This window comes from Chiloscyllium plagiosum, unplaced genomic scaffold (genome assembly GCF_037043375.1).
Source record: "Chiloscyllium plagiosum isolate Xiang-an unplaced genomic scaffold, Cpla_swu_hap1 HiC_scaffold_11, whole genome shotgun sequence".
NCBI classification, from domain to species: domain Eukaryota; kingdom Metazoa; phylum Chordata; class Chondrichthyes; order Orectolobiformes; family Hemiscylliidae; genus Chiloscyllium; species Chiloscyllium plagiosum.
The window spans coordinates 52958393-53102571 of NW_028270149.1; the positions used below are offsets into that span (position 1 = coordinate 52958393).

The window sequence follows — 144179 nt, forward strand, 5'->3', positions numbered from 1 at the left end:
CTGTCCTATTCCTCCTTTTCAAATCTTATTATTTATATACCTGTCAAAGATTTTGGGATTCCCTTTTCTGTTAGCTGCCAGTCTTTTCTTATGATTTGGAGGTGCCGGTGTTGGACTAGGGTGTACTAAGTTAAAAATCACACAACACCAGGTTATAGTCCAACAGGTTTAATTGGAAGTACACTGGCTTTCGGAGCGACGCTCCTTCATCAGGTGATAGTGGAGGGCTCGATCGTAACACAGAATTTATAGCAAAAATTTACAGTGTGATGTAACTGAAATTATACATTGAAAAATTGATTGTCTGTTAAGCTTTTCATCTGTTAGAATACAGTGATAGTTTCACTTCTTTCATGTGTAAATCACAAAACCTTTTTTTTAAAAGTTGCATCCTCAGGTTAGCTGTTAACAATGGTGATAGCTAGACAATATGTTGAAGGTGTTGGCCCCCTGTGTTCTCTGTCTATGACCTGATGTTTAGATTGATTCTAATCTAAAAAGTGAGATAACAGAGTTTTACATAAATTCATGCAGTTTTTGAGCTCAGAGTTCTACATGAATGCATGCAGTTTTTGAGCAAAGTAAAATGTAACTCTGCAAGTACAAATTCACCCCACAAAATATATGTGTGCATGTGGATCTTTGTCTGTGTGTGTGTGTGTGTCTGTCTGGGGTGGGGATTGTGAGTGTGAGAAAGTGTGTGTGTGTGTGCAGTGAGTGCAGAGTGTCTTAAGTCTGTAAGGGGGTGCATGTGTGAGTGTAAGAGTGTGTGTGTCTATAAGGGTGTGTGTGGGTGTCTGTGTGTGCATCTGTGTGTACCTGTGTCCGTGTGTATGTGAGAGTGTGTGTGTGTAGGAATATCTGTGTGTGTGTGTAGTGCAATGGTGATCACCTGTAATGTGACATGAACCCAAGGTCCTGGTTGAGACCCTCCCTATGGGTACTGAACTTAGCTATCAGCCTCTGCTCTGCCACTTTTCTCTGCTGCTTGTCCCGAAGTCCACCTTGGAGGATGGTCACCCGAAGGTCCGAGGCTGAATGTCCTGGACCACTGAAGTGTTCCCCAACTGGGAGGGAACCCTCCTGTCTGTTGATTGTTGTGCGGTGCCCATTCATCCGTTGTCGTAGCCTTTGCTCGGTTTCCCCAATGTATCATGCTTCTGGGCATCCCTGCCTGCAACGTATAAGATAGACAATGTTGGCTGAGTCACATGAGTACCTGCCATGTACAAGGTGGGAGGTGTTCCCACGCGTAATAGTGGTATCTATGTCCACAATCTGACACGTCTTGCAGCGTCCACCGTGACAGGCTTGTATGGAGTTGTCCTGAGAGCCGGGTAGTTTGCTACGAACAATGATCTGTTTGAGGTTTGGCGGTTGTTTAAAGGTAAGTTTTGGAGGTGTGGGGAAGGTCTTGGTAAGGTGCTCATCCTCATTGATAATGTGTTGCAGGTCACGAAGAACATGGCGTAATCTTTCAGCTCCTGGGAAGTACTGAACAACAAATGGTACCCTGTCAGTTGCAGCACGTGTCTGTCTCCTGAGGAGGTCATTACGGTTCCTTGCTGTGGCACGTTGGAATTGGCGGTCGATGACCATAATGAACTGTAATGACCTCCTCAGGTCCACACCCCCCCATCAACCAAACCTCCACTCCCGGCACCTTCCCCTGAAACCGCAAGAAGCGCAAAACTTGCGTCCACACCTCCCCCCTCACCTCCCTCCAAGGCCCCAATGGATCCTTTCATATCCGTCGCAAATTCACCTGCACCTCCACACACATCATTTACTGCATCCGCTGCACCCGATGTGGCCTCCTCTATATTGGGGAGACAGGCTGCCTACTTGCGGAACGTTTCAGAGAACACCTCTGGGACACCCGGACCAACCAAACCAACCGCCCCCGTGGCTGAACACTTCAACTCCCCCTCCCACTCCGCCAAGGACATGCAGGTCCTTGGATCCTCCATCGCCAGACCATAGCTACACGACGTCTGGAGGAAGAGTGCCTCATCTTCCGCCTCGGAACCCTCCAACCACACGGGATGAATGTAGATTTCTCCAGCTTTCTCATTTCCCCTCCCCCACCTTGTCTCAGTCCCAACCCCCGGATTCAGCACCGCTCTCTTGACCTGCAATCTTCTTCCGACCATTCCGCCCCCACCCCTTCTCTGGCCTATCACCCTCACCCTCACCTCCTGCCACCTATCGTACTCCCACCGCCCCTCCCCCAAACTCCCCCACCCCCACCTTTCATCTCAGCCTGCTTGGCACACCAGCCTCATTCCTGAAGAAGGGCATATGTCCGAAATGTGGATTCCCCTGCTCCTCGGATGCTGCCTGACCTGCTGCGCTTTTCCAGCACCACACTTTTCAACTCTGGTATCCAGCATCTGCAGTCCTCACTTTCTTCTAGTTGATAAAAACACAAGTGTCAAGTTTCTTAGTGAACAAAACTATACACCATAACAAGTAATCCTGCCATCCCATCCCTCATCCTCATCACTAAAACCTCTGCCTGTCCTCTGTTAACTGATTTTGCTCCTTGCTGACTTGTCATTTCAAGAATGACTTCTCCATTGGGGTCAGTACAGTGAAACTGTTCACTCCACCTTCTGTCAAAGAGCGAACATGAATATTGCGAGCGCATTTCTCCAGTAGAGATAATATCACGTCAATGAATCCTGAATGGTCCACCTACTCATTCTGGTCTCACCTTTTTTAGTCAATCTGAACTACCTGTTGTAATACAGATCCTCTTCCAGGTGTACTTGCCCAACCTACATACTCCAGTCATTGACAGCCTTGCTGGGAGCTGAGATTTCCCTGGGCACACCAGATGGTCATGTATCAGACATAGTATATTTAGCAGAAACCTCCAAATGCAAAGTTTTCCACATACATTTGCTCCAAACACCAAGTGTTTGGCATGTAAAAGATCATTCATTGTCTTCCGGTTCTGCTGCAAGGTCCTGTGTACAATCCTAGAACTGTTGATCACATCAGTTATCTCTGTCAGGTCTACTGGTGAGATGTGGTGATTTTCTCTTTCCATCCTGCAGGAGAAGAACCACCTGGCACTTTGTGACAACCTGAAGGAGGATTTGTTAGGTTTATCCAGCATTTGGACCTCTCCAGGAACCCCTTTTATAATCTTGGACTCACTCAGTTGTTCTTCAAATATCCACCATAAATAGTCTGTTCTTTTTATTTGAATTCACTCACAGGATATGGGTGTCATGGGCTGGGCCAACATTTATTGCTTATCCCTAGTTACCTTAGATGATGGTAGTGAGCTACCTTCTTGAACCACTGCAGTCTATTTGTTGTGGGAGAAAGTGAGGACTGCAGACGCTGGAGATCAGAGCTGAAAATGTGTTGCTGGAAAAGCGTAGCAGGTCAGGCAGCATCCAAGGAGCAGGAGAATCGATGTTTCGGGCATGAGCCCTTCTTCAGGAATGAGGAAAGTGTGCCAAGCGGGCTAAGATAAAAGGTAGAGAGGAGGGACTTGGGGGACGGGCATTGGAAATGCGATAGGTGGAAGGAGGTTAAGGTGAGGGTGATAGGCCGGAGTGGGGATGGGGGCGGAGAGGTCAGGAAGAAGATTGCAGGTTAGGAAGGTGGTGCTGAGTTCGAGGGTTGGGACTGAGACAAGGTGGGGGGAGGGGAAATGAGGAAACTGGAGAAAACTGAGTTCATCCTTTGTGGTTGGAGGGTTCCTAGGCGGAGGATGAGGTGCTCTTCCTCCAGCTGTCGTGTTGCTATGGTCTGGCGGTGTAGGAGTCCAAGGGTCTGCATGTTCTTGGTGAAGTGGGAGGGGGAGTTGAAGTGTTGACCAACGGGGTGGTTGGGTTGGTTGGTGCGGGTGAGCCAGAGGTGTTCTCTGAAACGTTCCGCAAGTAGGCGGCCTGTCTCCCCAAATAGAGGAGGCCACATCGGGTGCAGCGGATGCAGTAAATGATGTGTGTGGAGGTGCAGGTGAATTTGTGGCGGATATGGAAGGATCCCTTGGGGCTTTGGAGGGAAGTAAGGGGGGAGGTGTGGGTGCAAGTTTTGCATTTCTTGCGGTTGCAGGGGAAGGTGCCGGGAGTGGAGGTTGGGTTGGTGGGGGGTGTGGACCTGACAAGGGAGTCACAGAGGGAGTGGTCTTTTTGGAACGCTGATAGGGGAGTGGAGGGAAATAAACCCCTAATGGTGGGGTCCGTTTGGAGGTGGCGGAAATGACGACGGATGATACGATGTATATGGAGGTTGGTGGGGTGGTAGGTGAGGACCAGTGGGGTTCTGTCCTGGTGGCGATTGGAGGGGCGGGACTCCAGGGCGGAGGAGCGGGAAGTGGAGGAGATGCGGTGGAGAGCATCACCGATCACGTCTGGGGGGAAATTGCGGTCTTTGAAGAAGGAGGCCATCTGAGTTGTACGGTATTGGAACTGGTCCTCCTGGGAGCAGGTGCGGCGGAGACGAAGGAATTGGGAATATGGGATGGCATTTTTACAGGGGTCAGGGTCGGAGGAGGTGTAGTCTAAGTAGTTGTAGGAGTCGGTCGGTTTATAGTAAATGTCCGTGTTGATTCGGTCGCCCGAGATAGAAATGGAGAGGTTTAGGAAGGGGAGGGAGGAGTCTGAGGCGGTCCAAGTAAATTTGAGGTTGGGGTGGAAGGTGTTGGTAAAGTGGAAGAACTGTTTAACCTCCTCGTGGGAGCACGAGGCAGCGCGATACAGTCATCGATGCAGCGGAGGAAAAGGTGAGGGGTGGTGCCAGTGCAGCTGTGGAAGATGGACTGTTCCACATATCCTACAAAGAGGCAGGCATAGCTGGGGCCCATGCGGGTGCCCTTGGCTACTCCTTTGGTTTGGAGGAAGTGGGAGGATTGGAAAGAGAAGTTGTTCAGTGTGAGGACCAGTTCAGTCAGTCGAAGGACGGTGTCAGTGGAAGCGTACTGGTTGGTACGGCGGGAAATAAAGAAGCGGAGGGCTTTGAGTCCTTCGTGATGGAGGATGGAGATGTACAGGGACTCGATGTCCATGGTGAAGATAAGGCGTTGGGGACCAGGGAAGCGAAAATCATGGAGGAGGTGGAGGGCGTGGGTGGTGTCCTGAATGTAGGTGGGGAGTTCTTGGACTAAGGGGGACAGGACCGTGTCGAGGTAGGCAGCAACACATTTTCAGTCTATTTTTTGGGGTTACACCCATAGTACTGTTAAGGATGAAGTTCCAGGGTTTTAAACCAGTGACAGTGAAAGAACGATGATATACTTCTGAGTCAGGATGGTACGTGCCTTGGAGATTAACTTGAGTGTGCTGGTGTTCCTATGTATCTTCTACCATTGTCCTTCTGGATGGAAATGATCCTAGATTTGGAAGGTACTGTTGAAGGAGTCTTGGTGAATTTCTGTAATGCATCTTGTAGATACAGTCATAGAGTCATAGAGCTGTAGAGCAGGGAAACAGACCCTTCAGTCCAACTTATCCAAGCTAGCCAGATTTCCTAAAGGATGCTGTGATACTTGAAAGGTTTCAGAAAAGATTTACAAGGATGATGCCAGGGTTGGATGATTTGAGCTATAGGGAGAGGCTGAATAGGCTGGGGCAGTTTCCCCTGTCGGGGGCTGTGGGGTGACCTTATAGAGGTTTATAAAATCATGAAGGGCATGGACAGGATAAATGTGGTGGGGGAATCCAGAACTAGTGGCATAGGTTTAGGGTGAAAGATGAAAGATGTATAAGAGACCTAAGAGGCAACTATATCACACAGAGGGTGGTGCGTGTATGGAATGAGCTGCTAGAGGAAGTGGTAGAGGCTCGTACAATTGCAACATTTAAGAGGCATCTGTATGGGTATATAAATAGGAAGGGTTTAGAGGGATATGGGCCAGATGCTGTCAATGGGACTAGATTAGGTTGCGATATCTGGTCGGCATGGACAAGTTGGATTGAAGGGTCTGTTTCCATATTGTATATCGCTATGTTTCTATGACTCCAAATCTCTTCTGAACCCTTTCATATTTCACAACATCCTTCCTAAAGCAGGGAGACGAGAATTACATGCAGTATTCCACAAGTGGCCTCCCCAATGTCTTGTACAGCTGCAGCATGATCTCCCAACTCCTATACGCAATTAGTACACACTGCTACTTCCGAGTATCAATGGGAGAGGGAATGCATGCTTGTGGATGTGGTTCCAGTCAGACAGGCTGCTTTGTTTTGGTTGGTGTCAAATACCTTGAGCTACACTCATCCAGGCAAGTGGTGTGCTTTCAATCACACCCCTGACTTGTGCCTTGTAGATGGTGGACAGGCTTTGTGGAATGAGCAAGTGAGTTTTTTGCTGCAAGATACCTAGCAACCTGCTCTTCTCCCTGCAATTTATATGGTAGTCCAGTTGAGTTTCTGGTTAATTGCAACCTCAGGATTTTGATAGTAGGGAATGCAGTGATGACAATGGTCATTGAATATCAAGAGACGATGGATGGATTCTATCTTAGCGAAGATAATCATTGTCTGGCATTTGTGTGGTGTGAATGTTACTTGCCATTTGTCAGCCCAAGCCTGGGTATTATCCAGGTCTTGCTGAATTTGCACATGGACTGCCTCAGTATCTGAAGAGTTGCGAATGGTGCTGGACATTGCAAAATCTTCAGTGAACATCTGCCTTCTAACTTATGATGGAGAGAATGCCATTGATGAAGTGGCACAGTGGCTCAGTGGTTAGCACTGTTGCCTCACAGCGCCAGGGACCCAGGTTTGATTCCAGCCTCAGGCGACTGTCTGTGTGGAGTTTGCACATTCTCCCCATGTCTGCATGGGTTTCCTCCAGGTGCTCCAGTTTCCTCCCACAGTCCAAAGATGTGTAAGTTAGATGAGTTGATCATGCAAAATTGCCCATAGTGTTCAGGAATGTCTCAGTAAGGTGTATTAGTTTGGGGTAAATGTAGAGTCATAGGTTCAGGGAATGGGTCTGGTTAGGTTATTCTTCGGAGGGTAGGCATGGGCTCGTTGAGCCTAAGGGCCTGTTTCCACACTGTATGGATTCTAAGCAGCTGAAGATTGTTGGACACAGGACATTCACCTCAGGAACTCTGCAGTGATATCCTGAAACTCACATGATTCACAACAACCATCTTCCTTTATATCAGGTATGACTCCAACTACTGGAGAGTTTCCCATCAATTCCTATTCACTCTAGTTTTGCTAGAGCTCTTAGAATCATAGTCATAGAGATGTACAGCACAGAAACAGACCATCGGTCCAACTCATCTATGCCGATCCAATGTTCTAAACTAAACTAGTCCAATTTGCCAGCATTTGGCCTATATCCCTCTAAACCCTTCCTATTGATATACCCATCCAGATGCCTTTTAAATGGGTAATTGCACCAGTCTCCACCACTTCCTATGGCAGCTCATTCCATATATGCACCATCCTCTGCACGAAAAGTTCACCTTTCACTTTAAACTTATGCCCTCAAGTTTTGGATTCCCTCACCCTGGGGAGATTACCTTGTCTATTCACCCAATCGATGCTCCTCATGACTTTACAAACCTCAACAAGGTCACCTCTCAGCCTCCAACACCCCAGGAAAAAAACGTCTATACAGCCTCTGCTTATAGCTCAAACCCTCTAATCCTGCCAACATTCTTGTAGATCTTTACTGAACCCTTTCAAGTTTCACAACGTCATTCTTATAGCAGGGATACCAGAATTGCATGCAGTCTTCCAAAAATGGCCTAACTATACAGTCCTGTACAGCTGCAACCTCCCAACTCCTATACTCAGTGCTCTGACTTATAAAGCCAATCATACCAAACACCTTCTTTATTATTCTGTCTACCTGGGAGTCCACTTTCAAGGAACTATGAACCTGCACTCCAGGGTCTCTTTGTTCAGTAACAGTCTGCTGAACCTTACCACTACATGTATTGGTCCTGCCCTGACTTGAATTTCCAAAATACAGCACCTCACATTTATCTAAATTAAATTCCATCTGCCACTCCTCGGCCCATTGGCCCATCTTGATGCCACACTCGGTCAAATGGCATTGATGTCAAGGGCAGTCACTCTCAGCTCACCTCTGCTGCAGTGCCCATCCCATGTAATATCTCCCAACCCACGCTGGCATTCTCCTCAATCTTTCCCATTGGCCAGCCCTTAATTAGTCAACCTGTGCTGGATTGTGATTGGCTGTTGATGATGGGCAGGAGTGGATGTTATATCTGCTTTCACTTCTGCCCACAGGATCCTCACATTGACCACTAAACTCTGCTTCTGGAGGACAACTTGGAAATTTCAGTCGGTTGTCTGAAGTGACCCGTAATGAGCCTAATCACCGAACTAACACGTGAAGATAGGTAGCTCGACAACAACTTCCTACCATTCTCCCCCCTCAATTCTGCTTCTGGAAGGTGGCTCAGAGGTGGGATAGAGCTCTGAAACTGGTTCAAAAGCCAGAAATGCTGCCCAATTCCACTCCAAATATTGGTGTGGTATCACTATCCTGTATCGAGCATGATTTTAGGAAATATCCTTTTGGGCCTCTCCCAGGCCTTGCAGACCAGTGTTCAGCATTGGACACCATACTCCAAGTGAGATACAACGTGTAATTTGTGAAGGTTTTGTATATTGTCCTTGCTTTTGTATTCCAAATATATCCATTTGTAAAGCCAAGGATCTCATATATTTAACATTATTCATTTCAGTTTATATTGTCTCTCCCTTATTCTTCTTACCAAAATACATCGCTCCACAATTCTCTGCATTAAATTTAATTTGTCATGTGTTTGTTCATTTTCTCAGTCTATGTTATGATCCTCCAATCATTCTTCACCAGATTTCTGACTCATCTGCAGACATTGTAAGTATTCCTTGTATATAAAGTTCATTGTTAACATAGCAAAAATATTTCAAAAGGACTTTTAATTGCAGAATTTTTCTCTGATATTGATGTATTGGATTAATACTTCTCTGTCATTGTATTTCATTTCTCCATGCTATTATTTAGTTTTGAAACTCTTCATTGTTGCTGACTTCATATTCACAACATACAAAGCAGTGAGGATAAGTATTCATTTTGTGGTTTCAATTGAATTAAGGAACAGGAATGCGCAAATAGTTAACAAATGCAGTAGCAGCAGTCGCCATCCAAGACCCTGTGTTTATAATTTACTCCCTCACTTCCCATCATATCAGATGATATTTATTTTTGCCACGTTTGCTTCACAGAACATCATGTCTGACAATGAACAATGAACTACAGGCAACATTTGTTTCAGGAACTTTATTCCTTATAGAACCAACATCCACTGTTACTTGAAGCTTTTATGATACTAAATCCTTTCAAAGCACCCAAGAGTCATCAGCCATGTCAGGCACTCTGCAAGGGAACATCTCTCAATAAGTGAATGTTAAAAGAATGCTAAAGGAGAGCGAACACATTTTTCAGTAGCTAACAGGCTTCTCTCAGTTCCCCAAGTAGTGGATAATATTTATGGAAATGAAATAACTTGTATTTATATAGCATTTTGTAGATCCCCAGCATCTAAGATAATTTAACTCTTTAAATGTAATTACTGTTGTTGTAGAGATTAATAGAGTACCCTGGTCCCACCAATGCAAATGAAAGATGTAAGATGATTGGAAGGATGTTGGTACTGATTGAGGATTAAATGTTGACCAAGGCACTAGGGGAAATTTTGCTTTTAGGTGAAAAGCAGAGCTACGGGAAAATACCGAGTTGACCAACACAAACATTTATGCTTCTCCCAAAGAGACAATAAATAGAAATATCTAAAATTCTACATTCTTCTGGAATTAATTGCATTTGACCACTGAAATGGCTGAGGCCTTGAAAAGGTCCGGTAGCCTGGATAACAGAAAGAATCCATAATGTGTGGATAACCAGAGTATTTCAAGTATATTCTTGATTTTCAATAGTTCATGGAATGTGGGCATCACCGACCAGGCCAGCAGTTATTGCCTGTCCCTATTGCCCTGGAGAAGGAATTGGTGAGTTATCTTCTTAACCACTGCAGCCTTTGGGGAGTAGGGATATCAATAGTGCTGTTAGTGAGGGAGCTCCAGGGTTCTGACCCAGCATCAATGAAAGAGCAGCGCAACCAAGTTAGGGTGGTTTGAGACTTGGAGGGGAACTTATAGGTTTTGGTGTTCCCAACATCTGCTGCTGTTGTCCTTCCAGGTGGTGGACCTCACAGATTTTGAAGATGCTGTTGGATGAGCCTTGGTGAATTTCTGGGAAAAGAAGTGACTATTGAAGGTTAATTAAGCAGATGGATTGTCCTGAGTGGTTGCTTTGTTAGCGTTGTAATGACAGACATTCAGGCAAGTGGATAGTATTCCATCACACTCCTATCTTGTGCCTTATAGCTGGTAGACAGGCAGTGGGGAGAAAGGATCAAGTTAGTCTGCACAGAAATCTTATCTCCTGGCTTGCTCTCGTATCCACATTTTCCATACAGCTAGCCCAGTTCAACGTCTAGTCAACAATAACCCCTGGAATATTCACTAATGGTAATGAAAGTGAACATCAAAGGCCAATGAAACAAAATCAGAAACTGCTGGAAAAACTCAGCAGTTCTGGCAGCATCTGTATTGAGTCCCGAAGGTTGCAATTTTTCCAAGTGGAGAATGAGGTGCTGTTCTACCAGCTTGCTCTGAGCTTTGCTGGAGCATTGTAGCAAGCTTGAGGGAGAGATGTTGCTCAGGGAACATAGTAGTGTGTTGAAATGGCAGGCAACAGGAAACTCAGGGCCATTTTTTCAGACAGAACAGAGGTGTTCTGCAAAGTAGTTGCCCAGTCTGCACTTTGCTCCCCAGTGTAGAGGAGACCACATTTTGGGCAGTGAATACAGTAGACTATATTGAATCAAGTGCAGGTAAATTGCTGCTTTACGTGGAAGATGTGCCTGGGGCTTTGAACAGTGAGGAGGGAGGAAATAAACAGGCAGATGTAACACCTTCTGTGGTTGCAGGGGAAGGTGCCATGGGATTCAGAGGAGGTATTGGGAGTAGAGAAGGAGTGGATCAAGGTGTCCTGGAAGGAATGGTCCCTGCGGAAAGCTGGCAAAGGAGAGGAGGGGAACATGTGTCTGGTGGTGGCATTCTGTTAGAGGTGATGGAAATAGTGGCTAATGATCTTTTGGATAATGATGCTAGTGAAATAATAAGTGTGGATGAGGAGCATCCTATCATTATTGCGGGAGGGAAGAAAGGGGATTGAGGGTTGAAGTGGGATGGTTTGGACACAGCTGAGGGTCCGATTAGCCTTGGTGTGAAATATAATATTTACAGGAAGCATTGTATGAAGGTGTATTGTCAAAGTAACAGTGGGTGGGTTTGTAGTGGATATTGGTGGTCAGCTTATCCCAAAAATGGAAAAAGAGATGTCAAGGGAGGGAAGGGATGAGTCAGAGATGGAACAGGTGAAATGTAAGGGCAGGTTGGAAATTGGAAGTGAAATTGATGAATTTTTCCAATTCTGAATGAGAGAGGGAAGCAGAACCATTGTCATCAATCTACCAGAGAAAGAGTTAGTGATGGGGGCCAGAGTAGGACAGGAACAAGGAATGTTCCCCACAGAGACATAAACGGCAATGGTTAGTTTCTCTCAATGGCACTAGTGCGGTACAAATATATCTTGCCACTTATCAGCATAAATTTAGATATTATCTGGGTCTTGCTACATATGAACATGGATTGCTTCAGTGTCTGAGGAGTTGTAATTGGTCGTGAACATTGTGCGACCATCAATGTCTTTGCTTTTGACCATACAATGGAGGGAAGGTCATTGATGAAGCAGCAAAAGATGGTTGTGACTGGGATACTATGCCAAGGAACACCCACAGTGGTTTATTGAGACTGTGATGACTCACATCCAACAACCACAACTAGCTTCCTTTGTGCGAGGTATGACTCCAATCAGCAGAAAATTTTGCCTTGATTCCCATTGACTACAGTTTGTTAGGGCTGCTTGATGCCAAGGGCAGTCACTCTCATCTCACCTCTGGAGTTCAGCATTTTGTCTATGTTTTGACCGAGGGCTGTAATGAACAGTCATAATGGAAACCAAACAGTTACTAGATTATTCCACTGCAAGTGCTGCTTGAAAGCATTGTTGATGATCCCTTCCATCACCAGATAGTAACAGGACTTTGGAGGATGGGCAGGAGTGGTGATGGGAAGGAGAAGAGCCGAGTTCAACAAAATATTCATACACTCTTTCCTATTCCATCTGGATTGAAGCATAAATGAGATTTGAACTCCAAACAAAAATTGCTTTCCTGGTGACTGTCAAAGACCCATTCTACATTGTGTCTTTTACCAGTGAGAAATTCTGCGACCATTATTATATTTTCTTCAGCACTTTGTAATGGGGTCAAAGAAAGTAGATCATAAAATAAACATTGATATTTTAGAAGATGCCAACTATCGGCCTCCCTTCTTCCTTCCAGATTGGTAACTGTGTGTGCCCAACATTGCGTTGCTTTTCACTGGACAATTCCTTTCTTGTTATTGTTATAAATCCACGTAATGATTGCTGTCACTTTAGATGATTGTTGTAGCACATTTCCCCTTACAGCATTTTCTTAGTAGCACAGAAACTGTGTTCCACATTCACTTCTTGTGACTTGATTTAAGCCAGACAGCTGTGTAGAGTCAGCCAGTTTCTTTCTGTGCTGAATGATAAGTCAGTCTGGCAAGAAACCAAAAATGTGGTCACAGCTAATATTTAATATTCTGACAGTTTAGTTGCTTGCACTAGCCTGGATAATTTGGAATGAACTTATAAATTGAGAGCAAAGATTATTATCACCTGTTAATATGCCACTGAATCCAAAAAAAAGTCATGTTTGTAATGCAAAATCAAAATTCTGTTGTCAAATTGCCATTCTCTAGGATTGGACACCTAACAACATCTAACAGCAAATTTTGACACATTTGTAATGCTCAATGGTACCATATCCTAAACAAGGAACCATGCTTAAAATGAGCATGAATTCGAGTAAGGGCTACTTTTACTATCATTTGTCAATGAAAGATTTCTTCAAATATGATTTTACTGGAATTATTGGAATACTAAATTAACTAAATTAAACTCATTTAAAACCCATCCGGTGTTAAAGTCTGTTGGTTAATCGTGTTGTACAACTGAAATGTTTTTGGTAAAATAAATTGCAAATTAACCAAGGGGAATCATGAAAATTCATTTATGAAAATAGAACCAGGAGTAGGCCATTTAGCCCTTTAAGCCTGCCCCACTGTTCAATAAAATTATGGTCAAACTGATTGTGGTCTCAGCTCCACATTTTTTTCTGCAGCGCATAACACTTGATTCCTTTGTCTATCAAAGCTGAATCTAACTCAATCATATAACCACAAGATGTAGGAGCAGAGTAAGCGATTTGGTACATTGGATCTGCTCCACCATTCAATGAGATCATGGTTTATCTGATAATTCTCAATTCTACTTTCCTGCTTTATTCTCCATAATGCTTGATTCCATTTAGTCATAGAGTCATAGAGATGTACAGCATGGAAACAGATCCTTCGGTCCAACCTGTCCATGCCGACCAGATATCCCAACCCAACCTAGTCCAACCTGCTAGCTTTTGGCCAATATCGTTGTAAGCTCTTCCTATTCATATACCCATCCAAATGCCTCTTAAATGTTGCAACTGTACTAGCCTTCACAACTTCCTCTGGCAGCTCATTCCATACACGTACCACCCTCTGCATGAAAACGTTGCCCCTTAGGTCTCTTTTATTTCTTTCCCCTCTCACCTTAAACCTATGGCCTCTAGTACTGGACTCCCTCTCCTCAGGGAAAAGACTTTGTTTATTTATCTTATCCATGCACCTCATAATTTTGTGAACCTCTATAAGGTCACCCCTTAGCCTCCGACGCTCCAGGGAAAACAGCCCCAGCCTGTTTAGCCTCTCCCTATAGCTCAAATCCTCCAACCCCGGCAACATTCCTGTAAATCTTTTCTGAACCCTTTCAAGTTTCACAACATCTTTCCAATAGGAAGGAGACCAGAATTGCACACAATATTCCAATAGTGGTCTAAGTAATGTCCTGTACAGCTGCAACATGACCGCCCAGCTCCTGATCTCAATACTCTGACTGATAAAGGAAAGCATACCAAATGCCTTCTTCACTATCCTATCTACCTGCGACTCCACTTTCAAGGAGCTATGAACCTGCACCTCAAGGTCTCTTTGTTCAGCAACACTCCCTTGGATCTTACCATTAAGTGTATAAGTCTTACTAAGATTTGCTTTCCCAAAATGCAGCACCTTGAATTTATGTGAACTAAACACCATCTGCCACTTCTCAGCCCATTGGCCCATCTGGTCAAGATCCTGTTGTAATCTGAGGTAATCTTCTTCACTGTCCACTACATCTCCAATTTTGGTGTCATCTGCAAACTTACTAACTGTACGTCTTATGCTCACATCCAAATCATTTATATAAATGACGAAATGTAGTGGACCCAGCACCGATCCTTGTGGCACTCCACTGGTCACAGGCCTCCAGTCTGAAAAACAATCCTCCACCACCACTCTCTGTCTTCTACCTTTGAGCCAGTTCCATATCCAAATGGCGAGTTCTCCCTGTATTCCATGAGGTCTAACTTTGCTAATCAGTCTCCCATGGGGAACCTTGTCAAATGCCTTATTGAAGTCCATATAAATCACATCTACTGCTCTGCCCTCATCAATCCTCTTTCTTACTTCTTCAAAAAACTCAATCATGTTTGTGAGACATTACTCCCCATGCACAAAGCCATCTTGACTATCGCTAATCAGTCCTTGCCTTTCCAAATACATGAGCATCTTGTCCCTCAGGATTCCCTCCAACAACTTGCCCACCACCGACATCAGGCTCACTGGTCTATAGTTCCCTGGCTTGTCTTTACCACCCTTCTTGAACAGTGGCACCATGTTAGCCAACCTCCAGTCTTCCAGCACCTAAACTGTGACTATCGATGATACAAATATCTCAGCACAAGGCCTAGCAATCACTTCCCTAGCTTCCCAAAGAGTTCTAGGGTACACCTGATCAGGTCCTGGGCATTTATCCACCTTTATGCATTTCAAGACATCCAGCAGTTCCTCCTCTGTAATCTGGACATTTTTCACGATGTCACTATCTAATTCCCTACATTCTATATTCCATATCCTTTTCCACAGTAAATGCTGATGCAAAATACTTGTTTAGTATCTCCCCCATTTACTGCGGCTCCACAAAGAAGGCTGCCTTGCTGATCTTTGAGGGGCTCTATTCTCTCACTAGTTACCCTTTTGTCCTTAATGTATTTGTAAAAACCCTTTGAATCCTCCTTAACTCAATTTACCAAAGCTATCTCATGTCCCCTTTATGCCCTCCTGATTTCCCTCTTAAGTATACTCCTACTTCCTTTATACTCTTCTAAGGATTCACTCAATCTATCCTGTCTATACCTGACTCATGCTTCCTTCTTTTTCTTAATCAAACCCTCATTTTCTTTAGTCATCCAGCATTTCCTATAGCTACCAGCCTTTCCTTTCACCCTAACAGGAATATACCTTCTCTGGATTCTCGTTATCTCATTTCTGAAGGCTTCCCATTTTCCAGCCATCCTGCAAACATCTGACCCTAATCAGCTTTTGAAAGTTCTTGCCTAATATCATCAAAATTGGCCTTTCTCCAATTTAGAACTTCAACTTTTAGCTCTGGTCTATCCTTTTCCATCACTATTTTAAATCTAATAGAATTATGGTCGCTGGCCCCAAAGTGCTCTCCCACTGACACCTCAGTCACCTGCCCTGCCTTATTTCCCACGAGTAGGTCAAGTTTTGCATGTTTTCTAGTAGTTACACCCACACACTGAATCAGAAAATGTTATTGTACACACTTAACAAATTCTTCTCCATCTAAGCCCTTAACACTATGGCAGTCCCAGTCTATGTTTGGAAAGTTAAAATCCCCCACCATAACCACCCTATTATTCTTACAGATAGCTGAGATCTCCTTACAAGTTTGTTTCTCAATTTCCCTATGACTATAAGGGGGTCTATAATACAATCCTAATAAGGTGATCATCCCTTTCTTATTTCTTATCTCTACACAAATAACTTCCCTGGATGTATTTCCAGGAATATCCTCCCTCAGCACAGCTGTAATGTATCCCTTATCAAAAATTCCACTCCCCCTCCTCTCTTGCCTCCCTTTCTATCCTTCCTGTAGCATTTGTATCCTGGAACATTAAGCTGCCAGTCCTGTCCATCCCTGAGCCATGTTTCTGTAATTGCTATGATATCCCAGTCCCATGTTCTTAACCATGCCCTGAGTTCATCTGCCTTCCTTGTTAGGCCACTTGCATTGAAATAAATGCAGTTTCATTTATTAGTCCTACCTTGTCCCTGCCTGCCCTGACTGTATGACTCGTTTCTGTTCTCAGCTGTACCAGTCTCAGATTGAAGTCTTTCCTCACTATCTCCCTGGGTTCCCCCCCCACCTTACTCGTTCAAATCCTCCGGAGCAGCTCTAGCAAAACTCTCTGCCAGTACATTAGTCCCCTTCCAATTTAGGTGCAATCCATCCTTCTTGTACAGGTCACTTGTAATCCAAAAGAGATTCCAATGATCCAAAAATGTGAATCGTTCTCCCATACACCAGCTCCTCAGCCATGCATTCATCTGCTCTATCCTCCTATTCCTGCTCTCACTAGCTCGTAGCACTGAGAGTAATCCAGATATTACTACTCTTGAGGACCTCCTTTTTAAATTTCTGCCTAACTCTCTGTAATCTCCCTTCAGAATCTCAACCTTTTCCCTTCCTATATCATTGGTTCCAATGTGGACAATGACCTCTTGCTGGCCCTTCTCCCGCCTTGAGAACATTCTGCACCCTCTCTGAGACATCCTTGATCCTGGCACCAGGGAAGCAACACACCATTCTGATTTTTCGCTGCTGGGCATAGAAACATCTGTCTGTACCTCGGACTAGAGAGTGCCCTAACACAATTGATCTCTTGGAACCCGACGTACCCCTCATTGCATTAGAGCCAGTCTCAATACCAGAAACCTGGCTGATTTTGCTATGTTCCCCAGTGAATCGATCTTCCCCTACATTTTCCAAAACAGCATACTTGTTTGAAATGGGGATAGCCACAGAAAACTCCTGCACTAACTGTCTACTTCTCTTACCTTTCCTGGAATTAACCCATCTCTGTGAGTGTATCTGCGACTTTTCCCCTTCCTATAACTGCCATCCATCACAGACCATTGCTGTTGCAAATTCTGTCAATCTCAACCTTGAATGTACTTAACAACCCAGCCTTGACAACATTCTGTGGTAAAGACTTCCAAGGGTTCGCTACCATCTGAGAGAAAAGAAAATCCTCCTCATCTATGTCTTATATGGACAACCCCTTACTCTGAGATTATGCCCTCTGATCCTAGACTCTCCCATAAGGGGGAATAACCTCTCTGCCTCAACTCTGTCAAGTCCCATGGGATTAATATATATTTCAATTAGATCACCTCTCATTCTTTTAAACTCCAATGAGTACAAGTCCAACCTACTCAGTCTGTCCTCATAAGTAAATCTTTCCATACTCTGAATTATTTTACTGAACGTTCTCTGCACTACCTCAAATGCCTAACATTTTTCCACAGATTAGGGGGACCAAAAATGTGTACAGTATTACAAGGTCTGACTATTCAACCTTGAATAAATTTGAAAATTCCAGTTATCCAGTCACGTCAAGATCTTATACACTGCAATAGATCACCTCTCATTCTTCTAACCTCCAAAAGATATGGCCTTACCTTTACAAAGTTTCTTCATAAACCTTTCATTCCAGGAATGAGTCAAATGAGCCTTCATTGATATGTTTCTAGAACAATTATATCTTTTTTTCAAATAAGATCAAAACTGTACATAATACTCCAACTGTGGTCTCATCAAAGCCCTGTACAGCTGCTGTTAAACTTTCCTACTCTTATATTCCATCCCCCATGCAATAAACAACATTCTATTCACCTTCCTAATTACTAGGGTTTCTATAAATTAACTTACTCTAATTAATGCGCAAGGATGCCCAAATTCCTCTGTATCACTGAGTCCTAAAATCTCTCTTTCTTTAAAGAGCATTCAGCTTTTCTATTTCACATACCAAATATAATGTGAAATTATGCTTAATTGAATATTTGGCTTATGTCATCATGATAGCAAGATAAGGTTCATAACTAAAGGTGAGAAAAAGGAGGAAATGGAATCAAAATGGCAAAGGTATTGACTATAAGTTACTGAAAACAAAAAATGCTGGAATCACAGTGGGTCAGGTTGCATCGACGGAGAGAAAGCAAGCTAATATTTTGAGTCTAGATGACTCTGATGAGGCGTCATCTAGAGTCGAAACATGAGCGCGCTTTCTCTCCACGAATGCTGCCTGACCCGCTATGATTTCCAGCATTTTTTTGTTTGTAATACAGATTCCAGCATCTGCAGTAATTTGCTCCTACATTGACTATAAATTGATACTATTCTAAATATTTACTGTATGTTCAAATTATTTTCTGTGAATTTTGCCCTGCTGTTTCTCATTCTAATCTGATTGCTGTTTAGACTGAAATAATGTAAGGTTTCCTTGGCAGCTGGTCATCTTCCGCTGCATCAAACTTTGACCTCATGCAGAATCCTGCTGTCCATGCTGACCATGCTAGCTGACTTACACTGTCTCTTGATCCACCAATCTCTCCATTATAAAATTCTCATCCTCATTCTCAAACTTTCTACATGGCTTCACTCACATTATCTCTGTAATCTCTCCCAGCTCTAAAATTTTCCAAGTTATCTGTGTGCCTTTAGTTCAACATTTACACGTGCACAATGTTAATTGCTCCCCTTTGGTGGTCATACTTTCAGTGGCCTAGTGCCCAGTTTCTCAAATTTTCTCATAATTCAGGCTGTAAAGGAGCTTTGATATAATAATTGTTGGAAAATTAATTAACATCTGAAAAAAAGGATAAGTTATTACCTTTGGTTGACCTGAATGCAGTTTTAGCAATATTTCTGTTATGGTTCCATTAGCACAGCTAAATGCCTACTCATAGTAGAGTCAACAATTGCTGTCAGGTAGATCACATTGAAAATGACAGTATGACTTTTTTGTTCAAAGCTATATTGTAATGATGATATTCCTTTAACGAGGTTAAGTTGTCCTTGTTTTTATTTCAGGAGGCCCTAAAGACACAGACTCCGAAATGCTGGGTTGATCTACTTGAGAATGCTTTCAAGTTTTTGTTTTAAAAAAAACACCTCTACAATGAAGGCGGGATTGGCTGGTTCTCCCAGCTCAGCTTTTCTCTGATTTGGTTTGGTTTGGTTTTAGCAAACAGTCAGTAACTTTGGAAGCTGCTGGACCCAAAGAAGCAGGTCCATGCTGATCCTCTCTCTCTGACATCTCTCCTGTAAGACCCTGTGTTTGATTTCGTCTTTTTTGCCAAGGGATCTTTATGGAGATTGTAGCAAGTATTTGGAACAGCATCATTAAGTTGCGATAATCTGTTTGGTTTTTGGATGGGTTAAGTTATTCTGTATTCTGTTCAGTTTTGTTTGTGTTCATTTGGTAATCTTGTAAATAAATTCTGTTTGGTTTAAAGCTAAGTGGTCTGACCAGCTGTATCATTCTAGGATATCTGAGTTACACTGGCTTAAAAAAGTAGCGAAGTTAGGGTCCGGGTTACTTTCTTGAAATGTTTTGAGGGGGTCTGGCCTGGTCTGTAACAATATCAATACTTTTGATAGTTTTTTTTCATTACAGTGCCTTTTGTTTACCTTATCAGAGACCTGTTGTTATGATGCTGCTATTTGCGAACTGCTTTTACAACAGTTTCATTGTCTACCTAGGCTGGTTTTCTGTTTGGTCATGACTGTAATTAGGTTATCTATGCTGGTTTTATAATATGTGACACTCTGTCTATCTTGTGCCAAAGCAGGCACAAGTTTTGGTAATCAAAATTGTCTTATGTTAGATTGCTTTCAATAAGGCGAACAACTACTTTGTTGGAACTAACTATTTCTTGGACTACTGGTAAGGATTTGAAAGTAAAGCCTCGTAGACTATCAAAGGAAATAAAGCCTGACTAGGAATAAGGAAATATTATGACATTGTTAATGAGCTCAAAAATCAAAAAACATTTTAAACATGAAAGAACCAGCTAACTACTTTCAGCAGAAAAGGCTTCAGGTCAATCAAAGCTTTGTTTATTGTCCAGAGCACAACAGGCAATCTGTTATGGGACTGAAACTGTGAGCAGTTAATTCTCGCAAAATAATGACAGCCGGCTACATGTTAAATGAGTCAGGTGTATTGATTACCAGGAGTTTAAAAGTTATCGCACTTTACAGCAAGATTGATAATGAACTTGAGCCTGTAGTTTATGAAATAACTCCACAGGGGCCAGTATCGTTTCATCTAATCACCCTTTACTTACGCGTGATGAGGTCATCACTGGCTAGACCAGTATTTATTGCCCATCCTTAATTGCCCAGAGGGCAGTTAAGAGTCAACCGCATTGTTGCGGGTCTGGAGTCACATGTAGGTGACAGTTTCCTTCCCTAAAGAACATTAGTGAACCAGATGGGTTTTTCTAGCAATTGACAATGAATTTATGATCTTCATAAGATTCTTAATTCCAGATATTAATTGAATTCATACTCCATCATCTGCTGTGGCAGGATTCGAACCCAGGTCCCCAAAACATTATCAGGCTCTCTAGATTAACAGTTCAGTGATAATACCACTAGGCCACTGCCTCCCCGAATGAGGCTGACCTCATTACAACCATTACAGTTATTCCAGTGAAAAAGAAGGACTGTAAGAATAGGGGTAATCTACCATGGGTGTCTAAGGAAATAAGGAGGCTATCAAATTGAAAGAGAAGGCATACTAAGTAGCCAATCACAGCTGAAAGCTAGAAGATTGGGAAAACTTTAAAGGTCAATAGAAAGCCATGAAAAGAGCTATAAAGAAAAGTAAGATAGAACTTGAGGAAAAACTAGCACAGAATATAAAGACAGATAGCAAAAGTTACTATAAATATATAAAACGAAAACGAGTGGCTAAAGTAAACATTGGTCCTTTAGAGGATGAGAAGAGGCATTTAGTTATGGGATAAATTGAAATTGCCAAGGAATTAAACGGGTATTTTGTGTTGGTCTTCACAGTGGAAGACACTAGTAACATTCCAGTAATTGACAAAGAGACCAAGGTGGATGAGGACCTGGAAACAACCTTTATTACGGAAGAGGCAGGCTGGGCAAGCTAATGGAGCTAAAGAAAGATACGTTTCCTGGCCCTGATAGAATGCACCCCAAGGTACTAAAAGAGATAGTGGGAGAAATAGCAAGTGCACTTGTGGTAAGTTTCTAAAATTCGATGGGCTCTGAGGCAGTTCCACCAGACTGGAAAACAGCAAATGTGACGCCATTGTTTAGAAAGGGAGGTAGACAAAAGATGGGGAATTAAAGACCGATTAGCTTAGCCTCTGTAGTGGGGAAGATGCTTGAGTCTATTAACAAGGAAGAAATAGCAAGGCATCTTGATAGAAATTGTCCCATTGGGCAGACACAGCATGGGTTCATAAAGGGCAGCTCATGCTTAACAAATCTTTTGGAATTCTATGAAGACATTACAAGCAAAGTGGACATTGGGGACCCAGTGAATGTGGTGTACCTAAATTTCCAAAAGACCTTCGACAAATTGCCACACAAGAGGCTGCTGCATAAGATAAAGATGATGCATGGCACTACAGGTAAAGTATTAGCATGGATACGGGATTAGTTGACTAACAGGAAGCAAAGAGTGAGGATAAATGAGTGCCATTCTGGTTGGAAATCAGTAACTACTGGTGTGCCTCAGGGATCAGTGTTGGGACCACAATTATTCACAATTTATACAGATGGTTTGGAATTGGAGACTACGAATAGTGTGTCAAAATTCACAGATGACACTAAGATGAGTGACAGAGCAAAGTGTGAAAAGGCCTGTGAAACTTTGCAGAAGAACACAGATACTTAAAGTGAGAGGGCAAAGATCTGGTAGATGGAATACAATGTTAATAAATGTGAAGTCATCCATTTTGGTAGGAGTAACAGTAAAAAGATTACTTGAATGGTAAAAAGTTGTAGCATGCTCTTATGCAGAGGGACCTGGGTGTCCTTGTGCATGAATCACATTGGGTTGGTCTGCAAGTGCAACAAGTAATTAGGGAAGGCAAATGGAATTTTGTCCTTCATTACTAAAAGAATTGAGTTTAAAATCCGGGAGTTTATGTTGCTGCTGTACACGGTGTGGTGAGGCCACACCTAGAGTACTGCATGCAGTTTTGGTTTCCTTACTTGAGAAAGGATGTATCGGCACTAGAGGGGGTGCAGAAGATGTTCACTAGGTTGATTCTGGAGTTGAGGGGGTTGGCTTATGAGGAGAGACTGAGTAGACTGGGATTATATTCATTGGAATTTAGAAGAATGAGGGGGTGATTTTATAGAAACATATAAAATTATAAAGGGAATAGATAAGACAGAATTAGAGAGGATGTTTCCACTGACAGGTGAAACTAGGGTGAGAGGGAATAGCCTCCAAATTAGGGGGAGCAGATTTTGGACTGAATTGAGAAGGAACTTCTTCACCCAGAGGGCTGTGATTCTATGGATTTCCTTGCCTTGTGAAGTAGTTGACGCTACTTCAGTCAACGTTTTTAAAGCTAAGATGGATATTTTTCTGAACGATAAAGGAATTAGGGGATACGGTGAGAGGGCAGGTAAATGGAGTTGAGTCCACGAACAGATCAGACATGACCTTATTGAATAGCAGAACAGGCTCGAAGGACCAGATGGCCTATTCCTGCTGCTCGTTCTTATGTCATGTTCTTATGTTCACTGCAGTTCACTCTTAATAATTTGGAGTAAATCAAAGCACTTGTACTGCTTAGATTAAAGCTTTGACTAATGCATTAAACTGAAGGCAGAGTTAATGTGATAATAATAAGAATCATAAAGCAAGCTAAAAATAATATTGCCTTCACAAGGAAATTCTTTAGTATGTTTAGGTTAGCAGAGGTGGTAGCAATGTGTTGATGTCACTCAACTACACAAGGCTAATAGGAACATGGGTTTCAGTCCCACTATGGTGAAATTCTAATTCAATATAAATCTGAAATAAAAACCTAGCCAAATGTAAATTGTTGTAAAAATGCAAAGTTCATTCATGCTCTTAATGGAAGGAAAGCTGCCTTCATACTCTGGTCTGTGTTACGTGGGACTCAAAACCCACAATAATGGTCAAAATACATTGGCCTCACCAATGACATCTATGTCGCTTGAACAAATAAAGAAAAAAGTACCAATTCCTTACTTCTGATAATTTCAAGGGGAGAGAAACAACTTCACAGTAGCTCCATAAACCTATAGTTTACGAGTGACGAAAGTAAAAAGACTCATTCCACTGCTGATTATTTTTAAAAGTGGTTTCTGTGTAATTTTACAGTCAGGAAGAAAGAATAAGGAATTTATATTTATAAAGCACTGTGTCACAACCTCAAAGTCCTTCATAGATTTTAGTAAAAGGAGGAAAAGGAACTGGAAAACCTTCTGAGGGAATGTGGATGGTGTAACTGGAACTTGTATGTTCACTTTTCATTATCAGCCATGTGATAGTCAATGTGCTGAAGCAACAAAAATGTAAGTTAAAAGGCTAGCAATCCTGAGCATCCTGTCTGAAAGATAGTTCTCCTGTTAATAATGTTTTTACCAAAATGAGAGTGTGTCATGACAGAATGAGGGAGAAGCTGATCTTGTGAAGGCTTCCTTCAGATTGTAACCTTAACTAACATTAAACAAAAAGAATGCCATAAAAAATCAAATCATAACACTGTTTTTGAGATGGGATTGTACAGGGGATGCTGGCCTCAGCAGCATCAAACCATTTATAGTCAATCAAAAGTAACTTCATACAATGCAGTTTCATTGAAAGGGGACCTGCTTGTAATGCTTTGAACAACATACTGCACTGTAAGATGCTGAAGGTAATGTTCTTTCTGAAGAATATCCTCATTTCACATTCAGTATCATGCTGCGGTTCTCTCTGATTGTTCATCACATGACAGTGGCCACTGAGATGACCCCTGTACTTATCTGTTCTGGTCTCCCTTTCTTTTCAAATAATGGTTAGTTTTCCAGTTCTCTGGGATGTTTCCAGAATCCAAGAAAGATCGCTCAGTATGCACCCTACCCATGGAACTACTTCCTTTAATATTCTAGGATGCAATTTGTCATGTTCCGTGAACTTATCAGCCTTTGCCTCTATTAGTTTCCTGAGCATTTTTTTTCTATTGTTAGTTATTGTAATGATTTCCTCCCATTTCTCCCCTTTCATTGGTTAGCATTTTTGAAGTGCTATTTGTGTCCTCCATTGTGACAACTGATAGAAGTTACTTATTCAACTCTCCTCCATTTCATGATTCCCAATTATTACTTTACCAGCTTTATTCATTAGGGAGTCTATCTTCACTTTGGTCTTTTTTGGTTTTTTTTCTATATATTTAAAGGAGCTCTTACTGTCCATGTTCATAGGACTTGCAAATTTCTCTCAAAGCTTTTACCTCTGACTTACCACTATACTTTGACACATTATATACTTTTTTCATTTCAATTTGACACAATCCTTAACTTCTTTGGTAAAACCATCGTTGGTTTGTCACCTCCAAGAATCCTTCTTCCTCATTGGGATATACCTTTGTTGTGAGTCATGAAGCATTTCCTTAAATGTCTGCCATTATTCCTCAGTTGTATTTTTTGCTAAACTTTTTTCCCAGTACACTGCAGTCAGCTCCACCTTTATCCCTATATAGTTACACTTATTTAAGCTTTTCACAGTAGTTTCCAACCAACGTTTCTTACTCTCTATTGAATATTAAATGTTATTTCACTGTTTCTTTTATTCTGACATCTGGTAACTACTGTGGCATGGTGGGAACCAGAGCAATAGGTAAGCATGTGTGGTGATTGAGGTGTAAGTAGAGATTAAGTTAAGTAGGTCTTATTGAAAGAACAGATAGGATCAGGTTAATGAATATGGTGGTACTTGTGGTCTGAAGTGTATTTATTTCAATGCAAGGAGTGTAAGAGTGGCACGGTGGCTCAGTGGTTAGCTTGACTGCCTCACAGCACCAGGCAATTGAGTTCGACTCCAGCCTTGGGTGAGTGTCTGTGTGAAGTTTGCTTGTTCTCCCTGTGTCTGTGTGGGTTTGCTCCAGTTTCCTCCCACTGTCCAAAGATGTGCAGGCCAGGTGAATTGGCCATGCTAAATTGCCCATAGTGTTAGGTGCATTAGTCAGAGGGAAATTCATGGGTGGGTTTTTCTTTGGAGGGTAGGTGTGGATTTGTTGGACTGAAGGGCCTGTTTCCACACTGTAGGGAATCTAATCATAGAACCTGGATTAGTACAAGGAACAATGATGCTGTAGCCATTACAGAAAGTTGGCTGAAAGAAGGGTCTGACCGGGAGCTCAATGTTCTAGGGTTTAGATGTTTCAGGTGTGATATAGAGGGATGTAAAAAGGGTGGGGGAGTTGCATTATTTATTAAGGAGGATGTCACAGCTGCACTGAGAGAAGACATCTTGTATGGTTTATCCAGCAAGGCCATATGGGTAGAACTCAGGAACAAGAAAGGTGCAATCGTTATGATGGGGCTATACTGTAGGCCTCCCAATAGCCAGTGGGAGATAGAGAAACAGATACATAAGCAGATCGTGCAACGATGTAAAAAAGACAGGATTGTTGTAGTGGGTGATTTTAACTGGAAGTTAAAAATGATTGGAATTCCCTTAGTTCCAGGGGCTTGGATTGAGCAAAATTTGTTAGGTGCGTCCAGGAGGGTTTCTTGAAACAATATGTAGATAGTCCAACTGAGAAGGGGCCATGCTAGACCTTGTGCTAGGAAACTACCTGACCAGCTTCAGTGAGGGAGTATTTTGGGAACAATGATCATAATTGTGTAAGCTTTAAGATACTTTTAGGATAAGACTAGTGTTAAATTGATGTAAGGCTAATTACATAGTATTAGGCAGGAACTGGAGAAATTAAATTGAGGGTGAGTATTTGAGGGTAAATCCCACACCTGACATGTAGGAGTCTTGTAAAGGTCAGTTGATCAGAGTTCAGGACCAACATTTTCCTGTAAGAATAAAAGATGAGGATGGCAAGATTCGATAATCCTGGATGACAAAAAGATGTTGAAAGAATAATCGAAAAGAAAAAGGTAGCATATGTTTAGGAAGTTGAAATTAGACAAAGCCCTTGAGGAATGTAAAGGAATTAGGAATGAACTTAAGCAAAGAATTAGATGGGTTAAAATAGACCATGAAATGTCCTTGGCAAGAAGGATTATAGAAAATTCCAGGGCATTTTATATGTATATTAGGAGCTGGAGGGTAGCTTGGGAAACCCCAATTAAACATAAAGGAGAGAATTTATGCATGGAGTCAGAGGATGCGAATGGGGTACTTAATGAGTACTTTGTATCAGTATTCAACAAGGAGAAAGGCATCGATGATGGGAAGATTAGGGAAAGATATGTTAATGATCTGGACCATGTCGATATTAAGAAGGCATTGGATGTCTTTAAAAATGTCAAAATAGATAATTCCTCAGCACCTGATGGGATCTGTCCCAGGATACTGAGGGAAACAAGGGAAGAGATTGCTGGGATCTTCTCAGAGATATTTGTATCCTCTTTAGTCATAGGTGAGGGACCAGAAGACTGGCAAGTAGCTAACATTGTTTCTTAAGAGGGCAGTGGAGATAATCCAGGAAATTATGCATGGGGTAACCTTACGTAATGGTAGGGAAATTATTGGAATAGATTCTTAGGGACAATATTGACTTACATTTGGAAAAGCATGGACTTATTAGGGATAGTCAACATGGCTTTGAGTGGAAAAGAACTTGTCTCACAAATTTAATGAAGTTTTTTGAGGAAATGATGAAGTTAATTCATGAGGGGAGGGCAGTGGATGTTGTCTACATGGACTTTATTTAAACATTTGACAAGGTCTCTCGTGGTAGGTTGATCCAGAAGATTAACACATAGGATGTATGGTGAGCTGGTAAGTTGGATACAAAATTGGCTTGGCCATAGAAAATAGAGGGTAGTTGTGGAGGAGTGTTTTTCTGACTGGAGGTCTGTGACCAGTGGTGTACTGCAAGGATCAGTGTTCGGACCTCTGTTGTTTGTAATGCATATAAATGACTTGGATGAAAATGCAAGTGGTCTGATTAGTAAGTTTGCAGATGTGACAAAAATTAGTGCAGCAATGGATAGCGAGGTAGATTGTCAAAGAGTGCAGCAGGATATCGATCAGTTGGAAATTTGAGCAGTGTAATAGTAGATGGAGTTTAATCTGGACAAGTGTGAGGTAATGCATTTCGGGAGATCAAATGCAAGAGGAAAGTATATAGTAATGGCAGAACCCTTAGGAATATTGACATACTGAGGGATCTTGGAGTGCAAGTCCATAGCTCCCAGAAAGTGGCAACACTAATGGATAAGGTGGTAAAGAAGCAATATGACATGCTTGTCTTCATCATTTGGGGCACAGTTGCCAAGTCATTTGGCAGCTATATAAAATTTTAGTTAAGCGACGTTTGGAGTGTTGTGTGCAGTTCTGGCCACCACCCTATAGGAGGAATGTGGCGGCTTTGAAAACAGTGCAATAGAGGTTTACCAGGATATTGCCTGGACATTGGATAACCTTGGATTGTTTTTTGTTAGGGCTTCAGAGGCTGAGAGGTAACCTGAGGGGTAAAAGATACTGGCGGGAGTAATCTATAGACCCCCAGTGTCAGACTATTTAATCAACACTGAACTGGAAGTTATTCCTGAATCCTGAGGGGCTGGGAAGATGAAGAGGAAGAAGCTCGATTTCGGTATGAATTAAATAGATTTCATCTAATAGCCTCACATTCTGAAGGCTCTCTAAAAATGAAAGAAAGACTAAATTTAAAGTGATACATAATTGGCTGAAAAATAAAGGAGGCAGGAAGAATCGATCCTCGAGAAGGCACAGTTTTCTTCTGACACAACAATTCTGTTTGGATTTGAAACACGATCTTGAAGTAAACCCGAGATAATATTCAATGTCATTGACAGTTTTGCTAAGCTATATTTTACGATAAGATTTTGGGGTGGCAGGTAGTTTGTGGCTATGTGTGAGAAACAAATCTCACTCACTTCAATAATTTCAGTCCGAGACAAGATCTGAAGTAATCAGTACGTTTATTATATGCTTGCAAATAGACACGCAGAGTTTAGCAAGTACATATCTTATATAGGATTCACTACTCCAAAACCGGTACCCATTTCTATTGTTTATCTCTTGCCTTATCCGGCCTTGTGCATAACAAAGTACAAGTTTTACTTGGCCATTTCACCACATCCTATTGTGGTCCATTGTTAGGTACATTCTCCTTCACTGCCATCTATTTCCCCCACTTGTGACACTTCCTCCCTTTCCCCAACCATATTGATCCTTATGACCTTTTTATTGGGGTTTGTATTTGTGTTTTTGTGTTTTTGCAGAAGTGGGAAACAGATGCTTATAACTACTGCTTGTACAAGCATATCTGGCTTAACCTACAACCTCACAGCACCTTAGCTATTTGTCTGTAACATCTACCATTGTTTGCAGGCACGTTTCATTCTTGTATGCACATTTTAGCTAATACAAAAACAATTATATATTTCCTTCACATAGTTTTCATTCTTGTTGACTCAGCTCTTGGTTGAAACAATTATATACTGGTGTGAGTGCATTTAATTTGCATAAGTAATTATGATTGCAGAAGTAACACTACTTTACCTATATCCCACACTATGCCAACTGCTCTACAGCAAACTCTATTACAACATAGAAAATGTAAATATTGAAAGCTTTCAGGGAGATAATTGGAGAGTGCTCTATTTACAAAATACTGCACATTTTAGAGAGGATGTCTGCTGTTCAAAAGATAAAAGAAAACTTTTTTTTTAAAAAAAGAATTTTTAAAATTCCAATTGATGTAGCAGTGTTTATTCCCCTTCATATTTGCCTTCATACGGGAACTAAGTGTTAAACTCTACCAGATTTTGCCATTTTTTCCTTCAAAGCTGCTTCTTGTTAACTTATTTAAATTCACAAAACAATATGACGATGAAAATATTTGATTCACATCCGGCATGGTTTTGTTCCTGGCGGCCATTTAAAGCCACTCTTTAGTGAGGTTTATTATTGTTACTGGCGATGTTTAATGTCAGAACGGCACAGCTTTAAGGGGCTTCTAGAAGCCCCTCACTGGATGGAACCGAATGATGTCACTCGCTCCTGCTTCCAGCTTCCTTGTTTTCCATATGTGCCAAACTTCAGGATTGAAATTCCTCCTGTACGGTAGGAAGGAAATATAATATAAAAGGTAATTCATTAGATCTGTCGGATTGTGAAGAAACAGACTTTTCCATCCTAGTGTGGCCTGAATGATAGTTGCTCCTTTTGGTCAGTTTCTGTTTACATTAAAACGCTTACTGTTTAGAGAAGAAGCAAGGTTTAAGTGACCCTTCGTTCCGTGGTTTTAAACTAAGTGGGTGAGCAACTTTGGCAGCGGTGAATGTACTGACTTTGAATACCTTTTAGATCAATGTATAATTTGTGCGTTATTATTCTGTTGAACTGTAGTAAATGCTAGGGAAGCAGCAACTTTATGGCATAGTTGAATAATTTTAATCTTATTCATAGACGTACTTGTGGAGTTTGAAATTTGAATCAGATTAATTGAACGGGACATGAGAAGATTATTTTTCTTGCTCACTCTCTCTGTGAGGGCAGCAGTTGCCTATCGTTATGAAGGTAAGAGTGAATTGTTTTCTTGTTATATTGAGAGGATCTAACTGCCAGAGAATTTTCATTCAATTCAATTTCCTTCCTTTCTTTCCCCAAAACCACTGATTTCTGTGATGTGGCAGTACACCAGAAATATTTGTGTAGAATATCTAGAGTGCTGGTTTCTCTCCTTTTACTGAGTCAACTCAAAATAGCTGAGAATTGAGACTAAAATAATGTGTCCCCTACAGAGTAGACTACTGAAAGAAAGGGTACCTCTTTTTGTGGGAATGCTGATATAATAGGTATATGGATGGTTTATGAGGACAGGAAGTGGAGGAACTGAATTATAACAGAGCCTATTTAATATATGACAGCTGGTTTGTTCAGGAAAAAGCTGTTGCATTTGCTGAGGTGGCTAATTATGATCTGAGTTGAGGTAGACCATGAGGAAAAGGAAGTTGATGCAAATTCCTGTCAAGAACACATGAAGTGTAGCTTGGATGTGTGAGGCATAGGCTTAGTATGTCAACTACTTTTACTCATCTGTATCCCAATAGTCAGCTGCTCTTTTCTGGCCAAAGTTAACTGTTAGTAAGTGGGGCTAGGACTAAAATTGGACACTCCCAGGGCACACATTGGCGTCAGAAGAAGGTGATTGATGATAAATGGGGAGAGTTGGAATGTAACAAGGCTCTGGAGAGGGTGCCAAAGGGCAGTGGCTTAAACGTGCCTTGGAATGCCTGGAGATGGGATTGCTCCTGAGTTCACTTTTAGTTGCATACCACTTCAAGAAGAATGAACATATCTGTTAAGTCTTAGCTTTAGTGTCTTTGCAATAGGGTTTTGTTTTTCTACCTCTCACCATTTTTTGTAGCTTGTATAGAGTCAGAGTTTTACAGCACAGAGAGAAGTCCTTTGGCTCATTGTATCTACAGTGGTCATCAAGCACTTATCTATTCTCTTTACATTTCCAGTACTTGGCTCATGGCCCTGTATGCTGTGGAACTTACCGTGTATCTAAATATTTCTTATAAGTTGTAGTCTGTCCCACCTCTACCACCCTTTTTAGGTGGATTTCCATATAAACCACTATACTTTAGGTGAAAAATATTTTCCCTAAATACCCACATTACCCTTCTGCCCTTAACTATAAATTTATGTGTCCTCATTATTGATCCCTATTCAAAAGGGAAAAAAATTCTTCCTATTTAGATCCCTCAAATTTGTACACCTTAAGCATGATTCTCCCCCAGCTTAACCATCTCTGTTCTTCTTAATTCAGTCCTAAATCTGCTCCCCCTAACTTTGAGGCTATGCCCTCTTGTCCTAGTTTCACCTGCCAGTGGAAACATCCTCTATATATCTTTTCTATTTCCTTCATAATTTTATGTTTCTATAAGAAACCCCTGATTCTTCTAAATTCCAATCATTATAATCCCATTATAATCATTACAAGCTCCAGAATCAACTTAGGGAGCCTCCTCTGCACTCCCTCTAGTGCCAGTACATCCTTTCTCAAGTAAGGAGACCAAAACTGCATGCAGTACTCCAGGTGTGGCCTCACCAGAACCCTATACAGCTGCAACATAACCTCCCTGCTTTAGGAATGAAGGACAAAATTCCATTTTCTTTTCTAATGACCTGTTGTACATGCAGACTAAATTTCTGTGATTCATGCACAAAGACACCCAGATTCCTCTGCATAGCAGCATGCTGCAACTATTTACCATTCAATTAATAATCAGTTTTACTGTTACTCCTACCAAAAAGGATGGCTTCACATTTATGAACATTGTATTCCATCTGTCAGACCTTTGCCCACTCACTCAAAGTATTTATGTTCCTTTGCAAAGTTTTACAGTCCTCTGCACACTTTGCTCTATCACTTATCTTAATGTCTCCTTACAGCTGAAAAGCTCCAACCCAGGCATTTTTATCAATGACTCAGAATTAATGCTAGAGAAGACCATAAGCTTACTCATAGAATTAAATTTCAAAACCAACGGTTAAAGGTATTAATTGAGAAAAGTGCTAGCTTTCTACTTTCCTGTATGGCACTTTAGGATTTGCCACTTTTCCATTCAACTCTAGTTTGATGAATTGCCAAAGGGTGATTAGCTAAAAAGTTAGCTGTAAAATATTTTTGATTGAACACAGCTGAGATTTATTGAGGTTATAAAGATGCAATGGTATAATGAATTAAAATTAGCGTCAAGTGCCACCAGGTGGTTCAGGAATATAGGAAAATCAGAAAGCTAAGTGCTTTTGAGCTTGAAGACCCAACAACAATTGATGTTAACAATTCTATGGTTTCACTGAGTAAAGGCAATTTTGGAAACTGAAACGCATTCCGCCAGGGTTGTTTTCAACAGATAATCTGATCCATCCCAATAGAAAACAAAATTATCTCTCAAATAGGAAGCAAGATGGTTCAACTAATAATGTACTTTTCACAGGGGCAAGAGAACACATAAAAATAACATACTCGCAATCATTTACTGACTAATGAACAGGGAATTTAAAAAACGTGAAAGTTCGAGATTTTTGATAAATTGAGGCAGTGATTTGGTGTGCTTAACTGATCTCCATCTCTTCTGTGTTTCCTTCCCAGACTTTGATTTGGTTGATATAATGATGTTTCTGAGCTTGGCTGGACCAGTTTTTGTTTTGTACTCAGAACACTTGCTGTCTATCATTTCTTCTGTAAGCTTTCTCAATTCAGAAATTTACAAAGAATCATTACAATTAGCTACAATTTATTTACCTTGGGTGTTGTTCAAAATGCTCAATGTCACAAAATTTAGAAATCTATTGGTCCTAGCTGCAGTTTCAATTGTTTGAATTCAAGGTGAGTCTGTTATTCAAACCTTGTTGACGCTGCTGTATCTGGCTACTTCACTTATTTGCAAAACAATTTTTAAAAAATATGATATGATGGTTGTTCTGCTGATTGTTAAAGTCAGTCATAGTTAGAATTAAAACAAGTTATCTGAAAATAAACAGTTCTGAAAAGCAGAAACATGATCCTCCCAAGTACGTATTCCTAATTTTCTAAAGGGAAAAATATAGTCTTGAGTTTCAGTAAGTTGTATTTGTACAAGCACATTACAGAATGCCAAACTATATTAAATCAATCCATGGCAAGTTAATATCATATCGTCATATTAACTAAAGTTTGACATTGACCTAACTTTCCTTTCTGTGTTGTAACAAATGGTAAGAAGGAAAGAAATCTACACCAAGAACTCTAAGCTCCAGTGAGAATATTTGTAAATTGAAAGTGCCCTTGAGGAAAGGCAAAAGTATGAAATCATTTTCCTAACACTTTCTAGGTTAAATTGACAGACAATATGGCAGCATAAATTGGGAATAATCTTCCTAAAAGACCATGTATACTGGTACAATTTGTATGGAAGAATTGTCTTATGAACAAAGGCTAAAAGGTTGGGACTCATTGGAATTTAGAAGATCGAGAGGTGAGCTAATTGAAACATATCTTAACAGACTTGAGAGGATGTTTTCCCCTCATGGGAGAGTCTAGGACCAGAGAGCCTAGTCTCAAAATAAAGGGGTGTCAATTTAAGACTGAGATGAGAAGGAATTTCTTCTGAGTGTTGTAATTCTTTGAAATTTCTTGCCATGGAGATTTGAAGGGATGACATACTTGTGTATATTTAAGATTGAGTTTGATAGATTCTTGATCAATAGGGGAATCAAGGGTTATGGGGAAAGAACAGTAACGTGGACGTGAGGAATGTTGGATTAACTATCATCCTATTGAATAACAATGCAGACACGATGGCCAAATGACCTATCACTGTTTCTGTTTCTTATGGTCTTGTGGTCAAATGTTCAAGACTGAAATTGATCGCCTTTAGTTAGATAAGGACATTGAGTATTGTGGTTATGGTAGCAAATTATAATCAGCTATAATTTAAATAAATTATTTAATTGAATAACCAAATAATCTCATTGAAGTAGAGCAGAAATGGTGGCTGAGTGACCTATCCCCTCTAATGGCTCTACAGTTCAACTCCCATGATTTTAAACCCACCTATCTGGCTAAAACTGGCTGAATGTTTGTTTGGCTGAAATTCAGGTTTCATACCTGGCCTACAATGGTTAGGTTTGATTTTCACTTGTTGACTATAGCAGGCACTAAGATAAAGGTCTCAAAACTGGTAAGATTATCTTTAATACATCTTTATTCTGCCAAGCTAATACAGTAACAAAATAGTTTGATGCTATTGTAGATGCCCAAAGAAGTAAATTCATTTTTTTCTTTCTGCTCCTTTTGGGTTAGAAGGAACAATTTGGTACAATTCAAGAGGAATAAAAGCATTTCCCACCATGCGTTTGTTCTCTTTCCACCCCGACGCAACGATCCTGGTTTTTGTAACAGACCTGACAGCTGATTCTATTGCTTACTGGGTTTTAGTGACGTTTTCTTTGCTACCTTGGCATGAAATGGATGGGTGGTTAATTGGAGAGGTTTAAATGGGACTTGGTGTAAAACAGTCCCAGGCATAATTTCTACAGCAATGGGTCAGTTTCTATTCCTCCTGCACATGTACATTTTAAACTATCCTGAAATTGAGTTTATACTCACAAGATTACAAATTGTAAATGGAATATAAACACCATTGTTTTGTTCACATCTGTATATGCTGTTCTGCATGTGTTTGCAAGTTGCCTTGGACATATGGATAATTAGAATGCTGGATCTTTGTCGTTTTATTGATTTGCAAAACTGGTGTTGCTGAAAGTTTTAAGAATCTGGCTTGTGCTCTCTCTCATTTGAAGGCCGGGTGTGAAAAGACACGTCATATGTGTTGTCCACCCAAAGACAGGTTCTCTGCTCATTGCTTCATGATTTAGATATTTCCTCATAAGTTGCTTAGAACAATCTCCTGATTTCCAATTTCATTAAATAATGAACAATATGACTAGGGAAAGGAAAACATTCTTTGCCTTCTTTGTATGTGTATTTCATGGAAACACAGGCTCCCTTCCTGAAGGATCCTCTGCCTATAAGCAGACACTGTAATTAAGGTTCTTCTGCTATCACCACTGAAATGTTATGGTTCTTAAGGAGAGAACCTTTACCTGGTAAGTGATAGGATCAGCCATTAAGAGTCCTGCAAATGTTGGGGGTTGTTGGGAGGGATGAGGGAGAGCACAGTCATGGCAGTGTTATGTCCTGTGTATTTAAATCACAAAGTTGCAAAGTTTATTAATTAATGCTTTTTATTTTGAATTGATCGATTTTGTGCTTCTCAAATTGAGGGAGTGGTTTCGAGGAACCGGAATACTTCTCCAGCTTGCCTATCAGAGTACACATTTTCATGAACACAAAGGTTAAAGCTCCTTCTCTCCTGCAGCCATTGATTGTAGTTCAAACTTCTGGAGCAAAGTGTTGACAAACATGTGGCAATAAAAATTACTGAGAGTCATGAAATGATAACAAAAGCTATTTCACTTAGCTTTCCACCACACAAAATATGACTTAAAAGGAATATGCACACATATTGCTTGAATAGCTGGGTCCATAATTCTATCAGGTAAGTTTCTTTGGAACTCTCACCAGTTAGGAGTTGTAAGAGTTCCAAGAGGCCTGGACTAGGATCCAGATTTTGAAATTACTTTCTACTGCTTTCACAGTATCTCTTTACAAAAATCACATTGCATATTTTCTTAGAGACTAAAGATTTTTCCACTGTATTCGATGGTTATGCCACTTTACAGTGATGGATTAAGAAGGTTACATGTGTCATTACACATATTAACCCTGCCACAATGCGACTGATAGCTATTACTTGGGGCACCAATGAGGCCCATCCCATTTGTGCTTGGAGAAAGGAGTTCAGTGAAACTTAGGGCCTTGATCCTCTTTGTGCTGAATAAATAGTATGCGCACACTTAAAACAAACTCTTAGCAAAAGCAACTGAGGATGAAATGGTAAACTTAGTTTTGAATAAAGAGAATTAGATATCAAGTTCAACTATGTCTTTAATTAAATACTTGTGTACCTTCATAATTCCCCTCAGTTTGTCATACTTGGCTGTTGCTTGATTTGAGAATGACACCATGGTTTCTGTCATGGATCGTCATATAATTCAACACAACAATTCTCAACTCATAGATTTTTGGGAACATTGGGCATGACATCCCATGAGGTCATGGGATCCAAATTGCAGGATTTGCTTCTTTTTTTGCTCTGCCCTTCCTCATCATTGCATCAGCATGACTGAATGCGATAGACAAGTTGTTTTTTGAATGACTCTGTAGAGCTTATTCCGAGTCATTGAAGCTCTCTTTGTAGTGCAGCACCATTAACGTAACGAGAACCTTTTGAAGTGTTTTCTTTGTCTTCCCCTGGAATGCTGACCACATAACAATTGAGAAAAGAGTACCTGGTAGAGAAGATGATTTACTCACAGTGGAGTTGATTTTGCTGGCATTTTGCCTGAATGCTTGTAGAGCTAGCTTCCAGAGAGACATTAGCCTTTATTTGACTGTCCTCCCAACAACAGTCATTGAATCTGGAAAATACAACAGAGGCATTGCTGATGGAAATTCTCTAACACTTTTTTGCATCATGTTAACAGTCCATGCTTTGCTGAAGTACAGGAGTGTGGTGATGACAGCTTCTCTCTACACCAGGGCTTTTGTTGACTAGCAGAGATCTGTATTGTCAAATATTCACTTTTTTTTTTGTTTTTGGTCATGGAATGCAGGTGTCGTTGGCTTTGCCAACATTTATCACCCAGAGACAAAAACAGAAATTGTTAGAAAATCTCAGCAGGTCTGGAGAGAAATCAGAGTTAATGTTTTGGGTCCAGTGATGCTTCTTCAGACTTGCTGAGATTTTCTAGCAATTTCTGTTTTTGTTACTGATTTCCAGCATCTTGTGAATTCTGAATACTAGGTGAATGTCCATTGTTGGTTGGGCATGTTGACAGTCTGTCCAGACCTTTGCATTTGGATCCTTGGTAGCTTTCTTCAAGGTTGACAATGAGCACCACGATTTCACTGCTAATGGTAAAATCTGTGAAATGAATAGTAATGTGGAGGAGTTGCAGTGCAGACATCTTATTTTTTACTATTGTTGAGGGACATCACTGCCAATTCATATGTAAGGCCAATGTGAAAAAGACAGGGATGCTGCTCAGAAAACAGGAGGCACATTTCACTTATATCCAAGCAAACCCCCGAAAATACTATGCCTCATCTATATATATATATCTACTTTTTCTTTTGCTCAATTATGTCTTATCAGTAAAATTTTGTCAGATTCAGAAATCCTTTGACCGGTTATCTCATATTTCTGGATGCTTTATATTTGGAAGATCTGATACTTCAGAAGTAGCAATCATCTTCTGCTGTGTCTCTGATAACTTGCCAAGAAATGCAGTATCTACTTATTCTGAATGGTTTCCGATTGAACATTTTCATGTGAGTGCTGCTGAAAATAATATCTAACCTTTCTACTGGAGTTGAAGCTAACTGCTTTTCATCACTCAAGACAGTTAACAATTCTTTAATGGAATTAACATCATATGTATTTTCCACAATAAATTGAATCTCTGTCATCCCAACATACTTAGATAATACCAGTGGAATTACAATAGGAATGAAAACTAGTGTCTTCATTTTAATCTGTTATCATTGAGGCTGCAGGAATGCCCCATCACTCTCGTCCCATGGGTCATAACAAAACTAAAATTATCTTTTCCAGGGCATTGGTGATTACACTGCTATTAAAGGCTTATCTTTTAGTAAAATGTCTACATCAAAATTATCTGCATTTTAGCCTTTTTAAAATGTTTCCACCAAAACTTATGATCAATCTCATTCTGTAGTCATGACAGACATAACATCAAAATATTTAAGAGCAGATAGAGAGGACTTATTGACCACTACAGACATCTAATCCAGATCCCCAAAGAAAATTTCAGATAACGTAACAGGAGAAATACAAGCTGTAGGCCATTCCTTGCTCCAAATCTGCCCTGCCATTCAAAAGGATCTGCCTGAGAGAGTGCTGGAGGCAGATATTATCTCAATATTTTAGAAACAGTGGGTACTTAAAATGCCAGGATATTATAGGCTATGAATCAAGTGCAGACAAATAGGATTAGTGTACTTTGGTATTTGTTGGTTAGCATAGACATGGTGGGCTGAATGGCCTGTTTCTATGATGAAGGGCTTTTGCCCGAAATGTCGATTTTCCTGCTCCTTGGATGCTGCCTGACCTGCTGTGCTTTTCCAGCACTACTCTAATCTTGACTCTAATCTCCAGCATCTGCAATCCTCACCTTCTCCTCTATGCTGTATTATTGAATAACTGTATGACTCTATCATGCATAATCTGCTTAGGTTTCAACTCTTCTTTCATGCCAGCTCATCAATTCCCTAGTATTTCAAAAATGTACCTACTTTCTCCTCAAAACTTCCAGTAATCTATTCTCTGGGTACAGAATTCCAGACATTCACTACCCTCTCCGGAGTAAAAAAAAAGCACCTCAATTTTAAACGTGTCGCCATTTATTCTGTGAATGTGTCCCCTAGTTTGAGATTCCCCCACTAATAAAGTCATCATCTCCAAATCTATCTTGCCAAGCTTCCTCAAAATCTTGTGTGTTTCAAAAAGATCACATCCCACTCACTAGAGATTAGAAGAATAAAAGATTAAAATGTTTAGCTGTTCTTGATAAATCAAGCCCTGCATCCCAGAAATCAACTTAGTGAATCTTTTTTTATGACCTTTAATACAAGTAGATCCTTTCTTAAAATCTGTGCACAGAAATCTGGGTGTGACTTCACCAACACCATGTGCAATTGTAGCAAAACATCCCTAATTATTAAACTTCAATCCCTCAACAATAAAGGTCACAAATCAAATATCTACTTGTGCTGCCAATTTTACCTTCACCAACAAATTTTGTTTAGCCATTGCACAGGCCACTATAATGAAGGAAGCATTTCTCCAACATTTTCCAGTAACTGCTCTGTTTCCTTGACCTCACTTTTTTTAAGAAAAATATTGCTGGGATGTGGGCATTGTGAACTGGGCCAGCATTCATTATCCATCCCTAAGTGCGCTTGAGGAGGTGGTCAGTTGCTTTCTTGAATCGCTGTCTGTCTGGTGTGGGTATACCTACACTGCTGTTAGAGAGGGACTTCCAGGATGTTGACCCAGCAACACTTAAGGAATAATTATATACTATAGTTCCAAGTTAGACTTAGACTGGATGATATGTGACTTGGAAAGAAACTTGAAGATTTTGATATTCTTCAGCATCTGCTGCTCTTGACCTTTTTAGGTGATAGTACATTCCAAAGCCATGACCTCTATCTAAAAAGCCTTGGTGAATTTATGCTGTGCAAGTTGTAATTGGTACACTTTGCTGCTACTGTGTGTATTGTTGGTGGAGGGAATAAAGGTTTGTGGATGCAGTGCCTGCTGAGTAGGCTACTTTGTCCTCAATAGTATCAAACGTCTTCAATTTTGTTTAAAATGGGCTCATCCAGGCAAGTGGGGAGTATTCCATCATACACCTGACTTGTGTCTTATGGATGGTAGACAAGCTTTGTGGAGTTGGGGGATGAGCCATTACTGTGGCACGGCGGCTCAGTGGTTAGCCCTGCTGCCTCATAGCACCAGGGACCTGGTTTGATTCCAGCTGCGGGTGTCTGTCTGTGTGGAGTTGCACATTCTCCCAGTATCTGCGTGGGTCTCCTCTGGTTTCTCCCACAATCCAAACACGTGCAGGTCAGATGGTTTAGCCATGCTAAATTGCCCTGAGTGTCCAGGGTTGTGTAGGTTGGGTAGATTAACCATGGGAAATGCAGGCTTACAGGGATAGGGTAGGATAGAGTGGGTCTGGGTGGGATACTCTTTAGGGGGTTGGTATGGACTTGATGGGCTGAATGGCCTGCTTGCACATTGTACGGACTCTATGGTTTTATTGTTTATTAACATTTTAGTAGTTCAAGCCTGGATGTTGTCCCAGTCTTGTTGCATTTGAACATTGTTCCTGTATCTGAGGAGTCATGAATGGTTCTGAAGATTGTGCAATCATTAGTGAATGGCACTATTTTGCACTTTATGATAGAGGAAAGGTCATTGCTGAAGCAGTTGCAGATTTTTGGATCTAGGATATTACTGAGGAACGCCTAGAGCTGAGATGACTGACATCCAACACACTGAATCATCTACTTTTATGCTTGATATGACACCAACCCGTAGAGAACTTTCCTCTGATTCCCATTGACTCAAATACTATTTCACCTTGCCTCACCTAACTTCTGGATTTGAGCTTTTTTTTGTCTATTTTAAGGACTAGACATGAATTATTGGAAATATGAACCAGAGTGCAATTTGGATTAGTAGACTATTTTTACTTTTACTTTTTCTTTAAAGGAGAAGTGATCCTATGTTCTGTTGCTGTTTCTCATCTGCCTTTTCTGTCCTGTCCGCATTTGCGATTAAAAGTGATATAGTTTAAATTTGCAGATTAGTAACTAATCTATTTTTAACATGTTGGGGAGACTTGTAACAAGAAAATAACCATGCTAGAGATTAAACTGTGACCATAAGACGCAGGTGCAAAAGTAGTCCATTCGGCCCATCGAGTCTGTTCCAGCACTCAGTGAGATCAGTGTTGATTTCGGAGCCCTTGAATCCACTCTCTTACCATTTCCCCAATTCCCTTACTGGTTACAATTCTGTCAAGCATATCCTTGAACATTATTAGCCCCCAGCCTTGAGCGCTCTCTGCATAAAATAATTTCACCACCTTCTGAGAGAAAAAAAACTCCTCATCTCTGTCTTAATCTTTCACCTTTCACCTTAAACCTATGCCCTCTAGTTTTACACTGCCCTATCCTAGGAAAAAGACTTTGACTATTCATCCTCTCCATGCCTCTCATAGAGTCATACAACGTGAAAACAGACCTTTCGGTCCAACTTGTCTATGCCAACCAAGTTTCCCCACCTAAATTAGTCCCATTTGCCTACATTTGGCCCATGTCCCTCTAAACCTTTCCTATTCGTGTACCTGTCTAAATATCTTTCACATGTTGTAACTGTACCTGCATCGACCACTTCCTCTGGCAGTTCATTCCACATTCAAACCACCCTCTGTGCGAATAAGGTTACCCTTCAGGTCCCTTTTAAATTTTTCTCCTCTCACCTTTAAAGCTTTGCCTTCCAGTTTTGAACTGCCTGAGCTTTGAGATTCTTTTCCATGGAGAGGCTAATCTAGACTGTGCCACTGAACAAATTGAAGGCTGAATTAGATGGATTTTTAATCAACAAAAGAGTAAAAGGTTTACAGGCAGCAAAATGGAGTTTAAGCCACAATCAGATCAGTAATTGTCTTATCAAAAAACCAAATATTCTACTCTTGTTCTAATTTCTTATAATCAATGGAGGGGGAAGTACCACTGCACCAGAGGTGCTGACTTTCAGGTGAGATGTTAATATTGAGACCATATCTACATTCTTGGTGGAAACATGGAACTACGCCAAAAAAAAGGCAGTTTTCCCAGTGCCCTGTCCAACAGTTTTCTCTCAACCATCACCAGGAAAAATGGATTAAAGTGGTAATTTATCTTACTGCTATTGTTGCATTTTATACAAAAAATAAGGTTAGATCACAGAGTACAGTTGGAAATTTTCATGCTTCGTATCAAATGGAATTTGAAACATTGGAGGATGGACAGTGTAGATGTACCAGGATGATGTCACTGATGGGAATTACAGTTTTCACGGACTTTGATACTTGAACTTGATACTGCCGTTACAGCAAAAAAGGCAAAGAGAAAATTTAATAAGAGCTTTTCAAAATTGTGACTGGGGTAGGCAGTAGTAAAAGTCCTCAAATTCTTTGTTGTACAAGGAATGAAGTTTGAAGGAATTTTTTTTTGCAGAAGGTTGTTGCGTCATGATTACGATGTAGTACAAGTTCTGTTTTAAAAGGGGTGATCCTTTAATCTTGGAACCTTTTGAGCATAGACAGCCACCATTCAGCTAATCATGCCTGTGCCCTACCAATACAGTTAATTTCCCATGTCTATTACTGTTAAATCCATTTCTAACATCCTACAGATCACTTTATGTCGCCTCAACATAAAGTGGTGACGAGTTCAAATCCCACTTGAGAGACTTGAGTCCATAGTGCAAGCTTCAGTAAAATGCTGAGGCGGGTTTCAACTTTAAGGTGAAAGGTCATACTGAAACCCCAGCTTCTCCAAAATGTAAATATTAAAAATACTAGATTGGCTAGTTCCTTTGGCTGTATTGAGTTTTGGAATGCCCTTAAGCTAGTGCAAGGTGCTATGAAAATGCAACTTGTTCACAAAACAACAGAGGCTGAATTTCAAATAATAAGTGGAGAGAGTGATCTCGAGGGCTCATGAAATACTGAGTTCACATAACTTGACGGCAGCAGGACGATGGTATAGAATCAAAGCACAGGTCATTTAGGCCATCATTCTTGTGGCAGCTCTTGGAAAGAAATTATTCCCAATGCCTTGCTCTTTACCCATAGCCTTACAATGTTCCTTCCTTTTACCATAATTTCCTTTTACTATTGAATTTGCTTCCATTAACCTTCCAGAACAATTCTCCAACCAAGTCTTCAACACCACCCCCTAGACCCCCGCCCCTTGCCAGATCTTTTACTAATTACCTTAAATGTTTATTTGTAATCAACTTTTCTCCATTACAGGGCCTTGCAAAGTAGAGTCAGGACCTCACATGGGGATGATTTTATAAATCTCTATAAGATCACCCTTCAGCTCCAGGGAAGACAGCCTCAGCCTATCAGCTTCTCCCTATAGCTCAAAGTCTTCAATTGCAGCCATATCACTTTAAATCTTTTCCAAGCCCTTTCAGGTTTAATAATGATCTTCCTGTAGTAGTGAGACCAGAATTGAACACACTATTCTAAAAGTGGCCTCACCACCAATGTCCTGTACAACTGCAACATGACATCCCAACTCCAAAACTCTGTGCACTGACCAATAACAGCAAGTGTGCCAAATGCCTTCTTCAGCATCGTGTCTACCTGTGACTCCATTTTCAAGGAACCATGAATCTGGACCCTAAGGCCTCTTTGTTCAGCAACACTCCCCATGACCCTACCATTAACTGTATAAGTCCTGTCTTGGTTTGCCTTACCAAAATGTAATACCTCACATTTATCTAAATTAAACTCCATTTGGCACTTCTCAGCCCATTGGCCCATCTGATCAAGGTCCCGTGGTATTCTGAGATGACCTTCTTCACCATTCACTACACCACTAAGTTTGGTGTCATCTATAAACCTATGAACTGTAACTCCCATATTCGCATCCAAATCATTTATATAAATGACAAAAAGCAGTGGACTCAGCACCGATCCTTATGGCAAACTACTAGCCAGAGGCCTCCAGTCCGATAATACACCCTACACCACTACCCTCTGTCTCCTACCTTCAAGTGGATTCTATATCCAATTGGCTGGTTCTCCCTGTATTCTGTGTGATCTAATCTTGCTAACCAATCTATCATGTGGAACCTTGTCAAATGCCTTACTGAAGCACATATAGACAATGTCTACGATTCTTCTTTCATCAATCATTTTTGTCACCTCTTCAAAAAAACTCAATCAAGTTAGTGAGATATGATTTGCTATGCACAAAGCCAAGCTGACTATTCCTAATCAGTCCTTACCTTTCCAAATGCATGTAAATCTTGTCCTGGGAATTGGTTTAGCTCAGTTGGGTTGGATCATTGGTTTGCAGAGTAGGGTGATGCCAACAGTGTGGATTCAATTCCCATCATTGGCTTGAGGTTGCCATAAAGGACTTTCCTTCACAACTTTCCCTCACCTGAGGTCTGGTGGCCCTCATTTTAAATCACCATCAGTCGCTTCTCTCTATTAAGAGAGCAGCCCCTATGGCCTGGTAAGACTATGGCGACACAATAACAATTCCTCTCCCTCAGATTCCCCTCCAACAACTTACCCATCACTGATGTTGGGTTCACTGATCTATAGTTCCCTGGCTTTTCCTTACTGCCTTTCTTTACTAGTGGCACCACATTAGCCAACCTCCAGTCTTCTGGAGATGAACAGGAGGCTGGAAGAACACAGCAAGCAAGTCAGCATCAGGAGGTGGAGAAGTTAGCATTTTGGGTGTAACCCTTTGTCTCTAACCTCCAGTCTTCTGGGACCTAACCCATGGCTGTTGATACAAATATCTCAGCAAGGAGCCCATCAATCTCTTGCCGAGCATCTCAAGAAGTTCTGGGATACACCTGATCAGGTCCTTGGGATCTATATTCCTTTGTGTTTTAAGACCTCCAACACTTCCTCTTTTGTAATATGAACATTTTCAAGACATTACTATTTATTTCCCCAAGCGCCCTACCTTCTAAGTCCTTCTCCACATTAAATACTGACGTGAAATATTCATTTAGTATCTGGCCCATCTATGTAGTTCCACGCATAGATGGCCTTGTTGATCTTTAAGGGACGCTATTCGCTCCCTGGTTACTCTATTGTCCTTAATGTATTTGTAGAATCTCTTTGGATTCTCCTTAACCCTGTTTACCAAAGCTAACTCACATCCCATTTTTGTCCTCCTAAACTACCCTCTTAAGTATACTCCTACTGCCCTTATACTCCTCGAGGGATTCACTCAATCCCAGCTGTCTAAACCTGATATATGCCTCTTTTTTTCTTACCCAGTGGATTCTGGGTAATCCAAGATGGAGGACGGGGAAAGTTTCTGGCTGTAAGAGCTGCTCCTTTCTTTGAGGTATTTTAGGTGTTGGAGGTGATTTCCTTGAATTCCAGGAACAGCAATTACTATTTTATATGCTGTTGCATTGTTTTGGAACTTTGGAAAAAAATAGTCAAAACAACAGCAGTTTTAAAAGGGAGAAGAGCAGACAAAGGAAGCAAATTGTAAGGACAGTGCAGGAGAGAGAGAGAAAGAGAGAACCTGCACAGTTACCGCCTTTGCTGTTTGAAATTGTGTATCACTGGACATCGGAGTGCATCTGGGAAAATTAACAAACAGTGAAATTCACAACTAATCTTGGAGGAACTGTTGGGCGAAGTTCACAGCACAGAATCAGATAAGTTAATCGTTGATTTAAGTCTGTCCAAGATAAAGGCTGCAGTAGTGGGTACAGTGGATTCTTTCTTGATTATGTGTTTTTGGAGGTAAGTCTCTTGATTAAACTTAAAATATAAGCCATAGCTATTAATTTAACCTGGGGCAGTGTTTGTAGAGGAATAAGACAGTGTTATTTTCTGGGTCTGTAGATTGTGAAGGAGCAAAAATGTCAGATGTGGGAGTTTAAAGAGAGTTTAAGGGTTACTGTGGATTATATCTGCCATAAATGCTGTTAGATGCAAATCTTATCAGATCAAGTGGATCAGTTGGAGAGACAGATAGAAACGATGAGGAATTTGCAACAGTTACAGTATGTGATGGATGGCAGTTATAGGAAGGGGGGGGGGATGTCTCAGATACAGTTAACTCCAGCAAGGGTGAGAGAAGTAGGCAGCTAGTGCAGGATCTTTTGTGGATATACCCATTTCAAACAGGTATGCTGTTTTGGAAAATGTAGGGGGTGATGGAATCTCAGGAGAACGTAGCACGAACAGCCAAGTTTCTGGTATTGAGACTGGCTGTAATGCAATGATGGGTACGTCGGCTTCCAAGAGATCAATTGTGTTAGGGGATTCTGTAGTCCAAGGTACAGACAGACGTTTCTGTGGACAGCAGCGAAAAAGCAGAATGGTTTGTTGTTTCCCTGGTGACAGGATCAAGGATGTCTCCGAGAGGGTGCAGAATATTCTCAAGGGGGAGAGGGGCCAGCAGGAGGTCATTGTCCACATTGGAACTAACGATATAGGAAGGGAAAAGGTTGAGATTCTGAAGGGAGATTACAGAGAGTTAGGCAGAAATTTAAAAAGGAGGTCCTCAAGGGTAGTAATATCTGGATTACTCCCAGTGCTACAAGCTAGTGAGGGCAGGAATAGGAGGATAGAGAAGATGAATGCATGGCTGAGGAGCTGGTGTATGGGAGAAGGATTCACATTTTTGGATCATTGGAATCTCTTTTGGGGTAGAAGTGACCTGTACAAAAAGGACGGATTGCACCTAAATTGGAAGGGGACTAATATACTGGCAGGGAGATTTGCTAGAACTGCTTGGGAAGATCTAAATTAGTAAAGTGGGGGGAGTGGTTGGGACCCAGGGAAATAGAGGAAAGAGCTCGATCTGAGATGAGTACAGCTGAGAACAGAGGTCAGTCAAACAGTCAGGGCAGGCAGGGACAAGGTAGGACTAATAAATGAAACTGCATTTATTTCAATGCAAGGGGCCTAACAAGGAAGGCAGATCAATACAGGGCATGGTTAGGAACATGGCACGAGGATTATCATAGCAATTATGGAAACATGGTTCAGGGATGGGCAGGACTGGCAGCTTAATGTTCCAGGATACAGATGCTACAGGAAGGACAGAAAGGGAGGCAAGAGAGGAGGGGGAGTGGTATTTTTGATAAGGGATAGCATTACAGCTGTGCTGAGGGAAGATATTCCCGGAAATACATCCAGGGAAGTTATTTGGGTGGAACTGAGAAATAAGAAAGGGATGATCACCTTTTTGGGATTGTATTATAGACCCCCCAATAGTCAGAGGGAAATTGAGAAACAAACTTGGAAGGAGATCTCAGCTATCTGTAAGAATAATAGGGTAGTTATGGTAGGGGATTTTAACTTTCCAAATATCGACTGGGACTGCCATAGTGTTAAAGGTTTAGATGGAGAGGAATTTCTTTAGTGTGTACAAGAAAATTTTCTGATTCAGTATGTGGATATATCTACTAGAGAAGGTGCAAAACTTGACCTATTCTTGGGAAATAAGGCAGGGCAGGTGACTGAGGTGTCAGTGGGGGAGCACTTTGGGGCCAATGACCATAATTCTATTCGTTTTAAAATAATGATGGAAAAGGATAGACCAAATCTAAAAGTTGAAGTTCTAAATTGGAGAAAGGCCAATTTTGACGGTATTAGGCAAGAACTTTTGAAAGCTGATTGGAGGCAGATGTTCACAGGTAAATGAACGGCTGGAAAATGGGAAGCCTTCAGAAATAAGATCACGAGAATCCAGAGAAAGTATATTCCTGTCAGGGTGAAAGGGAAGGCTGGTAGGTATAGGGAATGCTGGATGACTAAAGAAATTGAGGGTTTGGTTAAGAAAAAGAAGGAAGCATATGTCAGATACAGACAGGATAGATTGAGTGAATCCTTAGAGTATAAAGAAAGTAGGAGTATACTTAAGAGGGAAATCAGGAGGGCAAAACGGGGACATGAGGTAGCTTTGGCAAATAGAATTAAGGAGAATCCAAAGGGTTTTTACAAATACATTAAAGACAAAAGAGCAACTAGGGCGAGAACAGGGCCCCTCAAAGATCAGCAAGGCGGCCTTTGTGTGGAACCACAGAAAATGGGGGAGATACTGAATGAATATTTTGCATCAGTAGTTACTGTGGAAAAGTATATGGAAGATACAGACTGTAGGGAAATAGATGGTGACATCTTGCAAAATGTCCTGATTACAGAGGAGGAAGTGCTGGATGTCTTAACGGTTATCAGGACCTGATCAGGTGTACCCGAGAACTCTGTGGGAAGCTAGAGAAGTGATTGCTGGGCCTCTTGCTGAGATATTTGTATCATCGACAGTCACAGGTGAGGTGCCGGAAGACTGGTGGTTGGCAAATGTGGTGCCACTGTTTAAGAAGGGAGGTAAAGACAAGCCAGGGAACTATACACCGGTGAGCCTGACCTCAGTGGTGGGCAAGTTGTTGGAGGGAATCCTGAGGGACAGGATGTACATGTATTTGGAAAGGCAAGGACTGATTCGGGATAGTCAACATGGCTTTGTGCATGGGAAATCATGTCTCACAAACTTGATTGAGTTTTTTGGGGAAGTAACAAAGAAGATTGATTCGGGTAGAGCAGTAGATGTGATCTATATGGACTTCAGTAAGGCTTTCGACAAGGTTCTCCATGGGAGGCTGATTAGCAAGGTTAGATCTCATGGAGTACAGGGAGAACTAGCCATTTGGATACAGAACTGGCTCAAAGGTAGAAGACAGAGGGTGGTGGTGGAGGGTCGTTTTTCAGACTGGAGGCCTGTGATCAGTGGAGTGCCACAAGGATCGGTGCTGGGCCCTCTAATTTTTGTCATTTACATAAATGACAAAAGAGGTACAGTTAGTAAGTTTGCAGATGACACCAAAATTGGAGGTGTAGTGGACAGCGAAGAGGGGTACCTCAGCTTACAACAGGATCTGGACCAGATGGGTCAATGGGCTGAGAAGTGGCAGATGGTGTTTAGTTCACATAAATTCAAGGTGCTGCATTTTGGGAAAGCAAATCTTAGCAGGACTTATACACTTAATGGTAAGGTCCTAGGGAGTGTTGCTGAACAAAGAGACCTTGGAGTACAGGTTCATAGCTCCTTGAAAGTGGAGTCGCAGGTAAATAGGATAGTGAAGAAGACGTTTGGTATACTTTCCTTTATTGGTCAGAGTATTGAGTACAGGAGTTTGGAGGCCATGTTGCGGCTGTACAGGACATTGGTTAGGCCACTATTGGAATATTGTGTGCAATTCTGGTCTCCTTCCTATCGGAAAGATTTTGTGAAACTTGAAAGAGTTCAGAAAAGTTTTACAAGGATGTTGCCAGGATTGGAGGATCTGAGCTACAGGGAGAGGCTGAACAGGCTGGGGCTGTTTTCCCTGGAGCGTCGGAGGCTGAGGGGTGACCTTATAGAGGTTTACAAAATTATGAGGGGCATGGAAAGGATAAATAGACAAAGTTTTTTCTCTGGGGTCGGGGAGTCCAGAACTAGAGGGCATAGGTTTAGGGTGAGAGGGGAAAGATATAAAAGAGACCTAAGGGGCAACTTGTTCACGCAGAGGGTAGTACGTGTATGGAATGAGCTGCCAGAGGATGTGGTGAAGGCTGGTACAATTGCAACATTTAAGAGGCATTTGGATGGGTATATGAATAGGAAGGGTTTGGAGGGATATGGGCTGGGTGCTGGCAGGTGGGACTAGATTGGGTTGGGATATCTGGTCGGCATGGACAGGTTGGACCGAAGGGTCTGTTTCCATGCTGTACATCTCTATGCCTCTGTGACTCTGACAGTGCCTCAATTTTTCTTTTCAACCAACATTGCTTACCAGCTACACCTACCAGCCTTGCCCTTCACACTAATAGGAATATTCTATCTCTGAACTCCTGTTATCTCATTTTTGAAGGCCTCCTACTTTTTGATAGATACTTATCTGATAGATACTCCAGATCACAGCAAAAATAATTACTTTTGTCCCATAAGCATCTTAAAACAATGTCTCATAGAGAGGAAGGTAAGAAAGAGCAAATTTGGCCATTGAGGTAGTGGAGGGTGAAAGACAGTAAGCGTGAGATAGAATCAGAGGTGGACAATTCACAATATGAATCAACAATTAACTAATAATTAAATACTGGGACAGTTATGCATTTTCACACTTTGAGGGAGGACAAGAGTAAGATCTAGTAAGGTCGTTTAGGAAATTAAAGGAAATCTATGCTCCTGACACTGAGTGGAAAAGAAATAACACTCAAAGACATTGCAAAAAGAATGAACTGTGAACTCAAGCCACAATCTGAGTCTAACTGACTGCCTACTGAATTGATGGTTGCTGCCATTGACAATGTAATAGAATCACCAAAATGAAGTCACCTCATTTCCCTTTTGAGGTTGTGACTCTGATCCATAGACTGTGCTTTTTTTATAACTGTACTTTCCACCTACAGTATTGCTGCAAAGCTGGTTGTCTGGACGGATCTGTTCATCTTGTATGAATGATCATGTATATTTGGATTTACGGCGGGGTGGGGGGTTCATATTAGTAATTAGCAACTGGTGGTTTTGCCACATTTTCGAGGATAAGTTTGTTATGTTTTTTTTTGTTTTCTTGTTTATTGACGAAAATTGCTTGAGTTTTTAAAAAAACTCTTAGATGGTGGTCACAATTTGGCATTAATCATCCTTCAGATTAAATTGGTCATATTTCACATTTGTGATGACTCATAGATTCGTGCAGCTGATTTCCATAGCACTTTTCCCATTGTGATCATAAAACCATATTTGGACCAAGGCTGGGAATGATTCAGGAGCTGAATGGTTCTAGTGGGACCCAAACTGAGATCCAGGAGCTGGTTATTGCTAAGCAATTGGTGCTTGATAGCACTATTGATGTCATGTTCCATCATTATACTGATGATTGTGAGTAAATTGGGGCAGTCATTGGCTGGGTTGGATTTTATCAGCAGTTTATGGACAGTATATTCTTAGGTAATTTTCACATTTCTGGGTAGATGCCTGTTTTGTTGCTCCAATGGAACAGCTGGTCTAGGGCTACGGCACATTTTGGAGCTCAAATCTTCAGTACCAGTGCTAGAGTTGTCAGAACCCATAGCCTTTGCAATGATCAGTGTCTTCAGCCATATCTGGATATCATGTGAACTGAATAGAATTGGCTGAAGACTGGCATTGTGATGCTGGGAACCTGAGGAGGAGTCTGATTTGGATTGCCCATTGCTTTGTGATTAGTCCTGATGAGTACAAGATGTGACACCTCAACTTTTGGATGTGTTTTTTTAACAATTTTATGTTCTTTCTTGTCCCAAGAGCCATTCTACCCCTATTTTGATTTGGACCTGGGCATAAGGTGATGAAGAGGATATTACTGTTAACCAGGCAAGATTAGTGTTGGGTTTAAATACGCAGATTTAGAAGTGTGGTGTAATTGTGCTATACTAGTAAAGTTAAAATGTGTGTGGAATTTTAAGCTTCCTGTGTCGAGAGTAATGGTGAAAAACCTGCAAAAATACAGTGAGTGTAAAATATCAGATTCTCGATGTCGAGAGAGACGATCCTCCAGGATCCTGTATCCTTGCAAGGTGGCATGACCAGACCTTTTTATGTCTGCTTTCACACCAACTCAGCCACTATTCAGCCCTTTAACACTTTACTTTGGAGCTCAGGGCCACCGATGCTTCTGCCAGGTCACTTTTTGTGTACAGGGACAGACAAGGATGTCGTGCATCTGTACAGGTTGTTTTTCCACTTGACATTGACACCCACACCTTATGGCTGTTAGTTTGCTTTCGTAGCACTTTTAATGAATTACTTGAGGCTTCCAGCCTCTGTGTAGGTTACTTTGCTTTCTCAATGTACAAAGTCTACAGCGATCAGACACTGGCAGTCAGCCTCCGTGGCTTGCATTGTTAAAGGCACAGGGAAAGTAGACAGCTTATGATAAAGATTAACTATTCAGTGTAAGCTACACATGATATTTTGTTACATCCGTATCAGATCTGCAACATGTACCAGCAGTTTAACTGGTGACACACTCCACATACTTCAAAGAAATAGCGATTATGTGAAAGTCAAATTGGAGCAGTTCTTTGTGGGTTAAGTGGGACTCAGTCAGTCAGAGATACAACCACAGTCAGCAAAGAGGCTCAACTAATTCGAGTCCAGGGGTTTCCATGGTTATTGACGCACATCGGTCCTATAAGCATCCAGTAATCCATCAGTTTGCAGTCCGTAGATTAAGGCCCAATCAAGTGCAGGGAGAGTTTGGTTGATGAGTTGAGCTACTGTTAAGACATCATTTGGAACTTTGTTGCCAATCAGTTTGGGGACTGGGTCACGATCAGTTCTGGAGTTTTCTCAGCGATGGTCAGGGACTTTATTAGAGTGCAATCAGTAGAGTCCTGGGAAAAGCAAGCAACTGAAATCTAAGAATGGGCTTCATTGTACTCATTCGCTGAGTGAATGGTCACTGTGAAAAGGGGCAGTTGGAAATGGCAAGATGGAACATCATTGTAAACTGGGTGGAACTAGATGCTCTGATAAGGTGGATCATACAGGTCATGGTAACTCAGGGCTCAAAATAGGGAGATTGTCGAGAGAATAGCACAGAGTGAATTTACAGAGGCATGGGCTCTGTGGTTGAAATGATACAAAGAAGTTCAACAAAACTGGAGAAAAGCTAAAAGGCCATTGGGTCATTGGAACAGCAACAGAAAAAGGAGTATGAAGAGCAGGAGAAAATTGTGGGTCATGTGGAGCTGATAAGTCACTCATATGAAGATGAAGTTGCGACCTTGCTATTCCCAATCGAAAGTCAAATGGTACATTATGACACAAAATGGCAGCCACTACGTATAAATTATGGGGAGTAAAGTACTTTTATTTTTCTCCTGGGGAAGAATAAAAACCTTGGATTTTGAGATCCTGCTAAGGATATTTACAGTAATTACACCTTCACTGATATACTGCCACCCATAAGGCTTCAATTTGTGCTTATTGTCAGGCCATTCATTGTCCAAGAATATAAATTTAAAATTATGGCCACAAGCATTCAGTAGATTGCATTACATGATGTGCATTAGTTGCCTTCTTGTCATGTAATCTAAAGAAGTATCATGAGAACAAGGAACTTAATGGTACCTGAAATTTCCAATTTACAAACACATTACACAGCAAGTTCTAGAAGAAATACTTTGCAGCAGCCAGATTCTCTCATTGAAATGTAAACATGCAAGGATAATGCTTGGGATGTGGAAGGGTGCCTTTTCATTGGGCATGGACTGAAATTGTGACTTACCTGCAGATTTCCCAATTTGGTACGGAAACTTTGGTTGGGCCAGTATCCATAATATCTCTCTGTTCCTACAATCCTGTGTGGTTGTGTCTGGCAGGTGCAAAACATTCCACTGCCTCTAGCAAGGTCTCCAGTGAAATATCCAAAAAACCTGGAACTTCCTCTTCTCCTAGTTTACTATTTGCCAGGTCAAGTTAATTCCTCCAGCCACAATACACCTCACTGGCTAGTAAAGGCGATGGCAAGTTCCAATTTTGGGGCCCCCTGCAGATGCATGCAGCCAGGGAACAGTGCAGTCACCATTGCCTGTGTATAATAATTGTTTGAATTCATTGCATTGAACAAACACCAGTAAATGATATGTCCCACTATCCTTCTGCATGTTTATATACTTGTGCCTGTTTTTGGGAGGTATCAACTTTATCCTGCTGTCTAAGTGAGCATATTTCAACCTTATTTTGTTTAAGAACCCAATTCTTAGATTGCCTTGTTCACAGGAATTCCTAATAGCTGGTGCCATCTCACTGTGAAACCTCCAAAAGGTCTGTAGGTAGTTGTCAGTGAGTTAGATTGAGAATGTTGTTCCTTTTGCTGCTGTGAAAAAAATATCTGGGCAGTCAATTTGATATCCCATTGCTTCTGACAGGAAGTTCTTATGTGCATCACTTCAGAGTTGCTTTGTTTAATTATCATCAATGCCCACTTCAAAGTAATTCACTGCATATGAAGTGCTTTGAGATGTCCCTAAGAACTAGCATCTCTTATCTTTTCAGCTTCCTAGATTTCTTTCTTACCTTTGTCCTTCCTTTATATAAATCATACGTTTTAGACCAGAGTTGTTCCTTTTACATTGTGTTGTATTTTAGAATTGAGTTGTTCTAGGCAGTTATGCTCCTGAATCATGAGGAATGACGTATTTGTTTGTGACAGACTCTCAATCTGCAAAGGAAATCAGTGTATTTACTGTTTTGCGGAATGACTCAGGAGTTCCTGTCTCGTCTCCTGTTGAGAAGTAGATCCTGCTTAATTTCAATTGCATTATTTTAGCATGAATCAGAGGAATAGTTTAAATGCAAATCCAAGTGAGTAAATGCTTACATTTTCCATGGAATTAATTTAAAGCATATAAACATACACGGTCCTCTTTAGGATAACAGTTCCCCAGTGAGAGAATGTATTTTCCTACAATTGCATATCTGTGGAGAATATATTTTGATTGTTCTGCCAACAAGATTGGTTTACTGTTTGCAAAAACTGTTGATTGTTGATGTGTTCTTCTCCCAAAAACAAGAAAGGTGAATTTCATCATGTCTTCACGTGGGCCTTTCTCTGCACATTTTCCAGTAGAGGCTCCTGTTGAGCAATGTAGAGTTGAAGCTCTGGCATTTTCTTTATCCTCCCCCTTAACAAAGGTATTTGGAGGCTGCAGTGATGTCTGTACCATTACTGGTTGAGATCAACTTACTCAGCACGGACTGGAGGGTAAACTTGGAATTATCTGATCTGCATTACTTAGTACCATATTTGGTTTGCATTTCTTCACTGAGATACTAAGGAAACAGCGTAGATAATACATTCAAACAATTGTACTTCATCATCTACAACTGATATAAACAAAAAACGGAAAATATAAATCAACAAAACTGTTGAACAGTTTACAAACTTTGTTTTGTTTGCTGAACTCACTTAAACAGAAGTAATTATTTCACAATGTTATCAGATTTACTAACTTTTCTTCAGCAAACATACATGATATTGAAAACAGAAGACCCATTACACTAAACCAACTCTTATTGTTCAAGTAGCTGAAACTTTTTTTTCACATCAAAATAACTTTATTTTGCATCAATATATTAACCTAAATTATGATAATGATTGAAGTTGCAATTAAAGTTGTGTAGCTTATAAGTAATTTTTAGTAACCAGTAAAGATCAGTCATTTGAACAATGATATTTACCAACAACCTTTTGTTATCAATAGCATCATTACTGTGGCAAAGATTCTCAGTACTCAGAGGAAACAAAAAAACAGCGGATTCCAGGAAATGATGGGAGTGTTTGGAAATGTCACTGAAAGTTTGGCCAATCAGAAGGATTTGAAAGATTCAGAGGGAAGAGTTTTTTTTCATTAAGGAGATGTGGGCATTGCTGATTGGCCCAGTATTTATTTCCCATCCCAAATTATCCTTGGGAATGTGGTGGTTAGTTGCCTTCTTACTGCAGTTCTATTGGAGAAGGTGCTCCCACAACACTGTTGAGGAAGGAGTTCATGATTTTGACCCAGTAACTCTGAAGAAATTGTGATATAATTCTGCAATGCATTGGTGCTGTTATCTTGATGGTGGAGCAAGTGGATATTTGTGGATATGGTAGCCATGAAGCAGACAGCTTTCTCCTGAATGGTGTCAAGGTTTTTGTGCTATTGGAGCTACAGTGATCCATGTAAGTAAAGAGTATTCCATCACACTCCGAACCTGGTAGATGATGGATAGCCTTGGAAGTCAGGAGGTGAATTACTTGTTGCAGGATTCTTAGTCTCTGACCTGTTCTTGCAGCCATTATTTTTACAGAATGTCCAGTTCAGTTCCTGTCATTAGTAAATGGTAACACCTATGATTTTAATAATGGGGCCTAAGTGACAGTATTGCAATTTATGGGACAATGGTTAGATTCTCTCATGTTGAAGATGGTCATTGCCTGACACTTGTACATAGAATCATAGAGATGTACAGCATGGAAACAGACCCTTCGGTCCAACCCATCCATGCCGACCAGATATCCCAACCCAATCTAGTCCCACCTGCCAACACCCGGCCCATATCCCTCCAAACCCTTCCTATTCATCTACCCATCCAAATGTCTCTTAAATGTTGCAATTGTACCAGCCTCCACCACTTCCTCTGACAGCTCATTCCACACATGTAACACCCTCTGTGTGAAAAAGTTGTCCCATAGGTCTTTTTCATATCTTTCCCCTCTCACCCTAAATCTATGCCCTCTGGTTCTGGACTCCCTGACCCCAGGGAAAAGACTTTGTCTATTTACCCTATCCATGCCCCTCATAATTTTGTAAACCTATCAGCCTCCGCTCCAGGGAAAACGGCTCCAGCCTGTTCAGCCTCTCCCGATAGGTCAAATCCTCCAACCCTGGCAACATCCTTGTAAATCTTTTCTGAACCCTTTTCAAGTTTCACAACATCTTTCCGATAGGAAGGAGACCAGAATTGCACACAATGGTTCGGCCACTGTTGGAACAATGACCTGTACAGCCACAACATGACCTCCCAACTCCTGTACTCAATACTCTGACCAATAAAGGAAAGCATACCAAACGCCTTCTTCACTATCCTATCTACCTGCGACTCCATTTTCAAGGAGCTATGAACCTGCATTCCAAGGTCTCTTTGTTCAGCAACACTCCCTAGGACCTTATCATCAAGTGTCTAAGTCCTGTGAAGATTTGCTTTCCCAAAATGCAGCACCTCGCAGTTATCTGAATTAAACTCCATCTGCCACTTCTCAGCCCATTGGCCCATCTGGTCCAGATCATGTTGTAATCTGAGGTAACCCTCTTCGCTGTCCGCTACACCTCCAATTTTGGTGTCATCTGCAAACTTACTAACTGTACCTCTTTTATGCTCACATCCAAATCATTTATGTAAATAACAAAAAGTAGAGCATCCAGCACCGATCCTTGTGGCACTCCACTGGTCACAGGCCTCCAGTCTGAAAAACAACCCTCCACCATCACCCTCTGTCTTCTACCTTTCAGCCAGTTCTGTATCCAAATGGCTAGTTCTCCCTGTATTCCATGAGATCTAACCTTGCTAATCAGTCTCCCATGGGGAACTTTGTTGAATGCCTTACTGAAGTCCATGTAGGTCACATCTACTGCTCTGCCCTCATCAATCCTCTTTGTTATTTCTTCAAAAATCTCAATCAAGTTTGTGAGACATGATTTCGCATGCGCAAAACCATGTCGACTATCCCTATTCAGTCCTTGCCTTTCCAAATACGTGTACGTCCTGTCCCTCAGGATTCCCTCCAACAACTTGCCCACCACTGAGAGCAGGCTCACCGATGTATAGTTCCCTGACTTGTCCTTCCCACCCTTCTTAAACAGTGGCTCCGGCACCTCACCTGTGACTGTCGATGATACAAATATCTCAACAAGAGGCCCAGCAATCACTTCTCTAGCATCCCACAGAGTTCTAGGGTACACCTGATCAGGTCCAGGGGATTTATCCACCTTTACCCTTTTCAAGACATCCAGCTCTTCCTCCTCTGTAATCTGGACATTTTGTAAGATGTCACCATCTATTTCCCTACATTCTGTATCTTCCATATCTTTTTCCACAGTAAATACTGATGCAAAGTACTCATTTAGTATCTCCTCCATTTTCTGTGGCTCCACACAAAGGCCAACTTGCTGCTGTGTTCTCTTCCTAGCTACTCTTTTGTCCTTAATGTATTTGTAAAAACCCTTTGGATTCTCCTTAATTCTATTTGCCAAAGCTATCTCATGTCCCGTTTTTGCCCTCCTGATTTCCCTCTTAAGTATACTCCTATTTCCTTTAAACTCTTCTAAGAATTCACTCAATCCATCCTGTCTATATCTTACATATGCTTCCTTCTTTTTCTTAACCAAACCCTCAATTTCTTCAGTCATCCAGCATTCCCTATACCTATCAGCCTTCCCTTTCACCCTGACAGGAACATAGTTTCTCTGGATTCTCGTTATCTCCTTTCTGAAGGCCTTCCATTTTCTAGCCATCCCTTTACCTGCGAACATCTGCCCCCAATCAGCTTTCGAAAGTTCTTACCCGGTACCGTCAAAATTGGCCTTTCTCCAATTTAGAACTTCAACTTTTAGATCTGGTCTATCCTTTTCATTTCATTATTTTAAATCTAATAAAATTATAATCGCTGGCCTCAAAGTGCTCCCCCACTGACACCTCAGTCACCTGCCCTGCCTTATTTCCCAAGAGTAGGGCAGGTTTGGCACCTTCTCCAGTAGGTACATCCACATACTGAATCAGAAAATTGTCTTGTACACACTTAAGAAATTCCTCTCCATCTAAACTTTTAACACTATGGCAGTCCTTGTCTATGTTTGGAAAGTTAAAATCCCCTACCATAACCACCCTATTATTCTTACAGATAGCTGAGATCTCCTTAAAAGTTTGTTTCTCAATTTCCCTCTGACTATTAGGGGGTCTATAATACAATCCCAATAAGGTGATCATCCCTTTCTTATTTCTCAGTTCCACCCAAATAACTTCCCTGGATATATTTCTGGGAATATCCTCCCTTAGTACAGCTGTAATGCTATCCCTTTTCAAAAATGCAACCCCCTCCCCGCTCTGTTGCCTCCCTTTCTGTCCTTCCTGTCGCATTTGTATCCTGGAACGTTAAGCTGCCAGTCCTGTCCATCCCTGAGCCATGTTTCTGTAATTGCTATGATATCCCAGTCCCATGTCCCTAACCATGCCCTGAGTTCATCTGCTTTCCCTGTTAGGCCCTTTGCATTGAAATAGATACAGTTTAATTTATTAGTCCTACCTTGTCCTGCCTGCCCTGACTGTTTGACTCGTTTCTTTTCTCAACTGTACCAGTCTCAGATCGATCTCTTTCCTCACTATCTCTCCGGGTCCCACCACCCCACCTTACTAGTTTAACTCCTCCTGAGCAGCTCGAGCAAATCTACCTGCCAGTATATTAGTCCTCTTCCAATTTAGGTGCAATCCGCCCTTCTCGTACAGGTCACTTCTACTTTCTTCCGTAGTTACACCCGGGCCACTCTCCACCTCTTCCTTCGCTACATTGATGAATGCATTGGCGCCACCTTGTGCTCCCGCGAGGAGGTTGATCAATTCATCAACTTCACCAACACATTCCACCCTGTCCCCACCCCCAGGGATATATTTCCCTCCCCACCCCTTTCCGCCTTCTGCAAAGACCGTTCCCTCCGTGACTACCTGGTCAGGTCCACGCCCCACCCCCCCCCCCAACAACCCACTCTCCCATCCTGGCACTTTCCCCTGCCACTGCAGGACTTGCAAAACCTGTGCCCACACCTCCTTCCTCACCTCCATCCAAGGCCCCAAAGGAGCCTTCCACATCCATCAAAGTTTTATCTGCACATCCACCAATATCATTTATTGAATCCGTTGCTCCCGATGCGATCTCCTCTACATTGGGGAGACTGGATGCCACCTAGCAGTGCGCTTTAGGGAACATCTCTGGAACACCCGCACCAATCAACCCCACTGCCCTGTGGCCCAACATTTCAACTCCCCCCTCCCACTCAGCTGAGGACATGGAGGTCCTGGGCCTCCTTCACTGTCGTTCCCTCACCACCAGACACCTGGAGGAAGAATGTCTCATCTTCCGCCTTGGAACACTTCAACCCCAGGGCATCAATGTGAACTTCACCAGTTTCCTCATTTTCCCCTTCTCCCACCTCACCCCAGTTCCAAACTTCCAGCTCAGCACTGTCCCCATGATTTGTCCTATCTGCCTATCTTCCTTTCCACCTATCCACTCCTCCCTCCTCTCTGACCTATCACCTTCATCCCGACCCCCATTCACCTATTGTACTCTTTGCTACTTTCTCCCCATCCCCACCCTCCTCTCATTTATCTCTCCACCCTTCAGGCTCTCTGCCTGTATTCCTGATGAAGGGCTTTTGCCCGAAATGTCGATTTTCCTGCTCCTTGGATGCTGCCTGAACTGCCGTGCTTTTTCAGCACCACTCCAATCCAGAATCTGGTTTCCAGCATCTTGCAGTCATTGTTTTTACCTAGGTCACTTCTACCCCAAAAGAGTCCAATAATCCAAAAATGTGAATTCTTCTCCCATATACCAGCTCCTCAGCCAGGCATTCATCTGCTCTATCCTCCTATTCCTGCCCTCACTAGCTTGTAGCACCGGGAGTAATCCAGATATTACTACTCTCGAGGACCTCCTTTTTAAATTTCTGTCTAACTCTCTGTAATCTCCCTTCAGAATCTCAACCTTTTCCCTTCCTTTATAATTGGTTCCAATGTATACAATGACCTCTTGCTGTCCTCTCCCCCATTAGAACATTCTGCACCCTCTCTGAGACATCCTTGATCCTGGCACCAGGGAAGCAACACGCCATTCTGATGTTTTGCTGCTGGCCACAGAAACATCTGTTTGAACCTCGAGCTGCAGAATCCCCTAACATAATTGATCTCTTGGAACCCGATGTACCCCTCGTTGCATTAGAGCCAGTCTCAATACCAGAAATTTGGCTGTTCGTGCTATGTTCTCCTGAGATTCCATCACCCCCTACATTTTCCAAAACAGCATACCTGTTTGAAATGGATATATCCACAAAAGAACCCTGCACTAGCTGCCTACCTCTCTTACCATTCCTGGAGTTAACTGATCTATGTGACTGTATCTGAGACTTTCCCTCCTTCCTATAACTGCCATCCATCAAATACTGTTGCGGTTGCAAATTCCTCATTGCTTCTTACTGTCTCTCCAACCGTTCAGTTTGATCTGATAAGATTCGCAGCCAACAGCATTTATGGCAGATATAATCTGCAGTAACCCTTAAATTCTCTTTAAACTCTCACACCTGACAAGAAGTAGATATCACTCTATTAAAAGCCATTTTTGCTCCTTCACAATCTACAGATCTAGAAAATATCACCGTCTTATTTCTCTACAAACACTGCTCCAGGTTAAATGAATAGTTATGGCTTATATTTCAAGTTTAGTCAAGAGACATTTCTTCAAAAACATATAATCAACAAAGAACCCACTGTTCGTTTGTTTTCTCTCTCTCTCTCTCTCTCTCTCTCTCTCTCTCTCTCTCTCTCTCTCTCTCTCTCTCTCTCTCTCTCTCTCTCTCTCTCTCTCTCTCCTCGCACTGACCTCACCATGTACTTCCTTTGTCTATTCTTCTCCCTTTTAAAACTGCTGTTGTTTTGACTTTTTTTTCCAAAGTTCCAAAACAACGCAACAGCATATAAAGCAATAATTGCTGCTCCTCGAATTTGAGGAAATCACCTCCAACACCTAAAATACCTCAAAAGGAGCAGCTGTTACAGCCAGAAATTTTTCCCATCCACCATCTTGGATTACCCAGAATCTTGAATGTTATTGTCACTTATCAATGCAAGGCTGAATACTGTCCAAGTCTTGCTGCATTTAGAACATAGAACATTGAACATTACAGTGCAGTACAGGCACTTCAGCCCTTGATGTTGCCCTGACCTGTAGAACCAATCTGAAGCACATCTATTCCATTTTCATCCATATGTTTATCCAATGACCATTTAAAATGCCCTTAAAGTTAGTTAGTTTACTACTGTTGCAAGTAGTGCGTTCCGTGCCCTTACTACTGTCTAGTAAAGAAACTACCTCTGACATCTGTCCTATATCTATCACCCTTCAATTTAAAGCTATGTCTCCTTGTGCTACCCATCACCATCCGAGGAAAAAGGACTCTCACTGTCCACCGTAGCTAACCCTCTGATTATCTTATATGTCTCAATTAAGTCACTTCTCAACCTTCTTCTCTCTAACGAAAACAGCCTCAAGTCCATCAGCCTTTCCTTATATGATCTTCCCTCCATACCAGGCAACATTCTAGTAAATCTCCTCTGAACTCTTTCTAAAGCTTCTACATCCTTCCTATAATGCGGTGACCAGAACTGAACACAATACTCCAAGTGCGGCCATACCAGAGTTTTGTACAACTGCAGTATGATCTTGTGGCTCTGAAACTCAATCCCTCTACCAAAAAAAGCTAACACACCTTATGCCTTCTTAACCACACTATCAACCTGGGTGGTAACTGTCAGGTATTTATGTACATGGACACCAAGATCTCTCTGCTCATCTACACTACCAAGAATCTTACCATTAGCCCAATTACTCTTTATTCCTATTGCTCCTTCCAAAGTGAGTCATTTCACACTTTTCCGCATGAAACTTCATTTGCCACCTCTCAGCCCAGCTTTGCAGCTTATCTAAGTCCCTCTGCAACCTGGAACATCCTTCAGCACTATCCACAACTCCACCAACCTTCGTATCATCCGGAAATTTACTAACCCATCCTTCTACGTCCTCATCCAGGTCGGTTATAAAAATGGCAAAACAGATCCTTGTGGGACACTACTAGTAACTGAACCCCAGGATGAATATTTCCCATCAACCACCACCCTCTTTCTTCTTTCAGCCAGCCAATTTCTGATCCTGGATCAGCCAATTTGGGTCTGGACTGCTTCACTCTGAGGAGTTGTAAATGATGCTGAACATGATGTAATCATCCCCACTTCTGGCCTTGATGAAGCAATTAAAGAGATGGCTGGGCCTAACCTGAGGGACTGAGGTATCCTGGAGCTGAGATCACTGACCTTTGTGCTAGGTATAATACCAATCAGTGCAGACGTTTCCCTCCATTTCCATTGACACGAGGGGTGGCATTTCTTGATGCTATACTTGGTCAAAGGCAGTCTTGATGCCAAGGCTAGTTACTCTCACCTCAGCTCTTTAGTCCATTTTGGCCTAATGCTGTGTGAGGTCAGAAGCTGAGTTCAGGAAGAGGTTTGAGAGAATCATGACACCTGGAATTCATGTAATTCAAAAATAGAATTAGGACGGTGTGGGCAAAAATTAATGAGGATGTGAATAGAGAATATCATTACTGCAAGTTTTTAAGATATCATGGAATGATAAGTTTTTTTTTAAAGTGAATATGTGCTATCCAATGTATTGTGGAACAGGAGGCCAGTGAGAATGGAAATTGTCTGCAAGCAGGGATTCATATCGAGAAAATAAGGCAGTTATGGACAATGTGGAAAAAGTGAAAAAGAACACAATGGTTTTGCAGTCTCATTTAATCTGTGTGCATTTAGTTGGGCAGAATACAGCTCATGGTAAGTAATCTGCTCTTTGGATAGGCCTGGAAACTATGGTTTTGTTTCTCTTGAGAATTACAAAATAAAGCTTTGAATTTAGGCATTTTGCCAGCATTGATGTGAGTGAGAGGTTGAAGACAGCAGTGGAGTCCCATCACAAAGGCAGCAACAAATTGTAGTTAGTTGGCATCCTTTTATTGCAGTTTAAAATGCTTGCTGCTCTACAGGGAGTATAAGGAAACAAAATTTAATACTAAGCTATATAAGGAGATATTAAAAACAGGTGAGCCAATGCATGGTGAAAGCAAGATATTTGAAAAAAACAAGTCTGAAATGAGGAGAGAGAACTGAGAGATGTGGGGTGTGAATTTGAGCTTAACACCTAGACATCACTATCAATAAACGTACACAGGCTATGGATGGTACCATGAGGGTGTCCCTACCTCTTTCTGTACCACCATCTAAACACGCTATTACCCTCTCCAGATACACACCTACTTGCCATGGAAACTATTTACTCTTTCCTCTTTAGTGGGCCCTCATACATTTTATTTTATTCTGCTTGTTAGAACTAAATGCTTCATAGCCTGAAGGAAAGTTAACATTGAAATAAGGAGAGCAGTGAAACAAGGTAATAGAGTGCGGAGTCAAGGATAATCGGGGAGCAGAATATCATGAACCAGGAGAGTTATGGAGGTTGATGAAGCAGATTCAAATGGAAATTTGATTTCTATTTCTGAACCGAATACTTGACTTTTATTCTGCTGAAGCAGCTTTGTTTCGCTAATTCTAAAAACCAGATTTTAAAAGTTTATATGGGTATATCAATCAAGTCACTGCTGAAAAATTAATTTTTATAGTTTTCTGTGAATATGCTCTTTGCATAATGTTGTCTCACTCATTACAGCTGGAAAATTACTTGAGGCAAAGTTTTCCTACGATTTTGCCTGAGAGAGAAGGATAGCTGGCTGTGTGACTGTAAAAATACTTAGCAAATAACTGTTAAAAACAGGCTCATTAAACAAGAGTTCTGACATCCCTCTTTCATTATTGAATATAATGATGTATTTCACTCTGAGAGGGCATGACCTAGCACATCTGAAACATTCCATCACCTGCAGTGGTTGAAATGGACCCAATGAAGCAATAAAAATCAGTAACTGTTGCCCTGTACTTAAAGAGGGTGAGAAAAGCTAGGAACATAACGTTAGAAATTTGGGTCATTTATCTGACCGATGGTCACTGCAAATTGAAGGACACCTCAGAAGCATTAAACTTTCCTGATATCATGCATGTTGGGGTGTATCTTCAGTTTTTCCCGTTTATATTTCCATTTTCCAACCGAAGGCAGATTAGGAATAATGGACAGGGACTCTGCCCCATTGTGACTACTGATGGATCTGTAAACGTCTGTGCTGAGGCCTCAGTGATTCTCTATGTCTATTAATGACATTAATTTTTGTATTTGTTTATATGGGATGTGGGGGTGAGCTGCCTTGTTGAACCAATCCACTTGGTCTGGGTGTATCCACAATGCCATTAAGAAGAGAATTCCAGCAACTGCTAAAGTTCTTCCACTGCTGGACAGGAGAGAGTTATCAAAGCTCGAAATTTAATCAGAATTAAAATTCCCCCCAGTGTTCCTATTTGAAAATGTATCTATCTTTACTAAGTGATTAAGTTGGATGATTTGAAACTTTGTAGAATAATTTTTTCATATTCACAAAGTCTGTCACTCACTTAGCCGAAAATCCAGAAAGTATCACTCACCAACATGTTGGTTTCATGACTGTTTGCAGATTCTTCCGCTGAGAATTTACAACCAAGTTGCTTGAAATTTTCTATGTTATGAAGTATACCTGTAAAATTATAAGAGTCAGTTTAATTATTGTGAGAAGGGGCTCAAATATTCAGGTATTGGCTTTAAATTAAGAGGTTGGCAGAGGGAAGGGGAGTTGGTGACATTTTTCGTGGAAAGGATGGTAAAGTTGTGGAATGAGTTCCCAGTTAAGATTATTGCAGCAGTTGCCCTAAGTGATGTAAATAACTTTTAGATACCTTTGCAGATAAAGTTGAAATTGCAAGATGTGAGAGGTACTAATTGTGAACATGCTTGTTGAGCTCAAAGCTTTTTCCAGTTCTTAGACAGTTTTTCTCATTTAATTCTCCTCCACCCTAAACTTCTCCTTTATGCTTCCTGTGGTTATGATTCCCTGCTGTGGAATGCTGCAGAGGCAATGATTTCCCCTCTCTTGCCTTACCCCAATGGCCATATTTAATGTAAAAATTAACTTGGTTTGGCTATTGACCTGCAGGAAGCATCATAATCAAATTTAATTCTGTGTTTTCCTAATGTTTATATATACACTTTTCCAGCAGGGGCCTGTCTTGTGAGTCAGCTAATCACCAAATCCAAGATGCCGAACTTAATTGTAGTAAACTTACCATGATCCCAGCTGAAATCAGGAATTAAAATTAGACCTTCAAGGACTACAGGGCTACTGACTTAGGGGAGGAAACCTTTGCATTATAAAATTGAACAACTGAAGTTTGGTGACCATGCTGCTTATCATATCGCCACTGATCAATGATGTCAATACTGGAGACCCAGTATTAATGAGATTTATGATCCATAGAAGAAGGATTGCAGGTCCAGTGATTTACAGGGCCTTTGGGCATGGCCTTGAAAGCATGAATGTTGGCATAATGGCATGGAATGGTATTGGGCAGCTAACTAAGGACCTTTATCCCCCCTCTGACATTTCACCAGTTGTGGGCACTCTCCACTATGTAAGGAGGCTATGTGCCATTATTTGTCCTTGGTGAAACCTCCCCACTTTGCAGGAGCCTGCCTTAGTAGACTTTGCACTCCAAGGTTCCATCTTACTTTGAGGATTCATGCCCATCGATGCCCCTCTTCCTCTAGATGCAGTCCTAGCACTGCCTACCACAAGGAGTGGGACTGCTGATCTATCAGCTCTCTGATGGGATTGATGGCTTTTTGGGCTGGCCTGCTGCCACCCAGTAACCTACAATCCCTAGATCTGCCACTTACCCCTCCAATCCACTTTCAACCTCAGCCACAGGATTACTGATGTCTTTGAAAAATCCATTGAAATATAGTGAGGGAATGTGGAGGTGGAAGATTTTTGTGTGTGTATTAATTGTAATAAACATTTTCAAAAGAATTTGTTTTCAGTTTTAACAAAGAAGAACCTTGCCTTCAGTGATTGGTGTCAGATATTTTTGCGTAGGTTCAACCTTAATGGAAATTTAAAGTTTACTATAAGTTAATGAAATGAATTGAATTTGAAATCTGGTTCTCAAAAACCCTTTCTATATTTACCCTCTTCATTTGATTTAATAGTAGGAGACATGACTCCATGTGCTATTGTGTCCCTTTTGGATTTGTTGCCTTGCCAATCTCCAGGCTAGATGGACCCTCGTGTATGATATGGAAGCTTGGATGCAGAAAAATAAAATGAGGCATTCTAAACTTTTTATGTTATGCAATGAAAATGCATAGATCCACATTTTCTACAATGCACTGTATTCCAAGCATGTAACATTGTTCATACTTATGGTACAGTTGATAGAGAAGACCTACATCTGCCAAGAACTGTTGTCCCATTAAGGGCAAAAGGATTAGAATTTGCCCCTAGTATGTTTGCTAAGAACGTTACAGTGCACAAAAGAACTATACTTTTTTCAAAAATGTTTTGCTTCAGTAACCTCTCTACATTAATGTTGTTGCTGACTAACTTAAGAATTGGTAGTAATGTTGTCAAGTAAATAAAAGGTTGCTACTGCCATGATGCTAGGGATCAAAGTCACTGCTAGTGATGCCAGTGCTTGTTTTCTCCCTGTGGCTGTGGAAGGGGTAATAGAACATTCAACCTGGTTATTTAACTGCTGAGCTTTCTTGACAGTCTTGTGGACATTCCCAGTTGGATTTGTTTTCCAAATAACTTGTTACGCCTCATTGGAATAGGTCACTGAAAATTAAGCCCATCTTTTCCTGGAATTGGCACAAAAGTTAAAAATTTTTAATAGTATGTAGAATTCCCCAATTTAGCTGTCTTTTAGACCCAGGTTGACATAAAGCACAAGCTAGGTATCTATGCAAAACAAGAATAGATATTTATTGCAATAAAATAGATTCTGACTACAGATAAACAACTAAAACATTGATATTTAATTCTACTAACTAAAGCTCTAATCTACTTAGAATGTTTATAGATATACAGTCAAGTACAAAAGCATATCAGTTGTCAGAGGAGGGAAACGTAAGATCGGAACAGAACAACAATTTGGCCCTACTCCACCATGCAATATCCATTATGGCTGATCGTCTAACTCAATGGCCTGTTCCAACTTTCTCTCCATACTCTTTGATCTGTTTCGTCCTAAGAACTGTATCTACTCCTTCTTAAAAACATTCAATGTTTTGGTTACAACCAGAGAATCCCACAGGCTCATCACTCTGTAGGTGAAGAAATGTTTCCTCATCTCTGTTCTAAATGGCCTACCTCATATCATTAGACTGTGAACCCTGGTTCTGGACACCCTGTCATCAGAAACATCCTTTCTGCATTTACTGTATCTAGTCCTTTTAGAATTTTATAGGTTTCTGTGAGACTTCTCTAATTCTCCTAAACTACAATGAGTATAGTTATAACCTATCTATGTTGGTTCCTGCCATCCCAGCAATCGGTCTAGTAAAAAAAACTGGGAAAACAATTCTGAGGTCTCTGTCTAGGAAGTCCAGAGATAAACCTTTCCTGATCAGAACACTGCTTCTCAATCATCATCTTCAGGTACTCTTGCTTGTGTGCAAGAGGTATAGAGTGACTGGCTCACAGTTATAAAGGTCTCCAACATTAATCAAAACTCACGAGCTATCTTAAGGCTTGAGATATTTCTTATTGCAGAGCAGAAATAGAACTCCTTCCGGTCTTCTGCCTAAACATTTACACCCACAAATTGTTCAGCTAGCTAGGAGTCAATCACGCAGTTGTTGGCAGGCAGGGGGACTTTTCCACTGATATCTGGTCACTAGTCCGCAGTGCTATTTGTCACCTGAATCTCTAGCTAATCTGTAATGAGGCTTCCACTACTGCTTGAACAAGCAGCTGAGTAAATAGTACTCAAACTAAGTGCCAGGCTATTTGATTTTAATAAGTGCATTGATCCTTCAATAATACTTGGCTTTTCAGCCAGTTCTTTTCCTCATTTCAATTTGCAATCAAAAATATTGAAGGATGAAAAATTTGGACTTTACAAACTATATGTATGTATGTATGTTGTGAAATTCTCCCCTCCAAAATATAAATTAGATGCCCTACAGTATAGAAACAGGCCATTTGGCCCAACCAATCAACACTGACCCTCCAAAGAGTAACCCACCCAAACTCATTGCCCTATATCTACCCCTGACTAATTCACCTAACACTATGGGCAAGTCAGCATGGCCAATTCACCTAGCTTGCACATTTTTGGACTTCAGGAGGAATCCCACACAGACACAGGGAGAATGTGCAAACTTCACACAGACTGTCACCTGAGGGTGGAACCGAACTCGAGTGCCTGGCATTGTGAGGCAATAGTGCTCACCACTGAGCCACTGTGCCACCCTTGTAATTATATTGGTTTCTGTTGTGGTTCCATGAATAAGTTCCACTCTAGGTATTGCACATAAATATTAAGTCTAACACTCCAGTACAGTACTGAGAGAGTGTTGCACTGGCAGAGGTACCATTATTTGACTGAGGCATTTTGGAAATTTATTGTGCGAGCATTGACTGTTGCATTTTGTAAATTACAACAGTGACTGTCCCTCAAAAGTGCTTCAGTGGGTGTAAAGCATTAAAAATTGCTATGTAAATATGGTTTTGCTTTTTTTAAAGATCCTTTTTTGGATAATTGGGATGCTTTGCAACATGGAAGCCATCTGCATATTTCAGGCATATGTAGATATTCCGTTTGAGTCTAACTAGCTCAGTTGAGTTGTGTAGAACATTAAGTTTCTCAATGCTGCTTCAGTTCAGTTCACCTCAGTGTGACAGTGTTACACACTCACGGATGCTAGCCATTCCTTCTATACCTGTTCTCAGTGACCAGCCCACACACGCTGACTTCAGAAATACAATTATGGCAGGTTGGCTGGTTGCTCATCAATTGGTGCACTGCAGATCTATTTGTCATTTTACAGAATATTCCATGAATTGAGTCAATTCTAAGCATTCATTCCCTTTTCCTACTCTGGAGCCAGTAAGACCAGAAAGGGAACTTGCATTTTCTTTTCAAATCAATAGATATAACTGGAAACATACTGCTGGAATAAATATGGTGGAAAGTCAAACACAAAAGAATTAACAGAAAAATGAGACAAACCAATATATCTATCACATTGTTCTTCTTTGCTTTTTCAGGGTCTGGATATTCTTATGCTGAGAGCCATGATGTCGATTACAGTGTTCCATATGCAGGAAGCAGCTACTATGTGGATTACAAAGGTAAATTTCTTATTTATAAGAGACAGATCTGTAATATTATCACAGACTTTCCAACAACACAATCAAATAAAGTTGTTTTAATATTAATTGCAATATTGTGGCAGTTCCATTCATGAAATCTTAAATCGATGCTCTTGCATTTATTTTATGTGAATCCTGCGAATATGTGAAGGAAAGTTAGCCATTAATAAATCATTGTAGTTTGAGTGTTATATGTCTAATGGCTGCCATATCTGTTTCCATGCTGTACAATTCTATGACTCTAGAGGTTGAGGTCATAAGCCAGCTAGTACATGAAGTAAAATAGCTTTCTCCAAGCATTTCCCCATTTCATGGAAAATATTGCGTGTACTTTCAATTGTAGGTGCAAGTTACTCAGATTATCCAATATACACGATATTCAAGAAGTGGATATGTTTTTATGGAAGTTAATAGTTTCAGTAAAGGTGAACATAAAACTAGGTTATAATTCCAAATTTACTAATGAGTTGAATTTTACATTTTACCATTTACCATGATAAGATTTGAACCTGTGTCCCTAGAACTTGGGTATCTGGATTATGATGGTAATAACACTAGCACTATGCCACCTCCCATTAATTGCTACATGTTGCAGACGGACATAGTGGAAAGCGCACCTTTAGCCTATTCTCTAACCTCTCTTCTATTCTATTTAAAATAATGCAAATAATAATAATTACCAACTTTTCAAAAAAAATGCTTTTAATATTTGCTAGAAACAGTAAACAAAAGAATATTCCCAATATGCAGTCATTATTATTAATGGAGACTAGATAACTACATTTGAGAAAGATGCAACAGAACTTTGTGCCTTCAAAAAAGGTATTTAATTAAATTCTTTTAAATTAGTTTGATGTGGTATTGGTGAAATATTTGATGTATTCAAATTTCAGTGGATTTTCTTCAGTTGCAAAGAGAATGCCAGAAGTTTGAATTTATGCATGATCATTGCAGCTGCTCCTTTCCTTCAGGTTTCTATTTAATTTTGAACTCTGCAAATGGGATGCAACATTGGCAACTTTATAGGACCAGTGCTGAGTGCCGTGGATATAATGCTGCCTCGCTGAAGCCTGTCAGTGTACATTTCAGATGGCATTGAGACTCCAGTCCTGCAAAACTGCTTTTACGAATGTAACTTGCCTAAAGTACATTAGACAAATGTACTTTGATCAGGAGTGTTTATATTAGTGCCAAACTACAGCATATGTTTTATATCAGTGCACGTTCTTCAGCTTAATGTAGTCTTTATTTTACATGATTATTATAATGCTAGATTAGGGTTCCAAAGGGGGCCTCTAGCTTTTAAATACCTGAGCTTCTGACCACAAAATTGATCTTGAATAACTGCAAAAGACACTACACACATGCAATGGCTTTAGTATTATAAATATCTTTCATCAAAATACATCTATTAAAATACCACTTTTGCGCTAATATCAGTAAGTTCATATGGAGAATGATCAATGCTTGGAATGAACTTTTGGTCACTGATGGAGACAAAAATCCAAATGCATTTATAAAGCAGTTGTATCTCATGATGGTATTTTTGAGTACATCTGGATAGCATAACTGTTTTAGTAAAAATGTCATCCATATTTCTTAGTATTTAATGGTCTTCTAACTAGCAGTGTTGTGGAAACACAATGATGTAAATATATATAAAGCAAATTTTGCTTTCCTAATCGTTACATTCCTATTTCAAAAAATCCTCAAATTGAGTTTGGGGATTTCTAGGTACAATAGAAGAGTTCTTAGTGTCCAAATTCAAAGCACATAGGATTGTAGGATTGTGGCATGGATGGAGAACTGATTAGTATTTGCAAAACCAAATGGGAATAAAAATATCCTTTTTGAGTGGAAAATGCTGTCTAGTGGGATACGGCAGAGTCCTCAGCTCTTCACAATATGTATCAATGATTTGGCTGAGAAACTCAAATGCACTAATTCAGTGTTCGCCAGCAATAATACAAAGCTAAGTTGGATTGTGAATGGTGAAGAGGATGAAAAGAGGCTTGAAGGCAATTTACACAGTCTTTTTAGTTTACTCATGGAATGTGGATGGTGCTAGCTAGGCCAGCATTTATTTTCAGTCCATGGATGCCCTTGAGAAGATGATGATGAGCTGGTTCTTGAACCTTTGCAGTCCATGTGCTGTTGGTAGACCAACAGTGCCATTAAAGAGAAAATTCCAGGATTTTGACCCATTGACACTGAAGGAATGATGATATATTCCCAAGTTAGGATGGTGAGTGGCTTGGAGGTGTACTTGAATGTAGCAGTTTTCCTTTGTATCTGTGGCTCTTGTCCTTCTAGATGAAAGTGGTCATGGGTTTGGTAGCTGCTGTCCAGTGAGCCTTGCTGAATTTCTGTAGTGTATATGGCAGATGGGACACACTGCTGCTACTGAGCATTGGTGGTGGAGAGAGTGGATGCTTGTGGATCTGGTACCAATCACGCAGGCTGCTTTGTCTGGATGGTGTCAAGCTTCTTGAGTGTTTTTGGAGCTGCACCCATGCAGACAAGTGGGGAGTATTCCATCACCTTTCTGACTTGCGCTTTGCAAATGCTGGCAGGCCCTGGTGAGTTAGGAGATAAGTTACCAATTGCAGGGTTCCTAGTTTCTGGCCTTCTAGCCACTATGAGTCACCTAGGGATTCTGTTTTATATGATTTCTGTGGTAACCATCAGAATGTTGATAGTGGAGAATTCAGTGTTGGTAATGCCACTTTATGTCAATGGGTGATGTTTAGATTCTCTCTTGTTGAGATGGTCCTAGTCTGGCATTTGTGTTGTGTGAATATTATTTGCCACTTGTCAGCCCAAGCCTGGATATTGTCCAGGTCTTACTGCATTTGGCCATGAGAAATGTCATTATCTGAGGAGTTGAAAGAACAGAAATAACATGGTAAATTCAGTACAACATGGGATAAGTGTTGATTATCCACTCTGGTATAAAAAACAGAAAAGCCAATTATTACTTCTATAATAATAGATTAGGGAAATGTTGAGGTCCAAGGTGTCTTTATGTCTGTCATTGAATCCAAACATGCAGGTGCAGCAAGCAGTTAAAAAGGAAAACAGCATGTTAGCCTTCATTGCAAGATGGTGTGAGTACAAGAGTGAGGATATCTTGCTGCAGCTGTGAGGTGACATCTGGAGTATAGTTTGCAGTTTTGATCTCCTTCCCTAAGAAAGAATCTCAACTAATTCCTATAATGACAGGCTTGTTGTATGAGGAGAGATTGGGTCCATCAGACCAGCTTTCTTATTGAAACGAGATTGAAAATTCTGCCAGGAGTGAACCGGCTGGATTCAAGGATCTTGTTACACCAGCCTAAAACGTCTGGAACAAGAGGTCACAGTCTCAGGATACAGAGTAGGCTATTTCAGATTGAGATGAAGATAAACTTCTTCGCTTAAGGTGGTGAACCTGTGCTATTCACATAAGACTGTGGAGCCCAAGTCACAAAATATTTAGGAAATAAGTAGATAGATTTCTAGACACTGAAGGCATCAAGAGTATTGGGTGAGTGTGGGAGTGTGGTGCAGAGATGGAGGATCAGCCATGGCCCTATTGAAAGGCAGAGTAGGTTCAACGAGCCAGATGGCCTATTCATACTCTCATTTTATATGATTCTATGTAATATACGTTTTTGCTCAGGTGGAAGGTTTCAGCTTTAATGGCCACAAGTGCACTGGAATTGCTTCCTGGGCTTCAAAGAGGGGGTAAAAAAGAATCAATTTTCTTCACCTTAACAGTTCCAAATTCAACACTCCCTCCACTCCCTCGGAGAGAGAATACGTGCATTGACATTCAATGAGGCTGTTGTTCTACCCTCTGGCATTTAATTGATTTGCTGACACATGTTATATTGGTTATATTGGCTCACATAGTGAATGGTGATATGAATTACTTACTGGAGGACAAAACCACTTCAGAATTTCATCTTAGCAAGCATCTTTCAGAGAGAGGGTAGCAAGGTGATTGAGAAAAAAATACTTGCTGTAAGTGCTTGACTTTGTCACTAACTGCAGTAACAAGCGAGTTATTTCTTTATCTAATGTTGTACTTCTCATCAGCATTCTATCTTGGTCAGGTCAGTTATGGTCAGTTGAAAAGCTTTAAACTAGAAAAATGGATCATGTCAAGGAGCTTGAACCCGAGGAGAAATGGAAAAGAAATTGGTTCTTTCAGACATTATAATCAGATTGTCATCTTAAACATTCTTGTACTGGGTTTGAATTGAAGTGTGTAGAATGCTGTTTGCCCAGTTGACTGCCCTGAATGCCAGCTGGTTGTCCTATGTTATTAAGCCAAACAGCTTTGATGCCAGCAGATGGACATTGCTATAATCTGTCCTGGTTTTTCTACGGGAATGTCAAAATACAAAAGATCCCAACCAGCATTCCGTTTCTGTTTGCAGCCTTCCATGCTTTGTGGAAGTCAATTGAGAACAGCTTCAGCCCTGAATGACTACTTGGTGAGGCATCACGAGATACTAATGTTCTTGAAAATGTTCGCGAACTTGAATTGATACCTCCCAGAGAATTGGGGTAAGGAAATCTCAATATCCAATTCTACTGACCCTAAACATATCTTTTCTTTCAGAGCCAAGATGGTGTTACCCGTTGAGCATAGAAAATGGTGACACAGAATGTCATTCACCAAGGGGTGCAAACTACAGAAGCACACTTGGAACGCGTTGTCGAATACTTTGTGACAGAGGATACCGGTTGCTAGGCCGAAGGCATGTCGAATGTACGGTGACCAGGTACTGGTCTGGTATGAGCAGATGCAAAGGTGGGTCCATGGAAAAAGTAGTTGCCTTAAAGCTGAGTTATCATCAAGATCATTTGTGAGTAAATTTGCTGTAAAATGTGCCTTTGTGAATGATTGGTGAGGGAAAAATCAGACCCAGCTGTGTTACCTAAGCTGAATGATCTGTTGATATTCTCCTGGGAGTACCCGCAGTTGAAAGTACATGTCGGATGAGGTAGTGGACAGTGACCAGCTGCTTTGGAATCATACCCAGTATCATTAAATTCCTTCAGAACTGTGGACAATGGAGAGAAGCAAGAATCTGGTGTTAATTAACTTATGCTTGCTGGTTGCTTTTCCGCTGTCTGTAAAGCCATAAGGAAGGCCTCTATCAATTTAGATTGTATGAACAAAAGTGCAAAGTATAAATAAAATGCTGAAAATGTACAACAAATTGATTGGGTGACAATTAGATTGCTGTGTGGAAATGGAAAAATACAGTTCTGAGCAAAATTTCAGATTTTACATTGAGTTGTTAGAGCACAGAATGCTTTTCCATGTGGAGTCATGCAGGCAGAGACCACTATTTGTTTCAAGGGGTAACTGGACCATTAATTGAAACAATGCAACAGAGCTGTATGAGGAGTGTGACATAGCGAATAATTTTGGGTTAGTCAAGTAAAAAAAATCATGGATACAATTCCTTGCTGTAATTAAGCAGGCGCTAGGGTTTAAATGGCCTGCTTCTATTACCATGAAAACATTTTGTGGTTCTATTTTTATAATGGGCAAATATTGTCACTGCACACAAGAGAAAAAATTCCCAAAACATTTGCAAGTCTGGGAATGTTCAGACTTTATTTGCACACATTTTATATGTTCATTCTGTTTATGAAAACTGTTCTTTCACATTAGTTACACTGAGTAATAAATTTACATCTGGCCATCTTTTAACTGGTATAAGTTTTCAATGCAGTTTGCCCTTGGTCTTGCCTATATCATTTGTTGCAGTTGAAACTTACCACCATTTGCCTCTTGCACATCATGATCTTTGACTTGTATTACTTAGAAGAAACATTGAGAAATATTCTTTCCTTTTGTTCATTGTCTTACAAAATGAGACAAAAATATAATTTGATTTGCACATTATTGCAAAATCTTTGGATGATTCTCAAAACTGCAATTTGAAACCTCCTCAGTGCGCACTCCAGTGCAGCTGAACAATAGAGGCCATTCACTGCGGTCAGACAGTGTGAATATGTTCCAGGAGCAATTCGATGACTTAAGGAAAAATTGGAGAATATAAACTCTGCACGACAGTTTACGTGCAATGTTTTTGTGTTACTTTTACTTTTATTTGTATTGGTAATAAATTTTGCCATTACACGTATACTTTGAAAACAGGTGACACTTTATCACAATCTGTATTGATCTGTGAATGTGGAGAAGGAGCAGTTGTAATATACCATGTGATAAAGGCAATAACTTAATGACAGAAAATTCTAATCTGTCATTGTTTATAAGGCCAAATGTAATGTTTCACTAAAAACATTTAAGAAACGAAATGGTTTCATACTGGCTTGCATCTATCACTGCTGATGGGAGACAACTGAAAAGCATAGCGAAAAACTCCAAATTCTTCAACTGTGATGTTACAACTCCTCAACTACCGTTATATTAACTATGTTGGCCCTTCAATATCATGGTCTTGCACGATGAGATGAACATCCTTTTAGGAGAGGATATCAGACATTTGAGGTGTACATGTACTCCAACATCAATTTTATTAGCTTCAAACTATCATCAATTTTTATTTTATTATTGAGGCCCATAACACAGAACATCAATGAATTTTAAAAGCATGTTGCAAATCAAGCAATTCCATTGGTTAGTAATACCAGACTTGATTTGAAAGGTTGTCGCATTTCTGTAAATATGAAAATGTGTTAATGACTAATTGTATGTAGGATTAAGTTAGTGTTCAGCTAGCAGAATTTCTAGGGCTGTTTCTGTTATTTATTTCCTTCATGCTTGGTTTCTTTTTCTAATTTTATTTTTTGCACTTTCTTTCTTGTAATGTTAAATCCAGCATTTGTTTTCCACACTAATAGTCCTTAAGAAGGTGATGGTGAACTGTTCATCTGGTGTAGATACATACACAATGCTATTATGAAGGCAGTTTCATAGTTTTAAGAGAAACACAATCTAATTCCAAGACTGGATGATGTGTGACTTTGAGGGGAGCTTATAGGTGATGGTGTTACCATGCATCTGTTGTGCTTGTCTTTCTGGATGGTGGAGGTTGATGTTTTGAAAGGTACTGTTGAAGGACCCTAGTGGAGTTTCTGCAGTGCATCTTGTAAATGAAACACACTGCCGTTACTCTGCATCAGTGATGGAAGGAGTGAGTATTTAAGGGGAGGATGAAGTGTTGATTTAGCGGGCTGCTTCATCCTGGATTGTATTGAGCTTATTGTGTTAGAACTGCAGTCAACCAGACACAAAAATTGTCATTACATTCTTGGCTTGTGCTTTAAGCATGGTGGTCAAGCTGTGGGGAGTCAAGAATTTCCTCATACTTACTTGTATGTACTTGCTGCATTGTTCCCAGCCTTTTTTCTATAATTATAGTATCTATATGATTGGTTTAGTTAAGGTACTGATTAACGGTCACCCCAAGGAGTTGACAGTTGGAGTTCAGAAGTGGCATTACATTGAATGTCAGGAGGTGATGATTAGATTCTCCCTTCTTGGAGAGGGTTATTGTGGAATGTGTGGTGTGAATATTGCTTGCCATTTAGCAATCCAAGCCTGAATGTTATCCAGGTCTTGCTGCTTATAAATGTGCAGCGCTTTGGTATCTGAGGAATCAGGAATGACGCTGAATATTCCCACTTATGAAGAAGGGAAAATCATTGAAACAGTTAAGATTGCAGGGCTTACGACACTGTTGAATGACTCGTAAAATGATTTAACAAGGACTGTCAATTACATCAGGTACACAATAACTTTTCAAATATGGCGTGGACAGCTCAGATGCCAGTCAATTTCAGGATATCTGGTGATTTTTGAATTCCTCTAAATACAATGAGCAGTAGAATCAGGCTACGATCAGACAAAAGAAATTCCATGAGGCACAGTAGGTAGTTACTGATGAGTTTGGGAATGATGTGGTGACGAATTTTGCTGTGCCTTAGAGACAGAAACCCTCTGTGAAATTTAACTCATTTGGCACAGCCAAAATATAACAATAGTCAGCCCAAACGAATTCCCATGCCTCAATGACTATGACCCAATCCCTGATAAACTTGTAAGGATGATCCTTACTGATAAGTTAACTAGACTTCTGACCAATCTCCAGACAGTTGCCTTACTAACGTATTGCTAATTTCCTCACTGATTGCACTGAACCAGCAGTATCCATTATGGCCCACTCTATGGATGGTGATGATATGGAACCCATGACCCTGATTGCCCTGAAAGATCAACTGACCATGTCCAAGCCTTTGGACTGAGATCACATGCTGTTCTTGATTGACTGTGACTGTGCCAGGACCTCTGGCTTGACCAAGGAGTATTCTATTGAAGATTTTGAGACCTCATTAGTTGGCTGAATGGACACGATGCAGCATGACATTGTACAGCAGCATGTCCACTCCCATCACTGATCACTGCTGACAACCGTGACAAAATGCCTGTATACAATGAAAGATGCAATGTGCGCTCCAAAGTGCAGCATTAAAGTAGATCACTGTGTTTCTAGGGAGTCAGAGCCATGATGACATAATAAGGGTAGTGTGTTCCCGCTGCCAACCTCTATGGAAAAGGTGGTCAGGCAGTCACTGTCCGTAGAGTGTACGCTGAAGTTCTGATGAGCAAATGGCAAACTGGAGCTGCCAGGTATCTGCTCAGACTTTCATGTTAGGAATTGTCACCATCTAGTTTCTGACTACTATGTGCGATGATAACGAACTGTAAGTAAACAAGGCAAGAATAATTAATAATGAGACATAAGTACATGCAAATAAGCCTCTCTGCCACTCACCAATGTGCTATTAGTCTCACCATTCAAAACTTGGGTGGAAAATTGGATATTTTCCCTTAACAGAGAGAATCTCATTTATCTAATCTTGCCTTATTTTCACCATGGGCTTACTGCTACTGGGAACATTCAATCTCAGCATCAAAATGACACTTATTTCTTTCCATCTGACATCTCTATCTTTTACCTCCAATTGTGTTGTGCTCACAAAACTAATCTGTCTTGTATTTCAAAATATTTTAACTAATATGCTGTGCTTCACTCTGTTTTGAGGTTTTGTTTCATAGTATTTGAAATTTTTTTTCTACTTTTTAATTATTCCTAAATGCTACCAGGAGCCTGAATCCTCTGGCTTCTGGGTTGCTTGCTTGAAAATATGATTATGCATTATACTGGCTGTACTCCATGAGATTTCCAAATTTCTTTGAAACTGAAAGCTCTACCTTCCTGTGCAGGCTGGTTTGCCCCACCGATACAGAAACGATGTTCCATGTTTCTGCAGTGGCCTAAATGTTTATACTGATTCTAACCTGACAAGTGCAACTGAGCTCTTTTAAAATTGATTACCACGAGCAGGATTTGTGGAGCAAATTGTGTATAATTGCTAAGTTAATAACTTTAGGTCTGATACCAGTTTGTTTACCCCAAGGTCCTATTTAGCTTATATGATAGCATTACTGATACGTGGAAATGTCGATTAAAATGATTTGAATTTTTTGGCATTATTTCATCTAATCCTGATTCAAACAAGGAGGTGCTCATAAATGTTATCCATTTATATTAACTAGTTTTCATCTGATTTGACACTGTAAGCAGAATGAGTAGGATACGAAACTCCTCAAATTTGCCAACCTGGTATGTAGTTAAATTTATGTACAGTTTAACTGGAATGTTTTATGACTGTTCAATATGAGTGTTAATAATCCAATTATTGAAGACTGTTTCCTTCCCAGAGGTGCGTTGTCATTCACTTCCTGCATTTCCATATGGATCATATGTGTGCTCCAAGGGGACACGCGTGGATTCAGAGTGTGAGTACATATGTGAGCAAGGATACCAACTGGAAGGAGATAGAACAAGAGTGTGCCAGGAGAATGGCCAATGGAGTGGGAGTGAACCTATATGTGTAGGTAAATTGGACTGAAATCCATTTTGCGTTGTACTTACTAAATGCTTGCACCTTATGGAAAAAAAGGAAGAAAAATGGGTTTTAATTTCTGTTAGGATCTTCAAACCTTTATGCTTCAGACAATATTCCTCAACACTCTGCCTTACACAAATATTTTAGTTCAAAATCTGTAATAAAAATGTTGTCAAAAGATACCAAATATCCATTGCGATTTCTCAGTGCTGATGTTTTATTTTCACTATAGAAATCTCTGCAACCATTTTTGTATGTTTTTAGTATTTGTTCCTTGCATTTGGAGCTTCTCATTGGTATTACTTTAGTGATAATTATTGTTGCTAATGTTAGCAGTTGAATGCTTAAACTATTTGCATGGTATTCCTTGGCTGCTATTTTATGACAGGTGTTACACTACTTCAAATAAATGGTTAACCTTTCTATTAAAATTGTAATATAAAAATAATTAAAGCATTCAGTAATATGGCTAAGAGTAATTTCTAACAGTTTTCTTAGTTTCAAACCTGCATTAGTTGAGGTGAGGGATTTGATTGCTGGTCTTTTTTTGGCATCAGCATCAAATTAAAAATAAAATCCTCAATTTTAGCATTCATTAATGGACCAGCGCAAATGTTCCTCTCATTTTTGTACCCTTTTAGAATGTGCATATTACTATCTCAATTGAGAATTAGGTTGAAATTGGCCAAGGGAAAGAATGTCTCATTGCCTCAGCAGGGCTGAAGTAGGATCTGCCAAGAGCAGACAGAACCTGTTGAGCTAGCAGAGACCTTTTAATCATTACTTCAACTTGGTTTCACCAGAAGGCCTAGAGATTACGTAAATTGATCAATAAGAAACAAAATTGACTTAATCTTCTCAGCCCAGTACATATGTATCTTAGAAATATCGGACAGGGAACCTAACTGAATCACATACATCCAGAATTCCCTGGCTTGACCCATGGTGTGTGCTCATTTGGTGTTCTCTGCTATATAAAGATGGAGCCGTTGCAATTACTTGACATTAAACGTCCGGGGTCTGGTGAAACAGAGTCAGCTGAGCTTTACATACCTGATCACTATTCATTTAAGCTTTGTTCTAAATGTGTGTACAGAATTTTGTCAGCTGCGAACAGTACTTCTGATTCTCCCCTGTATTCACGCACTATTCCTAGCCAAAGTCCACACAGGGGGAGTAAACATATGGGCGTGCAACTCTACAACTGCTGTTTTCATTAAAACAAACCCCAGCAAGGACACTGCCTTCCGGACAGCTGGGACTTAAGGATCCAATTGGATATTGGGCCACCTACATTCTCTTCCAAATCACTTAAACAAATATTACAAAAAACAGAGATCCTAGCACTGATCTCTGCGGAACATCATTGGTCACAGATCTCCAATCAGAAACACACTTTTCTTCTACTGCTCTCTGTCTTCTATGACTAAGCCAGTTTTGTATCCATCTGAGTAGCTCACCACATAGTCCTTGTGACTTCATCCTCTGTATCAGCCTGTTAGGAGGGATCTTGTCAAAGGCCTTGCTAAAGTCCATATAGAGATGGAAATGTGTTGCTGGAAAAGCACAGCAGGTCAGGCAGCATCTAGGGAACAGGAGAATCAACGTTTCGGGCATTAGCCCTTCTTCAGGAATGAAGAAGGGCTAATGCCCGAAACGTCGATTCTCCTGTTCCCTAGATGCTGCCTGACCTGCTGCGCTTTTCCAGCAACACATTTCCATCTCTGATCTCCAGCATCTGCAGACCTCACTTTCTCCTTTAAAGTCCATATAGAAAACATTATAGTGCTGCCCTCATTGATCATCTTTGTCAGTACCTCAAAAACTCAATCAATTCCTCAAAAAACTCAATCTTCCCTGCACAAAGCCATGCTGCCTATTGCTAATAAGTGCAAATGCAAGTAAATCCTGTTCCTAAGAATCTTCTCCAATAATTTCTCTACCATACAAAAGACTCACTGGCCTGTACTTTCTCCCATTATCCCTGTTGTCCTTCTGAAACAAAGCAACAACATTGGCTATTCACCTCTCCTGTGCCTGAACAGAATTCAAAGATTTCAAAAAGGTCCCAGCAATTTCCTCACCTGCCTCCCTCAGCATTCTGGGATATATCCCATCAGACCTTGGGAACCTGTGTACCTTCCTGCTTTTCAAAACACTCAATACCTCTTCCCATGCAGGTGCAAGAGACAAGGTTATCAGTTCAGCCGAATATGCTATAAACGATGTCCCTTCCAAAACGTGAGGTACCATTCCAAACGTGCCCCAACCAAAATGTCCAGAGACGTCGAATGCGAATGGCCACATAATAGTGACAGCTGCATGTCAAATGGTGCTGCAATAGAATTAACTGAATCTACAACTGCTGTTTTCATTAAAACAAACCCCAGCAAGGACACTGCCTTCCGGACAGCTGGGACTTAAGGATCCAATTGGAATATAAAAAAAAATACTAATTGACAATTTCTTGATTTTAATAGATTATGAACCTCCAAGGATAAAGTGTCCGGGGTCCAGAGAGAAGGTGGCTGAACCAGGGCAGCTGGCTACTCGTGTATATTGGGACTCACCGCGTATAAAAGATGTAGCTGATAAACACAGCACGAAGTTAGTGTGAAACATTAGATCGCGTGCTTTTCATTCCATTTCTGTAACTATTTGATCTTGGGGAGACGAACCCTAGTGTGATACCCACATCAAGGAAAACGGAAATAATTGGAACTAAATAAGCGATGCCATCAAGGCGGGACGGTATAGGAGAGAGATGGGAGGGAATAGGAGAAACTGAGGATGAAGTAAAGTGAATTGGAGATGGGGAAAGGGAGGGAGATGAGCATGTAGAGGACAGTTACTGACAGAGATATACAACAGTGACTTTCTGGATCCATTTAGAATCTCTGTGGAGAAGGGCAGAGTGATGAATTAGCAACGTCTCTCAGTGGAAGTGCAATGGATTATCTGCAAGGTGACAAGGGTAAACAACTGGGAAAGTAGTGCCACAAAAAGGAAAATCTTGCAGCAGAATTAGGTGGAAGCATGCATGGGAGAGCATTTGAGAGCATTTAATTATTTACATTTTAGAAAAATACGTGTATGTATTATTTACCTCCTTTTGTTATCTATTCAAAATGTTTACTAGTTCTGGCCAAGGCTGCCCCATGGTGACATCTTGTGGTCAGGAACCATGATTACAGGCAGACTCGATTTGCGTTTCCACATCAATGATGCGGAGGTGCTGGTGTTGGACTGGGGTGGACAAAGTTAAAAATCACACAACACCAGGTTTTCGTCCAACTCGTTCATCAGGTAGCTGATGAAGTAGCAGCGTTCCAAAAGCTAGTACTTCCAAATAAACCTGTGGATTATAACCTGGTGTTGTGTGATCTATAACTTTCCACATTAAGTATTGCCACCCCACCAAAGATGGTTTAAATAACTCATTTAATACTAAATACTGTTATAATTGTAGCAGCACAAATATTTAAATTAAATTTCATTTAAATGTTCATATATTTGTAATGAGCTTTCAAAGATCAGTGCAATTTACTTTTCTCGGGACCTGGAGTACAGATGCCAATTGTACTTCCCTGCCTCTGGGATGGAATAATTCTATTCTGGCTCCAGATTTGATATTCTAGTGTGTGGCGCATCTCATCCTAACAGCTGCAGCATTTGATAATATGTCAGATTTGATTCTGTGTTCCTTCACTGGTGAGTTTGAAAGCAGAGGACATGTAAAATCCAGTGGATGATCTCCCTGCCATGTACCAGGTACCCTGACCTGTCAGAAGTCATACATACAGAAGCATCATCAAGCTACCTGCTTGCTCTTTGTCGTCTTGAGGCCATTATGGTGCCAATGAATCACCACATAAAGAGCTCATCTGTACTGTTGGCATTTACCCATTCTGATGGGAGGCCAAAGGAATTAGGGAAATAGTCATAGAGATGTACAGCACGAAAACAGACCCTTCGGTGCAACTCGTCCATGCCAATCAGATATCCTAACTTAATCTAGTCCCATTTGCCAGCACTTGGCCAATATCCCTCTAAACCCTTCCTATTCATATACCCATCCAGATGCCTTTTAAATGTTGTAATTGTACCAGCCTCCACCACTTCCTCTGGCAGCTCATTCCGTACACGCACCACCCTCTGTGTGAAAAAGTTGCTGTTAGGTCCCTTTTATATCTTTCCCTTCCCACCCTAAACCTATGCCCTCTAGTTCTGGACTCCCCCACCCCAGGGAAAAGACTTTGTCTATTTATCCTATGCATGCCTCTCATGATTTTATAAACCTCTATAAGGTCACCCCTCAGCCTTTGATGTTCCAGGGAAAAGAGCCCTAGCCTATTTCAGCCTCTCCCTATAGCTCAAATCCTTCAACCCTGGCAACATCCTTGTAAATCTTTCCTGAACCCTCTCAAGTTTCACAACATCCTTCCGATAGGAAGGAGACAATTGCATGCAATATTCCAACAGTGGCCCAACCAATGTCCTGTACATAACCTCCCAACTCCTGTACTCAATGTGGAAGGATTAGATGTGTTGGCTGGTATCAGGAGTAACTAGGCCCTCTGGGCCCATTGAAGGCATTGGTCCAATTTCCCACAACCTCTTCAACCTGGCACTACACCTCGTCTCCCTTTTTGAGATCCCCCAAGTGCAGACTTACCTGGGTTTCTCCCATGGTGAGACAGCCTGTAGTGCCAGCAGTAATTGTTGATTGGTGCTAGGTGGATGGAGAGTTGTCCATTCTCTAGAGAGATGCAGGATCTCCTTTAGGCAATTAATGTTGCTCCCTGCATTAAATTGTGGTGGGGAAAGCATCTAAACCATGAGCAGGCCCTTTCCAACAGTTTAGCTGGGATGAAGAGTGGGAACCTGTAAAATCTAAGCCGGGATAACTAGTACCATTCCAGCAACTTGGCAAGATAATGCAGCTATGATTAACATCTTATGATTTGATGCTGTGAGCATATATATTTACAGAATTCTTCAGCAGTAATTTGTCAAATACTCAGATGTGACAGACAGATAATAAACCTTTCCTCTTTCCTTTCATTCTTTCACAGAATAGTTCTGAGAGGACCACCCTCAGGTTCTGAATTTGGAAAGGGGGAGCATATTATTCGCTATGTAGCATATGACAGAGAGAGGAACAAAGCCTCCTGCAAGTTTACTGTCACGGTTCATGGTCAGTAACCTACTACATAGTTTGCTTCTCTCATGTTTAACATCTTCAGGGATGTATGATAGCATGGTGCCAACAATAAAAAAATATATTCATAGGAATTGTTCAGTTGAAATAAACCATCAGAGAAACAAACATTCAGAGTAAGAAATGTAAAATCACTTCAAAGAATAATAAGAGAGAAAATGTGAGTGGCTGAGCTTTTGTGTAAACAATAAAAATAGATTGGAAGACAGCAAAAGCAGTGAATAAGAGAAAATGAGTTCGAAATTTTGTCAAGTAATGGAGGTCAGGGAAAGCTGAAACTCCAGTACTCCCATTCCATCGGCACAAGTGAAATGGATCAGAACTTTTATTTGCTCAATTCCATCCCCACTGACATCCATATCTCAAATCTTGAGCTTCAGGTGATTTATCTGGTAGGAATATCATTAGAAGCTTGAGGCATACAAAGATGGGATATCACTCATTCAACATTTACTCCCTTAAATTAGAGCAGAGCTCTGCCTGCTTCTATCAGTACCAAACCCATATGATATGACATTGTCATGACACATTCCCCTTGTACTTGCTCTGTTGCTATTATCAGAGTACTGATACAGTTAAGCCCTGTATTCTATATTCTCCCTTCCCAGCCCCACAAGCCCAAGTGATTAAATTTCTAAGGAAAGATGGAACACTTACAGACATATACAAAGTTGTGGAGGGCAATGGATGTAAAATGTATGCACTGGCCCATCTCCTGAGGTTTACACCTATAAGTTCAGGCCATTGTTTTTGAGTCAGGAACTGCTTTCTGATGGATGAAGCTTTAGAACTATTCAAATCCCTACAGTGTGGAAACAGACCCTTTGGCCCAACTAGTCCACAACAACCCTCAGAAGAGTACCCGACCCAAACTCATTCCACATTACTCTACATTTACCCCTGACCAATACGCCTAACCCACACTTCCCTGAACATTATGGACCATTTAGCATGGTCAGTTCACCTAACCTGCACATCTTCAGATTGTGGGAGGAAACCAGAGCAAATCCATGCAGACATGGGAAGAATGTGTGAACTCCACACAGACAGTCGCCCAAGGCTAGAATTGAACCCAGGTCCCTGGCACTGAGGCAGCAGTGTTAACCACTGAATGTCCAATCCCCTTGGATATAAGTGAGATTAGGGTTCCAGGTTGGTGCATTTCAGTTTGGAGATATTTTGAATTATTTATGAGATATTTAGGAACTTTATTGTCATAGATAGTAGAAGTCCATGTTATCCCTCCAATTTTATTTGCCTTTCGTCTCTCTACTTTCCTGATTTGCTGACTCATGCTGCATTGGGACTAGATAAACTTTGATAGTTGTACAAATTCTCACCCAAGAAGCTATTACTGATTTGTGAACCTCCGCAGAGGTGACAGCAGGCTAGTTTGATCAATAGGCTGTCACTGGTGCTAATCTTGCACTAACCTGACGTCCACACATTTACATTCAGGACACATCAGTCAGCAACAATCAGGAGTGGAAAGCCTTTTAATTCAAGCACTGGGTACTAAGGCCAATTGTAGTGATCACTTAGCTGCCTTGGAAGGCATTAGGTAGTTTAGTGTAGATAATCATCTTCTGTACTCCTTAGTAGAACATGCCAGGATATTTATCAACTACGCCATTAGGTAGTCTTACTGTGCATGCTAGTTACTATAAAGCTGGAAATGATTGACTATTTTAGAAGATGAGTTCTCAACCTGTTTGTATGACAGCATCTTGTTTAAATGAATTGCTTAATGCTTCTGCAAATATGTTAGAGGAATGTTATAATGCTAAGAAATTTGTCCATAACATTACCATCAACAATCCCTCTATTTGGATAAACAACTTTTTTTTTATTCTGGAAAGAATGAGACCTGTGGGAGATCCTACTGAAGTATTCAAGATAATTGCTAATGATGTATATGAGATGATTAAGAAGTTTATAAAAAGGGGAAATGATTTCAGGCTGAGAGTTGCAGGCTGTTTGGATTTGACTGTTCAATTGTGCCGGGTAAATAGTGGGACAACTGCCCAGGCAGCTAATGGAGGTGAATAGTCTTCTAGAGATATTACAGAGTCCAAGAGACAATTATTAAATATGTAAGTTAGACAGATTGGTCGGTCACTCACAATTCTTTACATCTGTTTAACTGTATCATTTGCCAGTGTTCCTCTCTCTACAATTTGAATAATGATCACAGATCACAGTGGTCATAGTTTTTTGAGCTTTAAAGTCAATATCTCTCCTGTTCTCATCACTTATTGTGATTTTATACGTCCCCCTTTGGGGAATGGAGGAATATATCCTTTATTTGTTGGCTCTGACTTTGCAAGGGCTGTAACTGCAATATAACTGCAGTTAAATCATATGTTAAGTGATAGTTAAGTTTCAGAAGTAGGGTTTATTTCACACACTCTTAGACACTAGAGTGGGGGAAGTTGGGTAATACTTCACAACGTAGGTATTGATACAAGCAACGAGGAGAAAGATAATTGAACAAAAATATTCAATTAGTGAAAATTAAGCTTGAATAACATTTTCTCTTTGCTTTTTAAGATGGAGTCCAAAATTCTAAAGTTGGTGTTGCAAGTGTAGAATGCTTTGTGGGGATGGTTGGTTGGCAAGTCAGAAGCAGAGTGAAAGTAGGAAATGTCCTCTCCTCCAAAATCTTATAAGGATTTTTTTTTCGGGGTGTAGCACCTACTCTGTGTTGATGAATGAAAATTTTACTTGCAGGGGCAGGTTGTTAGCTGTTTTTAAATTATTGTACAGATCAGAAGCTTTTTTTTATTGTAGCTTACAGTAAAGGGCATTGAATCAGTAGATGTGAAAGGAGCAGCTTCGACCTCTTACCTGTCTGCTCTTTTTCTTTCAAAATTATGAGTTCAGCAACAGTTGGGTTCTATACCTTGGAGGTCATGTGAGCAAACCTCTTTGTCCTGGGAAGAGAAACAGTTACCCTGGAGACTCCAAGGATTAAGTGGAAAGTCATTAACACTATTTCATTATGTAAATGTTTCTCATGGAGACAATAGTTTCTCTCTCAGATTTGTAACACAGTGTGAGCATTCTGGACCCATCAGGACATTAATTGGTTGCTGTTGAGAGGGTTCCAGAAGATTTTTGCCAAGTTCAGTCATGTGATTATAAAAGTGGACTCTTCAGTTTGTTTGAAAACAGTCTGTGATAAGCATCAACATTTTTTCCCTCTGTTTCTGACATTGCCAGTTAGAAGATGCCCCGTGCTGAAGCCCCCAGTCCATGGTTACATCACTTGTACATCGGCTGGTAATAACTATGGGGCAACCTGTACTTACACATGTGAGGGAGGCTACGAGCGACAGGGGATCTCCAAAAGAGTGTGTCTGTTTAATCGAAGCTGGTCTGGACTGGCACCATCTTGTGTACGTAAGTGGATTTAGTTAAATATTGGAAAGGTGGCACTGTAATCCCATCCATGGGAAATGAGCACTCGGGCCTCTGTGTTGCTAGTGCTGCTGCAGCATATTGCTTTATAAATGGGATAAAGTGCAACTGTATGGATACATATTTAGATGAATGAAGTTCTGTTTACAGCACGGTAATCAGCAGCCATCATAAAAAAATGTTGTATTTCTAATGCTAAACTTGGATACATTAGTCAATATTATGACCGCTGTCAGTCAGACACATGGATATTATGTGATCTTGGGTATGTTATGGAGGTGGGCTTGATTGGGTTGTTGGCAGACCACCACTTTCCCATCCACTCCTGAGTTGACTTGTAAAATTAGAAGCACATATAAATACATACTTAAAGGCCAATTGAACGTATTTTAAAACTTTAATACGGTTGGCAGGGACAGCTGAACAGAAGTGGGCATCCTTTTTTTTAACTGAAATGTATCAAGAGAAGGAAGAGGAGGTGGTTACTACCCTCAGAAGACCCTCAGTTTTACACAGGGAAAATCTGTCCCGGAAGAATCTGCCTCCTTCCTTCCCTGTAAAATATACTCCAAAAACGCTGCCGTCTCCCCTAATACCTTCCACCCATTATCCTGGACCTGGGTTAACACAGATACTTGTTTTCTTCTTTGAGGGCCTGTCTGTACCTCCAGCTCTACCAGCTGGGTCACATGACATTCAAGTTTGAGGTTGTCTCATAGAAAGCAGTTTGCATTCTTCACAAATACAACCATTATAGCTACTGTCAGCTAATGTCATTTTCTTTGAAAATTGTCTTGCCAAACATTACATGATCTATATCTAGCTGATGACAAATTAATGTTTCAGATATTACATCTTCATAATAAAGTGAACAGCCATAGTTGCTTCAAATTTGTACTTGGACTGTAATGATTCCAACCAAAAGCTTCCCTGAATTATCAAAGGCAAGAGAAAAAGTAAAATGTATCCATGTTCTGAATTGAAACAATAATCCAAGTGTTATTGGAGGAAGGCTTATGAGGTAAAAGAGGTATGAGGAACACGTAAAGAAAAAACATTGACAACAAGTAGAAATTGAACAAGAGAAAACTATAAATTGTGGGCGGGATTGGTACAGGGTTGATCTCAGCTTAACTCTGGAATGCAGATACCAACTGAAGACCAGACACTTTTCCACAAGGTGAGAAAGAAGTGTTGTTTTGATTTTCACCTTGGACATGTATTGCTTTCTTATTTGTAATTGACAATTCAAGGAAGGTAGAAAAATGTATTTCAATCAATCAGTGCAAAATGTAGTCACTGTAGGTGGGTAACATTCATGGCTTTTGGGGATCAGCATATAAAGAAACCTTGTTTGTGTGCTCTTGTTCCTGTGATGCTGTGTCTTCACAACAGTGTGAGCTTGGTGAATTTAGCATAAATAATGTCAGCACAAAGCTGCTATGTTGCATAACTGGACATAGTTAGGGAGTACTTTTGCCCCTTCTTCACCTCCTCCAATGACTGTCTCTGTCTCTGTATACTCAGGCTACCAAGTACATTTTCAGTTAAGAGAAACATGTTATATATGCAATGTGATGGTTACACATTTCTCTTATATAATTGCAGCAATTGAAATTAATGTTGATGTGAATTCGGTGGCTGCTCTCTTGGACCAGTTTTATGAGATGCAGCGTCTCCTCATCATATCCTCTCCAAGTGCATCTGATATGTACTACAACCTACAAATGAACATGCTACAGGTTTGTAAATAGGACCTGAGAGTCAATACCGATGAGCAGAGGTAATATCTTCAAATTAAATTTCTGCCTGTTCTGCACAGGGGAAAGACTTTCACAATAAGAATTTGTGATTCATGGCAATGTAGGAATTTGTGTCTCATAAGGATTTAAAATGGATTGTTACATTCATTCATCACTTTGATCAAAGATACATTGAGACTTTTCTCAAATGAATGACCTGATGAACAACTTTTCACAAAGAAGTGTCTAGAAAATTTTGTGATACAGGTAGTTCTCGGATAACACACGTTTCAGCAGCGCGATTTGGCTATAACATTGCTGAAATGTTAGGGAACAGTATTTTCATACTTACCTTCGTTTGTAATAGTACGATTTCAGCGGCAATCAGTTCAGGCTTTGCGCGTTACTGCGTATACGCCGATGTCAGCTGCCGACAGAGCAGCTTTCTGTGAGAGGTACTGCACAGAGTGCAGCTTTCTTACATTTTTTGATGTACTCTATTAAATATACTTTTGTTTCATTAATAAATATGATTTCAACCTTCATTTAGGCTGTTCTCTACTTTGCATTAGATTTTTGGAAGCTTTTTGAGTGACTGTGAGTGATAATTTTGCTGGTCTGCCCCGACCCCCTTTTTTCCCATAGGCATCATTATTTCGAAGCGATTTTCTATTAAGCAAAGCTTTTGCTGGAATGCAACTCTGGCAATTTATGAGGATTATCAGTAATTGAAAGGAAGCCCCTTGCTGTCCATCCCATTACCTTATGTGGAAATGCACTGGTAACACCTAACAGATGAGTGCTCTAAGCTAAAATTTTTAAATGAACTTTTCGTCAAATGTTGACCCGTTATATCCTAGTAACCAAATAGTGATTGGAGCAGCACAGACTGGAGTTTCGTATTGGGACCCCTGAAGAGTTCCACATGGGACTCACTCGGGAAACTGCAGACTCTGATGGACAATTCAACACTTAGTTTGGAGAGTTCTTCCATTTAGTTAATAGTTACCCAGGAAAAATGAAACAATTAAAAACCTAATCTAATTTCGGTGTAACAATTAAGCTGACCCCCCCATTCCCCATTGGGAATGGTAGCTGAGATAGTTGAACTCGCCCCCAACGACATAATTCCCTTAAGAGATTAAGGAGGGCTGATGGGAATGAGGAAACTCTCAGGATTTTTCTAATGAGATCTAAACCATAGGCTTTATTCTATGTAAATTGTGTCTCCTTTATTTAATCTTAATTTCCCTTCATGTTTGTAATGATGTGAAGCCAATGGAGCAAATAGTCCTTGCTTCGTTATTTTTGGACCATTGTGTATTCAAGTCTCATGTTCCAAACTAATGAAGTACGAACTGCTGTAAATGGTAGGGAGCCAGCAAAGTTTCTTGAGAGATTTCACTCAAAATGAATGAGCTGACAGATGAATAGATGGTGTTCTGAGACAGAGAGGTGTTGAGAGGATTCCACACTTGGGAAACGGACAAACCCAACTGACTGACTGGGTGATGAATGACATTGAAAATTATAGTTTATTTTTTGGGGGACTGAAAATTGTCGTATGACTAATTAATACAATGGGGATCTCTAATAACTAGATTAGATTAGGTTACATTACAGTGTGGAAACAGGCCCTTCGGCCCAACAAGTCCACACCGACCCGCCGAAGCATAACCCACCCATACCCCTACATTTACCCCTTACCTAACACTACGGGCAATTTAGCATGGCCAATTCACCTGACCTGCACATCTTTGTGACTGTGAGAGGAAACCGGAGCACCCGGAGGAAACCCACGCAGACACGGGGACAACGTGCAAACTCCACACGGTCAGTCGCCTGAGGCGGGAATTGAACCCGGGTCTCTGGCGCTGTGAGGCAGCAGTGCTAACCACAGTGCCACCGTGCCACCCACTAATGATTTCTTAAAATTCTAATCTTCCTATTTTATAAAATTTAATTATATTTGGTGTCCTCAAAGAGTAAAGACTGTCTTGGAGGTGTGTTTAGTGAATGTTGTTACTAACTACCCTCTCTTTTTGAAGTGTATTGTTTCTCTCCTTATTAGGAAGCTGCCTGTGGTCTGGAACTGAGACAAACAACAGTAATAGAATTGGTTGGAAATCCACCGAGAGCAGTAGGACGTATAAAAGAACAGCAGCTTTCTTCAGAAATTATTGAACAACTCAGGTAAAAGGCTATTGTGAATTAACTTTCAAATGTGGACTGAATTTATGATTTTGTTGTAAACTGAAGTTGGCTCAGAGGTGAGGTAAGAGTGGCATCAAGGATCCCGAGGATCATGGTTGCAACTGAATATTGTGGCATCGAGGAGCTCTAGCAAAACTGGAGTCAATGGAATTGAGTGGACTGGGGGAAATTCTCTGTTGGCTGGCGTTACACCTGGCAAAGGAAGATGGCTGTTGTGGTTGGAGGTCAGTTGTTTCAGCAGGAATTCCTCAAAGTGGTATCCTTGGCACAACGATTTTGAGCTACTTGATCAATGACCTATCAATAGATCAATGATCTCTCATAATGTTCGCTGATGACTGCGTAATGGTCAGAACCATTCTTTAGTTCTTAGTTGCTGAAACAGTCCATGCCCAAATGTAACAAGACCTGGATAATATCCAGGCTTGGGATGATGAATGGAAAGGAACATTTGTTCCAAACAAGTGCCAAGCAATGACCATCCCCAGCAAGATAGAATCTAACCATCACCCCTTGATGTTCAATGCTATCACCATCATTGAATCCTCCCAGTTTTCAACGTCCTAGGAATGCCAATGCCCAGGAACTGAACCAGACTAACCATATAAATATTGTGGCTGTAAGACCAGGTTAACAGCTAGGAATATTGCAGAGATTATCTCCCCTCTTGAATGTGCAATTGTTGTACCTTCTGCGGCTACTACGGCAGTGTGATGGAGTGTTAGGAGTGATGGAAGAGTGGGCCTGGGTGTCATGGAGCTAATGATTCCTGTAAGGCGCTGACAGTGAAGGGAAGGGGACAATGCATTTTTGTTTTGCTGGTTTGAGGTGGTGGAAATGGTGGAAGATGAATCTTTGAATGCAGAATCTGGTGGATTGGAAAATGAGCACATTAGAAATCCTATTGTTCTGGGAGCAGGTAAAGGGATGAGGGAAGAAATGTGAGAGATGTGTCAAACATGGATGAGGGTCCTATCAACCATGCTGAGGGGTAATTCTTGCCTGAGTAAAGAGCAGGACAAATCACAGGTACCCTGTTGGAAGGGGGCATCGTTGGAACTGATATGGCAGAGATGGAGAAACTGAGTAATTGGAATGGAATCCTTGCTAGAAATAGGAAGTTTAGTCATGGTAATAGTAGAAGTTGGTGAGTTTGTAGTGTGTGTTAGTGGATAGGCCATCTCCAGAAATGGAAACAGTGATGTCAAAGGAGGGTAGAGTTGAAAATGGACCAGGTGAAGGTGAGAGCAAAATGGAAATTAGAAGCAAAATTAATTAACTTTTTTCCAAATCTGGATGAGAGGAGGAAGATGGATGAAAGAAAGAGATGTAGGTGGGGCCCAAGTAGGACCAGAACAAATAATATTCCACATACCTATAAAGAAATGAGCATAAATGGGACCCAAGCTGATCCCTACAACCATATCTTTGACTTGGAGACAGTGAGACCAATTAAAGGAAAACTTGTTCAAAGTGAGAATGTTCTCAGCTGGATGAAGGCAAGTGTTGGTGGATTGGAATTATTCAGGCTCTTTACAAACAAGAAGTGGAGAGCCTTTAGGTGATCCTGATGGGGAATGGATGTGAAAAGAGATTGCACATCCATAGTGAAGAGAAGGCAGCTAGAGCCAGAAACAGGAAATTGTGAAACCGATGTAAAGTGTCAGAAGAATCAGAAATGTAAATGGAAAGAGACTGGATGAGACTGGGGAGATGTTGGGGCTTGAATCTAGTTTGGGAGAAATAAGTTCATGTAGGGTTAGAACAATTTGAAATGATGAGTTTGCCAGAGCAATCCTTTTTCGATTTTGCGATGGAGGTAGACAAAGGGCTGTGTGGTGTTGGGGGATTATGAAGTGCAAGTTGTGGTCAGTGACAGTCCTAGAAATAACCATTTGATGTTCTATGATGGAATAACAATCTAGGGGAGATTGGAGGAAGTATTTGAGAGTGCCAACTCAGCACCTGCATAGTAATGGTCAGCATACCAGGCTAGAACAGCTCTAGCCCTAGCAGGTTTGATAACAAAGTCAGAGTTAGACATGAGAGCACCGTGTAGCAGTTCCGAGAGAGATGTATTAGAGTGGGTGAGGTGAGCAGAGAAATTTAAGACAGCTGGTGTAATGTTGGCAGTTTTTGAAGACGTAAGATGCAACTAAAAGGCTAGAAGTGGGAGTCCAAGTGGAGGGTGAGTATTGAAGATGGTTGAAAAAGTCCATGGAGTGGCGAGTAGACTCCTGTCTGGATGTGAACGTAGGAGGTATAATTAGTAAGTTTGTAGATGACACCAAAATTAGTGATGTAATGGACAGCAAAGAAGGTTAACTAAGAATATGACAGGCCTTTGACCAATTGGGCCATTGGGCTGAGGAGTTGCAGATGGAGTTAATTTGGATAAATGTGAGGTGCTGCGTTTTGGAAAAGGAAATCAGAGCTGGGCTTATACGCTTAATGGCAAGGTCCTGGGGAGTGTTGCTGAACAAAGAAACCTTGGAGTGCAGGTTCAAAGCTCCTTTAAAATAGAGACGCAGATAGACAGGATAGTGAAGAAGGCATTTGGTATGCTTGCCTCTTTTGGTCAGAGCATTGAGTATAGAAAGTGGGAGGTCATGACGCGGTTGTACAGAACATTGGTTAGGCCATTTTGGAATACTGTGTGCAACTCTGGTCTCCCTGCTATAGGAAAGATGTTGTGAAACTTGAAAGGGTTCAGAAAAGATTTACAAGGATGTTGCCAGGGTTGGAGGATTTGAGCTATAGGAAGAGACTGAATAGGTTGGGCCTATTTTCCCTGGAGCTTCGGAGGTTGAGGGGTAACCTTATAGAGGTTTATAAAACCATGAGGGGCATGTATTTGGTAAATACATGTCCCTCATGGATTTTTTCCCTGGGATGGGAGAGTCCAAAACTAGAGGGCATAGGTTTAAGGTGTGAGTGGAAAAATTTAAAAGGGATCTAAGGGGCAACTTTTTCATGCAGAAAGTGGTGCAAGTATGGAATGAGCTGCCAGAGGAAGTGGCGGAGGCTGGTACAATTACAACATTTAGAAAAGGCATCTGAACAGGTGTGTATTAAATGCTGGCAAATGGGATAGATCAATTTAGGATATCTGGTCGGCATTGATGAGTTGAACTGTGGATCTGTCTCCATGCTGGACAGCTCAATGACTGTATGAAAATTGACGAAGTTGTGAGTCGTGAAGAAAGCCGTTAAAGGATTCTGCAGGATATAGGTCAGTTGAAATGTTGGGCAGAGAAATGACAGATGGAGTTTAATTTGTACAAGTGTGTGGTGATACATTTTTGGAGGTTAGTTGCAAGAGGAAAGTGTAAGTAAATGGCAAAGAACCCTTAGAAGCACTGATAAGCCAAAGGATTATGTCAACAGCTCCCTGAAAGTGGTATAGAAGGTGTGTGGCATTCTTGAGTATAAAAATTGGCATGCTATGTTGCAACTATATAAAGTTCTAGTTGGGTCATATTGGGAGTATTGTGTGTAGTTCTGGTTGGCATGTTTAAGAAGGATGTGGAGGTTTAGGAAGGATGTGGAGGCTTTGGAGAGTGTGCAAAAGAAGTTTACTGGGATGTTCCCTGGATTGGACTTTTGTAGCTGTAAGGGGAGGTTGGATAAACTTGGATTGGTTTCAGTAGAATGTTGGAGGCTGAGAGGCAATCTGATAGAGGTATAAACAAATTATGAGAAACCTGCACAGAGTGGATTGTTGGAGTCTTTTTCCCACAGTGGAAACATCAAATACTAGGGGTTTACGGTGAGAGGAGGCAAGCTTAAACGAGTTGTGCAATGCAATTATTTACAGAGGGTAGTAGATGCACTCGATTGCACTGCCAGGGGAGGTAGCAGAAGCAATTATGATATCAACTTTTAAAAGGAATTTGGACTGACGCACATGAACAGGCAGGGAATAGAGGGATACAGAGCTGAAAATGTGTTGCTGGAAAAGTGCAGCAGGTCAGGCAGCATCCAAGGAGCAGGAGAATCAACGTTTCGGGCATGAGCCCTTCTTCAGGGATGAGGAAAGTGTGCCAAGCAGGCTAAGATAAAAGGTAGGAAGGAGGGATTGGGGGAGGGGTGTTGGAAATGCGATAGGTGGAAGGAGGTTAAGGTGAGGGTGATAGGCCGGAGTGGGGGTGGGGGTGGGGGCGGGGAGGTCAGGAAGAAGATTGCAGGTTAGGAAGGTGGTGCTGAGTTCGAGGGTTGGGACTGAGACAAGGTGGGGGGAGGGGAAATGAGGAAGCTGGAGAAATCTGAGTTCATCCCTTGTGGTTGGAGGGTTCCTAGGCGGAAGATGAGGTGGTCTTCCTCCAGCCGTCGTGTTGCTATGGTCTGGCGATGGAGGAGTCCAAGGACGCGCATGTCCTTGGTGGAGTGGGAGGGGGGAGTTGAAGTGTTGAGCTACGGGGTGGTTGGGTTGGTTGGTCCGGGTGTCCCAGAGGTGTTCTCTGAAACGTTCCGCAAGTAGGCGGCCTGTCTCCCCAATATAGAGGAGGCCACATCGGGTGCAGCGGATGCAGTAAATGATGTGTGTGGAGGTGCAGGTGAATTTGTGGCGGATATGGAAGGATCCCTTGGGGCCTTGGCGGGAAGTAAGGGGGGAGGTGTGGGCACAAGTTTTGCATTTCTTGCGGTTGCAGGGGAAGGTGCCGGGAGTGGAGGTTGGGTTTGTGGGGGGTGTGGACCTGACGAGGGAGTCATGGAGGGAGTGGTCTTTTCGGAACGCTGATAGGGGTGGGGAGGGGAGGAAAATACACTGGCACCACCCCCCACCTTTTCCTCCGCTACATCGATGACTGACTGTGTCGGCGCTGCCTCGTGCTTCCACGAGGAGGTTGAACATTTCATCCACTTTACTAACACCTTCCACCCCGACCTCAAATTTACATGGACCATCTCAGACTCCTCCCTCCCCTTCCTAGCCCTCTCCATTTCTATCTCGGGCGACCGAATCAACACGGACATTTACTATAAACCGACCGACTCCCACAGCTACCTAGACTACACCTCATGGCACCCTGTCAAGTTTAATAGGTGTTTGTTCCAGTGATTTCTGGGACTTTTAGTTGGAGGATGGAGTGGGGAAAAGAAGTTGCTCTGACCCAATGCCTTCAATGTGGAATGCCCATTGTACAGATGTAAATGAGTGTAATACTTAAGTATCTAACTAATTTTTCTGGGAACTTGCTTGCTGCCCCCGATGCAGAGCCACTCATTGAAGCATGATACTTAACCCAGGATTTCATGATTGAATGGTCAGTCGGGGTCCCAAATGTAGACTGAAGGATCCAACAAAACATGGGATGCAATTCCAATCACACCTTGGCGTTGTAGCATTTCGGCCAGGACACAATGACATGCCAGAGAACAATTCTTGTAGTAACTTGCATGAGGGTGAACTAAGAGGCAGGCGAGTATGTCCGAGAGATTTGAGAAAGAAAAATGCATGTTGATAGGAACTTGTACTCATTTTTTTATATTTTGTAGTATGTTAATTTTCATATTAGTTGATAACTTTGTATGAATAACACACACATCTGCTTATGAATTACGAATGTTGCTTTGCAACCTTGATAACCTTACTTCTTTTCTGGTTCCTTTGCAGGCAAGTTTTTTACTTATCCAGTATGCAGTTTAACGCTGTCCTGGTTGACAAATATGGTGCAGACAGAGAGCGTTATATTCAACCAGTTGCATCCAGTGAGCTGTTTCCATTCATAGATATTTACTTACTCCAGAAGGAGGAAAAAACTATCCTGCAGGAAAGAGAGAATTTCTGTAACTAAAACTCAAACTTGACAAACGTTTTATATATTTCTAACCATCAACAACTTGTATTCATACAGTGCTTGTGAAATAGTAAACCATCTTAAAACACTTCAGAGGAATGTTATCAAACAAAATTTGACACCAAGTCGCCATAGGACATACTAATGTAGATGGCTAAAATCCTGGTCAAAGAGTAAGATTTTAATGAGCCTCTTAAAAGAGGGAAGAGAAGTGGGGAGTTTTTTTGAAAAAAAACCTCCAAGTTGAGCATCTTGGTAGCTGAAGGCTGGTTTGTCAATAATAGAAATAGTAAAAGTGGTGAGGCTCAACGTGGCAGACTCAAGTTCTCATCAAATTGTGTGACCTGAGTTTCAGTTTGAGAGTTGATCTTTAAAGATTAATCCTTTCCTCAACTTCCGATAGGATCACTTCTGTCATTTGATATTAAAAATACTTGTTTTTTTTATGAATAGAAAAATATACAAAACTGATTTTCTGTAACAAGGGATGAATTTCAAATATTTGCAGTTATACATGTACAAAAGCTAGAACATTTTCTAAAACAAATGTATTTGGGAAACATGAGATGACCATTTAGCTGATCAAGCCTGCATGACTTATTCATTCATGAGATATTGGCATTGCTGGCTAGGTTAATATTTATTACCCATTGCTAGTTGCCCAGAGGGCAGTTAAAAGTCAACCACGTTGCTGTGGGTCTGGAGTCATTTGTAGGCTAGACCAGGTAAGGATGGCAGTTTACATTTTGAGGGGCATGAGTGAACCAGATAGATAGGTTTTTCTGACAATTGCCAATGGCTTCATGGTAATCAATAGATACTTAATTCAAGATTTTTTAAAATTGAACTCAAATTCCACTGTGCTATGGGCAGAATTTGAATCATTCAGAATCCTCAGAACTTGACTTGGGCCTCTGGATTAACAGTCTAGTGATAATACCTCCCCGAAATGACCTGATGAATGATATGTATTTTGTCCATCCATGGATATTCCCTAATTTATTCTTTCCCCTGAGAGCCATAGAGAATCGCAAGGAAAGTTCCAGAGAAAACTTAAATGTATTTTTGACACTACTTTCACTCAAAAATTCTCAAACATAACCGCCAGCCTATCAATTTACTATTTAAATCTACATTATAAAACATTGCCCAGTTTGCAAAAAATTGACTGAAGTTTCCCTCAAAGTTTTTGACTTGCATCATTCTTTAATTTTAATTCATTCACAAGATGTGAACACTGCTTACAATGCAATGCTCATTCTAATTCCACTTAAGTGAAATGGCTTGCAATGCCATTTCAGAGGTAGACAAGCAGGAGGCTGGAAGAACATCCAAAACATTGACTTCTCCTCATCCTGATGCTGCCTGGTTTTCTGTGTGCCTCCAGCCTCCTGCTTACCTACCCTGGATTCCAGCATCTGCAGTTTTTTTTTGTCTCATCCCATATCAGAGGGCAGTTAAGATCAATCATTATTGATTTGATGTCATATTAGACAAGACAGGTAAGGTTTCCTTCCGAAAAGAACATTAGTGAACCAAATGGTTGTTATAACAACTCAGTACATGTTTACCAATGATACTAGCTTTTAATTTCATGTTTGTTTTTATTAACAGAATTTAAATTTTTGAGCTGCAATGGTGGGACTTGATCTCATGTCTCCAGATTGTTAATCTAAGCCTCTTTGTTACTTGCTTTGTAACCCAAAAGCATTATGGTGGTTGAATAGTGTTTTTGCTAGCTATCTAAAAAAGGTAGTTTCCAATGCAAATCAGTACACAAATCATCTCATTCAAGTCAAGACATCCTGAGTTACTGAGTTTGGGGATTGTGAGTTGAATTATAAGTTGTCTTGTCTGGAGATATGGATCTTACTTTTGAGAACAGGAATCCTCAATGAATTGTTGCAGCCCTTTGATAAGCAGCTCTTCAACTGGAAACTTCCAAGTATGAGTCTGGCTCAGAAGGGCAGAATTAAGCTTGTCAGTATGTTGGGTTACCAGAGGCACTGAATTATTCCAACTGAGTCAGGACTTTTCCAAACAGGAAGTAAACTACTTTCAAGGTTTGTTTGAAAATCAAGAGCTAACTTATGGGAAGCATGTGCTTTCCTAAGAAATGTCATAATTCAGAATGACTGTAAAGGAATTGTTTGTGCTGAATACTAATCATTCATGCATTCTGTGTTAAATAAAATCCTCATGATTTCTAGCTGAAGTCTCGGTCTGAGTGTGTTTAACCTCAGCAGGAAAGATACAAAGAATAGCCACAAACAGTACATTTCTGTAAATGGAGTACAATGGAAATGACTTTCTGATTAACCAGAATCTCACACCATCATTAACCTAGATATTCGGCAGATCACTACTAAGTTCCTCCTCCCCCACAACTCATGACATCCTGACTTGGGAAATGTATCGTAATTTGTTCACTGGGTCAAAGATTTGGATCTCCTTGCCTAATTTCACTGTGGGTGAATCTAAACTATAAGGACTGCATCTGTACAAAAAGATATGGGCTGGTTTTTATTATACTTTCATGAGATTGGAGTATCACTGGAAAGGAAGGCCAGCATTCATTGTCCATTTTTTACTGCTATTTGGCATGTAATGTAAGGGCCCACTTGAACTGCTACAGTGGGCACATACTACAATGATTTTAGGTATTGAGTTCCAGGAATTTGATCCAGTGACAGTGAAGGAGCTCCAAGCCAAGTAGACGTACTACTAGGAGGGGAACTTGCAGTCAATGGCCTGTGTCACCATTCTGTCTGCTGTATTCAATCTTCTAGGTGTCAGAAGTTACAACATCAGGAGGTAGAATTGAAGGAGCCTTTCATAAGTGCATTATGTAAATGATATAAACTGCCACCCCTTTGAATCCATATTGGAAGGAGTCAATGTGTAATTAGTGTTTGGGATATCAATCAAGTGAGCTACTTTGTCTGAGATGGTTTTGAGCTTTTTGAATGTTGTTGGAGTTGCATTCACCCAGGCAAGTAGAGAGCCTTCCATCTCATTTCTGACTTGTGCCTTGTAGATGGTGGACAGGCTTTGAAGAACTGGAGATAAGTTAGTAACTGCAGAATTCCCAGCTTCTGGCTTGCTTTTATAGTCACAGTATTTACATAACTGATCAAGTTATGATTCTGGTCAATAGTAAACCCAAAATGATGCTGGAGAGGGAGTTTAATGATGGTAATGTTATTGAATGTTAAGCCAAAATGGTCAGATTCTCTCTTTATTGGAGGTGGTCATTACTTAGTCCTTGTTTATTGCAAATGCTACTTGCTACTTCTTAGCAAAACCTGAATTTTATCTAGAGTGTGAAATTGTCATTATCTGAGAACTCTCAAAAGGAAGTGAGTATTGTATAATCATCAGCAAAAATCCTCACTTTTGACTGAATGGTGGAGAAACCATCATTGAAGCAATTGAAGTTGCTCATTCCTAAGGTCCTGGCCTGAGGAATCCCTGCAATGATGTCCTGAGGCTGAGATAATTTACTTCCAAACTCTATAATTATTTTCATTTAATTATGATTCCAACCAGTGAACATTTTTCCACTGATTTCCATTGACTTTGATTTTGCCAAAGTTCCTCAATGCCACTTTCAGTCAAATGCTGCCTTAATTCCAGGGGCAGTCACCCCCATCTCACCTCTGGAGTTCACATTTAGTCCACATTTAGACCAGGGTTGTAATGGGTTCAGGTGCTGAGTAGTTTGATGAAAGTCAGACTGGCACCAGTGAACGAGTTATTGGTAAGTACTGCCTGCTAAATCATTGACAACACCACCTATGAACTTACTAATAAGTAAAAGTAATCAGATAGACTGGTAATTGGCATAATTAGACTTTTCTATATTTATAGACAGAACATACTAGAGCAATTTCTCAATCATGTGGTATATGCTCCTCGAAGCTGTATTGGAACATCTTGGCAAGGAACACTGCTAATTCGGGAATGTCTTCAGCACAGTTCTGTCGTCAGAATATTTTCAAGGCCTGTAGCTGCTGCTATATTCCAGTGTACCCAATAATTTCTTGAGATCATGTGCAATGACAACTGGAATCTAAGTTTCTTAATTCTTCAAGATGAGGCCAAAATGGTCATTTATTTGAAAATATTGGCTGAGAATGACTGCAAATGTTTCAGCTTTATCTTTTATACTGATGTTCTGAGTTCTCCATCATTGAGGATGAGACTTTTTGTGGAGAATTCTCTTCCAGTTAATTGCACACTAGAACAAACAAGTCCTAGGAATCTCTACACTCAAAGAGGATGGTGGCAACAAAACAATTCCATGGTATGATATAAATTTGGTTTTAGCTGTACATACAACATGGTGAGCAGTGATGCAGTTTTCATTTACAACATTTGGCAGCAGTGGAGATCGGAGTCTGCTTTATGTCACTGACCCACGTAGACAGCAGTATGGAAGAGCTGAACACTTAAGGGTTTCTTCTGTAAGGTTCTTGTGGCAAGATTCAAGAAGAATGTCTAGTCAATAGTAAAAGCACTTCTGACATGATAAGAATTGCTTTGCAGCAGAAGTGATTGGAACTCCTGGAGAAGAAAGATGGTTGTGATTGTTGAAGGTCAATCATCTCAGCTCCAGGATACCTCTGCTGGAGTTCCTCAGATTAGTGTCTTTGGCCCAACCATCTTTAGCTACTGCATCAGTGACCTTCCCTCTATCATGACAAAATTGGACATGTTCACTCATGATTTCACAATGTCCAATAGCACTGGTGACTCTCTGATACTGAAGCAGCCAATACAAACGTAGCAAGATCTGTAGAACATTGAGGCTTGGACTGATAAGTGGCAAGTAACATTTCTACCACACATGTCCCAGACAATCACCATTCTAACAAGAGACTATTACCATCGACTCCAAGAGGCTTTTATTCCTGCTTTCCCTGGTCTGTCAGGTTAACTCTGGATATCACTAACCAGAGGCTGTCCCATCAGCAGGATGCACCCAATTGTTCTTTATTGAAGGGAGGTGCACTAAACAATCGTGCGGAAATAATAATATATACTTATTCATACAATGCTTACAGTTGCAAGTGAATCAGTTTATGTCGACTTATCTGAGGATCAGCCTGCTTTGTCTCAACCTCCAGCCACTGATTTTTATACACCGTGCAGAAATGTTAAGACCAGTGTTAATCATCATCTGACCGATTAACTTTTTAATAGTGTAGGCTTAATATATTTTACTACTTATTTCATTTTAACTAACTCAGCAAATTTTTGGTTGCTACTTACACCCTTGTTATTCAATGGCTTTGCATTCTCTGAAACTTGCTCAGTATCAACATCCTGGATAATTATAGATCAGAAACTGAACTGCACTAGTCATGTAGAAACTAGGAATTCTGCAGCAAGGAATTCACCTTGTGTATCTCCAATTCTTATCTATCATCTGTAAACCACAAGTCAGGAGCATAATTGACTACTCCCCACTTTTCTGGATGGGTGCTGTTACAATAACACATAAGAAGCTTGATTATAATCCAGGTCAGAGTTGCCTGCTTGCTTATCACTCAAACTATCATCTTCAATATTTAACCCCTCCACTGCTGATGCACACAGGCTGCAGTGTGTACCATCTACTAGATGTATGGCGGTTGTTCACAAAGGCTTCTCCAATAGCACATGCCCAACCTGTGACCTCAGCCACCTAGAAAGACGAGGGCAGTAGATGGATGAAAACACTACCACCTCCAAGTTCCTCTACAAGCCAGTCATCATCCTGATTTTTTTTTAATGTCACGTGTATTTTACTGAGAAATGTTTTGCCATCCTTTCACTGTTTGTGGGTCAAAATCCTGGAACTCCCTTACAGGATTGTGAATATCCCTGTGTTCTGTGGACTGGAGCAAGAAGTGAAGGCAGCTTGTGCTGCCACTTTCCCAAGTGCTTTTGGAAATGACAATAAATATTGTCTTAGCCAGTGACTTTGATTATTTTTTAACTTTGTACATGGGATACCAATGTTATAAACACAAGATGCAAATAGCTACCCACAAACAGATTAATCAAGTAGATCAATCTATAATAAAAGAGAAATCTGAAGTATTTCTAAGGGAAATAGATAATCCAGGATTTACAAATATTTTCGCGTTGATATTAATGTCAGTGATAATCTCATGAATTTCCACATTGAATGTAATCATATAACGTAGCTAAAAAGGCACTCTCTACAGCACAAACAGTGCAACTGCATAGTCCAGGAGGCATAGCATTTATGATTAAAGGCATGCTTCAAGAAACTCTCCAATAGAGGTGATGTAAGAAAGTATTCACATAGTTCACAACCAACAATTCCCACTGTTGAGTAGGATGTGTGCTTTGACCTTCTTCTTCAAATCATGGAAGGGGTTAAAGACAAGGAAAACCATTAAAGGAACAGTAAATTAATAATAATTAAGGAGCAATGGATCAAAGGATAATCAGTAAAACTTTTAATAGGACTTTCTGGACTTATCACAGAACCCAAACGGAAAATAGAATCCATAGAATTTTGTGATATTAGCATAAACATAAGAAGTTTTTGTGTCATCAACATACATTCATAGAAATGTACAGCACGGAAACAGACCCCCTCAGTCCAACTCGTCCATGCCAACCAGATACAAGAGAAATCTAGTCCCATTTGCTAGCATTTGGCCCATAACCCTCTAAACCCTTCCTATTCATAAAGCCATCCAGATGCCTTTCAAACATAATTGCACCACCTCCACCACTTTATGTTGGGTGGAAATGGCTTTGTAGTATTTTTGTTCTATTAACACTAAAGAGGTGCTGCAAAAATCAGCAAGGTTTAAAAGGAAACACAAACAATGATGTAGCCAATGAACAGCATATCATGCTTAAGTCAATTGCTGAATGATGCAACAAAATTTGGTGAACCTGTAGTTGTGGCAGATTCAAGTTTGATGCTGAGGAGACTCAGAAGAGGCAAGTTAAAAGGAATGTTTCATTTCCTTATCTCCCCAAGAAGAACTCTCAGTAACAGTGACATATATTATCCAATCAAGAAGCAATTCTTAAATAGCAGGAACTGGGGAAGGAAATATATTATTTTTGCCAATAATGCATTGACAAGAGTGAATGTGAATATGCAAAGCAATCAACATGTGAACTTTGGATCCTGTATATTTCAGCATGTATTTACAGTAAATTCAGAATAAAGATCTGGTGACATAGATTGAAGATGTAGTGCATACAACTCCATGGAAATCAAAATTGCCTGTTTTGGAGATTCAGGTTACTGCAAAGAAGCAATTATGTGTTTCAGCACAGAAAGCATCCATCCAGAGGAGATCTAAGAGATTACAGGTTCTCCAGTTTAATGGAGCCTACAGACCTCTGACTGTCAGGAACAGACTCAAAGACAACATTCTTCTGAGACACAAACTAGAAGTTTGAAGTGAACATATACTTGAAATTAATGAAATCTCCAGCTCACTTTGTGAGTGACTTTGTAAAGTAAGAGAAGAGTTAGGTCAATGGGAAATGTAATTATTTCCATAGATTTATTATAATAATGGGGGAAGATGTTGTAAATGGATCTGAGAAGATTAAAACTGAGAAGTGCTCTAAGTACCATTTGCTGTGATGATATCATTTGGGACTTGTTGGGAGAACAGCTTTGGATTTTTGAGGAGTAAGACCCAACAACCAGGTTCTTCTCATTGACTCTGTAACAATGTCTATTATATCAATGTAACTTGTAACAAACTAGCTGCTAACGTATAATAAATTACCTCATTTTCAATATAACAGATTTTCTAATTAGACCATTGTTATTTTCCTTTCTCACACTTGACCAAGCAGATTCTATAGATCTTACAGTTAAAGAGGAGCAAATCTACCACCTGGCAAGGTGTTAACTCAGTTTAGCTGTGCATGCACCAACTAACAGCTCTATCAATTGGGACTTCTTCCCAGATGCAGGTGGGGGTTTCACTGTGAAACAATGAACGTGCTGCCACCTCACTATTGCTGTATCAGATGGACTTGCTGAAAATTGACTTTCAGTTGTGTCTATCTCCTGACAAGAACAAAGAACTGAACACCTCACAGAACTTTACTGTACTCCAGAGATGGCTGACCATTCAAACAGTGGAAGTAAATCTACATTCAACAGAGCTGCCTGCTTTAGTTAATTGTGGGACTGAATTTACTGGAACATATTTGAACATTGTAGTACCTGGTATTGGTGAAATATTTATTTGCGAATGTCACAGCTGTTGTTTTAAAATGTTGTTCTCCATGAACCAGTTAACTTTTCACCATGCTTGTTTTAAAGTAATTGTGCCCTGTACGACTTGGGAAAAAATTGAAATTCAACAATGAATACTATAGCTTGGGAATAAAACTATTCCTTCATTCAGTAACACTATGACAATCAGTGACATCAAAGAATAAAGTAATTCAGATATAAATTTAGAAACTTCCATATTTATCACAGTGTACAAAAAAAAGTATTTATTTATTTCCATTTCTTGTACCATAGGTACAAAATCTTCCAGTGGTTACTTCCACTGACTACAGAGTATTTATGTCTTCACACAATTGAACTGTTTCATACTCAGAAGGAAAATACAGGAAAACATGTATGAGGATGACAGATAAGGACAGGGTCAGATTACATCAAACAAGCCTGTGGTTCCTTGTTGTTCAACAGCTTGTTCACAATCACTGCCTAGACCCACTAAGAATGGTTGGGTGCTTTTAATGCTCTTCAGGAAAGGAATGAAGAGAAAAACGGAACCCATCATGTGGTTGCTCAAAAGCTGTTGGAGTTCATAATGGCATATTCAAGTGCAAACACAAATAAGAATATATACATTGCTTCAGTAGTATCTGTATATTACAACTAGCTCTCTTCGTCATCTTTTATGAAGTTAATGTTATCGTAGACGTTTGTAACTTCTGGATGCTGATGTGTGCTACATTCTGTTTCATCCTCGTTGAATCCATTATTGTTTTGGCCCTTCAGATGTTTCTTCCTCACTTCTTCAAACAATTGCAAGACCTTCAGTCAAAATGTAAATAAAATTAGTAAGTTGACCCAAAACACATGGTTTGAATTTTCGGGGCTGAAATGATGGACTGGAATTTCCTACGAGAGGCAAACTCATGAATATTGCCACTTAAACCTTTGCCTTTTTTTTAACAAAAGAAGGGAGCTCAGCATTTATGAGAGGAGATTACACTCAGGGCTCCCTCACAAATCCAGAAATCCTTGATTTTTATTGTTCTTTCATAGCGTGGTACTGTCAGAGGAAGGCAAACACGCTCTTGTACACAGCAGTCAGCTACCGTGACCTGGAAATTGAAGGTTCTTTCAGCTGCTGTCTAAGGGTAAGGATGCTGGGAAGACAGGGTGCCAGATGGTTGCAGTACAGTGCCAAATACATAGGGTGCCAGGTGGGTAAGATATCAGCTTAGGCTGAGGTAGGGTGCCAAATTTAGTAAACCATATGAACAGGAGGAATATGGTGCCAGTTTAGTAGGATGCCAGCTGGGTATGGTGCCAGGTGAAGAATTTTCAAGCTGGGCAGGGTGTCAGCTGGTTAAGGAATAGGATGCTGGATGAGGTGGGGCTAGGGTGCCAGCTAGGCAAGGGAAAGAGTGCCAGATGAGAGTGGTGCCAATGGGAATGTAGTAGGATGCCAGGTCAGTAGAGAGCCAGAATGTAATGTGGCAATGTAAGTGATCCAGTATTTAGCATAGGTAGGGGAAGGAGAAATTGAGTCTGGCAGGATGTGAGAAGGACAGGTGACATTGTTGCATCTGGACAGTTTGTGTCCAGCAGTGGTGGGGTGGTCAGGTTGGGCAGGGAAGGGGGACTGTCTTGGATGAGGTTGATTCTAGTGGGACAGTGGAGGTGCAAGTGGAGGGGTCATCTTATCAGGTCCTTCAGGAAAGGGTCTGTCCATTTTGGGGTGAATCAGGTTGGCTGTACTGGAGGTGGGAGATAGAGTGAATGTCAGCTCCTTGGGGGGTTGGGGGTGGGGCATGCGGGGTTTACAGTCAGGGTCTGATAGCTGTAGGTGTTCCGAGAGAGATCTCCTTGAAGGTAGGTGACTTAGGCAATATATTTTGTTGTTTAACTTTCCACTGTTACAATTTTACTTAGTTTTATTGAACTCCTTTGAATCCTTGAATTTAAATGGAGACTTTCAGAAGACTCCAGGACCACAAGGCCAATTTCAATGTTAAGGAAATCAGCTAGGAAGAATTGCTGGAAGACATTTCTACTTCTACTGGCGGGGCGATCATAAGGCAATAACGAAGATGGGACAAGTGAACCTACAAAATTACATTGAATTATGAAAATATTCAGATTAGTAAGCAACAAATATCAGACAGTTATTCAGAAGTTCTTTTGATCTATTGATGAATGCATGAAATAGAATGATGAGAACAAAATTCCTGGAAGCATTTAATAATCAATTTGATCATAAAATAGTGTGAGATTTTGGGTGGGGGGGGGTAGGAAAAGAAGGTTAATTTCAGAGTCTTTCTGGATGAATAAGTTAAATGGAGTCAAATGTGTTCTTCATCTGTAATTAATTTGCAAACCTTTCAGTTTTATTATTAAACAAATCCCCATTTTAGGACAATCACTTAAAAGCAGATTTCAGAGAACAAATGTGATACATCAATGCAGCAGATAGTATTTATAATTATACCTGTGATTTGGGCACAAGACCAACTCTAAAGAAACCCAGTGTTCCTGTCTCTATCTTGGTGCAATCCACAACTGTAGAGGCAATGTTTTCTGGTGAAGGACCATCACACAATACAGCATCAACCTGTACCATGGATAAACAACTTTTTTGAGTAAAAGCTGTAATTTTAAATGTTAATTATTTTCTGAAGTCAAAGAATAAGTTGTAAACAAATAGGACCTTGTTGCCAAGTTTGGCATAGACTTGATTGTGGTGAGTGGTGTCTGCTTCTCCAGTTGGGTTTGCTGATGTCACTGCTATAGGCCCCACCTGAACATACAGAAAGCAATGAGTTAGGACATTAATCAGTGGAAACCACATTCTCAATTTCTGTTCTATGCTGATTTCAGAATCCACAGACAGGAAAGAGGGAACTCGTAAATTAGAATGCAGTGCCATCACTGACATGCTTGCTTCCTGCTCAGTCACACCACTATTGTATGAGTGGCAAGAGATCTCTTTAAGTGTGCAATTAATTCTTTTAGCAATTGGATTTAAAAGACTAATATAGATTTCAAAGACATCTGTTATCCATTAATTTGTGTGTCGCTTACTGAGACATGCGTGGTACCTCCATTTTTTCTACCTGACTAACTTTGTTATATGACACGGTGTCATAACAGATTTGTCCAGTATTAGCACATTTGAAGCCGACAGCTCAACGGTATTTTAATGAAAATTGAAAGCCATTTGAAAATGACCACATCAAACTAAGCAATAATTAATGTTAACTCTGCTTCCTTTCCACAGATGCTGTCAGATCTGCTGAGTTTTTCCAGCAATATTTGTTTCTGATTTCCGGCATCTGCACTTCATTCGGATTTTTCATTTAGATTAGATTAGATTAGATTAGATTACTTACAGTGTGGAAACAGGCCCTTCGGCCCAACAAGTCCACACCGACCCGCCGAAGCGTAACCCACCCATTCCCGTACATTTACCCCTTTACCTAACACTACAGGCAATTTAGCATGGCCAATTCACCTGACCTGCACATCTTTGGACTGTGGGAGGAAACCGGAGCACCCGGAGAAAACCCACGCAGACACGGGGAGAATGTGCAAACTCCACACAGTCAGTCGCCTGAGTCGGGAATTGAACCCGGGTCTCTGGCGCTGTGAGGCAGCAGTGCTAACCACTGTGCCACCGTGCCGCCCATTTAATAAGACTCGAGCTACCCATTGTTTCATGGTCAAGAACATTTCCATTGAAACAAGCATAGAGATTCTGTAAATGCTGTCATCACTTAAAGTTAATAAAGAAATCCAAAATAACTCTTATTATAGTTTGCATATTCAACACAAAAGCTATTTGGAAAGGTAGGAATCTTACCTGATCAATGAGGTGTGTAGTAACAGTGCAGTCTGGAATTCTTATGGCAATGCTCTGAGGAGTTCCAATGTATTTTTCTGCATGTTGCAGTCCAAATAAGTTCAACCACTCTCCTTTTAATGATAAGAATATTTGTTAATACCATAGTTACTTTTCCACATTTATTTAACTTATATTATGACAAAATACCCGATGTTGCAACGTTGAGTACTCACAAGTTTAGAAGATGAATTATAATCATGAGTCTGTGATATATATTTGAAATGTTTTAATTCTAACCTTGGCAGACAGGATAATTCTTAACAGAAGTGAGACTCTTTCCCAAACTGAGACCATAAACACAACTAGTGAGTCACCTTAGATTGCATTAAAACTCCAAAATCTGGCTAAATAGCAACATTGGGAGAGAACAGATTTCCTAAATGCTATTAGAACTGCAAAAGGATAGAGTTCATGAGGTTAATAATTAAGTGACGATGAGCAGATATGCAATGTTGCAAAGCAGTCTTACCTCTGGGGATGACAAGACTGATGGATGAAGGCCAAACTTTCTGCATTAGGTCCCAGAGTAGAGGACTCAATAGATGTTTTGCTGGTTCTAGCTGGGCAACATTGGAAATCCATAAAGACATTGGCCTCTCTTTGGCTTGTTTCTTTGTACTGTGAAGATAATAAAAAGGTAAGTAAAATCTCTCACCAATTTGTGTCTGTCAATACCATTCTTATAAGTTTTAAAATGTTAGCATGCTGCAGCTACTTGTATTTGGAATATATCATTTAATTCATTAAAGTTTAGTAAAATGAATCAAATAAATAGAAAACTGGATTTCATGTAGGTTTTATTTTAAATCTGCAGGTTGTTGTTACTTTGCTTCTTACAAAATTATGCCAGATGAATTCAAATTTCATAAATCCATAATGTGAAAGTGGAGTTCTATACTCCAGTTTTACAGATGTATCACTACTGACCTAATGAGTAATGGGATTTGCAGCAATGTTACAAGATAATATATCGACAAACAAATCTAAACTGTATTTGATCCAGTTGAAATTTCATGCTTCTAATCTTAGTAGTCAACAGCAGCAAATCATCCCACATACGTAACATCCGTTTTCTGTTTCCAAATATAGTATATTGTTTTGCAAGATACATTACTGTAATGATATTTCCTCAAAAACTGAAACCGCTAGTACTCTTCAAAAGAAAACAGAACATCCAAAGCAAAACTATTCATACTTGTAAGCCTTTTCAACAGCATCTGGACGGTTGCAAGCTGCCACCAACACATACACAGTGTCTGTTGGAATACCACATGTCCCTCCATTTTTCATAATCTCTGCAGAAAAAAGTGATGTTTTTATTGTGTAAATTTGGAAAGCATTAAGTTTTAAAAATATGATTGCCAGAGATTTTGTTTTCTGGAATATGCAACTGTAAGATTACAAGGGGAATTGACAAGGTTAATTCTGATAATTCATTACTTGTTGAAAGCACAAGTAAAAAATTATGCAGCTGAGAATGAATGGAAATCAGACAAAATAAAAGTAGGACTACTGGGCACTTTTCAACTGGAACTATCTACTTAATTCCATTTGTTTGTCCTTTCCTCGTATTCTTCCTTTTTAAATATATATTTATTATCTTTTAAATATATGGTTACAGCAAATACACTTAATGTAACATCATTCCACTTTGGAAAAGAAAATTCTAACATCCCCTTCATTCTTCTCATGATCACCTGAGCCAATGTTTCTTGGTTATCAAATTGACAATAAATCAAAGCAACCTTTTCACGACTGCCTGTCTCAAAACCTGTTACAACTGCCTATTAACCCAGTTTTTTCAATGGGATAACCCATCATTTTCCACATTTTCTTCACACTAAAACCTTATTATTTTAATAAACTTTTCTTGTTTCCTTTCAATTACTACCATGTTTCTGCAAGGTTTGTGAAGGTTTGTAACTCAGGTTGAGGTTTAGGGTGTAGGTTTGCTCGCTGAGCTGTAGGTTTGATATCCAGACGTTTCATTACCTGGCTAGGTAACATCATCAGTGGCGACCTCCAAGTGAAGCGAAGCTGTTGTCTCCTGCTTTCTATTTATATCTTTCTCCTGGATGGGGTTCCTGGGGTTTGTGGTGATGTCATTTCCTGTTCGTTTTCTGAGGGGTTGATAGATGGCATCTAGATCTATGCATTTGTTTATGGCGTTGTGGTTGGAGTGCCAGGCCTCTAGGAATTCTCTGGCATGTCTTTGCTTAGCCTGTCCCAGGATAGATGTGTTGTCCCAGTCGAAATGGTGGTTTTTTTCTTCCGTGTGTAGGGCTACGAGGGAGAGAGGGTCATGTCTTTTTGTGGCTAGCTGGTGTTCGTGTATCCAGGTGGCTAACTTTCTTCCCGCTTGTCCTACATAGTGTTTGTGGCAGTCCTTGCATTGAGTTTTGTAGATGACATTGGTTTTGTCCATGGGTTGTACTGGGTCTTTTAAGTTTGTTAGTTTTTGTTTGAGAGTGTTGGTGGGTTTGTGTGCTACTAGGATTCCGAGGGGTCTTAGTAGTCTGGCTGTCATTTCTGAAACTTCTTTGATGTATGGTAAGGTGGTTAGGGTTTCTGGCTGTGTTTGGTCTGCTTGTCGTGGGTTTGTCCTTGAGGAATCTGCGGACTGTATTTTTTGAGTATCCATTCTTCTTGAATACGTTGTATAGGTGGTTCTCCTCTGTTTTCCGAAGTTCGTCTGTACTGCATTATGTGGTGGCTCATTGGAATAGTGTTCTGATACAGCTTCGTTTGTGTGTGTTGGGATGGTTGCTGGTGTAGTTAAGTATCTGGTCAGTATTTGTCGGTTTTCTGTATACACAGGTTTGTAGTTCTCCGTTGTCCTTTCTTTCGACTGTGATGTCCAGGAATGCGAGTTTGTTGTTGGTTTCTTCCTCCTTGGTGAACTTTATGCCTGTGAGGGTGTTGTTAATGACGTTAAATGTCTCTTCTATCTTGTTTCGTTTTATGATGACAAAGGTGTCATCTATGTAGCGGACCCAGATTTTTGGTTTGATGGTTGGTAGAGCTGTTTGTTCTAGTCTTTGCATTACCGCTTCTGCTAGGAATCCTGATAGCAGAGGTCCCATGGGTGTGCCATTGGTTTGTTTGTAGACTATGTTGTTGAAAGTGAAGTGGGTGGTGAGGCGCAGGTCCAATAGCTTCATGATGTTTTCGTTGGTAATGTGATTGATGGTGGTTGGGGGTGTGTGTGATGGTCTCTTCTAAAAGTGTGGTAAGTGTTTCCCTTGCCAGGTCGATGTTGATGGAGGTGAATAGTGGTGTTACGTCGAATGAGATCATTGCTTCGTCTTCCTCTGTTTTGGTGTTTTTGATGATTTTTAGGAATTCCTGGGTGGAGTGGATGGAGTGCTGTGACTCCCCTACTAGGATTTCAGTCTTGCGTGTAGTTCTTTGGCCAGTCTGTAAGTTGGTGTTCCAGGTAGTGAGACTATGGGTCTGAGGGGGGTTCCTGGTTTATGGATTTTTGGTAGTCTGTAGAATCGTGGGGTGTTGGTCCCGTCGGGTTTCATTTTCTGGAATTTCGTCTTGTTTAATTGTCTGGAATTGTGTAATTTTCTTAGGAGATATATAATTTTGTTTCCTAGTTGTGGGGTTGGATCTAGTGCCACCTGTTGGTAGGTGTTGGTGTCTGCAAGTAGTGCCTTGGCTTTCTCTATGTAGTCCTTCTGTTCAGGATGACTGTGAGCCGACCTTTGTCTGCAGGTAATATAACGATGTTTTTGTCTTTTTTGAGGTTTTCTAGGGCTTTCTTTTCTTGTGTGTTCAGTTTGTTTCCTTCCCTCTTTTGGCTCAGAGTAGGTGCAACTGTCTGTCTGATCGTTTGTTGTGTTTCTTCTGTGAGATTGTTGTCCTTCAATGTGGTTTCTAATGCCGCTAGGAAATACTTGTCACCGTCTCGGTAATTGAAATTTAATCCTTTTACTAGTACCGCTTTTTCTGTATCTGATAGGGTCCAGTCTGATAAGTTCTTTATCCATGTCCCTGTGTTATCGGTTTTGTCTTTTTTTGTGAGTTTGTCAAGTTTTTTCTTCAGGTCCCGATTTTTCTTTATCTGCGTTTGTCGTTGTTTGGTGTTTATGGCTCGTTCTACCGCGTCTGTCCATTCTTGATTTGTTGCTTGTTTGAATAACGGTTTTGGTGCACAATTTCCCAATTGTATTTTCGGAGTCTGTGGTGGGCGTCATTGATTAGTTATCGGAGCATTCTGCAGCGGTCTCAAACAAAAACTAACAAACTTAAAAGACCCAATACAACCCATGGACAAAACCAAGGTCATCTACAAAATTCAATGCAAGGACTGCCCCAAACACTACGTAGGACAAACAGGAAGAAAGTTAGCCACCTGGATACAAGAACATCAACTAGCCACAAATAGACATGACCCTCTCTCCCTCGTAGCCCTACGGATGAAAAAACACCATTTCGACTGGGACAACACATCTATCCTGGGACAAGCTAAGCAAAGACATGCCAGAGAATTCCTAGAGGCCTGGCACTCCAACCACAACGCCATAAACAAATGCATAGATCTAGATGCCATCTATCAACCCCTCAGAAAACGAACAGGAAATGACATCACCACAAACCCCAGGAACCCCATCCAGGAGAAAGATATAAATAGAAAGCAGGAGACAACAGCTTCGCTTCACTTGGAGGTCGCCACTGATGATGTTACCTAGCCAGGTAATGAAACGTCTGGATATCAAACCTACAGCTCAGCGAGCAAACCTACACCCTAAACTACCATGTTTCCTATGGTGAGTGCATATAACTGCATGGAATACTTTAGTTGTAATCTAAATATTATTTTGTAGAGATGTAACACCACTTGCCTGCTTTTATGTTCCATATCCAATACATAAAACCCAGCCCTTAGGTTACCTTTCTATAGCACTTTCTATCTTTTCTCCTATCTTTACTGATCTACCTATCTGCATACTGAGTTATCTTTGTTACTTCACCTTTTAGCATTAACCATCTGTGGCATTTCTGTTTTACTGTTCCTTCCCAAAATGTACTATTTCATATTCTACATACACGATAACATCTATCTCATATATTTCTGTCTTTCTAACCGATGTGCATTTCTGTGTCATCTGTCTTCCTTAAAATTTGCCAAGACACAAGTTTGGTATAATTAACAAATTCAAATTCCATTTGCCCCTATATTCAAGCCATTTGTACAGAAGTTAATTGACCTCTGGAATAAGATACTAAGGAAAGTTAGGAAGCAGACATAGTGTCAGTACATTCAAGACACAAAAGAGTACCTTTATGGAAGGTGCTTTTATTGTTCCTAGTAACTTCTACATTACTATGTCATTACTTGCATCCATTTCAACATGTCAGAAGACACAGTAAATGTAAAACAGGTTTAAGGCTAACAGTCCGGTAGTTAAGTGTAAGTAATTGTTACAGGCAACAGCCATCCACATGAGTAATTACATTTCATGGAAATAAATAATGTTGTAAAGTAGGTTAATTGATATGAACACAATAATGATTTGACTGAATTTGTACTTAACTTTTTTTTTGTACTTTTATGAACTTTACCTGCAATTTTTCTGACTGAGCTGGTTTTTCTGGAAGACAAATGAGGGCATATGGAGTTGCTATGTCCAAATCCACAGAGGCTGGCCCAGGCACGTCCCAATGGCAACTGAGGTCTCTCAAAGCTCTGGTTAAACAGGGTGGCCAGAAAGCAGTAAAAGCTAACTAAACCAAAAATGATGGTGACCCCAATATCATATCCAAAAGGATTTGAATTAATGGCATCCAAAAGAAAGCTGATCAGAATCAGCTGAAAGCTGAGAGAAAAGGCAAACCACGCTGCATTAAGAAACAAAGTCCCTATCACCACAAAGCCATTAAAAAGCAGGAAGCAAATAATTCCTACTGCAATACCAAACCCCCTAGTAGACCCATAGAGGCCACCATATCTGGTCAAACCCCAGATTATCCATATTAAGCCATACAAGATGAAAGCACAACTTTCCAAGGTTTTACCACGAGAAAAAGAAATTGAACCACATATAAGCTGAAGAAGTCCTCCAGGAATGATAATCCAGGGTAGGACAACAGTGGCTAAAGGTGTTGAAGTATTGACTGATATAGTGATAGCGAAAGCAGCTACAACGTTACAGGCATGAGCTAGAATTTCAGCATCTGAGTATTTGGAATATCCCAAATAAGGATTGTGGGTGTCGTTATCTGACTTTGGTGTTAATGCATTCATCCTAATGAGAAAACCCTTTATGATCCCCTTTCCAGTGGGAATAGTAATGGATCCAATACTATTGAAAAGGGAAATGAAAGCTAAGCAAGCAGATGCCACAAATATAGCTACACTGACACCTTGTGCACCACCATGAAAGAAACCAGTTGGGTGAGCTGCCACTGATATACAATAGGAAACAAAAAACAGTACATAAATTCCATCAGCTAGACTTTTACTAGCCATAAACAGAGCCAGAATGAAAAACAACACTGCAAGAACGGTAGGAGCTGGAACTGGGAAGAAGAGTTGATTGTCTTGCCAAAGCTTGTAAAGAAAAGCATAACCTTCAGCAAATTTTAATATTGAGGTTAAACCAAAGAAAGTAGCAGTCAGGCTGTCAATGGCTCTATAAGACAAAACACTGCCAACAATTTGATATACTGCTGCTGTCCATAGCCAGGGGACTTGGCCAACAAACAGATTGGTAGTTACACCCAAAACCTGACATCCTAACACACTGGCAGATAGCATATTTGTGATGTAGCCTAGAACAACTACATCATTTTTAATTGTTTCTGGTTTTAGATAGGTATCAATCTTATGCAGACATGTCCCTGGGAAAATGATTTTTCCTTTACTTAAGGATACAGAAACTCGCCCTAACCCAAAATAAAGCCCTATAAAGAAAACAATTAAATAACTTAAAGCTATGGCAGAATGCCCAAAAGATTGATCATATAATGCAGCAATTTCATGGGCAGTAGCGAGAGAGATGGCAAAAGCAATCATAGCAAGGATAATTTCCTTTTGAATTAATCCTATCACCCCAATGATGAAGAGCCCCAAGGTGAAAGCTGAATAACCAGGGACTAGTGCATTCCTGATCCCATTATCTTGGATGACTTTCTCCCCAATCAATATGCGAATAAGACCAGTTCCACACCAGAGAGCTGAGACTGTCAGACACAAGTTCACAAATAACACAGCATGACTTGCATTCTTCCTTATGCCTGTAGAAAAAGCAACCAAAATAAAATGAGGCAGAATATGATCATATACGCATAAAATGAATGACAGTGACTATATAATGTACAATAAGCCATTTTCCATGCAATAGGGGTATGCTGGCATTTATACTCCATACAAGTTTACTTCCACACTACTTCATCTAGTTCTTCCTACCAAAAGCATCTTACGCTATATGCACAGGAAATAATTTGCCAATTATGTGCCCATTTACAAGCCATTAATGTTATCTTGTATCACTTTTCCTGTATATTTACAACATTTACTAATGTAGTGTTGTCAGTAAATTTTTAAATTGCATCAAGACCAAACAGTTGATGAATTTGTGAACAATAGTAGTCTCAGCAATGAACAATCTCTGTGGAACACCATTTACAATGCTTCCGTTTCTACGGAAGTAACTTTAACTCCTACACTCTATTTTCTCTTTTGTAGTTAACATAGTCATGGAGTCATACAGCATGGAAACTGGCCCTTTGGTCCATTCATCCATGCTGAACAGGTTTTCCAAACTAAACTCGTCTACACTTACTTGCATTTGGCCCATATCCATCTAAAACTTTCCTGTTCATATACCTGTTCAAATGTCTTTAAAATGCTGTAACTGTAACTGCATCTATCACTTCCTCTGGCAGTTCATTCCATATATGAACCATCCTCTGTGTCAAAACATTGCTCTTAAGATCCCTTTTAGATCTTTCTCCTCTCACCTCAAAAATATGCCCCTAGTTTTGAAATCTCCCACTCTAGGGTAAAGACCTTTTCTATTCATCTTAAGTATGCCTCTCATGGTTTTATAAACCTCAATTAGGTCACCTCTCAGCCTCCTAAGCACAAGAGAAAAAATATTAGCCTATTCGGCCTCTCCTTATAACTCAAACCCCAAAACATTCTGGTAAATCTTTTCTGAACCGTTTCTAATTTAATAATACCCTTCCTATACCAGGCTAACCAGAACTGGACAAAGTACTCCAAAAGTGGACTCACCAACATCCTGTACAACCTCAACGTGATGTCCCAACTTCTGCACTCGATGGTCTGAATAACGAAGGCAAGTGTGCTAAATGTCTTATAAATCACCCTGGATTAGTGGTGCTGGAAGAGCACAGCAGTTCAGGCAGCATCCGAGGAGCAGTAAAGTTGACGTTTCAGGCAAAAGCCCTTCATCAGGAGTACAGGCAGAGAGCCTGAAGGGTGGAGAGTTGATTTTAACCCTTATTAATCACCCTGTCTACTGTGATGCAACTTTTAACGAACTATGTACCTGAACCCCTAGGTCACTCTGTTCAACAACAGTACCTAGGATCCTACCATTAACTGTATAAGATACGTCACTGTTCAGTTTACCAAAATGCAATATCTTGCATTTATTCAAATTAAATTTCATCTGTCTCAGTCCATTGGCCCAATTGAACAAGATTCCTATTGAATCTTAGATAATCTTCACTATCGACTATACCAGCAGTTTTGGTGTCATCTGCAAACTTACTAACCATGCCTCCTAAATTTTCACCAAAATCATTAATATAAATGACAAACAATATTGGACCCAGCACCGATCCAAATGGAACACCACTGGTCACATGTCTCCAGTCCAAAAAAACTCTTCACCACTACCATCTGTCTCCTAATGTCAAGCCAATTTTGTATCCAATTGACAAGCTCTCCCTGAATCCCATGTAATCTAACTTTACTCATCACTCTATCATGTTAAATTTGTTAAGGCTTTAATAAAGTCTGTAGAGACAATGTCTACCACTCTGACCACACCAACATGTATGTAAATCTTTACTGGGCCCACACTCCAGTTCATCACTATTTCTTAGTATATTTCTATTGTGACTTTTCATTCCCTTTGAAAGGTTTTTCATATTCCCATTTTTGCATCATGATTTGTTTTGCAACTCTGTTGCTTTTTATAACTCAGACTGAATAATGTGAACTTTTTCTTGTATTTTAAAAACTTCTTCGAGTTGAAAAGTGTATTTTACTTAATTGTTTACCTTGTTTCTTAACCACAAGAATTGTCTTTTTACAGATATATATTGGTTGTCTATTGTATCAAATATTTTATTCCAAACCTCATCCTTCTAAGGTTTGTCTTATTTCAATTTGTCAGAATGGACTACTGTGTGCAATTGTGGTCTTATCTGAGGAAAACATACCAGGACAGATGGAGAAATGATGTTCCCCTTATAGAAGAAACTGGAACTCTGTAGGTGCAGAGGTGAAAATAAAAGATTCTTCCACTTAAGGTGGAGACAGGGTTTTTTTCTCTCAAAAAGGGGAATTTGCCTGTGGAAGTCTTTAACCCAAAGGCCAGTGAAAGCAGGGTCATTGAATATTTTGAAAGCTGAGGTAGCTGCTTGACCAAGAAGAGATGTAAAATTGGGTTGAGCCACAGTCAGATCAGCCAAAAACATATAGAATTGCTAGTGAGGCAAAGAGGCCAAATGGCCTTCACCTATGTTTGTTTGGTCTTCTAGAAAGAGGGCAATGAAGTTCACTAGACTGGTTCTTGGGATGAACATGTTGTTTAATGAATAGAGATTGAGCAGACTACACCTACATTGTCTGGCATTGAGAAGACTGAAAAATAATTTCTTTGAACTATAATATTTTTAAGAAGCTTGAGTTGGCAGATACTGAGAAAATATTTTCCGTGGTTGAACAATCTAGCACATGGGTTCACACTCTCAGAATGAGGTGTCAGCTATGCAGTGCTGCAATAAGGCAAAATATCTTCACTGAAAAGCTGGTGAATCTTTGGAATTCTGTAGCCAGAAAGCTGTGAATGTTCAGTAGCTGATTGGGCTCAAGTCACAGATCAATAGATTTTCAGGTTTTAGAAAATTCAGGGTTTTGAAGATGATGCAGAAAGATGGCAGATGCATAGGAAGATCAATCATAAGCAGTTGAATGAAATAGCAGGCTTGAAGAGCCAAATGGAGTGTTATTGGCTCTTTTATGTTCTTATGACTTCCAAAATTTCAAATCTAGTCAGATTGTTCACTAAATCTAGTCCATTAATCATCAATAAATCTGGTATTGTCCTTTCTTCAGTCATGGATGTAATGTGTCACTGATACATTGGAGGCAGTATATACCATCCAGAAACTGCAGGACTAGATTGGGTTGGGATATCTGGTCGGCATGGATGAGTTGGACCGAAGGGTCTGTTTCCGTGCTGTACATCTCTATGACTCTATTACTTAGAAGATCAAGGGCAGCTCTTAGATGGGAACGTCACCACCTGCAAGCTTCCCTCCTAGTCACACATCATCCTTATTTGTAAGTAGATTGCGGTTCCTTTACTGAAACTAAGTCAAAATGCAGGAACTCTCACCCTCCAGCACTGGTATACCTATCGGCAAGGAGTGCAGTGGTTCAAGAAGACACCACTTTCTCAAGGGCAATTAAAGATGGGGGTATACTAGGACCGAGCCAGTAACGCCAGCATCAGGAGAACGAATAAGGTTGGGATTGTAACAAAATTGTAATTATCGCGCCCTACACGCTGATGGGGCTAGAACACTGGCAATGTATTGGGCAAACTAGCGACACGATGCGTTGACTGCGATGTCACGAACTATAACAGATCTTAATAATACGATGTTTCTCAATGTTTCTGATACCTGTATATCCGACCAGAACCGCCACGATAAGTAACAAAATTCCGAGAGCCGTGTTATGAATCAACGGCGCTGTGCTGTAGCGATCCACAGCCAACAATAGCGCACCTGACAGACAATAGGGAAAGGAAAAAAATATTAAAAAGATACACTAAGTCTGTAAAAAGGCATTTCTACAAATTAACTGCGGCAATTCATTTCCACCGTTTACCTGCACATGTAGCTAGGATGCCCACGGAATAATGCAGAGTCTCGGTGGCTTCTTGCAGTTGGGACATCTCCGGATGGCGAAATGGAACGGGTTATTAAAAAGCTTACTCCCTGAGCTCAGCTCTTCAATACTGTAGCGTCACGCCTGTATAACGGGTGTATGTGTTGCAGTATTGGTTACACTCCGATCCTGCTAGTGTCTGCCTTCCAGCTATCCTTTATATAAACTCACCACGCCCTCCTTTCAGTGCCAAATATGTATCACTGGATATGCAAATACCGCAGGAAACGTCAACCTGGAAATTTCATACACGCTGTTAATGCCGCACATGAAATTTCAAGGTATAAAAAAATCGCTGTGAGCAGAGCTTCTAAAACCACGGATAAAAAGAAAAAAAATTGTTTACAATTTACAACCCGGCGATTCCTTTTCACTTTAAATAGAACAAATCTGTCAAAAAACATAGTTACATCTGAGATGCTTCGTTATATTTCCCGGGGAAAATAGAATTGTCAATAGAGTGATTTCTCTCGTTGCTCTTTCAGGCAGCGTTTTAAACATGAACTACAAGGAAAACGAGCGGGGATGAAGAGAACTTACAACTAAAAACACAGCGCTGGGGAGAAGCCGCTGGGTTGGCAGTATCTATGGAGAGTTAACACTGCCAGTCTAATACGACAGTTCACTTACAACTTTAATTCTCTTTCACTCTCTCTCTCTCCACTGGTATTGTCAGACTTAAGTTTCTCTTTGTTTTTGTTTTCAATACCGTAGAGCTTCGCTTTCATTTAAATGAGAAAAAAATCACAGTTTTGTTCGTGTGACAGTGTTACAGCTGTCTGCAACAGAGGAGCAGCATCGGCTGGGGAAAACAGTAGTGTATGCACTAAAACAAAACTCAGATGAGATCGTTTCAATCCAAAACGTTAACGTTTCCTCCGATTGATTCTGACTCATTGGCTGTGTTACCACTGTCAGCATTTATAGGTTATTCTGGAGAAGGGAAACTGTTAGAAATTGGATATAAACCAGATATTCAAGTTGCTGAATCACATCATGTCCCCATTAAGCCCACCGCCAGGAGGAAAAGTCAATGCTAGCATAAGGAACAATGGCGAGTGAGCGGGGTTGGGTGACCAATAACATCGGGGTGGATTGGAAAGTAATAGAGTCATAGAGTCATACAGCACGGAAACAGACACTTTGGTCCAACCAATCCATTCTGAACATGATCCCAAACTAAACTAGTCTCACCTGCCTACTCCTGGCTCATATCCCTCCAAACCTTTCCTATTCATCAAAATGTCTTTGAATGATTTTGATCGCTAGCTTCTGCAGTTATTTCAGAATTTTCTTGGAAAATATTGACATTGGTAAATACAATTGGGCAAGGGCGTTGGGAATATATCTTATTTTTCACTGATTGTTGCAAAATCATTAACAAGTAATTGGAACCGGATCTTCAAGTGTATTTTCGAGATGATTGAAAAGGATGGGAAAACTTTAGCATTTGGTCAACAATGCGGAAGTAACGACCCCAGTGACCTGGAGATCAAGGTAATTCACCGTCCACCTTGCATAACATTAAACAAAAAGACTTGTTTCCTGGTCTGGGCGAACTATTATGACTACTGACGTAATGGAAAAGAACACAAGGTGAATGTTTGCCTAGAAACGGTATTCATTGAGGAATCTGAAGAATAAACTAGAATAACAATTTTATATTTTACAAATAAAATATACAGTGAAAACAGTCACTGAACTCTATTTTTCTCTCCACAGATGTTGCCAGACCTGCTGAGTTTCTGCAGCAATTTCTGTTTTTGTTTATTACAGTAAACCTTACCTATGCTAAATGATTTAGTTACTATTTGGATAATTTATGTACAATTTGCGGCCACAGGATATCATTTCATTGAAAGCTTGATACTTCGAGTACCAAGCAAGTTGAACCATATTGTATCCACCATATCCACAACTATCCAGTGGTTGGCTTATCACAGGTGAACTGCTATTTTATTTAGGCTGTGCATTGAATGCTTTGCGCTACTTTTTCTTCCAGCTTTGAATAAGTTTCCCGTTTAATACATTGGACCAATAGTTTTAAAACTTGCTTGAGCTGCATAGACTTGAGTCGCCTGCGGGAAATGTACCGCGCCTTACAAATAACAACTTCGCCCGCAAAACGTATCCAACCCGACCCCCCATGTTCCGCTTTCCCGACAGGGGGCGCTCCTACCAAATAGAATACGTGAAGGGGAAAAAGTGCCTCATGTTTGCTCAGTGAAATGTCAACTCACCATGAACCTCAGAACAGCACCAGTTAAAATGTAGGTGTGACTTTTATTCCAGTTTCTTACAATAGCTATCTAAGGTCTTTCTGATCGAGAGGGGAAGAGTTGGCTCAGATTCGGCTGTTTTGAATTGATCTACTCAATTTATGCATCACATAGATGTCTCACTGCCAGAGGACAGAGAGGACTATTACCTCATTGTGTCGGCCGGATTTGAATCCTACTCTCAAAGGCGAAAGACAAATGCTTAACATGTTTTGTTTTTAAAATAAGGGGCTGATGATAGATAGAGGTAATGCAATAAACATATATATGCATTTTTCAAAGATAGTTGTTAAGTTGCATCAGAAGTAACAGAGTAGAAAAAAACGCCCAGGCACATGGCATTGGAGAAAGCAGAGCAGCATGGGTAGAATTTTGGACTAACAAGCAGAAAATAAAGACATTGATAGCTGTGGCTCCAACCAAAGAACACTGGAGAGTTGTGTTCCAAAGGTTCCAACTTTGAGTGTTGGGTCCTCTATAATATTCAGGAGAGTGAAACTTGTGCTGAGGAAATGCAGTTTTGAAACTTGTTGACAACAACAGCAACAAAAAAAAAGGAAATGTAGAGTAAAAAGACTTCAGGAGAATATAGATTTCTGTCTGGAATACAGGTGACAGATTCTTCTTAATATTCTTAATTGGACAGTACTATATTTTGGAAGGAAAGCCAGGAATTGAGTCACTCAATAACAAGACACTGAAATGTGAGAATGAATGGAGAAGCTTGTGCTTTTAAACACATAATTTCCTGAAAAACCAAACCATAGTAAATGACATCAACTTTTGTTTACGCAACACATTTAACATCCTAATGTATCCTAAGACAGCTCACAGGATCATTAGGGAATATTAGTTGACAGCAAGCTTCATGATGATATATTACATATGAACAAGAGTGGGCCATTTAGCTTTTTGAGCCTGATCCTCCATTCAGTATGACCATGGCTGATATTAGTGCAGATCAGTCAATGTTTTTTTCAAAGCAGCAGGTTTTAAGGAATGTCATAGCGTTATGAACCAAGCCAGACCCCCTCAAAACATTTAAAGAAGGCATCCCAGACCTTAACTGCAGGTGAAAAGTGAATGTATCAAGAGTGATGCATCCAGCTCAACCACATAGTTTTAAACAAAATGTAACATATTTATTAATGAACAAAAGAAAACCAAATTTAGAATAACATAACTATTTGAAAACCCACGCCCTCCACCTCCACCATGATTTTTGTTTCCCCGGTCCCCAACGCCTTATCTTCACCATGGACATCCAGTCCCTATACACCTCCATCCCCCATCACGAAGGACTCAAAGCCCTCCACTTCTTCCTTTCCTGCCGAACCAACCAGTACCCTTCCACTGACACCCTTCTTCGACTGACTGAACTGGTCCTCACTCTGAACAACTTCTCTTTCCAATCCTCCCACTTCCTCCAAACCAAAGGAGTAGCCATGGGCACCCGCATGAGCCCCAGCTATGCCTGCCTCTTCGTTGGATATGTGGAACATTCCATCTTCCGCAGCTACACTGGCACAACCCCCCACCTTTTCCTCCGCTACGTCGATGACTGTATTGGCGCTACCTCGTGCTCCCATGAGGAGGTTGAACAGTTCATCCACTTTACTAACACCTTCCACCCCGACCTCAAATTTACCTGGACCATCTCAGACTCCTCCCTCCCCTTCCTAGACCTCTCCATTTCTATCTCGGATGACCGACTCAACACGGACGTTTACTATAAACTGACTGAGTCCCACAGCTACCTAGATTACATCTCCTCCCACCCTGCCCCCTGTAAAAACGCCATCCCATATTCCCAATTCCTTCGCCTTCGCCGCATCTGCTCCCAGGAGGACCAATTCCAATACCGAACAACCCAGATGGCCTCCTTCTTCAAAGACAGCAATTTCCCCTCAGACATGGTTGACAATGCCCTCCACTGCATCTCCTCCACTTCCTGCTCCTCCGCCCTTGAACCCCTCCCCTCCAATCGCCACCAGGACAGAACCTCACTCGTCCTCACCTACCACCCCACCAACCTCCATATACATCGTATCATCCTTCGTCATTTCCGCAACCTCCAAGCAGACCTCACCACCAAGGATATATTTCCCTCCCCACCCTATCAGCATTCCAGAAAGACCACTCCCTCCACAACACCCTCATCAGATCCACACCCCCCACCAACCCAACCTCCACTCCCGGCACCTTCCCCTGCAACCGCAAGAAATGCAAAACTTGCGCCCACACCTCCCCCCTCACTTCCCTCCAAGACCCCAAGGGATCCTTCCATATCTGTCAGAAATTCACCTGCACCTCCACTGCATTTACTGCATCCGCTGCAACCGATGTGGCCTCCTCTACATTGGGGAGACAGGCTGCCTACTTGCGGAACATTTCAGAGAACACCTCTGGCTCACCCGCACCAACCAACCCAACCGCCCCGTGGCTGAACACTTTAACTCCCCCTCCCACTACACCAAGGACATGCAGGTCCTTGGCCTCCTCCATTGCCAGACGATGCCTGGAGGAAGAGCGCCTCATCTTCTGCCTAGGAACCCTCCAACCACAAGGGATGAATGCAGATTTCTCCAACTTTCTCATTTCCCCTCCCCCCACCTTTTCTCAGTCCCAACCCTCAGACTCAGCACCGCCTTCTTGACCTGCAATCTTCTTCCCGACCTCTCCGCCCCTCTCCGGCCTATCACCCTCACCTTAACCTCCTTCCACCTATCGTATTCCCAACGCCCCTCCCCCAAGTCCCTCCTCCCTACCTTTTATCTTAGCCTGCTTGGCACACCCTCCTCATTCCTGAAGAAGGGCATATGCCCGAAACGTCGATTCTCCTGTTCCTTTGATGCTGCCTGACCTGCTGCGCTTTTCCAGCATCACATTTTTAAGCTCTCATCTCCATCATCTGCAGTCCTCACTTTCTCCTATTTGAAAACCCAATCAACTCTTTTGTAACTTAATGATGTTGTTCAAAATACTTGCAACATCCCCACAAACACCCCTTGGCAAAAAAGGTGAAACCAAACACAGGTTTTACAAGAGAGATGCCAGAGACAGAGAGAATTAGCATGGAGCTGTTTCTCTGGGTCCAGCAGCTTCTCTGGGTTCCCAGCTAAAACCTGACCAGCAATTGCAAACAAAATAGCTTGCTAAAACCAAACCAAACCAAACCAAACCCTGAAACAGGAGAACTGGCAACTCCCCTTTCATGGTACAAGTGTTTTAAAAGAAAGACTTAAAATCATTCTCAAGTAGATAAATCCAGACATATCACAGCCCCTGACTTTATGACCTCTCTGAAAAAAAACAAGGACAAAATAACCTTGTCAAAAGAGCATTATTGCTACAATAGTGTCAAAGAGTCATAGAGATACCCAGCACAAAAACAGACCCTTTGGCCCAACTGATCCATGCTGCCTAGATATGCTAAATACATCAAGTCCCATTTGCCAGCATTTGGCCCATAGCCCTCTAAACCCTTCCTATACAAATACCCATCCAGATGCCTTTTAAATGTTGTAATTTTACCAGCCTCCACCACTTCCTCTGTCTACTTATTCCATATAAAGCACCATCCTCTGCGTGAAAAAGTTATCACTTAAATCCTTTTTATATCTTTTCCTTATCACCTTAAGCCTATGCCCTCTAGTTTTGGAAAATACCATGACTATTTATCCTATTACCTGCCTTTCATGATTTTATAAACATATGTAAGGTGACCCCTCAGCCTCTGACATTCCAGGGAAAATAGCCTCAGCCTATTCAACCTCTCCCCATAGCTCAACCCTTCCAATCCTGGCAACATTTTTATAAATCCTTTCTGGACCATTTCAAGTTTCATAACACCCTTGATATAGCAGGGAGACCAGAATTGCATGCAGTATTCCAATAGTGCCCTAACCAATGTCCTGCACAGCTGCAATATGACTTCCCAATCAAGATAGAGGATGGGAAAAACTTGTGGCTGTAAGAGCGGCTCCTTTTTTGAGGTATTTTCAGTGTTAGAGCTGATTTTCTCAAATTCTAGGATCTGTAATTATTGTTTTATAAGCTGTTGCATTGTTCTGGACCTTTGAGGGTAAAAAAAGATCAAAACAATGGCACTTTAAAAAGACAAAGGCAGTGACCACATGGGAAGTGATTGAACAATAAGAAGAAAAGGAAAGAGTACGGCAGAAATAATCAGGAAGGGAGTGGTGGTGAAAGATACAATCACCAAGAGGAGTGATTCAAATGATGAATGTTCAAGAGTGCAGAATTGAAGGCGTTTTGGAGGGCAGCAGAGTTGTAGAGTATACAAATCAAAGTGGACAAGACCATGGAGGGATTGGAAAACAAGATGAGAATTTTAAAAATAATGCAGTGCTTAAATGTAAGCCAAGTTAGGTCGGCAAAGTTGCTAATGATGGATAAATTTTACTTTGGTGCTCATCAGGACAAGGACATTTAGTCCTTTGTATCACTTTTAATAACAGTAAAGAGTACAAATATTAGGAGCAGGCTAACATACCTAAAATGCATTTATCTTGTGAACCACCACAATAGCCAACTCTTCTTAAAGTTTTCAATCTCACAACACTCAATCTCTCGTTTTAACACAATATCCTATTTCTAAATAGATATTTAGTTGCAAGTTGTTAAAATTTCAAACTATTATATTTCAAAATAATAATAAAAATGACTATTTCTGTTGCAGCCAAGACCTCAATACTGCTCTAAAATCTGCGAAACTATCTCAATATTTCTATTGGCTATGTGGAAAGTTTAACATTTATTAGGCAATACTTTCTCAAATAATTTCTCCCTGTGGCAGTTTTATTTTCTTCTGTTTCACTATTCAGTTTCTAGTATTATATGCGAACAGTCAGAATTCTTTAGAACATTCCATTCTTGTTCCTTCCAAGACAATATTCTACACACTTGTTCTCTTTGTTGCATCATTATATACTGAAAGGAAGTTACATTCCACTTTCTAACTCAACTCATCATGTCTCAAAAATTTAAACTGTGACACTCCCAACTTCCCTCGAACTTGCTGTGATTGCTGAAATATCAATGTTAGTTGGGGTTAAAAATAATTTCCTGTGATACAATGTGTCATGAATGACACTATTTCATCACAACCAATTTGTTTAATCCAAGTCATGGTAACTTTGCTACAGGGAGCTAAGATGTAATCTTAAAATGTCTCACATTGGATATAAAGCACCTGGGACATGGTGGGACTGCAAGTTCTTCTTTACTTAGAAAGCCTTCATGCAAATATAATTGACTGTACCTCATTAGTAACACAATATTTTACCTGATCATATTGTAAAGATACAGTGCAACTAATCCCTGTATATAGAGTGTCTAGGCTCTCTATCATGAGTTACCTGATCCCAGTGGAAATAATGTTACAAGTGTTGGAACTGGCTTCAGCAGCCCTGAGCTGAGGAAAAATTGCCCTGGAAGAACACATGTATGTGCATTTGGATTGGGTTTGGTTTTGGCAAGATGGTAAATGACACCGGGGGTTTTGTTTCACAATAGGCTCTAGGATGTAATACTGAAGGATGTGGGATGCACAGTAAAAACCAAGACTTTCAGAGAAGAAGGAAAATAAAGAAATTGGCTAAAGAGGCAAAAACATTTCCAAAATTCAATTGAAATTTCAACTCTGCATTTTCAATGTTATGTATTGTTAATTTGTTTTTCACATCTATTTTACTTTACTTTGGTCTTTTTTTGTTCATTCATGGGATATGGACATTGCTGACAAGGTCAGCATTTATTGCCTTTCCTAATTACCTGGAGAAGGTGAAGGCAAACTGCCTTATGGAATCATTGCAGTTCTTGTGGTTAGGTATATGCACAATTTTGTCAAAGAACGTTCCAGGATTTTAAACCTATGATAGTGAATCAACGGTGAGTTGGTTTTTCGTGTGATTTGGAAAGGAACTTGCAATTAGTCATTTTAGTGTGAATCTCCATTCCTCAAAAAGGCTTCGGGTTTGGTAAATGATGTTTAAGAAGCCTTGACAAGTCGCTACAATGCATCTTGTGGATGCTACATCTTGTTGCCATTGTATGCTAGCATTGGAGGGAATGGATGTGGTGGAAAGGGTGCCAGCTTTCTTCTAGCTCATTGTCAAACTTCTTGTGAATCATTGGAGCTCAATTTGTCCAAGCAATTGAAGGGTATTCCATTCAATTCATGTCATGGGTCCTTGAAGGTAGCAGGACATGTTAGTAAGATGGTTAGGAAGCCAAAATTAGTATTATGGAATATTTTCATTTATTAGCTGAAGCAATGAATATAAGAACAAGGAGGTTATGCTTGAACTTGATAAACTATTAGTTTGACTGCACATAGTCCAATTATCTCATAATAGGAAAGATATGATTTCACATGTGAGGATACAAAGGAGGTTTGCAAGGATCTAGTAGGATTGGAAAGTTAGAAGAAAGATTGGATAAGTCGGGGGATAGTTTTTTTGTTAGAATAGAAGAGACTGAGGGGAGATTTGATTGTGTACCAGGTTGTGAGGGGCCTGGATGGATTTGATGAAAATCGCCAATTTCCCTTAAAAAGAGATAAGTGTTTTGGGAGCATGGCTTTAAAGTGAAAAGATAAGTGGAGGGGGGTGGGGGTGAGTAAATGTTTTTCATCCAAACCTGGAAGTGGTCTAGAATTCACTGCTTGAAAGGAATGTAGAGACAGGAACCCTCAGATAATGGGACAGATTATATTTTGCTGAAAGTGCTTGCTAATATTCAGGATTGAGCTAATGAATTGCAAATAATTTTTGTGTTGCAATGACTATCTTCAACAAGGATAAGGCTTACCATCTTCCCTGGTTGGAAAAATGAGGTGTTACTTGATATTTGTGTAGATATGTACCTGAAGCCCCATATTCTCCAGAAATACAGACAGCTGGAAAATGGTAGCTCATTTTTGGAAAATGTGGACCTGATGTGCACAGTAGCCTCCTTCTGTGATGCATATTTTTCTATATATTCTAAATAACTGAAATGAAAGAATGTGCAGAGATATGGGGAAAGAAAGAGGGGTGTTATATACCAATTGTTCTCTGGGAAGGCTAGCATGGACACAATGGAAACTCAAAGAACTGTGGATGCTGTAAATCAGAAAGAAAAATAGAAATTGCTCGAAAAGCTCAGCAGGTCTGGCAGTATCTGTGGAGAGAAATCACAGTTAACATTTAGTGTCCTGTGACCCTCAGCATGGATGCAATGCGTTGACTGGTCTTCTGTGTAATAACAATTCTTTGATTATGTGAGCATATTTTTGACTTATCATGGTGGAAAGGATCTGGGAGATAGGCGGTAAGTTACACAGTGGAGAATTTTGAGTCATTAATCTGCTTTTGTAACCAAAGCATACCTGTGGTTTATGGTTAATAGTTAATTCACAGGATATCTATGTTTGAGGTTTAATAATGGTGTTTTGTGATGGCTGTACCATTCAATGCCAAGGGAAGATTGTTAGCCTCATCCTTTTTGGAGATGGTCATAGCAGCACAAAAATATTTGTCACTTATTACCTGAAATCTGAATATTGGCAAGTTTTTTTGGCATTTGGGAACAACTTCACAAGCTGAGACATTTTCATTGGGGCTTTATGATCATTAACAATCCACCATCCCCCAACCACCTTTTTGTCTATTAATGAATGGAAGGTCATTGATGAAGCAATGGAGAATGTCTGGACGAGATTTACCAGGATGTTGGCTGGACTGGACAGCTTCAGTTATGAAGACAGATTGGACAGACTGGAGTTGTTTCCCTTCACAGAGAGGAGGTTGAGATGTATAAAATTATGACGGACATTGATAGGGTAGACAGGAAGAAATGCTTCCCCTTGATGGAGGTACCAACAAACAGGGGGCATAGAGTTAAAGTTAAGGAACAGGAGATATGAGAAAAAGCTTTTTCACCCAAAGGGTGGTGGGAATCTGGAACTCACTGCCTGTAAGGTGGTAGAGGCAAAAACTCTCTGACATTTAAGAATTATTCAGATGTATGGTTGCAATGCCAAGGCTAAGTGCTAACTGCTGAAAATGGGATTCAAATAGTTAGATGGTTGTTTTTAACCAGCATGGACTCATTGGGCCAAAGAGTCTGTTTCTGTGCTGTAGATCTCTATAATACTGTGACTCTTTGAAGATGGCCAGGCCTAGGACAGAGGCTGGAGAACCTGCTGCAGCAATGTTAAGGGTAGGAAAGTTTGCTTTTCAACAAATACAACTTATTTTCCTTTGTACAATGTGTGACAACAGTCAATGCAGCCCTTTCCCTTTGATTCTTATTAACTTCAATTTTAATAGAATCCCTTGATTCCACACTCAACGAAATAGTGTCTCGATTTCAGGGGACTTTCACCTCATAAAAACCGGAAGAACTGCGGATACTGTAAATCAGAAACAAAAACAGAAGTTGCCATTCTGAGGAAGGGTCACCGGACCTGAAATGTTAACTCTGATTTCTCTGCACAGGTGTTGCCAGACCTGCTGAGCTTTTCCAGCAACTTCTGTTTTGACTCTCACCTCATTTTTAGCTTTCAGCTCTTTTGTTTATGTTTAGAGTAAGACTTTAGAGGGATATAGAGCTGAGTGGTCTTAACAGAACCCAAATGGAACAGCAGTGGACAGGCCTTTGTGGTGTAAATGCTGATTGATAGCACTGACAATGACATTTTGCTGAAAGTTGAAGTTTGTTGGCTGATAATTGACTGGATTGGATATATTTTGTTTGTTTTTGTGTACAATATTTGATATATCAGATGGGCCAATAGGCTGAGGAGTGGCAGATGGAGTTTAAATGAGATAAATGTGAGCCACTGCATTTTGGAAAAGCAATTCAGAGCAGGACTTATACACTTAATGATAAGGTCCTGAGGAGTATTGCTGAACAGAGAGACTTTGGAGTGCAGATTCATAGTGCCTTGAAAGAAGAGTTGCAGGTAGGTAGAATAGTGTTGAAGGTGTTTAGTATGCTTTCCTTTATTGGTCAAAGCATTGAGTATAGGAGTTGGGCGGTACAGGTAGTTGGTTAGGCCACTTTTGGAATATTGCGTGTAATTGTGGTCTCGTTCCTATCAGCAGGATGTTTTGAAACTTGAAAGGGTTCAGAAAAGATTTACGATGATGTTGCCGGAGTTGGAGGATTTAAGCTTTGGGAGAGGCTGAATAGGCTGGGGCTGTTTTCCCTGTAACATCAAAGGCTGAGGGGTGACCTTAAAAGAGGTTATAAAATCATGAGAGATATGGATAAGATAAATAGACGTTTTCCCTGGGGTGGGGAGTTCAGAACTAGAGGGCCTAGGTTTGGATTGAGAGGGGAACGATATAAAAGGGACCTAAGGGGCATCTTTGTCACTCAGAGGGTGATGCAAGTATGGAATGAGCTGCCAGAGGAAGTGGTGGAGGCTGGGAAAATGACAGCATTTAAAAGGCACCTGATGGGCATATGAATAGGAAGAGTTTAGAGGGGTATGAGCCAAGTGCTGGCAAATGGGATGCGATTAGGTTAAGATATCTGGTCGACATGGACGAGTTGGACCAAAGGGTTTGTTTCCGCTGTATATCTCTATGACTTTATATGGTACATTTTTAGTACTGGGTAAATGCTAGCGTAACGGTAGAGGTATAGCTTGCCTTGGGATGCAGCAAGTTCTGGGACTAGGCCAATAAACCAGCAGAGTTGATTCACCCAGAAGAGAAACTGCTACTTCCAATTTCTGTTAGGTACTGAATCCACCAGGGTATTTTTTTTCTTTATTTTTTTTCTTTTTTTCTTTTTTCTTTTTTAAGGGAGTGCAAACGCCAACACCCAATATATACATGGTCCACGGACTCCACAGCGCCACAGAACAAGCAGTTGGGCTGGGAGTCCATGAACCACCGCAATCTGCGGTTGCAGGGGACCGCTGCGTGCAGCACCCACACTCCTGTTTATTTTTTTTTCTTTCTTTTTTTTCGAGTGGCCTGTGACAAACACTGCCCTTAACCACCCCTGTTTTTTTTTCTCTTTTTTTCTTTAACCCCCACACTACCACCTAAGTGCGGTAGTGCTTATTTTATCCCCGGCACCCATGGTGTGTGTATACACGTGTGAAACACAGTGAAAGACACAAAGTGCATGAATTTTTTATTCAATTTCCACCACCGGGAAGATAGGAAAACACCCGGGTGGCCAGTGACAAACACTGCCCTTCACATCAAAGGGCAGTGCTGTGTGATCAAAACAGTGAAGGGGAGGGTAGGGACTAAATCAAAATAGAGTTGGAGGGAGAAATGATGCACTCCACTCCCTGCGGCGCCCACCTCTCCCTGAACAACTCCAGGGTGTTGGTGGACACCCGGGTTCTAACGTAACCGCGGAAGAGGGGCAGGCATCCACCAGGATATTTTTTTTTCTTCTTCCCTTTTTTTCTTTTTTTTTCTATTTTGTTTTTTATTTAACCCCCACACTACCACCTAAGTGCAGTAGTGCTTATTTTATCCCCAGCACCCATGGTGTGTGTGTGCAGGTGTGAGACACAGTGAAAGACACAAAGTGCACCAATCTTTATTCAATTTCCACCACCAGGAAGATAGGAAAACACCCGGGTGGCCAGTGACAAACACTGCCCTTCACAGCAAGGGACAGTGCTGTGTGATCAAAACAGTGAAGGGGAGGGTAGGGACTAAATCAAAATAGAGTTGGAGGGAGAAATAATGCACTCCACTCCCTGCGGCGCCCACCTCTCCCTGAACAACTCCAGGGTGTTGGTGGACACCCGGGTTCTAACGTAACCGCGGAAGAGGGGCAGGCATCCACCAGGATATTAGTGTTCGTCAGCTCGTTGTTCCAATCTTTAAAATCAGCATGACAAGGCAATTTTGCTTAAACAGCTAAGTGATGAAAATTAAACGGGAATGTCGATATTTCCAGTTCCATTGCACTACTCATAATAAAACCTGGCGAAACTTTCATTGTCAAGACTTTGCCTTAAAAAATCTTTTGGTGTCGAGTTATTATAACAATATTTTAAGTATAGTTGTATAAATGCCCTTCAAGATTAAATCAATTATTAACTATTATTTTGTCTGTATAAAATTTTGGAGAGCACTTCTATGCAGTATTTCTGGAAAAAGTCTCAGGATTGCAGCCATCAAGAAGTTTGGAGTAAATTAATAGTTAACAAAATACTGTTGCTAAGTATTCTTCTGTTGTTCGGTACCGCCCTCTTCCTGACTGTATAAAACGCCGTGACAAAGGAAGAACTGCGTGCAGCCGCTTCAGATTCCATTCGAGAAGAGGCTTCGTGTTGGTGCTGTGTGTGCGCGCTCTGACCATGGGGAAGAAGCGTGTCGCTGTCATCCTTGCCGGCTGCGGAGTCTATGATGGTTCTGAGTTGCATGAGTGCTCGGCAACGATGGTTCACCTCAGCCGGGCTGGAGCCGAGGTACTATCGCCCTTCCCCCCCCCCCAAAAAAAAATCCAGCTACCACTCCTCTGAATTTCTCTCCAAACTTGTGTTTAAATTAACCTTTTTACTTTGCTGTATCTTTTACATTCAGTTCTTTTTCTTCCCCAGTATCTTTTTCATTGTATCCCTCCTACTTTGTGTAATTTTTATTGCAGTTTTCATTTTCTCCTTCCTGTGCAGTACTCTTTCTGCCTGTAGCCGCTTCCTTGTTTGTTATACAGTCAAACCGCTGTTTCTAAATAGTCCTTCCTCTTCTTTCCAGATACAACTGTACGCCCCAAATGTGAACCAAATGCATGTTGTAAACCATCTGACCGGTCAACCAACCGAGGAAGTGCGCAACGTGCTGGTCGAGAGCAGTCGGATCGCCAGAGGCAACATTAAGGACCTTGCTGAGCTCAGTATTAATGATACGGATGCGTTAATTATTCCAGGTAAATGTCCTGATCTGTGGTCTTTCACTCTCTATTACTAAACCAGGAAGCCCATGTTTACATTATTGGATCCATACGAAAGTTTGGGGAGGCGAATGTACTGTATTAACATTTAATCGTATTTTGCTATATTTTTCACACAAAACAGGTGGAGAAATTCAGCAGGTCTAGCAGCATCTGTGGAGAAAAAACAGACTTGTTTTGAGTTCAGTGGACCTTGTCATATTTATTTATGATATGTTTCTATATTTTTATAGGCTTGGAATGTCACCTAATCCCAATTCACTTAGAAATTTGAGCTCATGGATGTAGTGTCACTTTACCAAGCATGGAGGGCTCTGCTTAATAGTTGTTAATTCTCACCCTATTCCATATGGCTGCTGAAACCTTTGCCTCAGTCATGAATTGTTTTGTTTCCAACAGTGCTGCTCTTGTTTAATTTATGGTAACATATTTCCTAGAGATTTAAATTGTTGTCTCTGTTTTTGCCAGTTTGGACCTAGATTAATGAGTGGCCAAAGATTGGCAAATGGAGTATAATGTGAGATAATATGAAACTTTATGTTTTGGCAGGAAGAATAAAGAAGAAACTTGTTATAAAAATGGAGAGAGATTGCAAATACTGACCTGCAGAGGGATCTGGGGGGATCTGGTGCCCAAATCATGCCCGATTATATAGAGCTGAAAATGTGTTGCTGGAAAAGCGCAGCAGGTCAGGCAGCATCCAGGGAACAGGAGAATCGACGTTTCGGGCATAAGCCCTTCTTCAGCCTGACCTGCTGCGCTTTTCCAGCAACACATTTTCAGCTCTGATCTCCAGCATCTGTAGACCTCACTTTCTCCCCGATTATATAGAAACAACCAGCAGTTCGGAAAACTGATGGAAGGCATGGCAACTGAATGCAAAAAATAGAGTGGATAAATTTCAGTTGTACAAGGCACTGGTGAAACCTTTGTAGCTCAGGGCCTTTGACTCTGCACAAATAGGCCATTGAAGGGTGTCAGTTGACAGGAGGGTGGGAGGTGTGCCCATGGGCATTTCCACCACAAGCCTAATGGGTGGAAATGGGATCGTGTACATCAACCTCACATTCTGACACAAGCCTTTATTCACAGCATGTAATTCTAAGATTAACTATTGTTGTTTTCTTTACTATTTAACCCATATACTTGTACTTACTGTTGTACAGAATATCATTACATATTCATACAGTGTAAAGTCGAATGTAAGTAATTTTCTTCCTGCAGCAATTCTTTTTCCAGAGCAATAAAATCTCAAAAAAACTGAAGACTCAGCAGATCTGTGGAGACTGAAATAGTTAACTTTTCAAATTCAGTATTATTTATTTAGGCTTTCTGATTTTATTCCAGATATCCAGCATCCACAGTATGTTGTTCTTACTCTAAAATCTACATGTACTTCCTCTATTCAGGTGGTTTTGGGGTTGCTAAAAATCTGAGCAGCTGGGCAGTGAAAGGCAAAGATTTCAATGTGGAGCCATCAGTTGAATCTGCTGTAAAGAAATTTCATGCTACGAAGAAGCCCATTGGCTTGTGCTGCATCTCTCCAGTGCTGGCAGCAAAACTCATCCCTGGATGTGAATTAACTGTGGGTCATGACACAGAATGTGAAAAGTAAGTTTAAAATTTTTAACTAAATTAATTTGAATTCACTAAACTAATTTTAACTTTGCTAAAAATTAAAATAAAATTTTGCTACACTCTCAATTCCTCATAACTAATGTTGGATGACAGAATTAACTGTCTGTTGGAATTCAATCCACTTTACTCATTTCTGGCCTGTTCAAGCATGGTTCACCGAAGGATTTACATTTAGTGGCAATTGTTCTTGTTGGTCCTTTGTCCCTGACCTCCTTTTCTCTATCTCTAACAATTATCTATCGAGTGGACTTTTTTTCTGATTTGTGTTTAATCTCTTAATTCTACTGTTCAGAGCTTCATCTCCTTTGCTTAGTGAATCCCCATTTTCCTGGCTTAACACTGTTCCTGTTTCAGTTGTGCCGGTTTGTTTAATAGCTCAATTATGTTGTTGAGCAAACAGTTTGATCTCGTGCAATTGTCATGTAATTGAAGAATTTCAGTTACATCACACTGTACACTTCTTCCATAAATTCTGTATCTTACAATCGTATACTCCACAACCACTTGATGAAGGAGCAGTGCTCTGAAAGCCAGTACTTCCAGTTAAACCTGTTGGACTATGGCCTGGTGTTGTGTAATTATTAAGTTCATACACCCCTGTCCAACAGCGGCATCTCCAAAACATGATTGAAAGATGTTTTTTTACCTGATTTCCTCCCATGATGAGCACCTGCCATCTCTTTGGTTGGCTGTGGGAAGGGAGAGACAAATTGAAAGGGAGACAGCAAATAGTGAAAGAGTGCGATTCAAAGGATAAGATCATCTGGAATTTTGTTCTTTGCAACTGAAGGCATGAAGTTGGGTGGTTTTTCAATTGTCTTGACTGAAACAAAATATGAGCCAGTAAGTAGACGGTAATTGTTTATTATTACCTTGATCATATCTGTTACTTAAGAACACCAATGGGAGAATTAAAGTTAGTGTCAACACTATCTCTGCTACACAGTCCCTTCCAGCATAGCACATAATGTAGGAATACTGAATTAACTTGTTAATTGCTGACCTCCTTAGTTTTTGTATTTTATTAACCAGTACAGAATACCTCCCACTTAGATCAAGTTTGTTGCACTGATAGGCTATTGTATTTAAAGTTTGATTTTTTTTGTGTGGCGTTTCACATTTTGTTGGTTAGTCAGGGAAAAATCCCAGATTTACATGGTTTTATGTTTGCTGATGGTTAATTACTTTTGGGAGATTAATTATTTATTATAGAACAGGGACAGGCAGGTGTCAGCATTTGACATTCCCACACAAGGTTACTATCAGAGCCAACCTCCCAAGCCCCCCATTTATAGTAAGCAAAGGAGTTAATCTATTACATCACCAAAGGAGAGAGATGTGTGTTTCTGATCCCACTCAATCAGCCCACTTGCCAAAAGCTCAATACCAACACACACCATTTTCCACCCTATAACCACCCTACATCTAAATATCTCGATCAAAACCCAAAGTCTGGAGGAGAAGACCAAGGAGTTTGATCCCAGGTCATTCAAATTCACCCAAAATTCCCACCAAACTTCACAAGAGTGCATTTCCCCCAATTCAAACTCCAGTTAGAAAGAAGCTTACGTGTGATTAAGTGTGGCTTTTGAAGAGAAATTAGTATGTGGCCCATAGAATAATTTTCAAGCCATCATGGGGGGTGGAGGGGTTTGTCACAAACTTTTAATGCTATCAGAAGTGTGTTTTACATTAAACCTTTGCATGCAGATGTTTCACAACTCGCATCAATATGGTTCTTTCTTTAGATTAGATTACTTACAGTGTGGAAATAGGCCCTTTGGCCCAACAAGTCCACACCGACCCGCCGAAGCACAACCCACCCATACCCTTACATTTACCCCTTACCTAACACTACAGGCAATTTAGCATGGCCAATTGACCTGACCTGCACATCTTTGGACTGTGGGAGGAAACCGGAGCACCCGGAGGAAACCCACGCAGACACGGGGAGAACATGCAAACTCCACACAGTCAGTCGCCTGAGGCGGGAATTGAACCCGGGTCTCCGGTGCTGTGAGGCAGCAGTGCTAACCACTGTGCCACCGTGCCACTGTGCCACCGTGCTTTACTCATTGCTCTTTCTCCACAATTTAATGTGCATTAAGACGTTTGATGCCCCTCTTGATTTGCCAAAATTTTAATTGTTTACAGCAATCCAACACCTTTTTTTAGGTGTGTTCTTTATTGAAATGCTCTCCTTCTGGCTGTGACTTAGGACAGAGCATTCTGTTCTCCTGAGTGGCCATGGACAATGGCAAGAAAGTTGGGCAAAATATGGTGACCATGGCAAAATCAGATTCTCGACATTGAGAAATATATTGCTGATTTTTCTTTCTGAATTAAATGGCGTGCTCTGAGTCTCTCAGATGAATGGCAACTACTTTTTTATTTCTATGCATTTACTTATCATTATTAGCTGAACCTGCTCTCATTTCTATACAGTCCCAATTCTTCTCCTCTTCCTTGAGAAACTAGATGATGCCAATTCCTAACATGAAAGCCAGAGCAGATATCTAGCAGTGGAAGCTTGGTGCTTGTTTCTCTGGCCCTTCATCAATTCTGTCTTCACTATAAAGTACCTACATGCCCTGTGGGCATCATCCTCCTTAACCATTGATCAAAGGAAGTCTGTAATGTTAAACTACCATCTCCACCTCATAATGCCTTCAGACCATTTCCTATTTCATTTTGGAACTCTGTGACACTTATGACAATATGACAGGACACTTTGTGTGCAAGGATACTTGCATTTACATCTACACAGGATACCCTCTTAGTATACCCTCTTAGCTTTGACTTACATTACACTTAATAAAGGCCTCTAGCTTCCAGGCTTTGCATTGCCTTTTGCTGCACATGGAGAAGTAACAGCTTGTCATTGCTCAGAGTATTGAGAAGTCAAAGAGGTGGTCATTTTGCTGCGTAGCAATGTCATACCTACAGCATGTGCCAGCATTGTATGCAGCACATACACTGGAGGTAACTTACTTTTGTGGGTGTTTCCTTGACAGTAATGCTGGAACACCAGTGTGTGAAGGGCAGTTCTTGAATTACAGTGCCTGCTGTACTGTGGAGTGAGCTGGGCTACAACAAAACAGGTTCTAAATCAACCAGTCGCATAAGTTAAATGATGAAGAGCCGAAGATTACATGATAAAAAAAAGGCATGAACAATGGTGAATTGGGTATCATGAATTTCACTCAAGAACACTATTTTTTGAGAAAATGGTAAAGTTCACCCTTCAGTTTTTGCCTTATTTTAGTGTTTATCTAAACATTTATTGTTATCACATCAAGTGAAATGCACATGTTGACCTTAACATATCTCTTTCATTTTTATATTGGTATCCTAAATGGGATCATGCTTGTTGCAACAAAGTTGTTTTTGTTGCGAGTAGAGGAATAGCTTGTTCACTGCGAGTAAATTGAATGAAAATGTTCATCCGATATTTGCTACTGTTCAGTTATATCAGTGGCATGGAGTTAGTAAAATACGATAACTAATGTTTTAAATTATCCTGGTGCTAATATAGCTATGATCTCATTCTAACTCAGGTAAATGTAATTAATTCCACACTTGTAGCCTTACCCAAGGACTGTGCTTTCTTTGAGAATAGTTTCCTGCTTGGTGTGAAAGATTGTGTGAATTTTTAGATTAGATTAGATTACTTACAGTGTGGAAACAGGCCCTTCGGCCCAACAAGTCCACACCGACCCGCCACCCACCCATACCCCTACCTTTACCCCTTTAACCTAACACTACGGGCAATTTAGCATGGCCAATTCACCTGACCCGCACATCTTTGGACTGTGGGAGGAAACCGGAGCACCCGGAGGAAACCCACGCAGACACGGGGAGAATGTGCAAACTCCACACAGTCAGTCGCCTGAGTCGGGAATTGAACCCGGGTCTACAGGCGCTGTGAGGCAGCAGTGCTAACCACTGGGCCACCGTGCCGCCCACAATTTTATCCACATATGTCTTTTTATACAAATAACAAAAGGATTTTCCTGACATTGTGATTCCTCTTTTTATTCATGAACTGACTGATATTATCACTTATTTCTTCAGATGGCCATATGCAAAAACAGCCCAGACAATGGTAGAACTAGGCTGCAAGCATGTTAACAAGCATGTCACTGAAACGCACATTGATAAGCAAAATAAATTGGTGACGACAAGTGCCTTCATGTGCAATGCTGCCATCCATGAGATTTTTGATGGAATTGGTGAAATGGTGAAAGAGGTCTTGAAGCTTGCATAAATCTTCATTAAACGGCTGTAATGGAAAAGGCATGGAAGATTCAAGGACCAAAAGATTATTCAATTTACTTAATTCACTAGAATGTATATTCGTTACTGCACCACTTTAATGTAACTTGTTTTGGGAGAATATTTAATTCTTATACCTCCGTTGTGAAAACTATGGTGGATTAAAGAAATTTTCTGAAATATCGTGGATTTTTACATAAGAATTAGCACTATATTTCCTTAATCTCAAAGTAACATACTCACAAAATACAAAAAGACAGCAGTCTCTGCAGAGATGATATTTTCAAGAAACAATACCCCTAATAGCCAAGAACAAAGGATACCATGTGATGACTGCTCATGATCCACTGGGTTTCCTGATAGTGAAGTTGATTTACTGACAGCCATAGACTGATGGAATACGTTCATTTCCAACTGTAATCAACCTGAATGAGTTCTTGGAAAACGGTCACAGGCCAGTTTTCAGGTTTTACAGAGTAGTCAGAAATGCTATTATTTGTAAAATATCAGGTTCCCAGGAACTTCTATTATGAAAAACAAAGACACTAAGATTCAGGGTGCATTTCTTTCTAATTACTTCGGTCTTTAAAAGTCAAAAACATAATCTTGAAAGGGTTGTTAGGCAAATATTAGCATAGGTGCTCCCTTGGTCTTCAACATGGATTTTCCAGTAATTGAAAACCACAAGTGCTATTTCTTATCTCCCTGAAGGCTTTGCTTGCCTTATCTACAAAGTCATCTGATTTATCTGTAACATGCAAATGGCTTAGAGCACATAGTGAGCTATTCACTTCATTTTTCATCAATCCACATTGTAAAACTTTTTCAAACCTGAATATGTCCAAACCATTATAATTTTACACATAGTCCTTAAAATTAACATGTATTCACAACACAAGCCATTGTTGTGGTTAAGCAACAGTTGCATTGCTTGACCTGCTCTGAAGTCTCAGCACTACTGTCCTAAAGGTTTGCATTCATAAAATGCTTTGGCATCTTCCAGAAACTTAACTATCATAAGAGTGCAGCCACCAGCTTTACAGTGAACACCTGAGGAGGGAGATTAGGACGAAAAAGCAAAGAGTGAGGAAACAAACACACCTCCTTCCTGACCAGTCCAATCCTGTTCAACATATCTAAATACTGTACCAGTGAATGCTATCCCAATTCCCATTCATCACCAAATCCTCAGCTAACCTTCCCTCTTGTTACGAATGGTTACAGTGTCCTCATGGCTAGGATGCTGAAAGAAAAGCTACTGCAAAACAAACATTCCAAAGCTTTACTGGGCAACATTGGGCACTTTTGAATGAGAGGAACTGACATTATATTACCTCACCTTGTCATGAATGCCAGCAGTTTGGGCTAGCTGGCTGATTGGCAAAAACATGGGCTCTAGCCAAGTGGCAATGCTTTGAAGGTGAATGCTGTCAGCTTCAGAGAGGTCAAAGTACAGGTTGTTCTGCTTTCATGCATGTTTCGTTAATGTCATATAGTTAGAGATGTACTGCAGAGAAACAAACCCTTTGGTCCAACTCGTCCATGCTGACCAGATAAGCTAATGTAGTCTCATTTGCCAGCACTTGGCCCATATCCTTCTAAACGCTCCCTATTCATATACTCATCCAGATGCCTGTTAAATGCTGCAATTGTACCAGCCTCCACCACTTCCTCTGGCAGCTCGTCCCATATATGTACTACCCTCTACGCGAAAAAGTTGCCCCTTCGGTTCCTTTTATGTATTTTCCCTCTTGCCCTAAACCTATGCCCTCCAGTTCTGGACTCCCCATCGTAGGGAAAAGACCTTGCCTATTTACCCTATCCCAGCCCAACCGTCCAACCTTGGTTACATCCTTTCAAATGTTTTCCGAACCTTTCAAGTTTCAAAACATTCTTCCCACAGGAGGGAGACCAGAGTTGCACACAATATTCCAAAAATAGCCTAACCAATATCCTGTACAGCTGCAACGTGACCTCTCAATTCCTATACTTAATGCTCTGACCAATTGACACCTCCAATTTTGGTGCCATCTGCAAACTTACTAACTATGCCTCCTGTGTACACATCCAAACCATTTATATAAATGATAAAAAGCAATGGATCTGCATCGATCCTTGTGGTGCACCACTGGTCACAGGCCTCCAATCTGAAAAGCAACTCTCCACCACCATCCTCTGTCTTCTACCTTTGAGCCAGTTCTGTATCCAAATGGCTAGTTCTCCCTGTATTCCATATGATCTAACCTTGCTAACCAATCTCCCACAGGGAACCTTGTCAAACGCCTAACTGAAGTCCAAATAGATAATGTCCACTGCACTACCCTCATCAATCCTCTTTGTTACTTCTTCAAAAAACTCAATCAAGCTAGACATGATTCCCACGCACAAAGCTGTGTTGACTATCCCTAATCAGCCCTTACCTTTCCAAATACATGTACACCCTGTCCCTCAGGATTCCCTCCAACAACTTGCCCACCACCAATGTCAGGTTCACTGGTCTATAGTTCCCTGGCTTTTCCTTACCATCTTTCTTAAATAGTGGCATCACGTTAACTAACCTCCAGTCTTATGGCACCTCACCCATGACTATCAATGATGCAAGTATCGCAGCAAGGGGCCCAGCAATCACTTCCCCAGAGTTCTCACAGAGTTCTAGAGTACCCCTGATCAAGTCCTGGGTATTTATCAACATTTATCTGTTTTAAGACATCCAGTACCTCCTCCTCTGTAATATGGACATTTTTCAAGATGTCACCATCTATTTCCTTACATTCTATAAATTTCATGTACTTTTCCACAGTAAACACTAATGCAAAATACTCATTTGTTATCTCTCCCATTTCCTGTGGTTCCGCATGTAGGCTACCTTGCTGATCTTTGAGGGGCCCTATTCTCTCCCTCGTTATACTTTTGTCCTTAATGTACCTGTAAAAAGCCTTAGAATTCTCTTTAACGCTATTTGCCAAAGCTATCTTATGTCACCCTTTTACTGTCCTGATTTTGCTCTTACGTATACTCCTACTGCCTTTATATACTCTTCTAAGGATTCATACAATCTCTCCTGTCTATACTTGACATATGCTTCCTTCCTTTTCTTAACCAAGACCTCAATTTCTCAAGTCATCCAGCATTCCCTACATTCACCAGTCTTTCCTTTCACCCTAACAGGAATGTATTGCCTCTGGACTCTCGTTATCTAATTTCTGAAGGCTTCCCATTTCTCCAGCCGTCCCTTTACCTGTGAACATCTGCCCTCAATCAGTTTTTGAAAGTTCTTGCCTACTACTGTCAAAATTAGCCTTTCTCCAGTTTAGAACTTCA

At 40.7% G+C, this 144179-nt stretch overlaps 3 protein-coding genes across 3 annotated transcripts; 2 read left to right on the top strand and 1 right to left on the bottom strand.

Moving 5' to 3' along the window:
* Positions 1–29353: 29353 nt before the first annotated feature.
* Positions 29354–99642, top strand: srpx2 (sushi-repeat containing protein X-linked 2). The gene is made up of 11 exons (XM_043704663.2): positions 29354–29513; positions 29834–29944; positions 68990–69073; positions 73704–73895; positions 78849–79025; positions 81517–81643; positions 84112–84233; positions 87480–87659; positions 89286–89419; positions 91491–91612; positions 97251–99642. The coding sequence occupies exons 2-11, from the start codon at positions 29881–29883 to the stop codon at positions 97429–97431; spliced, it is 1383 nt and encodes a 460-aa protein (XP_043560598.1). The 5' UTR covers positions 29354–29513; positions 29834–29880; the 3' UTR covers positions 97432–99642.
* Positions 99643–105909: 6267 nt separating this feature from the next.
* LOC122557214 (uncharacterized) lies at positions 105910–120846 on the bottom strand. Its single transcript, XM_043704660.2, has 9 exons — positions 120667–120846; positions 120459–120563; positions 115134–116807; positions 110758–110857; positions 110032–110180; positions 109521–109633; positions 108369–108458; positions 108150–108272; positions 105910–106486 (listed from the first exon to the last, which is right to left on the bottom strand). Exons 1-9 carry the CDS (start codon positions 120731–120733, stop codon positions 106328–106330), a joined length of 2580 nt encoding a protein of 859 aa, XP_043560595.2. The 5' UTR covers positions 120734–120846; the 3' UTR covers positions 105910–106327.
* A 13459-nt stretch (positions 120847–134305) lies between these two features.
* LOC122557213 (glutamine amidotransferase-like class 1 domain-containing protein 3, mitochondrial) lies at positions 134306–141038 on the top strand. The gene is made up of 4 exons (XM_043704659.2): positions 134306–134463; positions 134750–134921; positions 136355–136556; positions 140658–141038. The coding sequence occupies exons 1-4, from the start codon at positions 134353–134355 to the stop codon at positions 140848–140850; spliced, it is 678 nt and encodes a 225-aa protein (XP_043560594.1). The 5' UTR covers positions 134306–134352; the 3' UTR covers positions 140851–141038.
* Positions 141039–144179: the final 3141 nt, after the last annotated feature.

Excerpts from the sequence above, each read along its gene's own strand:
- srpx2 (XM_043704663.2), top strand. The coding sequence starts at position 29,881 with ATGAGAAGATTATTTTTCTTGCTCACTCTCTCTGTGAGGGCAGCAGTT. Across the intron at positions 73,896-78,848 it reads TGGTATGAGCAGATGCAAAG|AGGTGCGTTGTCATTCACTT; the intron begins GTGGGTCCATGG and ends TTTCCTTCCCAG. Across the intron at positions 81,644-84,111 it reads GCTGATAAACACAGCACGAA|AATAGTTCTGAGAGGACCAC; the intron begins GTTAGTGTGAAA and ends ATTCTTTCACAG.
- LOC122557214 (XM_043704660.2), bottom strand. The coding sequence starts at position 120,733 with ATGTCCCAACTGCAAGAAGCCACCGAGACTCTGCATTATTCCGTGGGC. Across the intron at positions 110,181-110,757 it reads GCTGTTGAAAAGGCTTACAA|TACAAAGAAACAAGCCAAAG; the intron begins GTATGAATAGTT and ends TTATCTTCACAG. Across the intron at positions 108,459-109,520 it reads CTACACACCTCATTGATCAG|GTGGGGCCTATAGCAGTGAC; the intron begins GTAAGATTCCTA and ends CTGTATGTTCAG.
- LOC122557213 (XM_043704659.2), top strand. The coding sequence starts at position 134,353 with ATGGGGAAGAAGCGTGTCGCTGTCATCCTTGCCGGCTGCGGAGTCTAT. Across the intron at positions 134,922-136,354 it reads GGATGCGTTAATTATTCCAG|GTGGTTTTGGGGTTGCTAAA; the intron begins GTAAATGTCCTG and ends TCCTCTATTCAG. Across the intron at positions 136,557-140,657 it reads CATGACACAGAATGTGAAAA|ATGGCCATATGCAAAAACAG; the intron begins GTAAGTTTAAAA and ends TTATTTCTTCAG.